This window comes from Barbatula barbatula (genome assembly GCF_947034865.1).
Source record: "Barbatula barbatula genome assembly, chromosome: 2".
Classification (NCBI taxonomy): domain Eukaryota; kingdom Metazoa; phylum Chordata; class Actinopteri; order Cypriniformes; family Nemacheilidae; genus Barbatula; species Barbatula barbatula.
In genome coordinates this window covers 5,840,286-5,958,577 of record NC_136767.1, presented here as the reverse complement: position 1 = coordinate 5,958,577, position 118,292 = coordinate 5,840,286, and the positions used below count along the sequence as shown (strand labels likewise).

The 118,292-nt window shown below is 38.9% G+C and overlaps 8 protein-coding genes across 17 annotated transcripts; 3 read left to right on the top strand and 5 right to left on the bottom strand.

Annotated features, from left to right (window-relative positions):
* The first annotated feature begins 15,281 nt into the window (after positions 1–15,281).
* LOC306909890 (integrin alpha-X-like) lies at positions 15,282–41,925 on the top strand. 3 transcript variants are annotated; one of them, XM_079484007.1, is made up of 30 exons: positions 15,282–15,446; positions 15,959–16,079; positions 16,791–16,885; positions 17,803–17,858; positions 19,649–19,760; positions 20,049–20,182; positions 20,354–20,499; positions 20,654–20,807; positions 20,902–21,034; positions 21,118–21,191; positions 23,523–23,658; positions 26,217–26,362; positions 32,690–32,815; positions 32,916–33,116; positions 34,303–34,433; positions 35,273–35,433; positions 35,600–35,760; positions 35,925–36,053; positions 36,368–36,441; positions 37,871–38,003; positions 38,263–38,364; positions 38,561–38,640; positions 38,752–38,838; positions 38,966–39,026; positions 39,148–39,225; positions 40,071–40,139; positions 40,250–40,357; positions 40,712–40,795; positions 41,089–41,199; positions 41,486–41,925. In XM_079484007.1, exons 1-30 carry the CDS (start codon positions 15,359–15,361, stop codon positions 41,612–41,614), a joined length of 3,420 nt encoding a protein of 1,139 aa, XP_079340133.1. In that variant the 5' UTR covers positions 15,282–15,358; the 3' UTR covers positions 41,615–41,925. The 3 variants fall into 3 exon arrangements, with proteins under 3 accessions (XP_079340133.1, XP_079340134.1, XP_079340135.1); XM_079484008.1 differs by having other exon boundaries at positions 41,489–41,739; XM_079484009.1 differs by lacking the exon at positions 32,916–33,116 and having other exon boundaries at positions 41,486–41,924.
* Positions 41,926–41,992: 67 nt separating this feature from the next.
* Positions 41,993–50,617, bottom strand: LOC306909906 (very long-chain specific acyl-CoA dehydrogenase, mitochondrial-like). The gene is made up of 20 exons (XM_079484036.1): positions 50,076–50,617; positions 49,801–49,867; positions 47,738–47,812; positions 47,427–47,499; positions 46,912–46,976; positions 46,662–46,796; positions 46,359–46,503; positions 46,033–46,162; positions 45,734–45,859; positions 45,409–45,607; positions 44,788–44,892; positions 44,588–44,674; positions 44,420–44,482; positions 44,018–44,119; positions 43,841–43,938; positions 43,691–43,763; positions 43,525–43,597; positions 43,370–43,442; positions 43,204–43,279; positions 41,993–43,121 (listed from the first exon to the last, which is right to left on the bottom strand). Exons 1-20 carry the CDS (start codon positions 50,141–50,143, stop codon positions 42,984–42,986), a joined length of 1,971 nt encoding a protein of 656 aa, XP_079340162.1. The 5' UTR covers positions 50,144–50,617; the 3' UTR covers positions 41,993–42,983.
* Positions 50,618–53,772: 3,155 nt separating this feature from the next.
* On the bottom strand, positions 53,773–72,350 carry LOC306891188 (segment polarity protein dishevelled homolog DVL-2-like). 2 transcript variants are annotated; one of them, XM_079451251.1, is made up of 15 exons: positions 71,712–72,350; positions 63,804–63,873; positions 63,195–63,349; positions 62,720–62,829; positions 61,665–61,794; positions 61,392–61,482; positions 61,187–61,256; positions 60,733–60,872; positions 60,576–60,652; positions 59,965–60,032; positions 59,626–59,751; positions 59,355–59,486; positions 56,517–56,693; positions 56,201–56,419; positions 53,773–56,072 (listed from the first exon to the last, which is right to left on the bottom strand). In XM_079451251.1, the coding sequence occupies exons 1-15, from the start codon at positions 71,870–71,872 to the stop codon at positions 55,552–55,554; spliced, it is 2,247 nt and encodes a 748-aa protein (XP_079307377.1). In that variant the 5' UTR covers positions 71,873–72,350; the 3' UTR covers positions 53,773–55,551. The 2 variants fall into 2 exon arrangements, with proteins under 2 accessions (XP_079307377.1, XP_079307378.1); XM_079451252.1 differs by having other exon boundaries at positions 53,783–56,068; positions 56,197–56,419; positions 71,712–72,210.
* A 2,355-nt stretch (positions 72,351–74,705) lies between these two features.
* LOC306891187 (zona pellucida sperm-binding protein 3-like) lies at positions 74,706–77,755 on the bottom strand. Its single transcript, XM_079451250.1, has 8 exons — positions 77,085–77,755; positions 76,862–76,977; positions 76,681–76,784; positions 76,421–76,598; positions 76,057–76,174; positions 75,845–75,924; positions 75,062–75,177; positions 74,706–74,972 (listed from the first exon to the last, which is right to left on the bottom strand). Exons 1-8 carry the CDS (start codon positions 77,448–77,450, stop codon positions 74,920–74,922), a joined length of 1,131 nt encoding a protein of 376 aa, XP_079307376.1. The 5' UTR covers positions 77,451–77,755; the 3' UTR covers positions 74,706–74,919.
* Positions 77,756–81,334: 3,579 nt separating this feature from the next.
* LOC306904465 (zona pellucida sperm-binding protein 3-like) lies at positions 81,335–85,577 on the bottom strand. Its single transcript, XM_079474383.1, has 9 exons — positions 85,062–85,577; positions 84,845–84,960; positions 84,575–84,678; positions 83,950–84,127; positions 83,472–83,589; positions 83,260–83,345; positions 82,756–83,012; positions 82,118–82,618; positions 81,335–82,010 (listed from the first exon to the last, which is right to left on the bottom strand). Exons 1-9 carry the CDS (start codon positions 85,461–85,463, stop codon positions 81,904–81,906), a joined length of 1,869 nt encoding a protein of 622 aa, XP_079330509.1. The 5' UTR covers positions 85,464–85,577; the 3' UTR covers positions 81,335–81,903.
* An 858-nt stretch (positions 85,578–86,435) lies between these two features.
* Positions 86,436–98,746, top strand: taf6 (TAF6 RNA polymerase II, TATA box binding protein (TBP)-associated factor). 2 transcript variants are annotated; one of them, XM_079451301.1, is made up of 15 exons: positions 86,436–86,647; positions 87,626–87,789; positions 88,242–88,328; positions 88,420–88,573; positions 88,679–88,735; positions 89,706–89,825; positions 89,913–90,028; positions 90,322–90,399; positions 90,864–90,965; positions 91,192–91,374; positions 91,619–91,693; positions 95,402–95,527; positions 95,905–96,078; positions 96,168–96,359; positions 97,737–98,746. In XM_079451301.1, the coding sequence occupies exons 2-15, from the start codon at positions 87,634–87,636 to the stop codon at positions 98,022–98,024; spliced, it is 1,908 nt and encodes a 635-aa protein (XP_079307427.1). In that variant the 5' UTR covers positions 86,436–86,647; positions 87,626–87,633; the 3' UTR covers positions 98,025–98,746. The 2 variants fall into 2 exon arrangements, with proteins under 2 accessions (XP_079307427.1, XP_079307426.1); XM_079451300.1 differs by having other exon boundaries at positions 86,464–86,647; positions 89,706–90,028.
* A 192-nt stretch (positions 98,747–98,938) lies between these two features.
* On the top strand, positions 98,939–103,841 carry LOC306911467 (transmembrane protein 272-like). Of its 3 annotated transcripts, none has more exons than XM_079486841.1 (5): positions 98,939–99,104; positions 101,247–101,330; positions 102,176–102,226; positions 102,319–102,525; positions 103,452–103,841. In XM_079486841.1, exons 2-5 carry the CDS (start codon positions 101,267–101,269, stop codon positions 103,655–103,657), a joined length of 528 nt encoding a protein of 175 aa, XP_079342967.1. In that variant the 5' UTR covers positions 98,939–99,104; positions 101,247–101,266; the 3' UTR covers positions 103,658–103,841. The 3 variants fall into 3 exon arrangements, with proteins under 3 accessions (XP_079342967.1, XP_079342965.1, XP_079342966.1); XM_079486839.1 differs by lacking the exon at positions 98,939–99,104 and adding an exon at positions 99,193–99,478 and having other exon boundaries at positions 102,161–102,226; XM_079486840.1 differs by lacking the exon at positions 98,939–99,104 and adding an exon at positions 99,211–99,478.
* Positions 103,842–103,997: 156 nt separating this feature from the next.
* On the bottom strand, positions 103,998–109,437 carry LOC306911451 (low density lipoprotein receptor adapter protein 1-B-like). 4 transcript variants are annotated; one of them, XR_013788260.1, is made up of 5 exons: positions 109,187–109,424; positions 108,924–108,982; positions 105,326–105,931; positions 105,026–105,210; positions 103,998–104,266 (listed from the first exon to the last, which is right to left on the bottom strand). XR_013788260.1 is itself a non-coding variant. In XM_079486813.1 (4 exons), the coding sequence occupies exons 3-4, from the start codon at positions 105,927–105,929 to the stop codon at positions 105,149–105,151; spliced, it is 666 nt and encodes a 221-aa protein (XP_079342939.1). In that variant the 5' UTR covers positions 105,930–105,931; positions 108,924–108,982; positions 109,187–109,437; the 3' UTR covers positions 103,998–105,148. The 4 variants fall into 4 exon arrangements, 2 of the variants coding, with proteins under 2 accessions (XP_079342939.1, XP_079342940.1); XR_013788259.1 differs by lacking the exon at positions 108,924–108,982 and having other exon boundaries at positions 109,187–109,434; XM_079486813.1 differs by having other exon boundaries at positions 103,998–105,210; positions 109,187–109,437.
* Between the last annotated feature and the right edge of the window lie 8,855 nt (positions 109,438–118,292).

Genomic DNA, 118,292 nt, shown 5'->3' with positions numbered 1-118,292 from the left:
AACAATAGCTAATCTAGTCCTTTACTAAGGTCATGCTGTCACCCCTGCCTCCCACAGCTGGTTCCCACATCCCAGAATAGCCAGCTCTTGTGAAAGGAATGCAAGTTGCAAACAAAACGGGGTGTGTGAACGGCAGGTGTTGAAGAACTGAAATAACAAACTTACACTTAGTTTTTCTGCTTTCCCTTTCTTTATCTCTGTCTTTGCAAGAAAAGACAAAGCATTCTCTCTCCCCAATAACTTCATCCACTCAGGAATGGAAAAAGTGTCATACAGTTGCATGCAAGCTCAAAAAAGGGGCATGTAAGGGCTCAGATGTCTGCAGGGCCTGAGCCTGAGCGTTAATGAGCTTCAGGGTCCCGGGCTGCCAGGATGTTGATAGCGTTTCCCCAGGCCTCCATACGCACTCTAATAGCACTTCTATTGTCGTGGACAAAAGCAGCCCAAATATAGGAAAGGAGCAACAACACATGAATCATTCGCTCTCGGGACAATTAGAGCATTAAGAACTTTCCCTCAGATCAAACCAGCAACCCTACTTTTTATTGAAAGGAATATTTCATCCAAAAATGAAAATCTGTGTCACTTTTTACTCAACCTAATGTTGCGTTTAACCCATTTTACATCATCACTAGCATTGATGATTTTTAGTTCATTAGCATGTCCCAAATCAAGGCCACAGACAAAACATGTGGTCTCTGCACGATGCGAACATCATTCACTTTAATGCAACATAAAAGCCTATTCAACACAAACAAGACTTGGGTCTAAGCAACGCATTCTTATTGACAAAAATTCACAGCACAGATTAAAATTGGCCAATTTAAAACTACTACACAATCAGCACAAGTCATTTCCTTACTAAATCAACTGTGATGAACAGTTTGATAGGAACGGAAAGAATATACGTATGCTATTATTGGTTACCTGCAGTGTTCTGTTATGTGACTGAGTGATGCCGGAATGGGGATGAATTGCTTTACAAACAGATTCATCAATTTCGGCTGGTTTCAGTCTCTTGCTTGAGACTAGAAACATTTCATTGTTGGGGTCGACTTTAAATTTGAGGTTTTATTCATAAAAGAATACTCACCTTAAAGAGATCATTCTTAAACTAAAAGCGTTTGGTCATTATCATTTGCTGAAGGCTGTCAGGGTTCCTTTGTTTCCTCTCTTATGTTACAGTAGACTATGCACAACACAGTTACTCGTTTTTTTCTGTTCATTCATTTACATTTATCCAATGACATTTTTAAATGAGGAATGCAACACCACAACTGTTCCCAATTATATATGCCCACATGATACATTCCACATTACATCGGACCATATTGAAGAAACTAACTTAAGATGCTCTTAAAAACCACAGTTCCTTCCACACACCAGGACTCTCTGGAACCCTGCAGTTGAAGCCAAATTTTCAACAGAGAAAGTTTTCATCATACAACCTAGTGTCTCCATAGGAACTCCCACCAGATGCTTTTAATAAAGTTCAGTGGAAGGGGGCATTTACACTTAGAAACATGTATTTTAACAGACTGGATAGTTGCCTTCCGATTATAAAAAGAAAAGTGTGAATGCCGCAGATGCATGTGAGAGGCCAGCAATGTCATCACTGGTACACAGACGTAAATATGCAAATGCATCTGGTTGTTCAGGCCATATTGATCAATGAAAATGCACCCTTCAAGTAATTTATGTGTAAGATAGGTCAAAACAGAACGATTTCTTCAGTTCAGTTCATCTTAGAGATGACTGTTAAAGCTCACATGATCTCAACACGGGAGCCCCCATCCGAGAGGGGCCCCACCCTTACCTCAAATGAAGCAAATGTGCAAATCTTAAATTTTAAAAAATACTTTTACTTTTTAATGGTGATAAACCTCAGAATATTGAGCTATGCAAACCTTGAATACTGGACATAACTTTACTGCTTTATCATGCAGGGTGAGAAGAGAATTTTTCAAAGAGGAAGTTGTATGTCCAGTGCCATGCCAGATGCCATCCTTGGCCTGCATTTCTCTCTGTATCTCTGCAGGTCAACGTACCCGAGCCAATGGGACACCAGCTGTGACCCACACTTTACATTCAGGTCAGACAGGAACACACTTCAAAAAGATAAAAATATTGTTATAGTTAATTTTCAGCTCAATTACAATAATAATAATACTTGATGTTGTTATTATTTGTACTATATATAAAACAAAACAGAAATTCAGACATTTTTAGATGGGCTTATAGTTTATGTATAGTATTCTTTTTCTGTTTAAATGGATTTCATCCGCTCACAGAAAGATTTTTGGCTTTTACACTACCTCGTCCCTACAGGAATCATTTCAAACAACAGATGGATAGTCGGACTTTGCCACATGTACTATCATCACTGTGTGTGTCCGTCTGGATGCACATGAATGGTCATGATCAATATATTCCATGCTGTGCCCTATGGAGAAGATCCAAACTTCTGTCGTTTGGTTGACAAACAATGACAAAAGAACAACGGAAGAAACAAGAGATTAAAAAAGTCTTCATTAGCTTTTAATGATACTGTTAAACAAATGTTTTATGAGTTTCAAATCGTATTGCTTAAACATTTACTGTATGCAGTGGCCCAAAAATATCTTTGAAGTTACAGCACTTACAAATACACAAATGTAATTACATTAGATAAAAGAAGAGTTTATATACCTCACCTTTTTCAGTTTAACTTTAAACATATTCTAGTATCATTTAGTCAGACTGTTGTGTCTGAATTTTGAAGAATATATAGAAAGCCAGACAAATGCCTTTTTATTAAAGATTATACTTGAAAATGTGCTTCTGTGTTTCTGTGTAGTATTAATGGCCTTGGTTTGATACGTTTGTTTTCCTATGCAATGACAACTGTCATCCTTGATAGATGTGACCAAACAAAGTATTAATAATAACCTTAATAATAATAATATGAATATACTAATATGAATATAAAATATATATATTAACATAACACAAAACTAAAATCATACCTGCATTGAACGATTCGTCTCTAGAATCGAGAGAAATATGGAGAGTTTTGAGTGTGTATCCAAGGTGTGTATAGGCACTCAGCAGTGTAAGTGGCCCGTATATTTATAGCATCAGTAAATGGGTCTGTGTCAGTATCGCCTATGATCATAACAGAGAAAATGTCTTTATGATGAGCTGTAATTCTTCCTTAAAGGAATTGTTCACTTTCAACATACATTTTCATGATAATTTACGCACCCCTGTTGTCATCCAAGATAATTATGTATTTTTTTCTTTAGTCGAAAAGAAATTAAGGTTTTTGAAGAAAACAGTCCAGGATTATTCTCCATATAGTGGCCTTCAATGGACTCCAAATGGTTGAAAATCAATATTACAGTATCAGTGCAGCTTCAAAGGGCTTTAAATGGATACCAGACGATGAATAAGGGTCTTATCCAGCAAAAATCTAGCATAAATGTATGATAAAGGCTTAATACACAAAAATGCTCGCCTTGCTCTGTTCTCCCAAGCGCGATCACGACGTAATTTTGTAAAAAGGTCACGTTTGACGTAGGCAGTACCGAGTCAGTGTTTATAAATGTGGAGAAGGATCGTTCAAAAGTTTTTTAATGTTCAATGACACATATTAAATTGTCTTTGTGTCAGTTTTTGTTAAAAGTGGTCATTTCGTGTGCGTATCCTGGATTAGGGCTACGTCAAGCGTGACCCTTTCTACGTAATTATGTAATACGTGAAGTCGTGATCGCGCCAAAGCAAAGCGAGCCTTTGTGTTTTTAAAGCATATACATTTTTATATTTTTCGCTAGATAAGACCCTTATTTATTGTCTGGTGTCATTTAAAGCCCTTTGAAGCTGCACTGAAACTGTAATTTTGACCTTCAATCATTTGGAGTCCATTGAAGTCCACTATATGGAGAATAATCCTGGAGTGTTTTCATCAAAAACCTTAATTTCTTTTCGACTAAAGAAAAAATACATAAATATCTTGGATGACAACAGGGGTGAGTAAATAATTATGAAAATGTATGTTGAAAGTGAACATTCCTTTAACAGTCAATAACTTCCTTAGCTGATATGACCAGCATTAAACCAGACATTGAACATAGTTACCACACTTAACAGGTTTATATTATAACAGGTAAAATTCTCTACATTTATTATCTTTAAAGGTTGATGGTAAGCAACTAAAAGCTATAGCTGTACAGTTAAATACTATAGGCTACGTTTTGCTAGCAAACAGCATAGTTATCAGGAAATGTAATATAGTGTATCTTTACCAAAAGGGTAAATTATAAGCAATTTACCTGTTTTACGACCTCTCTCTTTTTGAACAAATGCCATTTGAATTGATGTTCAACCCCCATCTAGTGGATAAATCTAACATGACACATCCCGTGTGTGTCCTTTGGAGTTGTCAAACATTTTAACTGATACATTTTGTATAAACGGATCTTAAAAATCCAATTTAATCCAATACTAATATGAAGTTGTCCAACCTGTCAGCTTAGTAACCAGATCAACCCTGTGCCTCATTCACACACAGGGACAGATACCAGTTACTGAGTCGACAGATCGGATAGACGAAAAGCTTTGATTTTTGAATTTTCAGGTACGGGTTACCAAGATCAAATTTGAGATAAAATCTCTTACAATATGTGAGGTAGAACAAATGGAGATTTTGCTTAAATTACCTACCTGAGAAACAAAATTGTGATCTCACACGTTCTGGAAAGTCTTGAAAGCGATCTTCATAAGGTCTCCAGCTGTCCTCAGATTTGTCAAAATACCAAAATCGAAAACCGACAATCTACAATCTACAGTCCGACATTTCAGTATGAATTCAAACGTTTCTTTCTAATTTAAATGGTCTGGCCATATGCTATTTACTAAGCTCAATAACCTTTGTACCGCTTTTTGTTTTTGAAAGATAATATCTAAAACATGTTTGATATTTATTTTAATTAGAGATATTTGGTACATCTGAAGTGAATGGTTCAGAAATAACATTATGACACCAATTATAAACACATATCAATAGCAGACATGACATCACTCACAAGCATATAAATTACCAGAAAATAAATTGACCATTCATCACCAGCATTCTTGCGCAGCACGTGCTTGATGTAGATCAACTTCAGCTCTCTTCAACAATCCTCAATATTCTCTTTTACATGTTTCTATTCCCTCTCTTCACCCCCTCCAGACACTTCATTCCCACGTTAATGAAACATTAACTGCTTTAGCTTCAGTTCACAGGTGTTTAAATATGTGTTAACTACATGTCCTACACAACAGTTGCATGCATTATGCATGTGACAGTGTGACAGCCAAACTATATTCTGAAGAAAGAGTTTCAGTTTATTGCTTAAGGCTCTAAAGAAAAAGGATACAAAGGTTCCTGCTGCACAAAATATAGCAATATGAAACTTCAATAAATAAATGAGTCTGGGATATAACTTTAGGTAGTCCTTATTCTGTTCTTTAAATAGAAAATAAAACAAGCAGAACTAGAATAAGGCCACAGCATACATTAGTCTAACAATGCAGGCAAACAACAAAAGCAGTGTCAGCATATCCCCAGAAAGCCTGTTTTGAAGAACAAAAGTGTAATTTTATCAGCAAACTTTTTACATTCAGATGAACATTATGAAAAGTTTGGAAAAAGTTCAGTAAGGAACTTTTATACCATAATGCAATGTGCTTGTCTTCACATTCCATTTTAAACTAACTGGAATGCATATCAATTATTTGATCAATTGTAACTTTAATCCAAAACTTGGAATGGTGGTCATGTGATTAATTAATATGGTAATGCAGCATAATAAAAACAAGATTTATTACATACTTAATGTTACATATTATATTGCATATTATTTCACATAGAGTAAGTTAATAAAAGCAAAAAGAGAAAAATTACCAATTAAAACTGTTCTTGTAAAAACTGATACTCTGGCCTTGACCCATATTAATTTATCACAAGTTTTTCACTAACACTGTGTGAAATGGACATCTGTGTGTACTTGTGTATGCGTCTAGGAAAATAGTAGTAAAGAGTAGACCATGTAGCCTTCTACAAGTCTTGTACCAGTAATAATAATACTAGTGGCAGTCATAAGAGGTTTAAGACAGAGAGCTTTAGAATAATTCAATTCAATTTTATGTATATAGCGCTTTTCACAATGTGCATTGTTCCAAAGCAGCTTTACAGGGAAAGTAATAAAAACTGAAAAACACAAAAAAGGTAAAACACAGCAGAGGTCATGGTGTTTATAAAAAGCAGACGAGAACACCACCGAGTTCCAGTGAATTGGTTTATTTACTCTGGATAGCTTAAACTCCATTAGTTAAATAAGCAAAAAACAATAATCCAGAGATCGATAGTCAAAAACATCCAAAAAAAGATTCTGAAACATTCCAAGATCACAGGCAAGAGACACAAGAAGAACAACTGAAACACAATAATCGACCAGGTGGTGGTAAAACAAAAGAGTCCTTGGGGATTGGGTGCAGGGGTGACGGTGTTATCAGAACTCAGGTTATTGTGAACGGAGGAATCTGTGCTCTGATGAGGGAGGCGTGGTCAAATGTAACGTCCTTGGGCAAAAACAGGGAAAAGAGGACTAGGGACCAACGGAAGTGTTACAGCAAGATTATTCTAGTAAATAATATCTAATGTCAGCAGTCTCTCAGTGGTTTATTTAGCATATTTTGCATTAAGTGAATGCTTGGCTGAAAAGATGTGTCTTTAATCTAGATTTAAATTGGGCGAGTGTGTCTGATCCTCGAATAATATCAGGAAGGCTATTCCAGAGTTTAGCTGCTACGTATGAGAAAGCTCGACCCCCTTTGGTGGATTTAGTTATTCCAGGTGTTATCAAAAGTCTGGAGTTTTGAGATCTTAGAGAGCGTGATGGGTTGTCGTGTGATAGAAGCTCTGTTAGGTAGGTAGGGGCTAAACCCTTTAAGGCTTTATAAGTGATTAAAAGAACTTTAAAGTCAATACGATAGTTAATGGGTAGCCAGTGAAGGGTTGATAACATTGGGGTTATGTGATGGTATTTTCTGGATCTGGTTAGAACTCTGGCAGCTGCATTCTGAACTAACTGTTGGTTGTTTGTTTATTAATGATGCAGGACAACCACTAAGTAGCGCATTACAGTAGTCAAGTCTTGAGGTAACAAATGCATGAATAAGCTTCTCTCGCGTCAGCAACACATAGAATATTTCATCATTTGGCAACATTTGGAAGGCTGGAAGGTGGAAGAAGGCTGTTTTTGTGACATTTGAGATGTGATTTTGAAATGACAGGTTGCTGTTTAATATAAGGCCTAGATCTTTTACTGTAATTGTTGGAGTAACAGTGCAGCCTTCAACTTGCAGTTTATAATCAGAAATATTTGGCTTACGTGTCTTTGGTCCGATAAGTAATATTTCTGTTTTATTAGAATTTAAACGAAGGAAATTACAAGTCATCCAATGTTTCATATCTTCGATACACTCTGCCAATTTGGATAGCTGGAAGGAATCATCTATGGAATCATCAAGGAATCCATAGTTCCCTTTCTGTCTAGCTTGGTGGGGTACACTCATTTAGACTGAAATAACCATTTGGTTTAAGCCAGGTTTCGGTAAGACAAAGTATATCAAAACTGTTGTCTGTGAAAATTTCACGTGATGAACAGATTAAACTTTATTGTCATTACACATATACAAGTACAGTGTAACGAAATGTAGTTTAGGTCTAACCAGAAGTGCAATTAGCAAGTGCAGGATATACAGTTAGAATAAATACAGGATACAATATTGAGAAAATATTATAGTTATGAAAATATTTTACAGTAGGTATGTTCTATAAAAATATGACAGTAGGTATGTACTATGAACAATATATACAGATGACTATATACTATGAACATTAATGTACAGGTGGATATGAGCAGATAATAATTTAGACTAAACAATAGTGCAAGTGATTTAAGTGTGCATAGATTATTGACATTAGCTGTTAAAGTTGCAGTGCAATAGGTGCGTTAATGCAGTTGTTGAAGTAACAGTGCAGTGGATGAGTTAATGCGGTTATTAAAGTTATGGTGCAGTATAAGAGTTAATAATAGGTTGCAGTCCAGAAGATGAGTTAATGCAGTTAATTAGGTTACAGTGCAGTAGATTAGTTAATGCAGTTATTGAGGTTACAGTGCAATAGATGAGTAGATGCAGTTAATAGAGTTACAGTGCAGTAGATAAGTTAGTGCAGTTATTAAAGTGGTCCATTAGTGCAAATGAGCATATTTCAGATGTGCAAGTGAGCAGTATAGAGTGCAAATGATGCTGTGCGTGTGTAAACAGTCCAGTAGAGCAGATAACATGAAGTACTGGTGTGTACAGTTCAGTCATGCATGGGAGCCCTGTAGTGCAATGTAAACAATGTTATAGCAGCTTGGAGTTCAAGGTAAGAGAGGTAGTGGAATCAGTGGGGGGCAGAGTTCAATAATGAAACAGCTCTGGGAAAAAAGCTGTTTCTTAGTCTGCTGGTTCTTGTCCGGAGGCACCGGAAGCGCCTACCGGAAGGCAGGAGAGTAAACAGTCTATGAGCGGGGTGAGAGGAGTCCTTGAGAATGCTGCGAGCTCGACGCAGACAGCGTTTCTTCTGGATGTCCTCAATGGGAGAAAGTGTTGTCCCTGTGATGCGCTGCGCTGTTTTCACCACCCGCCGCAGTGCCTTGTCTCAGCAAAAGAACAGATCCCGTACCAGACTGTGACACAGTTGGTCAGGATGCTCTCTATCGTGCAGCGATAGAAGTTCACCAGGATAGTTGAAGACAGTTGGTTCTTCTTCGGTGTCCTCAGAAAGAAGAGACGCTGGTGAGCCTTCTTGACAAGGCATGAGGTGTTGGTGGTCCAGGACAGGTCCTCCGAAATATGAGTCCCCAGGAACTTAAAACTGTAAACACATTCAACAGCCATCCCATTAATGTGGATGGGGTCGTGTGTGCCTCCTTTCGCCTTCCTGAAGTCCACGATGATCTCCTTTGTCTTGGAGGTGTTAAGGAGCAGGTTGTTGTCTGAGCACCATGTGGCCAGGTGCCGGACCTCATCCCTGTATGCAGTCTCATCGTTGTTGCTGATGAGACGAATCACTGTTGTATCGTCTGCAAACTTGATGAAGGAGTTAGATCCGTTCACAGGCCTGCAGTCGAGTGTGAAAAGGGAGTAGAGAAAGGGGCTCAGTACGCAGCCCTGTGGTACACCAGTGTTGAGGGTGGTGGTGGTGGAGCAGATGTGGCCTAACCTAACAAGCTGAGGCCTGTTCGTCAGGAAATCCATAATCCAATTGCAGGTAGAGTTGTTAATGCCTAGGTTTCCAAGTTTGACGATTATTACAATCGCAATAAAAACTTACCGTGGATTTGTGACTGTCAGCACAGGATGTTTTCATGTTCTCGCAGCCATGTCAAGTAAATCCTGGATCTGCTTCTCCACAGCCTCCAATTCCGACTAAAGTGTGAACGTTTCCTCATCTGCACTCAAAGGTACAAACACGTCTGAAACATTTGCCATTGGTGATGTAATAATGAGAACAGTGAGTTAAGCACTAAGCAGGCTGGTAATGCTAACAGCCTGAGGACTATTAGCGAATGACTGATAAAAATAATGTATCAGTCAGTCTAAGGACAATTTTGGTATGGGATATACTTTAAGTCTTTATATTTATCGTTTATTCTTGTTATATCTTAAAGGCAGAGGCTGAGAACAACAGAGTTGGAGGAGGAGCAGTAAGGAGTGAAGGAAAGTGGAAGGAAGAGTGAGAGTAGGAGTAGGAGCAGGAGGAACAGTTGGGAGTGGAGGAAAATGTGAATGAAGAGAGAGAGATTTGGAGCAGCAGTTGGGAGTGAAGGAAAATCCTGGAGGAGAAATTGGGAGTGGAGGAAGATAATAAGGAAAAGAGAGAGAGTTGGAGGAGCAGTTGGGAGTGGAGGAAAATGTGAATGAAGAGAAACTGTTGGAGGAGAAATTGGGAGCGGAGGAAGATAAGGAAAAGACAGAGAAGGAGGAGCTGGCAGTTGAGGAAGAGGAAAGGCCGAAAGAGTTAAAGGAAGAGCTGTTGGAAGTGGATAAAGAGTTGAATGAAGAGAGTTGCAGGAGGAGCAGTTGGGATTGGAGGAACAAGTACCTTGTTGTCTCAGGTATACACCATGACGAGTTGTATCTCTTGGAGTCCCACACAGCTCCGGTAGTCTTGGGTCCCACCCATTGGTCTCCTCCAGCCCTTATCCATCCCTTCTCACCCATGGTCACACCTAGCCCTTGGTTTTATCAATGGCCTTCCTCTGTCAAAGGGACAAAACGTAATTCTTATGGTGCTGGACTGCTTCTCAAAGGCAACCGATTGTATCCCTTTTGCCCAAACTTCCCTCAGCCAAGGAAACAGCCCAGCTGATGGTCGACCATGTGTTCAGGTTTCAAGGACTTCTTGGTGATGTGATGTTTGAAACGGGGTCTTAGTTTGTTTCCCAATTCTGGAAAGAGTTCTTCCCACAACGAGTCTGTACTCAGGTTTTCACCCCCAGACCAACGGGCAGTGCGAGCAAGCCAACCAGGATATCAAAAGAGCTATCCACTGTCTGGTATTCCTAAGTCAGAGTTCCTGGTGCCAGCAGTTGAGTGGGTTGAGTGTGCCCACAATTCCCTCCCAGTAGTGTCGAATGGTATGTCCCCTTTTTAATGGTTAATTGGTTACCAACCTCTCTTATTTCCCTCACTGGAACCCAATGCTGTGGTCCCGTCTGCCTTTGCCTTCGTCCGGCGGTGCAACTACACCTGCAGGAGAGCTGACGACGTCTTGGCCCGGACAAGGTGTGGCAGAGTGCTGCAAGGTCAACTAACAACATGAATAAAAAAAATATACAACAATGTAAGAATACATGTATGTGAGGAAGGAAGGAGTTAGTTGACAAGTGACAATTTACAAACCATATGTAGCCCTTTTCTTAAACCTAAGGAGTTAATTTAAGTATTTCCTAAACAAGAAACCTAGGTTCCCGGCAGTTGGAATGGTGTCTGTATTTTTTTTCTCTTTTAGATTATACAATACGTTGTGCATTATTTTCACTGTACCAGTTTACTGAAGGATTTTTATTGTGGTTTAAACATGCCTTTACATTTAATATGCTTTATGATTTCATTATACTAACCGTGCATAATATGTTGAAAATATAACCAGTGTGTGAGTTGGGTTAACCAAGAGTTAGGGGCTGTTATTGAGTGTATTTTCCACAGGAAATGGTATGTGTGTGTGTAAAGATCAGATTACACGCGGAGCCCCATGGAATTTGGTGGGGTGTGGGGTGTTTTCCGTATAATGTGTTATAGAAAGTCCGAAAGCAAAGGAGTGTGAGCTGGTTGGCTGAGGCAGAACAAAGGAGAGAAAGCGGATTGGACGAGTCCCAGGCTTCCCCAACCCCCATCTGAAACCAGAGACACGTCATGAAATATTATAAAAAGGCTGTGAATTTGTTTTTCTGGGTCGGTCCTTTGTGAGACGTTTGCATCTGAGGACCCACCCAGCAGCTGTATTGTTTGAGACTTCTGATCAATAAACTTCAACATTTTCTTAACTGGCCTCTCTCCAATTTTGAACTTGCAGAACATAGCACGAATGTTCAACATTACTCAAAGTCAAGTAATTAACTTGCCAGACTCAATAAAATATCATAATACAAAATTACAAAGATTCATTGTTTTTTATATTAACGTTCTAACATCCTTTTAGAGAACAAAAACAATAGATGAACAAATAGATTGCAACCTTTTACTGAAAATGACATGCAAGTGCTTCTTTTCTGATGAGTAAAATGTCTTATCAAACCACATCAGTCTCAGAATGGTTCTTATTTCCTCACACTTTCCGCTCTAGCATTCTTTGACTTGTATACTCTTTCTTTAGAACACTACAACTGAATCAAATTGTGAAATGACAATGAATAAAACACTGTTTGATTAAGCACTAGAACCCCGTACAGCAATAATAAACAACAATACTTTCAAGATCAGTTGTACACTCCAGAAAACTTGTGAATTCTGTGTAGTGTACACTTTGGTACAGTCCAAAGTGTTGACTAAATACACTTCGAAGAGACAAAGTATGCAATACTACTTCTCTATAGGCGCTCACGATTGTTTGTTACATCCGCGTTAAAACAGACATTCAGAAAAATACCTTTTAAAGACAAACACTTACATTGCTAACAAGAATCCCTTCAGGATAAACATCCAATGTGTCTCGATTCCGCTATCATGTCATGTTTATTCTTGGTCTTGCAGCGGAGTTATGGCATAGCCTTAGGTTTTGTGTGAGAAAGACATGGCTTTGTTTTGATTCTGACTTGCCATGTGCTTTCTCGTGTCTCGTCAGTGTTTCCTGCCCTTTTGTCTCTTTAACCTTCCCTGAGTGTTTCAGTACCCGCACCTGACCCTTGTTAATTATACTTTGTCTGTCTCCCTTTAAAACATCCTCGTGTTCATTGTCCTGTGCTCGTACGCTGTACGCCGTACGCCTTGGATTATTACTGCATCGTGTTGCTAGTTCTTGTTACATCGTGTTTTACTGAGTTAGTTTAGTCTTGTCCTTAGTGTTTATGTTCCTAGTTTACTTAGTCCGTGTCCTGTTTGTAACCACTGTTTATCTTGTCCTGTTTTACTCCCTCGTGGGTTTTTGTTTTGTGTTTATTATTAAAATCTTATTGTTACCCAGTCATCCCCGTGTCTGCCTGCTCTTGGGTTCTCCCTCTAACACATCCTTGACACAATGATACAGTAGGCTATAGGCCTATTTAAAAAAACTTATGTAAGAACAGTATTAATAAAACCACATGCACTATAAGTGTTTAATTAATTAAATTTATGTCTTTAAAAATATTTTTCACTGCATCCAAACATGTAGTATGGCAAAAAATAACGAAAGACTGGTTAGAGTTTAAACAGAGAAGACAACCACTGAAAAACTAAATGTAAACTTGAAGCTATATTACACCTACTTGCACAACAATATGAAGGAAAAGAGTTTCGAAAAGTCGCGGGTGTTTTTTTTACTGCCACTTCCTGGCGGTTTTAGTTATTAATTTTAACTAGGGCCGATGACTGGTTGAGTGCATGATATAATAACTAAAATTCAAATAAAACAATTTGAAATTAAAATAACATGTTATGTTATGTAAGAAGGCCATACTGAGCAAAAAAGAATTGCCCTCTGACTTTTAACTTTTATTTACAGCACTGATTTACACAAAAATCAATAGCTAGACTAAACAGGTTTTGCAGACATGTGACGAACAGAAATGGGATAATGGAGTACTATACTATTATTGGGGAGTTAATATATTGAAAATATCAAAGTTGAATTGAAATAACAGGAGAAAGTTTGACAACTTAAACGTTTTTAAGACACAGTCTCCGTTTTGGCAAGAACACCAGAAATTACTTATTTTTTGGATGCTGGAGAAAGTCTTCAAAACTCATTAACAAATAAACGTTTAGGGCAGTAATTTAGGGTAAAGAAAAAATTAAGAAACAAAATAAAGATGCAAACATTGCTTGGTGTTGCATTATATTGTTTTGGTTAAACGTGTTTTCCCTGTAACTATGTGCTCTGCCCTGGACGTTGTGTTTTCCATTTGCACGTATTGTGTCTGTGTCATGTGGTTTTTACATTTACATTTACATTTAGTCGTTTAGCAGACGCTTTTATCCAAAGCGACTTACAAAGAGTTCGGGGAGCAATGCGATGTCATACAAAGAGCATAGTACGATTGGTGCTAATACAAAGTTACTAGTTTTCATCAAGAATGTTTTTGAGTAAAGTGACCTGATAATGAGAAGTTTGAGGATTGGGATGTTATGGATTTTTAGAGTTTCGAGAAAGTTATGCATACTTTCAAGAAATGTGTCAAGAAAAACTGTAAATAGGGACAGATGTTACACGTTCTGTCCAGATGGTGTCAGTGTTCTCACGATCTGTTAAAATAACATGTTGCCAGATCTTCATAGATAAAACAACCAACGGCGACTAACAGAAAATAAACCTAAAAAATCTAAATAAGGTATATTTTATAAAACCACAAACATGAAAATATCCGTAACTGATCTATGTTTTTACTAATAAAGTGCCGAGCTTTATGAGCTAAAGACCAGCATAAAAAGCGTCAAAAATAAAAGAACATGGCAACACTTCAAAAGAGAGCTCCGTGATACCTTCCGAGCATAAACAAAACACGCCTGTCAGCGGTAATTTACTTTAAAATAAAGTCTTTAACCGAAGAATAGAAGACTTATATTCGTATTTACAGCTGCAAACGCTAGAACAGCGTTACGAGTGTCAATCATCACTTAATGCGGGACTGATATTACCTGTCCCGTACACACGTGGAATGAAAATTGAGTGAATTTTCAGACAACATTTTAAATGGGTTTTGTTTCACAATCCTCTCCAGAGTGCGGTTATCCCTATTGCCTGTACACTTATTCTACCACATCTCTTCCTTCCCTTCGCCTCTCTATTAATGTGCATGGACACAGAGCTCTGTGAACAGCCAGCCTCTTTTGCAATGACATTGTGTCTTGCCCTCCTTGTGCAGGTGGTCGTCTTTTGGACAACTGTCAAGTCAGCAGTCTTCCCCGTGATTGTGTACAGAACTAGACTGAGAGACCATTTAAAGGCCTTAGCGGGTGTTTTGAGTTCATTAGCTGTTTAGAGTGTCTGCAATATTAACCTTTTCACAATATTCTCATTTTCTGAGATACTGAATTTGGGATTTTCCTTAGTTGTCAGTTATAATCATCAAAATGAAAAGAATTAAACATTTGAAATATATCAGTCTGTGTGTAATGAATGAATATAATAAGTTTCACTTTTTGAATGGAATTAGTCAAATAAATTAACTTTTTGATGATATTCAAATTATTTGACCAGCACCTGTTTATCTCTTATATGTGAATTATTTGGTGGCATTTCTTGAGCGTTTGGTATTTGCGTGTGTGAGAGCTTTATATTGGGTGGGCGTTATTTTACCCTGCGATAAAATCCCGCAGGCGCCCCTCAATCTGATCATGTCAATGCACGTGTTCTACTTAACAGGGAGGATTGTTTGATTCGTCCGTCTTAACGTTGTCTTAATGTCGTTTTGACTAATCTTGAGCTTGACTTCTGACTGGCTGCTGGTGGGCTGTATCATCGTCATTCACTGAACTGCACTCCACCGCATGACATCAATCATCGCTTCACATCGCTTTCAGTGCGGAACTAAGTTGCACTCTGGCGCTTAAGACATTTGTTTTATGCTATAAAAAACGCTTCATGAATATGAGTTTTTATCCTTCCAAATCATTTCTGCAGACTAAATTAAAAACGTGCTGGATTTATGTATTTTTTGGATCCCTGTTTTGTAAGTACATTTTGTATCCAAACAATAGTATATTCTTTAAATGTAAATTATTTTTGTTCCAATTGCTTCCATTGTTTAGCTCATCTGTAAGTCGCTCTGGATAAAAGCATCTGCAAAATGACTAACTGTAAATGTAAATGCAATGTACCCTTATGAAAATTAACCATGTTTTAAAACAAAATAACCATGGTTTTCAAAACGCATAGCTAAATCATGGTTACTATGGTAAAACCATGGTTTGGCCAATAGTAATCAATGCAACAAAAAACATGATCACTACACTTTTAATGCAGAACTATTGTGCATCTGAAGATACATAAATGAAATACATGCTACTCATGCAGACCATTACCTGCAGGTACACCAATGGCACGGCCGCAGATGTTGCTTGTTTTTTACAAGTGAACCTAAAAATGAATCGCTATCAGTTACATCTCAATGTGTGCTTTTGGGCTAAGCGCTATATGATAAGCTCTATTTTGTGCACTTCTGTCTTGTGATGTGTGCCCCAGTGTCTCGTCAATCTTTGGGGTTCAGCTTAGAGACACTGCATCCTAAAGTTTTCACAGCACCCCAGGGAGACTCACACTTTGGTCATCGGGTTTGTCATTTTGATCCAACACAAGGAGGCAGGTGAGATCGATATGTATTTCATATTTTTACACAGTCCAATAATCAAAAAGATGATATATTATATAAATCATGGTATCGGTGGATGGAGGAGTACAGTTACAGCTGATGATGTTTTAACAACCTAAATCTGAATTCACAATGGTAAATATATACTAAGGTTATTGTTTTTATAAAGCGCTTTCTACATTATTAAAACAACACAGACACTACTGTTAGTATGAACAACTACATTGCATTATATCAATGCAACAATTTCTAAAGACGGATATCACATATCCTTTTTAAGAGTTTGGACGCTGTTGCCGATGCCTACTGATACATATTGCCCTGATTACTGTACATTACGTACAATACCTGATTCAGATTGGACAATTTCTGAATTGAGTGTCAAGATGTTTTTGTATAATGATGGCTAAATGATATACTAGTGTTACGTTTTTGATGTCACTCGTATCACTTCCTTATTAAAATTGAAGTCAACTGTGATTCAGTAACGGATGATGACTGAAAGATGTGCCAAGAGGTTCAGGAGTAGTTTGTTAACAGATGATGTATCGCATTCTCTCTCATTGCTCCCCTAACACTGAATAATCTTCAACTGAATCTTCTGAAACTGAAACATTATCTTATGCAATAACTTAAGAGCAATACATGAAAATCCTGTTCCAACACATCCTCATTTTTTCTCATTTAAACTCTTTTTCTCACTAGTGTTTTGGTGACGGCACCTAACCTTGACAATGGGTCTGGTGGTATTTACAGTTGTTCTTACAGCACAGATAAATGTTCACCACTGCATGTGAAAGGTGAGCCTACATTATAATAACAAATATTATTAGAACCAACAAAAATTGTTACCATTGTTTTTTAGACACAGTACCTTATTGGAAGGTTTGGCCAAATTTTGATGTACCTTGTGGTACCATTTAAACAGTGTGCCATGAATTGGTTACTACTATAAACTGTAAAAAGCTTAAATTTGATAAAAGCGTTTCGCTTAAACTGTGAATCACATCTCTGACAAATATCTTGCCAAATCTCTTGTCTTGTGGATTGGATTTCCTATGTTCTGCACAAAAGGTCATCAGAAATGATTAACTCAATTGTAAATATGTTTACTATCACTATCAACTGAAGAAACTATACAGCTCCTCTGGTATGCTTGGGGTTTAGTTCCTACACATATACAGCTTTACAGCCTTTATATATACGGTAAACATACGGTAAAAAAGAAAAACAAACAGTATATGGCTATGCTGCGAGGACATATCTACAGAATTGAAGCTTCAAACTGTTGCAACAGTTTTAGGACGGACTTTTTTATTGTAGCATGACAATGTCTTTGTGTTTAGTTTGTGCAATATAGAAACTGTTTATCTACCAAATCTGGGTTGATAGAAATTGACTGGTCTTTACAAAGTCCTGACCTGAACCCCATTAAACACAATTGGAATCCCAGGCCACATAAGTCAATGTCACTGCCAGTTTACAGTGTAGTTCTACAATTACTGAAATGTGTTAGGCCATATAAAGAAGTTACTTAACATTCAGTTGCTATATTTTCAAATGTACATATAGATACATTTTTATGGTTTTCCACTTTTTTCGTGCCATTTAAAAGCTTTTAATTAAACTCAACCTTCAGGATTTTAAAGAGTTCTGTCAGTGCTTACATTGATCATTTATACTGTGTAAAATATTACTATTTTGTTTACCCTCTTAGTTGATTCAGGCATTGCGTTGGGTTTGTCTCTCGCCTGTGATGATCATCAAGCAACTGTAAGTAATACAAGTTTTTTCATAAGTTAGTTTTGATTTTAAACATAAACACTTTAAAATGCCATATTATTAGTGGTACTGTAGCACTATTAGTTGTGCTTAGCATTTTAGCAACCTGCTACTGTAAAACAATTTTATATCTGCAGTGATGTATAAAGTACCTAAAAGCAATACTTGAGTAAAATACAAATTGGGTAGAAGTGAAAGTAACCTTTTAGAATATGACATGAGTAAAAGTCTTAAAGTGTTAGATAAATATTGTACTCATCAAACGTACTTTTTACCTACTTATATTTAAAGTAATGTTGAAGCCAACTTGTTTATAAAAAAGAATTTTTTTTAGCACAGAGATAAAAATGGTGCTTACATAGAAATGTAGCCTACAACTTTGAAAAAACTCTTTCTCAAACTCAGTTATTTCTTGAAACAACATGTTGCCAAACTGCTAAACTATCAAAATAACATTTTAGAAACCCCAACTTTATAACTTTACTTTATAACTTTATAAAAGGATAGTTACCACAAGAGAACAAAATCAGAACAAATCTGGACCTAACTTCTTTCTTTCCTTGCATTTCCCTTACAGTAACAACCCAGTCATTTGATAATTCATTGAAACTGAAAAATTTGCTGTTTATCTTTTAAAGAAGCAGAACATTAAAACCTTGTGTTGAAATGAGCCACGGAGAGCACCTTTTTGCACTTGCACATTGAGCTTTAACCAACGATTGGTTCAGCATTGTCATGGTCAACAATACATTTAGTTGTAAAAGTATGCATTTTGTTCAGGAAATGTAGTGGACTAATAGTAAAAGTCTGCAGAAATATTAAGACTCAAGTAAAGTACAGATACTCTAAAAAATACAAAATATTTTTACTTCGTTACATTATAACCCTGCCTATCTGACATCTCTCTCTTCCTCTCTTCAATAAAAATAAGGAAGTGTTACAAAAGAGCATGTTGTGCCATACACAAACCCATGTGCACATACACAAACACTGTCATTATAACATTGCGGATTCTTTAGAAATCCCCTTTGGTTTTATTACCCATTACACATAAGTAAATTATTTTACACTTTAGATACTTTTGACACTGTGTAGGGCCCTCAGAGATCTTCCCGTTCAAACACAATGTCACTGTGTTTGGACTATTTTTGAATATTGTGGAAGCAAAACTGCAAGAATATACCTGAAACAGGCCAACACCAAGCTGGTAACAAACTCATTTTTAGCACATCTATAAAACCTATTTTAAATTTCAAGAAAGGCATGGCCATTTGAGACGTGTATTTGGACGGCTTCCGGTCAGCCACCTCATTTATTCTAACTCTACATAAAGTAAATGCCTTATGATGCGTCACAAATGCATTTGCCTGTAGCGCATTTAGTTTCACGGTTTACAGAACTTTGTGAACTTTATCAATTGTAACGGATCGTCACATCGGTAAGCCACAGAAACTGACACAGAGTTCTCAAAAGCCTGTCAGGGACAGTTCTGTGAAACCACCTCCATACTATCCAGTAGGCGATAATCAGTATACGTGATAAATAATACAGTTTGTTTATGAAACCTCAGCATATAAAAAACAATAGGCAAGAAATACCTGGTGGCCTACTGGTCCTACGCACCCAAAACTTTTAGTATGCAAAACTTTTAGAAGTATTAAATTCATGCAGTTATTGCTAACCATTGTGATATCCATACTGCAATATGCTCCCTTGCGATATTTCAATCATTTCAATATATTGTGCACTATTGATTTGACCTAACTCATTCATCTTTTCAGGTGTGTGGTCCTCGTTACGTTCATAATTGTGAGGGGTTTAACTATCTCAATGGTCTGTGTATGGAGATCACCCCTCGCCATATGAACACAATATTAAAGCCGGCTTTCCAGGGTAAGAGTACATCTTTATAAAAGGGTTGCATGTTTGGATTTGCATTGACTTCATAGTACATTGTTGTTTTTCATAATTCAATGTAACAGCTACAGCCCTGTATAAAGTATGTACAGGTTTGTTTTTTGTAATGTGGGCTATGTCTCATTTCTTATTATTTCGAAGTACGAATGCATTTAAAGTATTGTATATATAAAAAAAGTACATTACTTGTTACCTTAAACAAGATGATAACAAATAATGTAACATTGTTATTTGTAACAAATGTTTAATATTTGTCTGTTTTAGAATGTCATGTTATTCCCCCGCTGGATGCAGTTATTCTGTTTGATGACTCGGGCAGTATCATAGCCGAAAATTTCCAAACCATGATAAAATTCATCAAGAACTTGATCGGTATGTTCATGGACACGCGAGCTCAGGTATGTGTGTTTGTGTCTATTTGATACATCTGATATAATATAGCTTTCCTGTAGCTCAGTGGTAATCTGACCATCGCCAAGGTCATGGGTTCGATACCAGGGGATTGCACATAATCAGAAACAAATGTATAACACAATGCATAAATGTAAATGTGAATGTATTTGTTTCAGGTGGCAGTGGCGAAATTCTCTACCACAGTGTCGGCTGTCTTTCACTTTGAAAACTTTGCAGTCAATCAAGATCCAGACCAGCTAATGAAAGACGTGACCCAGGAACAGGGTGATACATACACGCCTTCCGCAATACGTTTTGTACTGTGAGTGTGTTGATCTGTTACACTAAACAACAAAAGAAAAGAAAAAACAACTCTTGCCATGCCATTTATTGTGCTAATAATTTATGCAATGCTATGACATTTTTTATAAATGACCAAACACCTTCGCAACTGCTTCTCATTTCGTTCTTCTCAGAGAGGAGATGTTTTCTGTGAAGGTGGGAATGCGGAGCAACTCTCAGAAGTTATTGCTGGTGATCACCGATGGAAAGTCAACCAATTCCAGAGAGACATTCGAGAATGTCATTCCGTTAGCCAATAAACTAGGCATCACAAGATTCGCCATTGGGGTAAATCTGAACGATAAAAAACTCCACATTCCTCTGCTTTAAGTATGTGTTATTTATTGATTCAGTTGATAGTCCATTTGTTGGTCTTTATTAGATTGGAAAGGAGTATTCGCTGTCCGAGCTGGAGCAGATCGCTTCATCTCCTCAGTTTGTGTTTGAGACAGAGAGCTTCAGTGCTCTCACCTCAATTCTGAGCCGGCTGAGGGAAAATATTTTCTCCATCGAAGGTACTGGGAAAGAATATTCTCTGAGATTACTAAAGTATTCAAATAATCAGGAAATTCTTCAGTTTGATTTTCTTTCTCTTGAGGAACCGACACGGGGAACTTCAGCTCTTTTCAGTTGGAACTGTCACAGGGTGGTTTCAGTGTGGCTCTCTCTGAGGTCAGCAGCATTTCATGTCATCTTAATATCCTATATTCATCTCATAATAAAATATATAACTTATGTGTATGTCTAGAAACTATGAAAGGTAGGGTAGGCAATTTCAGAGATTTCAGACATCAGAATGAATGCAATGACTGGGTATTTTTATGGTGTTATACTTTACACAAAAGATATTCCAATAAATTTATTTAGGCCACTTACAGATTGCTATCAGGATGTGAACTTTTAACCAGAGACTTTAAACAGCATACCTCGCCTACCCTGCCAGTGTGTAGTTTTTTGGAGGTCACTTGACAGAAGGCAATATAATATGCATTCCTTCAGAGATGTATAAAGCCCTTACATGATGAAGTGTTATGTTTTTGTTATCTTAGAATGAGCTATTTCTATCTACATACAGTATGTCACAGAAGTGAGTACAACCATCATATTTAGTAAATATCTTATTATATTTTTTCATGTGACAACACTGAAGAAATGACACTTTTCTACAAAGTAAACTTGTATAACAGTGTAAATTTACTGTCCCCTCAAAATAACTCAACACACAGCCATTCATGTCTAAACCACTGGCAACAAAAGTGAGTACACCCCAAGTGAAAATCTCCAAAGTGGGCCCAAAGTGTCAATATTTTGTGTGGCCACCATTAATTTCCAGCACTGCCTTAACCCCTTTGAGCATGGAGTTCAGCAGAGCTTCACGGGTTCCAACTGGAGTCCTCTTCCACTCCTCCATGTTGACATCACAGAGCTGGTGGATATAAGAGACCTTGCGCTTCGTTTGAGGATGCCGAACAGATGCTAGGGTTTAGGTCCGGAGACATGCTTGGCCAGTCCATCACCTTTACCCTCAGCTTCTTTAGCAAGGCAGTGGTGGTCTTGGAGGTGTGTTTGGGGTCGTTATCTCCGAAGGGAGGGCATCATGCTCTACTTCAGTATGTCACAGTACATGTTGGCATTCATGGTTTGCCTAAATGAACTGTAGCTTGGTCTTGGCCACCTTGCTGCAGCTCAGTCTCAGGACCTTGGCAATCTTCTTATAGCCTAGGCGATCTTTATGTAGAGCAACAATTATTTTTGCCAGATCCACAGAGAGGTGCCATGTTGAGCTTGCAATGACCAGTATAGAGTGAGAGCGATAACACCAAATTTAACACATCTGCTCCCGCTTGACACCTAAGACCTTGTAACACTGACGAATCACATTACACCGGGAGGGAAATGGCTAATTGAGCCCAATTTTGACATTTTCACTTGGGGTGTACTCACTTTTGTTTCCAGCAGTTTAGACAAGAATGGCTGTGTGTTGAGTTATTTTTAGGGGACAACAAATTCACACTGTTTAACAAGCTGTACACTCACTACTTTACAATGTAGCAAAGTGTCATGTTGTCACATAAAAAGATACAATAAAAGATTTACAAAAATGTGAGGGGTGTACTCATTGTACACAGCCATTGCATGGTCCTCTTGCATGGAATTTTGTTCCTACCGTAGACGTAAATGGACACACTGCTCTGAGTGCGTTTTGTAAATACTTTATCGCCTTCGGCAAAGAATTGATAACTCGACTACAACAGAGGGTAGGAGTGAGCAGTTGGTTTCAACCTCACCACTGACGCTAAAACCTCCACATTGCTCCTTGAAATGATGAAACCAGAAATAGCAAATGGGTCAATGAGAATGATGAGTAAAAACAATAGCAAATATGTGCCAAGTTCTTAGAAATGTTATAATTGGTTTTTTTTAAAGTTGTACACTGTTAACTGGTAGAAAAAACTGTTCATCTAGAAAAAAAGTGCACAAAACCATTCATTTTTTTTAAAGATAATGAAAAGTTAAAGAAATTATAAAAAATGTGATATAATAAAATGTGCCTTTTTCATTCAAATATGACATTACAAGGTTTATTTATAGCCATATAGCGTATAAAAGGTGTATACAGTATAACAAAAACTGGCTAGCTGAATGTTGGCTTATTTTAATTTTGTAGATATGTTGATAGTCATTGATCATTTTCTTTTGCTGCTATACCACATCAAGTGGTCTTAGAAATAGTTAAAACTTTATACTTGCATTAAATAGATAAAGTGTTTATACTACAAAAAGTCAAAAGCTTTAAAAGCTGTAAAATATACCAAGATTTAACACAATGGCCTGTATCTGTATAATGGCTCATTGGTTAGAGCATAGTGTTAGCAACACCAAGATCATGGGTTCAATCCCAAGGCTTGCACATAAAAAACAAATGTATAGTACAATGGAATGTAAATTGCTTTGGAAAAAGTGTCTGCCAAATGTATAAATGTTGATGTCATTTTACTTTAGGGTTCAAGAGTATTTGGAGCAGTTGGGGCATACACCTGGTCTGGAGGAATAGTGCAGGATCTCTCTCACCAACTGCTCAATTCTTCATTCATTAATGCAACAAACATGGAGGAGGATATTAAAAACTCTTATCTTGGTAAGACACTTTTTTTCAATTCAATAAACTTAGCACTGAACCTTGTAGATGGTTAGTGTACGTTTTTTCATTTGTCTGTCAAGTATTCACTGAATAGAAGGGTTTTAAGTAGTTTTTTGAAGGTTGTGAGAGATGTGGTTGACCGGACCGCATTGGGAAGAATGTTCCACCAGGAGGGAGTTGTGAAGGAGAATGAGCGAGAAAGGGATTTAGTGCCCTTATGAGAAGGCAGTACAAGGTGCCACTCGTTTGCTGACCGCAGGGTTCTTGATGGGGTTTAGGATTGTATTAGGGTGTGAAAGTATGCCGGTGCAGATCCAGTGATAGTCCTGTAGGCAAACATCAGTGACTTGAATCTGATACAGGCTTCAACCGGTAGCCAGTGGAGAGAGATGAAAAGAGGCATCGCATGAGCCCTTTTGGGCTGTTGGAAAACGAGGCGTGCTGCTGCATTTTGAACCAGCTGAAGTGCTTTGATAGCCTTTGCAGAAAGACCAGCAAGGAGAGCATTGCAGTAGTCCAACTTTAAGATTACCAGGGCCTGGACAAGGAGTTGTGCCGCATGCTCAGTGAGGTAGGGTCTAACCTTTCGAATGTTGAAGGCATATCGACAGGATCGCGTTGTCTTTGCAATGTGATCATTGAAGGACATCTGTTCATCAAATATGACTCTGAGGTTCCTGGCTGATTCGGAGGGAGTGATTGTGGAATTGCCAAGTTGGATGGTGAAATCGTGTTGGACCGTGGGGTGTGCTGGAAACACGAGTAGTTCTGTCTTGGCCAGGTTCAGCTGGAGGCGATGCTCTTTCATCCAAGCTGAGATGTCATCTAGGCAGGCTGTTATGTGAGCTGCTACAGTGGGGACAACGACACAACATCATACAAAGCAGGACAGTAATGGCAAGAAGACAAGTACAACAAACAAGCACACAACAACAGACATGAGGGCATTAAATAGGGAGACTAACAAGGGAGTTAACAATGGGCAGGTGTGGGTAAAGAGACACAGGTGGAAAGCAATACTAGGAACGAGATGGGCGGGGCCAATGACGGGACTGGGGACAACGCATTTTATGTCCTGATTGACAATATGCTTCTCTCAGCCGGACTGGACGCCTGCGGCTGGGCATGACCGGACGCCTAACCCAACACGTGGGTCTGTCATGATTCTGCCACTAGACTAGAAAATCAAGACAAGAGAAGGCAGAATCATGACAGAAGTCTGTAAAGTGTTTGAGAACTTAATTAAATTTCGGTATATTTCCTACCTGTTAGACATGATAGCTCTCGATTATTCTGTACTTCAGTGTTTAACAGCTATAATTCATGGTAAAATAAAAGAAAAAACATCAATTTAATGGAGAAATCAGTTGCAGTACTAATATCAGAATATTGGCTTTCATTCATAAAATGATGACAAAATGATCTGTTGGTTCATTCATTTGGAGATTAAATGTGAAATTATTAGAAAGTAAAAGTATATGTAAAACATTAATTTAACGTGCGATTAATCACAGAAAAATTGTGTGATTAGTCAAATAATTTTTTTAATCAATTGACAGCTCAATCTTTTACATAACCTGTACCTCCAACATCAGAACGCCTTGGTTTTTAGTTTTTTTATACTGAAATGTTTAGTTTCACTTTTATTATGACTGTCATGAACTATTACTGAACACCAGGGTTGGCCAGTACAATTCTAGCATGGCAACAAAACTATCTGTTAATAACATTTTTAAGTTGTAGAGTAGGAGCCTCATTTATCAAAGAACATTTTATAAATATGAAAGTTGTCATGAATTTTGTGTACACACTCTTCGATGGAGTCTTTGCATACGCACGCTTGATAAATGAGTATGTTCTATTTTAATAAAGTGTGCTGTGGTGTCCCACATCCTCCTTCAATACACTGTAAATCGCTTCAGTAAATTTGCCAAATGCATGAACACAGAGACACACGTTAAAAACAGACACCCATTAACTCTTATGTAGAGTCTGGTTGGAGAGATAAGCTTTGAAATGCACAGTCTATCTTTCTCTCTCTCTCTCTCTCTCTCTCTCTCTCTCGTTTCTGTTTAGTGGTCTCATTGTGTAAAACGTGCGTGATAAAACATTGTTTCTCAGTAGATGTTTTCATATCTGGAATGCAGTTGTGAACAGTTAAACCCAGTCAAACTCATGCATCCTGTGACAGTTTCACTCATGCATGTTGTGCCTCTAATGTACTGCAACCAGTGTAGGTATCACAGCTGCTTAAACCATAATAACGCTTTGACTAAACCACAGCTGGTTGGTAACTGTGGGGGAATGAATGAAATGAATGAGCAATGAAAACGTTCCCACGATTAATGTACCGTAGTTGTATCCCATCAACGAGCAAATTGATAACAGTTCAAGCTAAATACTCAAGAAATAATGAAGATGTCTTTTCCATAGTACAGTAATGTCACAGTGCTTTTTTGTAAAGAAAAAAAACGTGAGTGTGTTCATTTTTATATAAGGATATCATCGTTTCTTTGATTAAATGTATTAAATATCAACTATATTTCATGCTCCAGGTTACTCGGTTGCTGTGGCAACAGTGGATGGTAATGTTGTGTACTTTGCGGGAGCACCAAGACATAGACACACTGGGATAGTGCTGGGCTTTACACAGAACCAATCGAACACCTGGACCGTCTCTCACAGGATAAACGGATCACAGGTGCATCACAAGCATTTATAAAACATTGAAACATACAGTTGCTTGCAAAAGTATGACTGGATGCTATAGTCAAACTAACAAATGCATGAATCAAGGCATAAGCACACTTTTCAAGCAAGGCAGTTCACAAAGAAAAAACAAGTGTTCCCTTTCTGTCGGTCTCTCGACGTTGTGTCGACAGAATGGGGTTTGACTTGAGAACCTACCTTCTCTGACTGACTTGAACAGGCCAATGAAAATTGGCGAATTAAATTTGCATGCCGGACTCTGCCCCCGGATATCCGGGTATAAAAGGGAGCCGGGGTGCTGCATTCATTCACCTTTTGTTCTTCGGAGCCTTCGCATCTTGATGCTGACGACTCCGCAGAAAATATCTACGTGTTGCTGGTCTTACGACGTGGTGCAGCGGACTGTCCCTTTTCCTGTGACTTCCCCTGGGCGTCTCGGCAACCTCCAAGGCATCTCTCTAAAGAGCGAGCCCTTTTCAGGGCTTAGAGTTTTTCCAGCGCGGCATGTCCCGCTGTGCTCGTGGGTGCGGCGCACTCATCGAGGAAGGGGACGGACACGATGTCTGCCTCGTGTGTCTGGGACTCCAGCACGCTAAGGCAGCGTTTGTGGATGCATCTTGCCCGCACTGCGGGCGGATGGTAATTCAGACGTTGCGGTCACGGGTAGCTGCGTTCTTCCGAGAATCAGCCGCCACCTCGAGTGCTTCCCGTTCTGCGGCAGCAGTGGCATCAGCCCTGCCGTCCGCTTCGGCGAGCACCGAGGGTGATCGGGGAATTACCGTGGGCCTCAATCCGTCAGCCATCGGCTCGCAGACCGTTCACGCCCCGCCTCGCTCGTCTGACCGTCCCGGAAAAGGTGGTATGCAGCCTTGTTCCTCCGTCACGTACTCGGACACGGGGCGTGACGACGATGAGATGTCGCTCGCAGCATCGGAGGGCAACCTCTTGGCATCCGACCCCGACGAGTCCTTAGAGATTCCCCCTCCGGGGGGTCGAGCTCAGGATGAAGCGGACGTCGAGATGTCAACCATGCTTTCCCGGGCCGCCGCGAGTATTGGGCTGCAGTGCACCGCACCGCCTCTTCCCCAACCCTCGCGGTTGGACACGTGGTATCTGGGGACCGGCCGTGACTCTAAGCCACGGTCGGCGCCGGTACCATTCTTCCCGGAGGTGCACGAGGAGCTCAGTCGGACCTGGAACGCCCCCTTCTCGGCGCGTGCACGTCAGACTAGCTCGGTCGCCCTGACTTCCCTCGATGACGGGGCAGCTAAGGGCTACGTCGACATCCCTCAGGTGGAACGTGCAGTCGCGGTGCACCTGTGCCCGCAGACAGCTGCCACCTGGAGAGATCGACCAGGGCTCCCTTCCAAGGCTTGTAAGTTTTCGGCATCGCTGGTGTCGAAGGCTTACAACGCTGCGGGTCAAGCTGCCTCGGCTCTTCACGCTATGGCCATCCTGCAGGTCCATCAGGCCAAGGCGTTGAAGGAGTTACACGAGGGAAAGTCCGACCCAGGGATTATGCAGGAACTCCGCACTGCCACTGACCTCGCTCTTCGGGCGACGAAGGTGACGGCGCGAGCCCTGGGTCGTACGATGTCCACATTAGTGGTCCAGGAGAGACACCTGTGGTTGAACCTTGCGCAGATGCGGGACGCTGAGAAGGTTCGCTTTCTCGACGCCCCCATCGCGCAGGGTGGGCTGTTTGGTGATACGGTCGAGGACTTCTCCCAGCAGTTCTCGACTGTAAAGAAGCAGACGGAGGCGATAAAACATATCCTGCCCCGCCGCGACCCGGCCGCCTATCGTCCGTCGAGGTCCCGCGCGGCGTCTGCTCCCCAGCAGCCCCGCCCCTCGCCGACTCAGACTCCGGCTCCAGCGCCCCCTGCACAGGCGGCCTCCCGGAGAAGGACGTCGTCGAGGAGAGCACCATCCCGTCACCAACCTCCGCGGAAGCAGAAGCGTTCCTGACGGGGTGAACCCAGGGAGATCGAGGTCACCGGGCCCGACCCTGGCAACTACATCGCTAGAGGGTCGGAGGGTCGGTGCCTGCCCCGTCCCAGCAACACCAGCCGGGCCCTTTTCAGGGCCTGGCGCCCACATTCTCACAGAAAGAGCTTTCTCTCTCCCTGGGTCTTTCTCACAGCCGCTCTCACCCTCCGCAGGACGGTGCTCGGCAACCCCACGTTGTGTTCCGGCGAGACACACGCTTGGGTATAACTCTCAGTGGCCACCAGCACCCTCAGTCAGAGGGTGCGGTATGCCGCGATGTCGCCCGACAGGCACCTCGGCAGAGCCGGTGTCCTCCCCGGGGTTCCCCCCACGGCGAGGGAGCCGTACTGCCAGCCATCGAACCACCCCCCACGGGGGCAATGAATCAGATCATACCTTTGGTCCCCCTGTCTCGGTCCCTGGGAGCCTGGTTGGCTCTTCCCAGACCAGCACGGTGGCTAGAGAGAACGATCCGTCTCGGCTATGCGATTCAGTTCGCCAAGCGCCCGCCCAAGTTTCGGGGCATCCTCTTCACATCAGTGGGAGTAGATGCTCCCGTGCTTCGGGCCGAGGTCGCTACCCTTCTGGCGAAGGGGGCGATCGAGCTCGTCCCTCTGGCCAAGATGTACTCCGGGTTTTACAGCCCGTATTTCATTGTCCCCAAGAAAAGTGGCGGGTTGCGCCCCATCTTGGACCTGCGTACCCTGAACAAGCACACAAGCTGCCGTTCAGGATGCTAACGCAGAAGCGCATTCTGACGTCCGTCAGGCGTCAGGATTGGTTCATGGCGATCGACCTGAAGGACGCGTACTTCCATGTGTCCATCCTCCCTCGTCACCGGCCGTTCCTACGGTTCGCTTTCGAGGGACAGGCATATCAGTACCGCGTCCTCCCATTTGGTCTGTCCCTGTCTCCTCGAGTCTTTACGAAGGTCGTGGAGGCCGCCCTCACTCCCCTCAGGGAGCAGGGGGTGCGCATACTCAACTATCTCGACGACTGGCTCATCTTGGCGCACTCGCGAGATCTGTTGAGTAAACACAGGGACCTGGTGCTCCGGCACCTAGACCATTTGGGGTTACAGGTCAACCGAGAGAAGAGCAAGCTCTCCCCTGTGCAGAGCATCCTTTTCCTCGGTATGGAACTCGACTCTGTCTCCATGATGGCACGTCTTTCTTCCGAGCGTGCCCAGTCGGTGCTGACCTGCCTGAGGAGCTTCAGGCAGCAGCCAGCGGTCCCCCTGAAACGTTTTCAGAGGCTCCTGGGACACATGGCGTCCTCGGCGGGGGTGGTCCCCCTCGGGTTGATGCACATGAGACCGCTACAGCACTGGCTACAGAGCAGAGTTCCTTGGAGTGCGTGGCACACCGGCAGCAGGCGCGTCCCGATCACGCCCTTCTGCCGGCGCACCCTAACCCCATGGTCTTCAATGACCTTTTTGCGGACAGGGGTCCCTCTTGGGCAGGTTTCGAGGCGCGTCGTGGTGACGACCGACGCCTCCCTGCAGGGTTGGGGTGCTGTGTGCAACGGGCACGCAGTGTCGGGTCTCTGGACGGGCCCCCGCCTGCGCTGGTTAAACCAATCGCCTAGAGTTGTTGGCGGTGCTGCTTGCACTGAGGAGGTTCCTTCCCCTCGTGCAGGACAAGCACGTGCTGGTCCGCTCGGACAGCACGACTGCTGTGGTGTATATCAACCGGATGCTTTGGCGCACAGCTGGCCGCGGGACAAGCGGAAGAACGCCTTCCCCCCAGTGAGCCTCATTGCACACGTCCTGTGCAAGGTCAGGGAAGAGGAGCATCAAGTGCTACTAGTTGCGCCTTACTGGCCCAACCGGACTTGATTCTCGGAGCTAATGCTCCTGACGACAACTCCCCCCTGGCAGATTCCCCTGACGAAGGACCTTCTTTCTCAGGGGAAGGGCACGTTGTGGCATCCGAGACCAGACCTCTGGAACCTCCATGTCTGGCCCCTGGACGGGACGAGGAGATCCTGAGTGGTCTACCCCCAGCGGTGGTAGAGACCATTGTTCAGGCTAGGGCCCCGGCCACGAGGCGGTTATACGCTTTTAAGTGGCGCCTCTTCTCGTCCTGGTGTTCTTCTCGTGGAGAAGACCCACGGATATGCTCGATCGGGAGCGTGCTGTCCTTCCTGCAGGCGAGACTCGAGACCAATCTCTCCCCTTCCACGCTGAAAGTGTATGTAGCCGCAATTGCCGCTCATCACAAACCAGTTAGTGGGAAGTATCTGGGACAGCACGACCTGGTCATTAGGTTCCTGAGGGGCGCGGGAAGGCTGAATCCGGCCCGTCCGCGCTCCGTTCCCTCTTGGGACCTCAATGTGTTCCTGGCGGGCCTCCAGAGGCCCCCCTTCGAGCCCCTCGGAGATGCCGCTCTTTCTCATCTCTCGATGAAGACGGCTCTCCTAGTTGCGCTCGCTTCCATCAAGAGGGTAGGGGACCTACAAGCATTTTCCGTGGCCACGGATTGCCTAGAGTTCGGCCTGGTCAATCTCACGTTATCCTGAGACCCCCGGCCTGGCTACGTGCCCAAAGTTCCCACCGCTCCCTTCCGGGACCAGGTGGTGAACCTGCAGGCGCTCCCTTCTGGGGAGGAAGACCCAACCCCTTCCGTGTTGTGTCCAGTACGCGCGCTGCACCTCTACTTGGGCCGCACGCAGAGCTTCAGGAGCTTGACCAGCTCTTTGTCTGTTTTGGAGGTCAGCACAAGGGGAGGGCTGTCTCCAAACAGAGGTTGGCGCACTGGATCGTGGACGCCATCACTATGGCTTACCGATCGCAGGATCTCCCGTGCCCGCTTGCAGTGAGGGCACACTCCACCAGGGGTGTGGCCTCCTCGTGGGCACTGGCGCAGGGCGCCCCTCTGGCAGACATATGTAGAGCTGCGGGTTGGGCTACGCCCAGCACCTTCGCGAGGTTCTACAGCCTCCGCGTGGAACCGGTATCTGCCAGAGTCTTACGGGACACCGCCAGGTAAGTCCGGCAGCCGGTGGGCGTACGCCTGCGATAGCACCCCTCCACAGGTGAGACGTGGTGCTATCCAGCCTCCCCTCTTCCCCCCACGTGGGCGAAGAGTAGGCATTCCATCCATCACTAAGCACTCCTCGGCGGCGGGCTCGGCGGAGCAGCCCTGCCCCCCTTGGCCTGTTTCTGAGCCCTAACAGTGACTCAAACAAGGCCTAGTGCTCCACACGTAGTAACCCCCCCACAGGGCGGTTCCGTCTGTTGTCTTCTCATGAATGGCTCTCAATCGATGGCCCATGACCTCTCCCAGGTGTACTTCACCTGCTCGCGACACCCTCTCGTGTCTGCATGTTCCCACGTGCTCTCCCCTATCTGGTGAGACCGTGTGTGGATCTCCACTAAACTCCTCCCTGCGGTAGGAAGTGGTCTCCGTAGCGCGTTCCCTCAGGGGGGAATGATGCTTCCCAGTGGCCCTTACGGTGCCGGGCGGCTTCTCGCTGTTAAGAGAACTAGGCTGCCGTCCGTGTCGGCCGGTGGAAGGGGCTCCCATCTTTAGGAAAGCTCTGGACCCCTTCCCTTCCACTGGAAGGTTGCAATTCATGCTAGCGCCCACGTTTGACACGCCCAGGCCAGTCAACGTCGCTTTGCGAGGAATTGTGACGCGGCACAGCGCTGTGGCGTTTTCCGAGGAACCCCATTCTGTCGACACAACGTCGAGAGACCGACAGAAAGGGAACGTCTCTGATACCTATGTAACCTCCGTTCCCTGATGGCGGGAACGAGACGTTGTGTCCTTCATGCCACAACACTGGCCGCCCGCTGCAGCAGTCGAGGCAAGATCCTCAGGCTCCTCAGCACAAAAGGTGAATGAATGCAGCACGCCGGCTCCCTTTTATACCCGGATATCCGGGGGCGGAGTCCGGCATGCAAATTTCATTCGCCAATTTTCATTGGCCTGTTCAAGTCAGTCAGAGAAGGTAGGTTCTCAAGTCAAACCCCATTCTGTCGACACAACGTCTCGTTCCCTCCATCAGGGAACGGAGGTTACATACGTAACCGAGACGTTAGGTTGATGCACTGTTTTCCTTCTTGTGTGGTATAATACACAAAACAGGTAAATGAAATGAGAACCTTTGGACGGCAGAAATGCTTAGAAGAGTAAAGCTCTAAGAAAGAAGAGTAAAGCTCTATGAAATAGCCACTGTATCCTCCATATACAAACATTTACTTGTGTTAATGGGTACTTTGTTGGAATAAAGCTTATTCCACTGTATTTACTTTCTCCCAATATTTCTCTCTTGCTTCCTTAATTTCTTTGTATGTCTTCTTTTACGTTTTCCTGTCTGCCTGCAGCTGGGCTCATATTTTGGAGCAGAGTTGTGTGTACTGAGTGCTTCGGGATTGTTAGCAGTCGGGGCTCCTTTATATCATACACAAGGAGTGGGAGGAGAGGTCCGCATATGCCCACTACACACTGGGGTAAGATCAACCACACACCCTCACATAATCATACTTAAGATTAATAACAAAAACACAAAAGCGTTATATGCAGTATATAAATACTCGTGATGGTTTTCAGACACTCAACTGCTCAGCGTTTCTTCATGGGGTCAGGGGGAATGAGTTTGGGAGGTTTGGTGCGTCTCTGGCTACTGTAAAGGACCTCAATGGAGATGGCTTTATGGAGTTAGCGGTGGGAGCGCCTCAGGAAGAGCAGGGCAAGGGGGCGATTTATATTTTCTTGGGACGACCTGGAGGGATCAGATCAGAATACAGTCAGGTATGGAATTCCAGGCAATTTAATTTAAAAAAAAAAAAATTTCAAATATCTTTCTTTGTGCTCAACAGAACAAATACATTTATACAGCTTTAAAAAAACATTAAAAGTAAATTATACAATAATTTTCATTTTTGTGTGGACTATCCCTTTAATCCTGAGCTCTTGAACCTTCTCCCTCTTGAGCTATGAAAAGCAATCTCTGATCAATAATATCAGCCTAAATGATATTTTTGTAAATCATTCTAAATTTAAAGTGATAGTTCACCCAAAAATGCTAATTCTGTCATCACTTACTCACCATCTTGCCATATCAAACCTTTTTGACTTTCTTCCGCAAAGCACAAAATAAGGTATTTTGAAGAAAGTTGGTAATGAAACAGCACTGGCCCCCATTCACTTGCATTGTATGGACACAAAACCAGTGCAAGTGAATGGGGGCCAGTTAACAACATTCTTCAGAATAGACTTGTTCGACTTGATGCGGCGCTGCAAGAATCTGCAGCCGCCTGACAACAGCAATGCATTCTGGTTAGACAATTTGTGTCGGCTTAAGATCACATGTGCCAATAAAGTTTTCCTGTAGCTCAGTGCTAAGAGCATGGCACTAGCAATGCCAATGTAGTGAGTTCGATCCCAGGGGATTGCACATACTTGGAATGCAAAAAATGTGTAGGACAATCCCATGTAAGTCGCTTTGGATAAAAGCGTCTGCCAAATGCATCAATGCAATGCAATGTAAATAAAGTACGGCGAGAGCAAAGTCAGGCGAAAGCATTGATAACGACACACTTCACATGTATATATGACATGTATTGCATGCTTATTCTGACACACTCGGTTACGATTATACTCAAACGGAATCGATTTTTATATCACATTTTATGTTTATTGTACTGTTATTTATGCAAAAACATAGGTATTCCTATCATATTTACTTCATCAGTGATAATGAAATGAATATCCCGTGGTCTGCTGTAGGTTCAGCTCCCTACGTGAAGCACGAAGTGTCCGAACTAAACGGCCGTCTTTTTACTCCTCCCCCGGCTCAAACCGGCCGATCTAGTATGGGTCAACTCGAACAAGCCTAATATCTTCTTTTGTGTTCTGCGTGTGAGTTGTATAAACCTGTAGAAAAAGAGATGCGTCTTATTTGTATGCACTCTCAGTCTTTCTCATTGATTTTCAGAGAGTGAGTGGAGCAGAAGTGGGCAGTGGGCTGCAGTCTTTTGGAGTCTCTCTTCACTCTGCTGGTGATCTTACTGCAGACTCTCTCATTGATGTAGTGGTGGGATCTAAAGGGGATGTCACAGTGCTCAGGCAAGTGTCCATGTAAAGAGTTTGACCCAGATCTGTGTTGCTAATTCTGTCAAAACTGCCCACTCATAGAGGAAGTGATTATCTGAACAACACAGCCACAGTTTGTTTTGCCTTGATGTTTGTCTTTATTTTCATGTCAAGAGTGAGAATTGTACATTTGACATCAAGCGATAGCCCGGTGAACAAAAATGATGTGCAAGCTTTTTCACATAATGACAAGTATTGGACAATTGTACAAAACCTTCTGTCATTACACTGTAACAAAGACACCTTTAAACAAAGCAACAAAAATTTAGTAACACTTTGCATAATAAGGTTGGTCATCAATTTATTAAAGGAAAATGGCAATTCACTCGTAGTTTACCTTCATGCCTTGTTTACAACTTCTTTTCTTCAGTGCCTTCCAAATACGTTCATGGTGCCCAAAATAGTGACACTTCAAAAAGTACATTTTCAGAGTTAGTTAAAGAACCAGTGTGTCTTATTTAGTAGAATGTACTGACAGCAATATAATATACATAACTCTACTTAAAAAAAAAAAGCTAAACGCACAGATATCGTTGTCCTGTGAGAGCTGCCGAAGTGCTCGAAAGGGAGCGATGGAGTGAGTCGTTGCTTGCAATTCGCAACCTCACCACTAAAATCTCTGCATTGCTCCTTTAATAAATGTTGCAAAAATGCAATGTAAACAAACAGAGTATATTAAAAACTTTGATGTAAATGATTCTTATTGAACACGTGTGTGTGTATGTATGCATCATAATGTATGTGCTGGGAGAGCAATTTCTCTGATGGAACTTATGAAGCTGACGAAAAGTGTCCAAATTGTATTCTTACAGGACTCAACCGGTAATGTGTCTACCCGTAAACATCACTGTAGACCTGCCAATCATTCCTCAACATTTTTTTCATTGCTCCTCCCCCCTTGGCCTCAACACACCTGTTGCCACAGTCACCATATGTGTTTCTATCAAGGAGATTGTTAAGGGTAATATACAAGGTAAGAAAGAAAAACATATCGTGACATTATCTTTCTTCCCATAATGCATATCTAATGTTTGCTAGACCGTAGATTTTGATACAGTATTTAGATGTTTATGGAATAAGCAGATTGTTCTTAAATATAATTTATAAAGTTGTATATAAATGGCTGTGTTTTGGTTCAGGTCCTTTCAGTGCTGCAGTGTCATTGGCTCTTGAGCTGGACCCTCCGGCCAGGGCTCCTCGACTGTTGTTTGGAACCAGGTCAGCATCTATTCTCTGGACTCCCGGCAGCAACCTCAGCAGCCTGTCTCCTGTCTGCACTGCTCAGCCTATTATTATCCCGGTCAGTGTGTCTTTCTTTATTGTTCAACCTCTCCCCTCCAACCACCTCATGTTGAGAATACGTTTCAATGTCCACTCTATTTCTAATCTCCAAGTCCATCTGACAAATGTCCTGTTTTTTGTTCGGTTTTTACTCTAAATATTCCTTGACCTTGTTATTATTAGGAGTGTATTTCGGACTATCGCGAGGTTCCTCTCTCTGGGAAACTGAATGTAACAGGAGAGATCATTCCTGAAACAGGCGGTCTAAGGCCAGTGCTGAGCCCTGACTGCCATCCTACATTCACACAGTTGGTGAGTGAGTGTGCGTGTGCGTGTGTGTGTGTGTGTATATATATATATATATATATATATATATGGTTTACAAGGACATCAAATTTGTGTATAATAACACGTGTAGATCAACATAAACATGATTTACATGGACACTTCCTGTGTCCCGCGAACCAAATCACTTGAACAACATATTAAATGGTGATTTGTTTTTGGTGATGGTGTGGAGGATAGAATTTACAGTCCGTACAGTATAAAAATCCTAATGTCTATGGAGAGTCGTAGTAAACCACATTTACAATGCAGGCTTGAATGCAGGTGTGTTTCTTTTTCAGGTGATTCTGGAGAAGGTGTGTGGAGAAGATCATGTGTGTATATCGGATTTAAATGTTTCGCTCTCATTTCTGAGGTTTGTGTTCGGTTTCACTTTAGTTTTGTTAAGGATAACCCCATAGACTTTTTTGTTTGTCGAATACTGAAAGCTGACAAGCCATAAACCAGTCATTATCACAAAATAAATCCAGACATTGCACAAAGTGAAAAAATATGATTAGCTCACACTGCGTTCCAGTTAGGGATGTGCAGGAACTGCTCAAAAAACTGGTGAGCCACAGAATTCATTAACATTTGTTATATTGGCTATAAAAATACCAATATAATACCAAAGCGGATGTAATACACACATTTCTGCATGTACCTAAAGAGAAGTATTGCATACTTCATATCTTCGAAGAGTCTTTAGTTTGATCACATTTATAAAAGACAGATACAGCAGTGCGATTATTTCCGAAAACAGACGACCTCCTGAAGGCATTCAGGGGCTGAACTAAAGCACGAGCACACAAAACATCATCGCATTATCCCTACATGCTGATTCCCTACATGCCAACAAACACAAACATATGACTTAGTTTCACTTACCGCGTTCGGTTCATGACCAGTATCCTTTAGTGCTGGGATCACCCCTCCATCTATCAGTTTCAACAAATCAAGCGTTATATCCACCGTCTATATAACATTCCGTACCGAGATGGCGTGAACAACCAAACATGGTAGAACTTTGAGAACAAAGTGCGTTGATGGGCGTGCTCTTTCTCCCACTCGTGGGCGTGCTTTTCCTGGAGAATTGTCCAATAAGGGATTAAGAAAAGTTGCTACGTAACGGAATTTCATGTTCGAAAAAACCTCCCGAAACCTTTACAAATGCTGGGGTAGTGTATCGAGCCGAGAAATATTTTGACTTAATAAAAACGTCTTTATGAACTTATTTTAAATAAACGAATATCCCTGATACAAATATTCGAACAATGCCCATCCCTAGTTCCAGACACCTCGGATTAAAGACATCTCCTCTTACTTTATAAAAGTGTTTAGTAAGATTTAGTAACATGAAAATTATTTACGAACATCAAAACCATTCCAGAAATAATTTCCAGGTTGAGGTGGGAAATATTCTAAATCCTGTAATGCAACATCAGTGTACGTTCTTCTTTTTGGCTATTTATATGGAAAGGCAATATTGATTAGCATTTATTTAAGAGTATGTAACAAGAAGAGGCTGGACAAAAGTCAATGTTACTGCTGTTTACATTCTAAAAAAAGTCATTGAAAACATATAAGAAAATATTAAATTACCAAATTGGAAAAAAGAAACCCTGTTATTATCTTGACCAGATATCAGATTGGCAGATATGATACCAATACATCTGATTCCAGTATATTTGCCAAAATATTGTACATCATATACGTAAGGTTTCATTATGTTCTTCGTGTATTCATTATGTTCTGAAAACATCCGTTGTGTATTTTAATGGACATTTGTTTTATCCCTATCGCAGTGATACAGTCGTAAGCACAGCGGGCTACCCTGTGAATCTCTCTGTGGTTGTGTACAATAACGGAGAAGATTCCACAGACACAGAACTATTCCTTTATCATCCCCCCATTCTGTCCTTCGCCTGGGTGAAAGCGGTAAGATCCTTCCGAATCGATTTACTCCTATTTATTATACATCTTCAATCCCTCCACAAGGTTTAGCACGATTCTTTATGACGGTAAACACCTTAATTCACACGTGTCAAACTGTCCCAAATTGAAAGTGGTTAAATAGCGTGAAATACAGTATCCCACAATGCAATTTGTTATATCTGACATTTAGCTAACCACGCTTTGTTTGTTGGTAAACGCTCCAGTTTTCATAATTGAAGTCCTGTTATTTGTCATGCTGTAGTCTAGTGGACAGGTATGGTGTGAGTCCAAACAAACAGAGCTCTCGAACGTCACACACACAACATGTCAGCTCGGCCCAACAGTTTTTCGTCAAAGAGTAAAGGTTGGTAAACCACATTCATCTACAAATCCTCTTTTCCAGCCTGTGTAGTAATCTGTTTCTTTAGAGTAAATTGCAACATCTGATCAATCCAGAAGAAAAGCATCATTGTTATTATTGTGTTATTATTGTTCAGTGTTCAATTCATCTGAAGTCATACATTTAGATATGAAATTGTTACAACTGTGTGTTCCCCAAGACCACACTGTTGATGTCGTTCACAGTGGCTACACCTTTGACTGTAAATGAACGCTTGATTGTTAATGCATTAGTCACAAGGTCAGTATATTCTTCGATGAACTTGAAATCAGCCAACCACAAAAAATATTGAACTATTCGATTGATTGACCGATTGGTCGAACTAACTTGAGACTTTTCTTGACTTTTTAGTAAAAATGAGAACAACAAGACAGTCCTAGACAATCGTGCAGCTACTTTTGTGGTTCTCAAACTTCCTGTTAATGTTGTGGTGAAAGAGTAAGTGGCAGATTTCTTTTCTCACAGTAGACAGTTCACCGTAATGTACACGCAGAAGCGCTCAGAGAACTTGAATGTGATTTCAACGTGAAAAAGTTACAAATATGTCGTTTACTTGATGTTTCAGTGGAGGTTCAACTCGGTTTGTTAAATATCCTGAAAGCACACAGCTTGAACACATATATACGGTAAAGACATTGATTCGTTCGAAAGTTTTTATTTTAGTTTTGGCTTCGCATGCTCAATAAATGACATTCTTTTAAAAAATGACCCTGTTATCTATTTTCCTCCTCCAAAAAATAAAACCAGGTGGAAAACACTGGAAAGATTTCTGCACCTGTGAATATTTCCTTTGTGTTTCCGGTGGAGATGACTTTTCCTGAAAAAGTGAGTTTGTGACCGGGTAGAGAGTCAAAAAGCAGAAGATCTGATAAATGTGTTCACATAGTCTTTATTTGGTCTTACAAAGTGTTTATACTAACAGATACTACATGGCTTTAAAGGGGATGTCCACCCAAAAATCTACTTTGTTTTTTTTACTCACCCTCATGACTTTAAACATGTTTAGTGCAAAAAAACTAAACATGTAGTGCAAAGTAGATTTTTTGGGTGAACTTACCCTTTAATTCTATATAAGGTCTTCAATAGATCTTATATTTTAACAATACCTCTAACTATAGCAACAGATCTAAGACTTTGTGTTGCATTTTAGAGTTGTTGTTTTTTTAAGAAATTTTATTTCTAATCCCATTAAGTAGACGGCAAAATAAACTGATATAAAGGAAAGAAAGTCGCTTTGGATATAAGAGTCTGCTAAATGACTAAATGTAAATACTTTTACTTTCTATATGGTGTCTTGATGTGGTCAGAGAGTATATATATATTCACTTTTACTAAATGTCGAATGTCATGCTGGAGTCATGAATGCAGAACTCCAACACAACAGTAGTGACCTTTAGTATACACTTATAATCAACCACATCCCAAACATCACATGACGCGATTTTTGCAAACATAAAAAATAGGATAATCAAGTCTTGCTGACTGACCTTTTCTTAAAACTTCCCTTTGACCACTTAGATCTAAACAGAAAGAGAGAACCAAAAGAAAGTTTGGTTTCAAGTAGTGAAAGTTGTATTTAACAGTCACAAGAGTATAAATGTGTGTTTGTGAAACTTTCTCTATATAATCTTGCGGCACTTGGTCATTTCCGTGTATTGTTTTTTGCCTAGAATGGAACTGGTACAAATTGTGAAAAGCAAGTTCTTCTCAAACATGGGGAAAGATTTAATTTGACACAGGTAAACGTTGGGTTTTTTGCATGGCTTTAAAAAATGACAATTTTGGGTGAACCATCCATTTAACGCTTTTGAACCACCTTTTCTTATCGTCACGTGCCTTTTTCCGCCAGCATTGCAGTGTTTATACCTGTCATCTAATCGGTTGCACCATTGAGCTGATGACGAGTGATCAACCAATCACATTTAAGTTTACAGGAACTATCACATCAAGCAAACAGGTAACATTTTTCTCTGTTTCAATTCCCATTTTGTTCATTCCTATTTTACATGTACTGTACATATGAAGAGTTGATTTAATATCAGTCAAACTGCAGTTGGTTTGTTTCGATTTAAGCCATAATAACTCAAACAATACAGCTAACTAACACAATAAAAACATAAGATAATAAAAAATAATATTTATCTCCTTTTGGAAATAAACCCTTCATATATACTAACTATTATAACTGTGCAGGTAGATACACAGCGCCCTGAACCTTACATTACTCGGGTCTTTGTTGGGTTTGTACACTGTAAGTAATGTACAATGTACTGTAAAATAATGCGACCAAAAATGTTTGTCTGGTCTGCAGGTTAGCATCAGGAGCTGGGGATTTCTCTTCTTTGACAGCGAGCGCTACATTCAGTATCCCCCCGATGATTCTCACCAGCTGTCTGTAAGAAAACTAAAATATATTTTAAACCAAAAGAATCGAACAGACCATCTGATGCTTATTGGTCTAAGGTCCAGTTAGATTAGACGCCATTTAGAGATGTGTTCACAAAGTGCTGAGCTACTACATTGAAAGAACTATTATGCTTTCAAACTAAAATATTTAGAAAATAAAGTGTAGTTTGAAGCACGTAGTTTCGTGTATATGTATTTCGGGAATATTATCTATTTTGCTTTGAAGAGTAAATTCAATTTGGTTACTGTTACGGTGTTTCACTCTTTCTTGCTATTCTGCAGATTGTAACAGAGTTGGAGGTCCCTTCTCAGGCTCTCACAGTACTCATTGCCTCCCTGTCTGTATTCTTTGGACTCATCATCATGGCCGTCGTTTTTGTGGTGCTGTACAAAGTCAGTGTTTCTTGCAAGTTATTATTTATTTGTATATGTGAAATAGATCACATCTGCAGTAACATAGTACGTACAGGCAACTGCGGATCTCCATAGTTCTCCATGGATCTGTGGCAAGACTTTAAAAATGTTGATCAATGGCGGACAATTTTGTTAACATTGTTCAAAACATCTTTTGTGTTCTACGGTTGTTCAATCTCTACAATTTAGTTTTATTGGGTGACTCTAGTGCTTTCTGTTGATCTGCTTTTGCTCAATTTCTCTCATCAATACATTTTTTTTTCAGAAGGGCTTTTTCAATTCCACTTTAACTGCTGACCAAAACAACCCAGCGGCACCATCTACTGGTAAGGCAGTCAATAGTGACCAAACTTCAGCGGATGCCCCTGTTGAGAGTGCTCCGTCTAATGGATAACCCTGACGTATCACTGAAGATAGGTCGATACTGTAGTTCACCTTGACTTGGCATCTGAATCCAGAGAAGGGAGGAATGATCACTATTACCAACTGGCACTATTCTAACAAACATTGAACGGATTGAAGATTTAATGTCTAAATCAACAACGTTATACGGTGAAGTTTTTCAGGTTTAAAAGTTGTATTTATTGTTTGTAGTTAATTTGCTTCAGATATAACTGAGGCTCAATCATTTTGTAAATTGAACCATACTTTATTATTTTAGTAATGCCATATTGTTACACATTAAATAGTAATGTTACAATTCTAATATTTTGTATAGCTCCTTTTTTCAGAAAAAAAGTAGAGGTTGAAAAGAATATACATAACGCAAATATGCAGAATAGACAAAAGGATCACAACGTTTAAATGATTTTACCACACCATCAGCATTGATCTGATGGTACACTGACAAAGTTAACATTAAACCAAAGTTTTTTTCTTGTTGCCAACCCAAAAAAGGCACATCTGTGAAGAACGTGAGAGATTAACCTTCTGTGTGTTACTAAAACAGTCTTAAATCTTAGTAATTATATGCAAATTCCTGTGAGGTTAATATTTAATGATGCAAATCCAAAACTCATTATATGAATCGCATATTTAAGAAAACATGACAGTCTTAGCTAGAAGTGGTGGAGACGTTGAGTATTTTACAGGAATGTGAAGCAGAAGAGGCAGAATCCCAACAAAACCTGAGATCCTTGTCAATATCTAGCTGCTAAGAAAGTACTTTAAGTTGATGTTTGTTTGGATATTACATTTGGTATAACATTTTTGCCCTGAAAAAAAAAAATTGTTCTTGGACAACTGACCATTTAAATAAATATGCCATAACCATGTCTTTTGAGACTGTTAAAACTTAAACGTAAAAGGCAAGATTGATAAGAGTGAGTTAACATGTGTTAGGTGTATGCAAGCTTTCTGTATCTGCCTTAACAGTACTCACTATTGAGCATTATTTTATTTTAAACATGAATAATAAGTGGCAGGACTATTTATAAATTTGAAACAAACACAGCGCAGGGGATGGAGTCTATCTACAAACATCTGAGTAAAAATGTTAGACCAAATGTTGCCCTCCAATAATACATTTAAAGTGTATTGTATTGGACAAAGTCTGAAAACGGCACTGTGAAATGTGTTCAAATACATTTCTACCTTGATTAATGTGATCTTAAAGTCCATTATCTAACATAATTATCACCCAAATACCGTGACCAAGTATATTTCAAGCGATGTCCATTACGGATATGACAAAAGCTTAGATTTCATGCAATACAATCCCTGTACAACAGGCTTGATGTGAACGAAAAGCGAGTTGTGCATGTTCAGAAACCAAGAGGATGAGGAGAGACAACTCCTCCATTTTCCACCACGGAAGTGGAGACATCTCTCAAGTTATTGAAGAGGTTTCTGCTGGAGCTAGACTTAAGGTCCTTGACGTTCTGCATGATTCTGGCATGTGCCTGAGAGAACGGGAGAAAATTATATTTTGAAGAAAATTCCAAGGCCTACATCGTGGGATCCACACAAAACATCCAAGCTCACCTCCACACACCAGGTTTCACACAGTATCTTCTCGTGCTGGGCAGACGGGAGGCCTTGAGTGAGTGAACGGGACGACCTGTATGAATCACATACACATGTTAAGATTAGTGTGATGATGAAACACTTACAGTATGTGTGTGTGCTTGTGTGAAACTGTATGCCTTACCTGGACAGAACTACCACCATAGCGTACAGGTCGATGGCACTGTCTGCGACTCTTTTCAATACAAACTGTTCATCTGTAATGCAGTACAACAACATGAGGAACATTCCAGTGGACCGTTTCATTTCTATTATTGTAGATAAGCAGATTTTTCATACTGATGATCTTTTTGCCGTGTTTTAGCAGAAGCTCCTCCACAGTACCACCAAAGTGCTCTACAGCTTTGACCGCCTGAAGAAGAACGAGAGACACGAATGAGTGATATAGTAAGAATGATAGAAGAAAGTAGTTTATCATAAAAGGATCAGATTTAGTTTTTCTCACCAGATCTCCACTATGAGCCAGCTCTGGGTGAACCGATCCAGACAGACTCAGCCCTGTTCCTAAACCCGCCCTCCTTAAAATAAATGAAAAACGTTCTAATTCCATTATTTATTTTAAAGGGATGAATCATACGTGTTTGTACACACAAACCTCTTGGCTCTTTTGGTGATCTCCCCTGTGAGCAGTCCAACATTGCCGAGCGGGTTCTTCAAAGCTTTCTGTAGATTCTTCAGATGGTTCCCTGCATTCTGAACATAAACTCTTTAAATGAATACATTCTTGTGCAAACATCGCATTAAAACCAGATCTGGGCGAATGTGTAAGAACCTGGAAGCCATTGAGAGCCACAAACAATCGTAGAATATCATTGGTCCCTTCAAAGATCCTGAAGATTCGCAGATCCCTCATTATCCTCTCGACACCAGCATCCTGAACGCAAACACGATAATGTCAGAATGATTCAAGTATGGTGTGACCAGAGGTAATACGATCGGATTTCATCTGATTCATCATATGACATTGGGTGATGAATCAGATGGCACTTTCCTGCGGCTCACTGGTTAGAGCATGGCGCAAGTAACGCCAAAATCATGGGTTTGATCCCATGGGATTGCATATAGACAGAAACAAAAATGTATAGTCCAATGCAATGGAAGTCGCTTAGGATAAAAGCATCTGCCAAATGCTTAAATAAATGTAAAATAATGACTTAATTTCCTTCATTCTCACCTTCATGAAGCCCATTCCTCCCATTACTTGGATGCATTCATCTGTAACGTTCCATGCTGCCTCCTGCCCATGCAAGTGTCATTCATTATAACATAACGTAACAGATTATTAACATAAGATCTAACGTATAGGTAACAGATATAAATCATTTGGAGTTGCAAAACTAACAGAGGCAAAAATCTTGCTGATGGCTGCTTCAATGTGGAACTCTGTAGCTCCACTGTCCATGTTTCCACTGACCATGTATGCCATTGACTGAAAGAAAAAAAATTAAATTAATAACCAATATAAACAATTACAATAAATTGAGTGTCATTGATGGCTTTGTAGTACATGTTATAAGAAACAAAAATGTCTCAGACATTTACCTCAGTGACGTAATGCAGGACGGCCATGCGAGCTATCTTCTCTTGGATAGCACCATACGTGTGGATCTTATTTCCAAACTGAGTTCTGTTAGCAGCGTGATCCACCTGTAGAGATAAAGAATCATTTTGACGTTCCTAGAAAGGTTAAGCAGGTAACAGCATACGGAAAAATATGTATCTTTGTTGTTTGTCAAAATTAGGGTGCTGTTTAGATAGCTTTTATAACATTAACAAGGATTTAACCTGAAGAACTCTTCTAACCTTCGTGTCATTACAAACCTGTATGGGTGACTTTCCTCTGCAAAACACAAAAGAAGATATTTTGGAGAACGTTGCCCCCATTGACTGCCGTTACATTGACACAAAACTAAACAAATATTCTTCTTTTGTGTTCCGCAGAAGAGTTGCATAAAGGTTTTAAATGACACAAGGGTGAATAAATGATGACAAGTTTTATTTTTGGGTGAACAAACCTTTTAACCAGATGCCATACTTATGAGTCTATGTAATTCATTCATTCATTCATTCAAACAACATAAATGTGTTATTAAACCGATTTGACAGTAGATTACAGGGTGTGTTGACAACAGCTTCAGAAACAAGTGAGATGTCCATACTTACAGCTTTAGCGATAGCTCCCTTCATGGTTCCAGAGAGAGCGGCGGCCATGCCGAAACGTCCGTTGTTAAGGATGTTCATGGCCACCTTAAAACCACCTCCGACCTCTCCCAATACATTCTCAACAGGCACGCGAACATTCTCATAATACACCTCAGCTGTGTTGGATGCCTTAATGCCCATCTTCTTCTCTGGCGGTCCACTGCACAGAGAGAAACCGAAAGTGTGGGAGTTTAAAGAGATATAGGTCTAGACAAAATGGCTGTACAGTTTGGATATAGGTGCTACATTGATCAGCCTCTTTCCAATATCCACTTCTATCTCTTACTGTGTGACTCCTCCAAAGCTTCTCTCCACAATGAAGGCTGTGATCTTGTCCTTCATCTCTCCAGTCTTCTCATCCTTCACAGGGGTCTTTGCAAACACAGTGAAGATCTCAGAAATCCCACCATTACTGTAAAAAAGCGATATTACTGTGAGTTATTAAGGACAGACCTGGAACAAGCTCATTTCATATCTATATTCTGTCAAGAGAATCAACAGTGAGCTGAATGTCAACCCTGTGATATACTACATCAATGTGTTAGTATGTTATTGTCTGCCAGTGATGACAAGTCAGTTCCTAACCTGATCCAGATTTTGCTGCCATTGAGGGTGTAATAGGTACCACAGTCAGAGAGCACGGCTGTGGTCTTGATGGAGGCGGCATCAGAACCACTGGCTGGCTCTGTCAGACAGAATGCTGCGATTGTCTCACCTGAACCACATAGAGAGAGCAAGGGAAAGGTTAAAAACAACGAATTTCAAGGTAGTGCAATTATTTTCGTTGACACTTACCAATATACGATACTTATTTTGAGAAAATCATTTTACTCATGGATTGTTGCAGATGGCCTCAAATGAAATGTACAAGCTAACATATGACATTTAAACTCACTGGCAGTGGCACTCACCTGAGGCCAGTTTTGGCAGGTATTTCTCCTTCTGCTGAGGATTACCAAAGAGCAATATGCCCTTAAAGCCGATAGACTGATGGGCACCCAGCGTGATTCCAACACCAAGATCGTGCATTCCTACAACCTCCACAAGCCTGGCATACTGCAGTCACACACACAGAACCTCTATTACACACACAATCTTTTACAGACGGATTCTTTTAAACACCAATATCTTAATAACTCTTAGACTATCATTCTAAATGAACATCTAGATGATGAAAAGATGTGCAACCCCCATTTCAGATGTTCTTTTCTCACCTGAGTGTTGGTGAGGCCCAGACCGCCCAGCTCAACAGGCACCTGCAGCCCAAAGGCTCCCAACTCCTTCAGTCCCTCCATGGTGTGGTCCTCAACCTTCTCCAGAGCATCATTCTTCATGGGGTCATTTACCTCCTGCACATGCACACAGAGTAAGAGAAATAGATGAGAGAAAAGAAAACGCGCACTCATGGAGGAAAATATATTTGATTATGCCCGCCTGGAACAGTTTGATATTTGAGGAACTTACATTGAAGAATTTCGCAACTGGAGGAACAAGCTCCCGCAGGAACTGAGTCTGCTCCTCATTCATTACTACCACAACAAAACAAAAGACAACACTTACTGACATTCACTGCATGAAAAACATCACTGCATCAACAAAATCTACATGTACAGACAGCCATTTGTTATCGCAGAAATAAGGCCCGACAGTGTGATCATCTTGCAAAAATTTTTACGCTTATTTTGCGATATCACAGCCGGCTGCGTGTACATTATCCCGTTTAATACACGGCTACTTGCCACGTGAGAAAAAATCTGGACATATGAATTTGAAATATACCAAATGCTGTCCTTACGTGCGGAAAAGCTTATTTGTATATGTTATTAAAATGATTTGATGCATACAGGTGTGTTATTCGTTTTGAGAGGTTGTTATCTGGGAATAACGGACCTGCAAATGTTGCGACTGGCCAATCAGAATCAAGCGTTCCAACGAGCCGTTTAATAAACAACTATAATACATAAGAACTGAAAATGTACCTGAAGGGAAGGGGAAGACCTGGTCAGTGGTTATCTGGCCCTTAAACATGTTGACAGCAAAAGATTTGGACTCCTTAAAAACAAAGGTTACAAAACTGTAAGTCATATTTACAAGGGATGCACTAAATTTGCCGGTTTCTATATCATTTTTGTCCTCGTTGGGCTCCAGACTGTGGCAAATTGTGCACATTTTGAGGCCATTTTTAAGACAGTGGCAGGATTTTTACAAGCAGTCGCCCGTGTGTGGTTCTTTCTGCATTCATGATTCTCGGTTAAAAACTAAAAAAACATGAAATGTGACGTAACATTACCGCAGCTTTGATGTCTTTCTCAACTTTGGTCTTCAATGCAGTACTGCTGCCCACCTGTGATTTATCCAGTACTGCCTGTAGGAAAGGAGAACAGAGAAACAGACATTGAGAAAGATAAAGTTACGATTATAAGAACAGCGTAAAAAAAAATTTATTGAAGAACATAATCCACATACATGGAACTATATACAAACCATGGGTTGCATTATAGAAAAGGAAGAACATTTAAAAACCTAGAAATATAAAATGATCAATACATCTCATTTTTACAAGGTATGAATGCCTCCACAATGTATACGTATTTATTGCATACAGGGAATTTGTTCTGGCAAGACAAGATTCCACTAGGCTAGATTTAGCGGAATCTTAAAGATGATTGGTTGGCTGTGTCACAGGGGGGTTTTATGGTGACAAATCATTTTTTATTTGTGATGCATTAAATAAATACGTGTATATTTGACAGAACATTAAAAATGTGTTTTATTGTAACTTATATTAGACTTCAGTAAACCCTGTACATATTATTTTTAGCGTAATAATAATAGCGTAAATAATCCTCTTAATACCTACACGGCAAAACCCCCAGAGTTAAATGAACTCTGCTGGGAGTTTATTTGATTCCACACTTTTAGAGAGTTAAAGGAACACTGAAGCAGAGGTCAAGTGAATGAGATAACTAAGGTGATAAATGAAGTGATGATTGATGATTAATGAGGAACACCTGCTGATAACAGACACGATCATTGAATAAACCATGAACAATAAGAAGTCACCATAATAGTGTTTCCTTTTGTTAGGCTCTTATCCTAGATTTATTTATTTTATTTATTTATGGTTAGCTGTAATAGTGTGTTAATAATGCACATGTATAACAGCAAAACAAAGCTAAATATTGTTGTCCACTCACTGATGGTATTCACAGATTTCACTTAGGTTAACTGTAGGTGTGTTTTAGACTTAATTTAGCATTCCTAACTCTGAGATACAGCACTACAGCAAGATATTTTATAATGAAAGTACGCTTTCAATAGTTTAAAAAACCCCACTGCTTGAATCTATTAGACGTGAGGAATCAGTGTATGAATCTCAACAAGGGTGACAGTCAACAAAAGACCGCTTGCTGCAATGCGTGCTGGGTAACATTACATAGTAAAAATGTGTACTCCCAGCATGCATTGCAGCTTAAATAAAAGATATTGCTTTTTTCACCATTATTGAGATTCATAAGCTAATTCTTCATGTCTGAAAGATTTAAAATTAAGTTTTGTTTTTCTGTGAAAATGTGTAGTTTTCTTAGAAGCTATTAGGCCTACTAGACAGCTGTGGCACATAATAGAATCAATAAAAATAACTAAATTAAGTCTAAACAATGACAAGCCTCCAATAATCATCACAACTTTGATGACGCAGTCGCTACGATCCAAGATAATTTGCTTTTGTTCGGCTGTTTGCAACGTGCCTCGAAAACACAGTGTTACATCTAACTAATATCAAGGTTAAGAGCCAAACTAAAGGAAACACTAAACACTATAAGGGTGACTTCTCGTTGTTCAGGTTTTCTTTAGAGATTGTGTTTGTTATCAGCAGGTGTCCCACATTCATGACATTAATGATCTCATTAACTCTGCTTCAGTGTACTTTTTGACACTCTGGGTGAGAATATATAAACACCTGAAGTGTTGCTGTGTACTTGCACTTGTCTAGTGTTTGAAAGTGTAGTTTTAATTTACAACACCCTTGTATTGGTGTGTACATTTTTATAATAAAGTGCATGTGACTAGTGTGTCCTTTAGTTGGGCACTTGGCCCTAATGTGTGTCAGTGTTCATGTTGCATTAACTGAAAAAAAAACTGGGCATTATAAAACTATCATGTGGGTGAACTTTCACCGACTTAAACATGGCGTCACCTTCCATACATACTGACTGCGGTCTATTATTAAACTTCGCGGTTGCCCTCGACCTTGTGCCAGTAGGTCAGACGACGAGCAAATTTAGGTTAATAAATGCAAGTAAAAGTAGTAAGAAACCGACTGGTTATAACTTCAGGGAACATGTCAGTTACCTCAGCCGCTTGAGTGGCATAATAGCGATCATACCCAAGAGCTGGTCTGATGACGTGCGGTTGAAGCCTTAAAAGAACACACAAAAAAACTTGAACAAGCTTAAATGATCATTCGGATGATTAAGCACAATTATTTGCTGCATATGTGTTGATCCGACATTGTTATTCGCATGGACCCACGGATGCCACTGTGGTTACGTTATTTGGATAAATAGATCTGAATAATTACATTGTAATAACGTGATTTAATAGAAAATATAACATTCACAACTCACCCAGTGACGCCAACAGTGAAGCGGAGAGCCCTGCTACACAGGGCTGGGTTCAGTTTGCTTACGATCATATTTATTTGACCGGTTTGTAGGTCCAAACAGCTTGCCAAAAGACTACGTTATCCACCGAATATAAGATGTGCTCGAAGAACACAATCGTGCCTTTATAGTGGGGCTTTTCTTACTTCCTTATCTAATATACCTGCACGTCCTGTACACGCATATTTATATAAACGCTTTGCTTGAACTACACAGGACACGGTTCCTACATTGGTTTAGTAAGACTTGCAAGTACGCTTTGGTAAATGTAGTCTTTGCGGCGCGCAAACGCATTATGGGAAATGTAGTAAAATTACCCAAAGGGCTCATATTTTAAAGTCATCATGCAGTCAAACAGGACAATTATAAGTGTTTTACACGGTGTTGCTGTGATTATTCTAAATGAGTTGTCTGTGCACACCCTTATTTTTTTCTAAATTCATTTCCACTTGTAATCTTTAATCGGAAACGCTCCTCTCCTCCTTTCGACAACAACTCTTCCCAACATGGCGTCGGCAACAAAAAGAGGTAGGACTTACTGACTATCCAATGGCCAGGCATTATTAGCCCGACTTACAACAAACCTATCAAAAAGGGAAGAGCAAAATAAAGCCCCGCCCTCCATCGCAACTTCCGTTTCATGGTGACTTTGAGAATAAAAGTTCAATCAAAAATGTAAAGATGTAATACGTAGGCTAATATATTTTTAAGGGAATAGTTTAACATATTTGGGAAATACATTTAAATTGTGAGGTATTTATCATTCTTATCCCAGACTCATTTGTCCCTATATGTGGAAAATAAAACACAACATGGATCACACAAAACCCACTGGACTACAAAACCAGTCATTGAGAATTGTTGATATATGGTTATATTAGGAAATGACACTATTTGTACTACCCGGCCATTTTTGTTTGTGATTTTGCTGCATCAACTCACAAAAATAAAATTTTGATATATTTACGGTAGGAAATTTACAAATTATATTCAGGGAACATGATCTTTACTTAACATCCTAATGATTTCGGGCAAAAAAGAAAAGAACATTAATTTTGACCCATAAAATGTTTTTTTGGCTATTGCTACAAATATACCCGTGCCACTAATGACTGGTTTGGTCATGTCATGTTTCTTAAATAATATTAGAAATGATATGCCTACTTTAACGTTTTCAGTCCAATGTGAAACACACCACAATATTTTCGTAACTTGTTTTATGTCAATTTGTTCAATACATTTGGAAAAAACTGATTAATTGAATACAGAATGATTTCAAGCAGTAACTACTCCCTTAAGCAACAAATTAATATTTTGTACATACATTACAACATTGCAACCAATTTTGGAAATGCTGACATAGCAACAAAACTTTCACAAGACCTAACATAGATGTTCAGTAGATGTCACCTAGCAGTGTGTTTAAAAAAAGCGAGAAAGGCTCAGAATTCTTGTAATAACTTTTATTTCAATACACAAATGCATTGGGAACCCTCCACTTTCTCTTCCAATTCAAATGTCTTATTAATATATTGAATGTTAAGCTGTTAAAAAAATAGCAGTGTCTGCATTTTTCTTTCCAAGGTCAAACATTTAATTCAATTCAATTCAACTTTATTTATATAGCGCTTTTCACAATTTGCATTGTTACAGGGGAAAAATAAAAAACCCCAAAAAAGGGTAAAACATGCTACATGGTGTTTTATATAGTAAATTATTTTTTTCTAGTAAATAAGATCTAATGTCAGCATCTCCTGGTTGTTTATTTAGCATATTTTGCATTAAGTGAATGCTTGGCTGAAAAGATGTGTCTTTAATCTAGATTTAAATTGGGCGAGTGTGTCTGATCCTGGAATAATATCAGGAAGGCTATTCCAGAGTTTAGGTGCTACGTATGAGAAAGCTCGACCCCCTTTGGTGGATTTAGTAATTCTAGGTATTATCAAAAGTCCTGCGTTTTGAGATCTTAGAGAGCGTGATGGGTTGTAGTGTGATAGAAGCTCTGTTAGGTAGGTAGGAATTTACTGTATAAAATGAACAATGCTTCAAGAAATAGCTTTCTTGTGGATAACTGAACTTATATTTAGTTGTATTTCCATGGTTTCTGAGAACTTCTTCACATCTGTGTTGAGTCGACCAACTTCTGGTCGATTACACTACACACCACAACTCCTCTGCATTTCTTGGTTTTGCCTCAGAAACAGCATTTTTTATGTCACCGTTAATCTTGTTTTTCTGAGACCAAGAAGCTGCTCGCTTACAGGTGTGTTTGGGTTGTTATCTTGTTGAAACACCCGTTTCAAGTGCATTTCCTCTTCCGCATAAAGAAACATGACCTCTTCAACTATTTTAGTGTACTCAAACTGATCCGTGATCCCCGGAATCCGCTAAATAGGCCCAACACCATAGTATGAGAATGTGGCTTGAATTCAGTGTTTGGGGGTGGTCTGACAAACTGTCTGCGACCCCTAGACCCAAAAAGAAAAAATCTTGCTTTCATCAGTCCACAGAATATTGCGCCATTTCTCTTTAGGGCAGTCAATGTGTTCTTTGGCAAATTGTTACCTCTTCAGCACGTGTTGTTTTTCTACAATGGGACTATGCGGGGGCTTCTTGCCGATAGCTCGGCTTCACATAGGCATCTTTTAATTGTTACAGTACCCACAGGTAACATCAGACTCCTTGATCACCCTGGAGCCATTTTGGCTATTCTTCAATCAACTCGAATGGTAGTATTCCGTTTTCTTCCAGGGTTCTGGTTGCCAATTTACAGCATTTTACATTATTTTTAGCACAGCAGCCTATCATTTTCTTCATCTTATATGTTTTTCCCTCTCTACATTTTTTTAATCAACGTACGCTGTTCTTCTGAACAATGTCTGGATCGACCCATTCTACTCAGATTTTCAGAGAGAAATGCACAGTACAACATTTGCTGCCTTCGTCCTTAAATAAGGGCCACTTGCATGACACCAGTTTTTTCACAGAATGATTTAACGCTCTCATTGAACCCCACACTTGTATTATTTTGAACACGTTCTTTTCAATAAATGATTCAATTACACAGAATTAGAAGCATGCATGTCATGACTGTTGGGTCTGTTTGTTTCCCTTTACTCTATTACACATTGTAAAATATTTGCCATATAGAAATATAATTTATACCAAAAACAGTGACTGCGTGATGTTTGACTGCTATTATTTTGAACATAACTGTACATATTCAGTCATACATGAAAAAAAATCTATCGGATTAACATGAAAGAAAATATGTACAAGTTTCTCATAATAAAGTTATGTTTTATCACCATAATTTCATTATGTTCAAAGTTGCCAAATTTTAACAATCATGATCTTTTTTAAGTTAACGTTTTATATTATAATTTTACGTTCTTAAAATGCAAAGCATGCTGATATATACAAATCCTCTACCTAGTTGTAACAATTTTATGTTAATACAACACAAATCATTATGTAGTGCCAACATGGAGGGATTAAGTTTCAACTGAACATGAAAACAATCATGTGACCAAATTTGATAAAGTTTGTTGATTTAGCTGCAAAAATGATTTTATCCAACACAGGTGTGTGTTTGTGACACCCGTCTCCCCTTGGGTTCTAACAGATTATTTCCATTGAAGAAAAACAAACATTACGAGAACAATGTGATAATCCCATGTTTAATGAATAACGCTTTTAACATTTTTCACAGACTCTAGTCTCTTTTATTAGGATGTCATTATAATTGCAGGCACATTATCAACATAGTCAGACTAATGTTGCCATTAATTACAATTGATTAACAACATCAAATATGACAATGGTCTCACTTCATATAGCACCTTTATTTAGATTACAAAAATCTATACAAAAACAAAGTAAAAAAAAATATAGGTAGAAATGCGTCCATGTCAGGTCTACAGCATAAACTATAATACTATAACCCTACAGTCAACATAATGATTTCCGTTTGTACATTAGTTCCTATTATTACAATCTACCAATAACAGGAGATTAAAATGATCCTCATATGGATCATGGCAACTTAACCAATCACGGATTGTTCAATAAAAGCAAACTGGCAACAACGTTTTTTGCTCTACACTTTAGCCTTTGGCTCATCCCAAACCGTACCAGTTAATTTACAAAACAAACTGTATCATTAAATAGCTTGCATGTTAAATCGCAATTTCCCCCTTGTTCTCTAAATAGTACAAAAATGTCAGTTGATCTGTTCCAGCTGAGGCTGTTGGCTCAAAGTAACGTTCTCGTACAAATCCAACAACAGTCCAACCTTTGCAAACCCTAACATAATAAAAACCACAAAACTGGTCTCAGATCAGTAAAACAGATCTACAAACAATGGCTACACAGAGGTGGCCTGAAGTAAAACACGTACTAAACAAAAAATGTGAAACAAATGCAGGAGACATGCTTACAGACACATGTTGTACATAGTGAAACAGCCAGACGTCTGCATTCTTTAATCTAAATGTATCAAGCTGGTCCTATGAACCTATCCTTCTGTTTTTAGCAAAACACTAATATAACATTGACAAGCAGGAAGTAAAAATGTTAATGGCAAAATGAAAAAGCTCATTATGATATCAGATTTAGTCAGTTCTGTGATTTAATAAGACCTCAAGATCAAAGTTACAAAACAACAACGTGTGATAAAAAGAAAAAAATGTCAGTGCCTGTATAAAAACCCGATCTAAATACTCTAGATTAGGTTGAAAAGATTCAACTACAGTCTATACACACTATGGCAACACTCTTAGAGCAAAGATAACAATTATTTTCTTTTGTTTAATCTTCTTCTATTTGAACAATACTTTTAAGTAAAGACTGCATGAAGCTCCCTGTAAAAAGGTAACAGACTGTACTACTGCTGTGCAAACGCTCAATACATTTTAAATTTGTGAAAAAGTTTTTTATAAACACAAAACTTTTTTGTTGTTACACTACTCACCTATCACAATGTTTTACATAAAATCATTGTGCAGCATTTTATTACTCAGGAAAATAGAGATTTGCCTTAACTTGATCTAACAACCACATTAACAAAATTCCCGGTTGGAATGGTCAAGTTAGACTAGTCTTATCACCTTACCTCCATTTTGCCTTGTATTTGTCCAAACAAACAAAAGCTTGATTTCAATCATATTCTGTTTATTTGTCACTGCTTTAGTTTAAAGTTGCAACGTTACCAGTACCAGCAAGTGTTTATTATTAGTGTTTATAAACGTACCCAACACACAAAAGAGCCAAAGAGAGTGGAAAAAATGAATAATGGCTGAGTTTGCTTTTCAAAAATAAACGTGTCAAAAAGCGTCCTCGTCAAATAAGGAAGACTCCTCTGACACTTGTCTTGTTTTGGCTTCGATTTTTTTTTAGCTCACTTGATTAATTTCACATTTTGTCTGCTTTTCCTCTTTAACTACATAACGTCAACAAAGAACTCGCTAGGGTTGCCCATAGCCAGATGGAAGGACTGCCTGGATGCAGTAAGCTCAGGAGGAACCGAACCCAGATCCCTGGTCGGAGGAGCTCCAGGGGGGCCTCCGGGTGTTAAGGAAGGAGGAAGGGCTTGAAGAGAGGAGAGGGTGGGGATAGGGGCGCCCATGGCCGGATGAGGGTGGGGATGCTGCTGCACCATCATTACCATCATGGGATTGTAAGGGATGGGGATGCCGGGGGGGTATGGAGCCAGATGGGTGGGCGGAACTCTATGATGTGAACGCTGGCTAAGACTGAGGCTATGCTCACTGGGTGTGGCGGAACCGTGGTCCCGCCTCCGGCTGCTCCGAACTGAGTACTCCGATTCACTGCCGCTGCCAGAGCGGGAGTCAGCACCGCCTCCTACAGGGGATTTTTCATCGCGACCACTGGTGCTGCCGCCTCCTTTGCTTCCCCGTCTTCGTTCACCCTCACTTCGCGTTGAACCGCTGCTACGACTTCCTGCGTGAGGGATGGAGAAATAAAGGGATGAAAACTGGTGTATAACAGTACATTTTTCTTTTAATATTGGTATTAAATTAGCCTTTTGGTTCAAATTTATACTAGTGCATCTTTAACAGGAGACTTGCCTTCGCTGTGTTGACTGCCAGCACTTCCTGGTGCGTAGCTATAGCTGGACAACTCATGGTAGGGCGGAGGTTGGCTTGGGTAGGGTTGCGGGTACTGATACGGAAAGGTGTGCATCAGGGGCCAGGGCGTTGCCCCTGGCAAAGGCAGTGGTGCCAGTGTGTCCTGATCAGATGCTCCGCTGGAGCCATCATTATCATTCAGCGAAAGGTTGGCCATATCTAATGAAATGGACGACAGAAAAATAATAAGGTGCCAATACATCTGCTTTAAATCCATCATAACATGATTGAGCATTTCTGAAGGTTTGTCACTTACAGTTTTCACAGTCGCTGAAGTCTCCAAACACATAGTAGCATTGCTCTGAGAATGTGATCTTATTGACCGTGTGTCTGATAAATCCAGCTTTCAGGAGGTTACTGGCATATTTCCGAGCCTCACGTCTGTCTTGAAAGCCTTCGATGTGGTGGTAAAGCCACTCTACTACATCAGAACCTATACAACAATATCAACAAAAAACGTATGACATTAGATTTTTAAGTAAGACATCAACAAACATGACAAAATGTATTAAAAAAGTGGAACTACTGAAAAGTTCTAATTCTAGTTTCATTGTAAAATCACTGAGAGAAAAGCATGGAAGTAATGCACAGTCACAAATCTGCATGAAGTGTAAACATTTTCAGATTATCTGTGAGAATTTACAATAACAAAAGGAAAGACCAAATGTTGACCTGTTCATTCACATGCTTTTAAAGTGCAACCATTTTGAAGACCTATTCCTTACATTACATTTAATCATTTGGCAGACGCTTTTATCCAAAGCGACTTACAAGTACCAACAGCAGAGCATATTCTCTATAACTCACTCCAAAACAATCCAGATGTTTCCATTTAAGTAAAGGCAGACACACTGTACTGAAATCATATCCAATGCAAATTTGCAATATAATCAGACGATACAGACCAATATAACCAAGAGTAATGTTTACATAAAAGATACTATATCTACCTCAAAGGTTTTTGATCGCAACTTGCTGAAATAATGGTCATGAAATGAAAATAATCATGGAAATTACATTTTTAATTAAATTAAATTGGCTTTTAAATTAATTTTTTAAGATCATTCCTATCAACTGGGATCTAATATGTTCATTAAAAAGCTGCTTGACACTTTAATATTTGTATTTGAATAGGGTTACATATTATCTTGTTCAAAATAGAGTACCTCTGTACCCTCGAAAGCAGGTAAGCACTTAAGCACTTCCGGTTGCATGCCTTTGTGTCTTTAAAACAGTTTAGGCGGTTGCTAATAAGTTGCAACTTAAAATCAACTCCATCCTTTGGTGGGGACGTAAGACGTCACCGCGCATATATCAAGCCCGTAGGCAGGGGGGGTTCGGGTGGTTCGAACGAACCCCCCCTCACTGCCAAAGGTCCAGAATTTAAGTCGTTTTTTTCATGTGATTATTGTCATCATTGTTTTAATCAATGCTTGTGACAAATTTCTGGGTTGCCGTTTCAAATTAATACGATTATTATTGCAGGACGCGTGTATGTGCGTGCACAGACAGAGAGAGTTCTCGCATACACTTTTCAAAGCAACGTGAAGAAGCATCGCCTCTGAATGATGCGAGGGGAGGGGTATATATGAATGTGGTCCGCCCACAGATTTGGACCGGCCCTCTGAACAATGCCTTATAGCGCGAGTGATCTAAGTCAATGCAAAGATGCGATGACCTACTTGCGGCGCGATTCACGCGAATGACGCGCATTGAGCGTTCGCGTGATTCGCGCGAGTTTAAAATCTGAACTTTGGTGAAAATTTGCGCAGCGTTAACCAGTCAGGAGATTGCGCTAGTAGGGCCGTGAGCGAGCGTCAGAATATTGGCTTTCAGACCCAAATTTCTCTAAATTACTCACATAGCCTAATAATTTGTTAAATTCATAACATACCAATGCGATAGAACTGACGCGCGAACCATCGGAAAATTTCAAAGAGACGACAAAATGGCCAAGCGGTTGGGAAAGAGAAAGGTTAATTAATATGCAAAAGAAAATGTTTTGAATTTGAGTAGCACTAAACTATATACTATTAATAAACTATTCTACCATTAGGAGGCATAATAAATACATTTCAAATCATAATTAAATCTCCACAATAATTCAAGTAGTACCTCCGGCCCATGTAATTTTCTGTTACAAACCGACCCGGCCCCCCATTAAAGACAGGGAGAATTATGTGGCCCTTGCAGAAAAAAGTTTGGGGACCCCTGGTCTACAATATAATAGCCATAAAAACTTAGCGTAATTATAATAATAAAACATAACAAAGAGGCATTGACAGAGAGTCAAGAAATTATGATGAGTGGAATTATTATTAATATTTCAGTAAAGTTCATTAAATCTGTTCTGTTGTTAGTGTGGTTTTTAAACTTATGAACTGTGTATGGACTGACAAAAGTGTTACTTGAGGAAGCAATTTGACAACAATGCAATAAATATTTTAGGTACATCAAAAAGCGTGCTGGTTAAGATACCAGCAGACAAACTAATCCAGCAGAAATTAGTGCATAAAGGTATTTGAACCTCATAATTAAATACTGGAGGAGAAAAACTGCAAAAAAGGTCCACTTTAAAAAAAAAAGAACCTCCCCTTTCAACTGGCTGGCTACGGACCTGTATATCTCTCACAAATAATACAACATGGGCACAAATCTGTAAAAACCTTGTTGAGGATTCATTCACAGAGAACTGACAAAAGTTTGAAAAAAGACATGGTGGTGGTGAGGTTGATATTGAGCAACAATAGTGTAGTCTTTTTATGACCTCGTGTTAGCTTTTAACTTCTGCAGACTGTATTTAGGCTTCATAAAATAGCAACTTATGCGTTAATCTCTAAAGGTTATCTTGATAGACAAAACATGTAAACATCATGAACATTTGTTAATCACAGATCTTATTTTCTTGCGATCTTCCAAAAGTCTTTGGGAAAAAGAAATGCATAGGCTTTCGGTCGAGGGAACCAGCACAGCGCTAACTTCTGGGTTGGCCTACAAAACCTCTGAGGTACTCCAATATTTCTATGAATTAATATATGATCTTTATAATAATTATCTATCGAACCTTTCACGCCTCTCTCGCTCCCATACTTACCGAGGAACGCATTTGGAATGGTGATCTTCAACCACATTCTGTCTCTGACTTCAAGGCCAGAGTCAGGAGATGCCATGGCTTTAGCCACTGATGCCATATCAGAATGCAGTGAGAGTGAAAACTCATCAAATCCTACAGTTAGTTAAAGACAGAAAATAAAAACGCAAAGATTAAAAGGAAATCAGGGACGTTTTCAAAATCCAATCTCTATGGCATGCTGTTAATTATCGAAAACTACATCAGTGGATGTATGTGACCGTATAATGCTTACTCTCAGTCTCTGTGACAGATGAGCTGGATGTGATGGTGCTGGGGGGGTATGGAGCGTACACTCCACCACTCATAGCTACGGAGTGAGTAACCCACACTGCAGGGTCAATGGGTCGGATCGGCTCATCTTAAAGTGCCACAAAAGTTGAAGTCAAGACACTGAGCTAGTTAATATGATTCACATTAAATTACATATATCATTCAATGAAAAAGAAATCACTACAAATCATTCTATACATTAATAAACACGCTTTTAATGCCAGGATAAATGGGGCAATAGATGATGTAAAATACTGCGAAGAGCATTGTTTTAAAATAAAGTGAAATGTTTGAGACTCACTGCGGGGCAGGGTGAAGTATCCCTGGGGCGACGGGTCCCAGCATTTAGCGACGGTCAGGATGATGGGTCTACATGAATGCAAACAAGAGTTCAAAACTGTTTTTGTTTAACTGCTAAAAATGAAAATTATGAAAGACTTGCCCTGTATGCTAACCAAGCATATATGACAAGCTGTATTAGGGTAGTTGACTGACTAATAAGCAAATGTGTACTTTGTTTTTGCCATATTTTAGCTGTCACACCAATTAAGTTAAATCTCTCTTATGCCATTTTATATGATAAATATTTTTTAAACAAACGGTCAATATTACATAGTTTTGTATTATTAATGTCACACTATAGGACATGTATGATTTATTTGTCAACTACCCATTTATTATTGTTGTGGCTATTTATTGTATAGCAATGATTTTAGTAGATAAAGTAATTTTTTATATTTGCACATTTCAACGGTTTCTTACTTTTAATACTTTCCATTGATGTGTCCTAATGCATATTATTTAAAGGAGCTTTAAATAAAAAAGACAGTTACAGTGTGGGTTACTATATCATGGTTGATGCTTACAGCTCTAAAATTCAGCTTGTTTGTGAGCGATGTAAAAAAGACTCACCCTGGTTTGTGTACAATGTCTCTCAGAACCTTCACAGCATCATCATTGCTCATGTTCTCAAAGTTTATATCGTTCACCTGCAGAAATGAAAAAATGGACACGTCACCATCAGTAGAAAATAACGGAATGAATGATTGGACGGAGAACGTTTTCTGACCTGCAGCAGCATGTCGCCAGGCTCTATTCTGCCATCTGCAGCCACAGCTCCTCCCTTCATTATGGAGCCAATGTAGATGCCTCCATCACCCCGCTCATTACTTTGACCCACAATACTGATGCCCAAGAAATTATACTTCTCTATTAAAAACACAGAAATATGATCACCACAATTGAGATTCTGACTAAAGAATGTCTACATGTTTTCCTTTTTGCCAAGCAGCTGGTTGCATTAGCAGTGCAAAGGTTGTAGGCTCGATTTCCAGGTGACAGTACTGATTGTGACTAAAAACAGATTTTATGTTATCAGGTATTAGAGAGTAACTATTACAAAGTTATTGGCTCACGCGAACGAGTTATCTGTCGTTCTGATTTCAGTTCCAGGTCAGATTTACGTCATTCCGTGTACTGCCAAGCCTACATTCCATTTGCAAAGATTAAAACACTTCACCCACCCATGTTGAGTGTAACTGTGATGATGTTAAGGGACATTGTGGAGTCAGTCACGCTGCTGAATGACGAAGCCTTCGTAAACAACAAATTAAATTACATTTAATTTTAAACATTTAAATTATTCAATACAAAACATATTAACATAATACTAAATTGCAACATCTTCATTGCTTAAGTTAACACAAGTCTTAGATGATGCTGCTGTACCCGTTCTAGTTTTGGAGGACGCTGTTTCCTTCGTCTGCGGTGTCTCTTCAACAATCGAGAAGCTGTACTTTGTTCTGTAGAACTGCTAAATCTACAGAGAGACAGAGCCAGACATTAAAACCATGAGAAGAACAAATTTGTTCTACACTATTTATTTTATATACATATATATATATATATATATATATATATATATATCAAAGAGCTGATGTTTGAGTCTTAAGGAATGATTTCAGATCAGACATATTAAACACTTCATTCAGTGCTGTGCACCTGCTCATGGTATCATCATCATCTGAATCACAAAAGCTGGTGGTTTCCAATTCACTGCTCATCATGGTGGAGGAGCTCTCATAGCCTGCCAGGTGGCGCTCTAACCGTGTCTGGCCATTTACACGCGAAGCTGTAGCAAAAGAGAAACAATAAAAGATGAATTTTATTTATTCAAAAACAACAAATCGCAACAAAAAACAGGTTCAGGCTTTGTAGTACATTAGTGGAGTTAACTCCACATTATCTCACCTTGTCTTTCTAACCTCTATAACGTTCTTTTTTTCAGCAGAACACAAAAAAACATATTTTAAAGAATGTTGTCAGTATGCAGCGATATCTTTTTTAAATAGTAGTGTCAAGTTCTCACATATAAATACATTTATTTGCATTCTGCCGTTAAGTTGGTTCATTGATCACATGTAATGTATATTTCATATATTGACAAATGAAACATCAAAGTGTCCTATTGTGTGGAAAAAAGCTAAATCTCTGACGATTTTAAATTACAAATATAATTAATTACATATTATATAACATTAATAACACATTTTTGCTATGAAACAGAATTGGACACATGTACGGTATATTTGTCAACTACCCAAATCTATGTTTACGATTTGTTTACTTTTTACAGTAGAAGAGAGGACTAAAAGCAACGTGGGAGAGAGAAGGGGCAGGATCAGAAAAGAACCGATTTCGAACTTGTGTCATATATGCCATACACAGCACAGCACATAAGCCTAACACACTCTTGCTCATGACATTGCTTTAGATGTATACATTATGCAAATCTAGAGATCGACCGCTATATTGTTCTACCAAATAACTTAACATATATTAAATAAAAAAACATCTATGAATTAATGCATATTGGGAATAAAATAGCTGAATTTAATTCCTGTAATTTTTCTTTTTTCTGTAAATACGTTTTATGTTTCAATATGAAAAATGGAAGGAGGAAAAATATGTTTGGAGTATGAAGTGTAACTAAAGGAATGTCGGTTCTGCATATCGGGTATTTGGGCCCATAAACATGCAAAAATATAAATTCTGACCGTGCTGTTCTATGCTCTCTCTTCGTCGTGGTCTCTCTCTCCTAAATGATACCACAGACTCTGTTTCTGTCGTCTCATCCAGAGTCTCCACACTGCTGGCAACATTAGGACTGAGAAAACGAAAGAGAAAAAAAACAAGTAAAACAAAATTTGTTCATGTTTTTGTCCTTTATCTTAGCTTTTAGTTTGTGTGTTTGTATTAACCAACAAAACATTCACAAATATATTCAATTTCAATTTTTTGGAGAAAAAAAACTGCATTTATGGTACATTTTCTCAGCACCACATACCAGTACATGATGGGATTACACCATCCACATTCAAAAAGAGCTGAAACCAAAAACCCTATATTAGTCTGCTTCCTAAATACCAATTATGCAATGGCCTAAACAGGCGAGACATGTTTTTAACATCAAGTTTGTGTGTGTGTGTGTGTGTGTGTGCGCGCATGTGCAATTGCATGCATTTGTCTCACTGAAAGGAAGGAGGTCTCGAGTCTCCGATGCCACCGGGCCGCTCTGCAGGTGGAGGGGGGAGAGGGGGCGGAGGGGGTGATGGTTCCGGTCGCACTTCTATGACTGGGGCTGAAGGTGTTGCAACTTCTACCGCAGCGCTTTCTGAGGACACTAGCTAGAAACGGAGTTAAAACATGAGATCAAGGAACACTGATGTAAAGGAATGAGACACATACGTGAGGATACGAGGAAATTGATTTCGAGAAAGAATAGAAACATTAGACATGGACCTCCACCCCTCGGCTCATTCAGACCGCATCAACATCACAAAAAGAACAATGGAGTCTTAACACCTCTGTGACAGCACTGAATTATGGGACATATCATGTGACATTTCATACACTCTTGCCACTTCTGGTAAATGGTTGTTTCAGGGAATTCATATCTGGCACTACTTCCAACAGTTAAGGCAAACCTCTGGCTAGGGGTTCGAAGCTCAGTCACATGTGAAAATGATAATGTTTTCAAAAAAGGATATGCACTTCTAACTATTCGTTTTCTTCTTGTGGCCAACTGAATCATTTATGTATGAAGAAAGTAGCAGGATATAATAACAGCAAGTCTCTTACCCAAGACACCACTCTTCCATTAAAGCAAGGAAGCTTTGCAGAATCATCTGAGATTTCTTCTTTCACCACTCTGTCAAAGACACAGATGCATACATGAACACACACAGGTGACTGTCATAGCTACAAAGTCTACAGCTACAAAAAATACATCACATAAAAAAAATTATTCCTGTTAAATCCTGCTTTGTGCTAGGTAGAGAAAACAATTATGTTTATTTTGATCATTTTTGTCTACTCGAATTATATGTTTTGAAATGGAAATATTTACTGCCGTGCTGTTTCAATTCATTTCTGAACGCGAGGGAAAACAAGGTGTGAGCTTTTGCTTCCAGTAATAACAAATATGGAGGCTAACACTGTGTCTACACCGGAGACGAGTGATGTGGCTGTTCACACTGAATGCGGTGCGACACGACAAATCTCAAACTGTCACAAAGTGGGCAAGAAGCCCTCTCTCATCGTAAGTATTTTGTGATTTTTAAGGTCCTATTTTGGTTTATGGAGTGTCCAACAACAATTCTACTTACATGCATGGTGTAAAAACAATTTCATTTTCTATTCATAGGCAGATATTATTACCGTACTTCTTGACTGACTCTCAAATGATTCGTTTGGCGATTTATCAGTCGAATCCCCTCCTTTCTGTCAGCCTACTCTGATCTGATTTGTCAGATGGTCTATATTGGTCTACCGCATGCAGTGTCGCAAAAGAAAGGTAGGCGTGCATTACACGGAGTGATGCAAATCTGACCCGGAACCGACAGGCAACTCATTCGCGTGATTCAGAGTAGGGCTGCACGATTTGAGGAACATGTCACATTGCGATTATTGAGGTAAAAATTGCGATGTGCGATTACGATACGATAAACTGGGTATAATGAGTCGGCTTGGTTGCTATCAAGGAAATGCACAATCAGATAACAGAAAATGCTGAAATTTGTATTTCTCAACGAAGATATACAGTTCAAACTAGCAACAACAACTAGAATTGCAAAAATATATATATAAATATATTCTCTACAGTACAGGTAAATTAAACAAATAGAACATAAATACGGATGTACACATTTTTAGGAAAATAATCCTATTTTCCGTCCCAACAAACGGACATTTAAGCAGATTGTAACATTTACATGAACTCTTTTGATAAAGAAACTGGATATAAATGTGTTTCACTCTGTAAAACTTAAACCTCTATAATCTTTGTTGTTACTTTAAATGGTTGTTACTCAACCAACTGGTTGAATCCTCTTTCTAAAACATTCTATTTAGTACTTTATTTACAACTTAAGTTTAGCAAATTCTGCACAGTACCTCTCTCTCTTCTCAGTGTCTGATATCCTGAAACCAAAATAATCGCCAAACAACAGAGGTAGCATTTTTTCTGGGCACTAGTCAGTGTCGGTCTGCTCTGCATCTATTTCTCCCGTCTCCACACTGTGACCCGCAAGTCACGTGACCAAGCACACGCGCCACCACCACACAAGACGGCTCGTTTTTTTTCTCGCATAGAAAATGGAAATATATCTCCTAGAATGGTTTTGTCACGTCCACGAATGCGCTTGTTTCTTTAATATAATTGCAACATTTTCCATCATGTAATCGCATAGCCTGACATCTTGACGAATCGTGCAGCACTTATTCAGAGTCGACACCTTTTTTCAACTTTAAGCTAGACTGCCCAACGTTTATTGAAGGGACATCGATGGCATCAGTCAGCGGTGCTCAGATGCAATTCTTGATACGAAATCCAACCATGGCTCAGAGCAAAGGTCCCATAGTTTCTGATTTAATTATATGAAGTGTGTCACAAATCATCATCATGTAATATCTGTACTGACTGCCTCCTATGGCCCGAATGAGGATGTGACATGCTGGACACAGAACAAACCGCTTCAGGTAATCGTCACTGCGCACGAAATAAAAGTACCCGTTCACAACATCTTGTTAACGTCATCAAACATTTTAGCTCTTTAACTACCAACTTCCTAGAACAAACGAATCCGTAACTCTCTCCAAAAAAAAACCACGGTCCTTTATCACAGAATCATGAAAGTAAACCTCTAGATTGAACTTGGATAAAATTGCTGACAACTGGCAACTTCAAGTCCGACAGTGATTGTTTTCCTTTTCCACTTGAAACAAGACCTTAACTAACATACAATCTTTTCACATACTGTCCTCCCTGACTCATGTTCCTGTGTTCTTTATTTAGTCTGGGTTAGTTCCTCGTCCTCTCATCCATCTCAGGGGTTTAAGAGCCCTAAGGCCTGTCACTGCATGCATGACACTACAGATAAAGAATCATTCGTGTACTCCTATGCACACACACACACACACACACACACAACACTTGAGGTGCTTCCTGCTTAAAACAAACAAACACACGGTGTGCAAGAACTGCATTAAAAGGCATTTTATAAAAGCCTCTATAAGGCGTTTGGAGAATTTGCCTGTTCAAGACAGGGCTGCTTGTGTTCTACTCTCTGGGAAACTTGAGTAACTTCAGTTTCATCCTCATTCATGCACTGTGTGATGCATACAAACATTACAAGGGCTTCCTCAAAACACGAAGCCTTAATCCGACTGACTGGGTTTATGCAATTTCGGGGAATCAGGGATCCTTTATTAAATGGTCCATTTGGAAACGGAGTCATGCTACAAGCTTGACTATAAGCATTTCTACACTGAATCCTGCATCTTGAATCAGGACTTCACATTAGGGCAAAAACTACATATAAATAAAATATTCTATGCCATTTAGTGCTTCCAGCTATGCCAAACAAACTAGACACGTTGTCATGTTTTTTGTCTAGTCTGAGAACAAAATTTAGTAAATAAATGTACAAAAAGTTCAATTTAAACACAAGGACCCACGCCATAAAATTCAGCTTTATTCCATTCTGAAGATTGTTCTTGGCCACAACAACTGCAAAGTGGACAATTTACGGACTCAAAACACCCGGATGTAATAGGTGGCCAGAAAATGCTAATTCAACCAGACATAATGCAAATATGCAACAAGTTTTGCTTTGCGAAACATATAACATAAAAATATTCATTAGAAAATTTCCAGCTGATAAATCCCTAATGAACTAAAGAATGGCAGGCACTGAAACTTTGCTCATGATTTCTCCTCTAAACAACAAATTACTCACATGTTTGAAAACACTCGGCACATGTGGAAATTATCAAGCCAACTAAGGTTAAAGACCCCACGGGGGGCTACAACAGTAGGATCCACGGAGCCAAAAACTTTAAACAGGACAGAAACGCTGACAAACATATGCGGGCTCGATCTGTTAACTCTGAATTGCCGCAGGTCTGGGAAAGAAGTAAACAAGCTGCTGTATTTATTGTAGGGCTGGGTATCGATTATTATGTTCTGATTTCAATTCACAATACAAGTTCTTGATTCGATTCGAGTCAATGATTTGAGATCTAATACAAATCCTATATATATTTAAAAAAATAAAAGATCAGTAAACATCAGATTACAAGTGCATTAAAAAAGAAAAAAAGCCTGTTTATTAAACTTTATTGGTACACTTGGATATATTGAAACAGAACAGTCACATGGCTTTATCAAACAGGGTCAGAATGAAGGATACACTGCCTGTTGTAACATCCACCCCTCGTATGACATCTAGTGGATAGTAGTAGTGATTAGAGGTCAACCGATTCATAGTTTTTGCCGATTAATCGGGACAGATAACAATAATTTTAACTATCTGCAATAATCCCCACCAATAGTTTTTCCGGACGCTGCCAGGAAAGCTCTACAGTGATACGAAGGTGGAGAGTTGAGTAGTTTAAAACAGCGACCTCTACTAGTGGTGGAAATAAAACTGACAGCCCGTTTGGTTTGGAGACGTGAGAACACAGTCGGACTCTGCACGGAGCGGAATACAGCAGATGGGGGTTTAAAAGTTTCACGATGACAAGATAGAGCCAGTTTCAGCAAACATGATGTTAAAAGTAATTAATTTATTGACTTTATGCTGCATTTAATGGGGAACAGCAGTATTTTTGCCGACAGGGCTGAGAGCGCGCTAACATTAGTAGCCTATTAACATTAGCTTAAGAAGTTATAACATGGTGAAAAACTAAACGCAGGAACCTATACATTTTATTATTGTAACTATGGATAAGCATTTGTCAGTATTGTGTGTGTGTGTGCGTGTGCAACAGATGACACAGACAAAACGAAGGGTTAATTTTAATGACATTCGTATTAATGTAAACAAACACGCATGTGAACACAACTGTACATTTTGTAAAATATAACAACGTATCCGTGATTCTGCTAGTTTGGTGCCAGGAATATTTTAAATTAAAAATTTTGAAATTACGTACTTATAATTTTGCTTAAATCATACACGGGAGTTTAATATTTATTCATGTAGGGCAGGCCTAGTTAATATTTATGGGTTTTATTTAAAAGTACAATACAGTTTAGTGGTTCAAGCAACGTCTTTATTGTTGTAATACACTGCATTGCTAATTTACTTTGTGTGTTTCTTTATTTGAAATAAACCATTTTAAAAAATTGTTATCAGCTAAATTAAAAATATTTGCCCTGCCCTAATTTTGTGTTCCATTTGCATTGTGACATTGCTGGGTCAGGGTGTGATAAAGAAAGTAGCCTACTAATGTATACAGCAGACCTGGGTACACCACAAAGTGTTGACTTCAATGAGGTGTCTGAAAGACTGAGTGAGTGAGAGGAGAGAGAGAAATGGGTGATGACAGACAGTGCCCCTTTTTTATCTAAAGTGCTGATATGTCCCACACACCTTGGAACATTAGCCTAAAAAAAAGAAGAAAAAACACAAACAAAGTGACTTCACCACAGTAAACAAGCATCGCGGTAAAATCATTGTAGCACATCACTGAGTGGTTTAATGGCTTCAAAAAGCAATCTGATTTAAGACACCAATGTTCAAATAATTGCTTTAGCCCGTTAATAATAGTAATAAACATGATAAATCACCAACTAATATAACTAACCTTAACTACAAACTGCTTGTTTCCAAGGAATGTTGTGCTATTGGTGTAATAGCATGAAACAATGTCACATTGAATTTGATTTTTAAAGCTGTTAAATAAGTTGTTTCAAAAATCTATCATTCTTTTGAAATAAATGATAAATCCTTTCTTTCTGGATCTAGGCTACATCGTGCAGCTTTTAAAAGAGCAGCATACAACTCCCGAGTTCAGGAATGAGTTAATTCCTTAATGTCTAATGAGTATTTGGAGCAATAAAATATATCCCTGGTGAAACATTACATCGGTGCTTTGATAGATCTGCCACATGGGAAAGTTTTACGGAGGAAGATATTTTACTTCCAGAATGTTTCTTTCCTTTTCACACATCAACTGAAATGCCCGATCAATTCTTTACACCCTATTATTATGAAATATTAATTAGTTATTAAAATCATTTGAAAAAAAACAAGCGTCGGTAATAATTAAAGGGACAGTTCCCACCAAAATTGTAATTCTGTCATCATTTATTACACTTCAAGTTGTTCAATGTTTACATTTCTTTCTTCTAAAAATAACAGAGAAAGGTATTTTGAAGAATGCTTTTAACCAAATAGTTCTTGGCGACCATAGTAGGAAAAATTACTAATTATAATCGTTTTGTTCTGTTGGAGACAAAAGAAGATATTTTGAAGAATGTATGACAGCAAACAGTTCTGGGGCCCTTTTGACTACCTTTATAATTTTTCCTACTATAGTCAATGGGGTCCAAGAACTGGTTGGTTCCAAGCATTGGTCCAAATAACTAACTTTGTAATCAACCAAACAAAGAAAACCTGAATACAGGTTTTGGGTGAACTATCATTTTAAACTTTACTACAAACAAACAATTGTATTTATACTGCACGAGTAAAATGAGCAAATCTGTAAGCAAGCACTTAACTAAAAGTGTTGGAAGAACGTGCGGAGGTAAAGTAAGTAGCATTCTGCTGGTCATTTTAACTCAACATCACCAATATGAGAAAGGGACCCACCTATTCAGTCTTCATCTCATGCGAGTGCACATGATAAAACTTTACTAAAGTGGAATAGTTACATTGTACACCTTTAAAGACACGTTATCTTATTGTGAACCGTGTTCATAAAAGTCCAGCTCTAAACAATAAATCAAGACAACTTTTCCAAATCTGAATGAAGGACCAAGCAAATGTAACATGCCTGAGCATAAATTACCAATGTAATTCAACACATGCTCTTTATTTACATCTTGAAGCTGCCATTAAGATACTGAGCCCCTGACAACTGCCTGTTGTACGAGGCATGGTAAATACGGCTACAGGCAACGTCTGCGAGAAGCACAAGGTCAGAAAGAGGTCATAAGTTGGAGCGAACTGTATGTTCGGTGTATAAGAGAGTTTAACTAATGACTGCCACCACTCTGCACATTACAGCCGGCCATAGCTACAGCGACAATAACGGAAGGGAGAAAGAAATAAGACCTTCATTGGCTTAATCGCATTAATCTGTGGGGAACAGAAAGCACGTGCATCTACTATCGACAGTGTCTCAAAAGTTTGTGTGAAAACACAGCAAAGTTTAGCAAAGAAAAAACACAAAAGGACATATAAAAGACAACCTGGATATCATGACATTTTAGATTATTTTTATAAAACAGTTTTTACTTGTACACCATTACTTGAAAATCTGCAAGATACAGGCTCAAGGCTGCTCATAGAAATAAATTGTTTCTGTTGTGAATTTTGTTTTGAAACTCAATTCATACAGAGGATCCCAGTCAAAGATTTCTACTCCCTTGGTTTTCATTATGGTGTGTAGCTAGTATGTTTAGTGACAGTTTAGTTCCTCCATTGTTATGAGAAGTAACGCTGCCAGATCTTGTGAAACATTGTCCAGGTACAGCATCTGCTGTACATTTCAGCTTCTCCCAACAGTGGCTGTATAGTGTTGCGACCCATCTTTTCATGCGATCCATGTCAAATACTACCATTACGAAATGTGGCTCAAGAAGCCAATACACTACATCAACAAGAACCAAGAGGAACTAAACTTTAGTTTAGAGAAGAATTACTTAACTTGCCTTTTGGGAAAATCCTATGTCGCTTCCGGATATCAGCTAACATCAAGCATTTTCCTTAAATATACGAAATGATATGGAACTCTTCATACATCGTGTATCAATTGTACCATCTGATACATCACTGTGCGTTTTGTATGGGAATGTACCACGAGACATATAATCTATCCATCTATAAATAAAATACACAGTGGTGTCTTTTAACTTTACCGTGTAGTGACATCTTGGGGAAACTGATGGCGACATTTGCAGCATCACCGTTGCGTGTTGATCTAGTCAACAGCTGCTCTAAAGCCACATTCCACTCAATCACATTAACTAGAGACCTAAAGCTCATTTCAGTAAACATCCATGGAATTTTCCTACCCGGACTACACATGTCAGGAACATTTTATCCAAAAAAAAATCCCAATCATTTAGGAGACGAACTTATACTGTTAAGAGGCGCCAGTTTGACAAATGCATTTGTGTAGGGCTGTGTATGCAGTGTGCAAAGATAGAAAATATCAGAAAGTACTTAAAGTATTTTATATTATGGTACTACATATACCATTCAATTGTGTTATACTCCAAACACCACGGCACATGAATATGCTACTCATTCAGTAAATCAGGGCAAAATAAAGAGAGCAATGTCATGGATTTTTGGATATGCTCCACGTGCTTTTCTTTTGGTTTGTTTTTTTGACATCGCATCATCAAAATGTCAGGTTTTAGGTCACGCTTCCAGATTTTTTTAAAGTGAATATAGAACCATAGTGTATAGCTGTACCACGGCACAGGCACACTTCTTGAAACAAGGAGGCAAGTTCACAGCCGCAACTCACCCAAAGTCCTGATCCATGGACTTGAAGAAGAACTTATAGTTGGGTTTATTGAGGACTTGTTTAAAGTCCAACAGTGTAATCTCTTCCGACGAGATGGGGATCTTCACCAGGTACGGCGTCTCCTCCTCGTCGATATGATAGATTATTTTGGTTTCCGCCATTTCCTATGCAGTTTTTCCCTACGTCGGTCCGACCAAACTCACTTTCCAGGCGGATTAGTTGAAGAGCAGTTGAAACGCGCACTAGATTTTACGACACAAACGACATTTCAGTCTTCTTCGAGATCATTTTTCACGTCCGCGGTAAAATATCCTACTATTTGCCGCATTCAATGTTTTCCTGTCGTCCTCCCTTTGTTGTTGTTAAATCCCCCAGGTATTCATACATTCACAGCGCTCCCAAACTTTTCCAGCGAGCGGCCGTACAGTGCGGTTGGGGGAGGAGAGGCAAAGCCAACGCGGCGTTATGACGTTTAGAAGGCGCGTGAAGCCCCCTCCCCTCCGACACACTCCGGTGCTCCATTATAAATGTCCAAAGACCCTCCCACAGAGAGTCCCCAAAAGTGTACGGTCACAATAGAAATGACCATGTAAGGTGAAAGATATCGTTGAAAAAGATGAGAAATAACACCTCCTCGGTGAAAGCAATTGGACATCAACAGAATTTAAAGCGGCCCGTGCGCCTTAGCCAATCAGACCACGCCAATGAAATACGTTTGTCCCAACAATGGTCGACTGTTCGCGGAACCTTGTTCATGTCTTCGCCTTGGTCGCCACTAGGGGCAAGTATAGAAGTGTTGCAACAACTTAACGTGATGGTTCACCCAAAATAAAAACTGTTAATCATTGAATCACCCTCTAGTCATTTCGAACCTGTATATCTGTCTTCCACAGAACACAAAAGAAGATATTTTGAAGAATGTTGTTGCCTGGCTCGCCAGTGCGGTTCGGTTACCAACTTTCTTTGAAATATCTTCTTTTGTGTTCTGTGGTATAAGGAAACTTGAAATGACATGAGGTTGAGCAAATTATGATTTCTTGATGAACTATCACTTTAACCAGGACCACATTAATAAGAGCATATAGCATATATTCAAGTACATACCCTTATAATTATTAAAATTAAAGTATTTTTAATATATAGTGCCTTGCAAAAGTATTCATCCCACTTCATTTTATTCACATTTTTTTATGTTGCTGCCTTATCTTAAACAACTTTAAATGTTTTTTACATTAATCTACACTCCATGCACAATAATGCCAAAATACTTTATTATATAAACAAATTTATTAAAAATAAAAACAAAAATAAGTAAATTGCATAAGTATTCCTTAACTCAGTAGTTGGTTGAAGCACATTTACAGACGCCAATCTTTTTTGGCTATGATGTGACAAGCTTTAAGTATTTGCATTTGGCAATTTTCTGCTATTCTTCTCCTCAGATCCTTTCAAAGTATGTCAGGGTGGATGGAGATCATCAGTAGACAGTGACACTGTTTCCACCACACTTTACTATTGAGATGGTATTGTACATGTGTTGAGCGGTGCCTGGTTTTCTCCAGACATGATGAACGGAACTGAGATTCATCAGACCAAAGAATCTTGTTTCTGAAACAGTTGTTGAAAGAAACGTTGCATATTTCAAGTTTTCATGGCTCAGTTTGGACAGGAGGTCAGTTCAAGGAAGAGATGCAGTGGTTCCAAACCTCTTTCATTAAGGAATAATGGAGGCTACATGCTTCTGTGAACCTTCAATACAGCAGATTCTTCCCCAGATATGTGTCTTGATACAAACCTGTCTCAGAGCACTACTGGCAGTTCTTTTGACCCTGGTTTTTACTTAGATATGCATTTTCAGCTGTTGCACCTTATATTGAGAGGTATGTGCCACTCCAACTCATACTTCTTAAATTGAATTTACCACAGGTTAACTTCATTTGAAGTGTAGAAACCTCAATAAGCAAAACTAAGTGTCAAGTGTCCCAGAAAAGGGTATGAATACTTATGCAATGTATAGTGAGGGAAATAATTATTTGATCCCCTGTTGATTTTGTAAGTTTGCCTACTTACAAAGAAATTAAGGGTCTATAATTTTTATGGTTTGTTTATTTTCACTGATAGTAAGACATCAGGGGGAAAACATTACAGAAAGGTTATACATTGCTATGTATTTCAGTCAGTGAAATAAGTATTTGATCCCCTACCGACCAGCAAGAATTCTGGCTCCACAGATTGGTTGTGTACCTATATGGATCACAGATTTGTCCTGTCAACTTAAGTACTCAAAAGTCAGCTTATGTATATAAAAGATGCCTGACAACAGAATCTGTATCTTCCATTTCAACCTCTCCACCACCATGGTCAAGACCGAAGTCCTGAAGCACCCACAAGGTCATCCTGCCCAGGAAGGTTCGCCTGGCTCATCTGAAGTTTGACAATGAACATCAAAATTTGGAGAAAGTGCTGCGAGACTAAAATCGACTCCTGTTTTGGAGGTAGGGAAATGCTGACTATGACCCCAAGTACACTATCCCTACAGAGAAGCACAGTGTTGGAAACATGCTTTAGTTTTTTTCCTTCTGCCACAGGTACAGGATGACTTCACCGCATTGAGGGGCTGAGTGACGTGCCCATGTACTGTAAAATCTTGGATGAGATCATCTTCCCCTTAACTATATCACTGAAGATGTGTCATGGATGTGCCATGGATGTGCCTTTAACACAACCAAAGAGTGGCTTAAGGAGAAGCACATTAAGGCCCTGTTTCACAGACAAGGCTTAAGGCTAGTCCCAGACTAAAATGATTTTAAGTAAAAAATGAACGGAATATAACTTGCCCTCAAATATCTCAAAATATATCAGTGCCATTGTTTTGTCTTAGGATGCACACCAGTATTGTATTCTTCGATGGCATTTCTATAAAAGCGACATAAATATTTCATCGAAGGCATAGCCCTGGCCTAAACGTGTCACAAATCACAAGTTTTTTGTTTTGGAGTGTAGATTAATGTAATTTTTTATTTAAAGCAGTTTAAGGAAGCAACATATATTGTGAATAAAATGAAGTGGGATGAATACTTTTGCAAGGCACTGTTTATCTTTTTTGTTTTGCCAACCACTTGTGCAGAACCCCAGCAAAACTGCTAAATCACAATGAAACCATAAAATCAGAAAAATATATTTTTAATTTTCAAGATTAAGCACATAATTAGCCAAGAACTTTAATGGGACCAAGCATCATTATTTTGGACTTTGCTGAATCTAAAAGAAAACAAAAGGAACAGAGCACTAAAAAAAGCTGTATTTATATTATATTCCAGTTCAATCCTTTACTATCCTGAAAAGCGTACCTCCACTGACAGACGGTCTACTTCCGCTACTCCACTTTGTGATTTGCTTATCGTTGACATCACAAACAGTCTCACAGCATTTACAAACCTCATTTTTACCATCCACACTCAACCACCTGCAGAAGCAACAAAATCAGATTACAATGAATTGGATGACGCTGGTCAATGTCAAATGAAAAATGCAAATATTTAACAGCAGATTCTGTTCATATCCATAGCACCATGAAGCTGTGGTTAGTTTCTATGTATTCCTTGGTTTCACAAACAAGGTCATCTATTTGGACCTATTGGTTTTTTTTATAAATAGTGGTAACAGCAAGATCAAATTCATCATTAATGTTCAATAAACAGTTTCCCTGCCAAGTTACAGTAGTTGCAAAGCAAAATTCCAATTTATGGATATATAACCTGACCACAGGTGTGAATTTAAAGTTTTAAATGCGACTCATTCAATCTTTTGGAATTCTATATAATAAAAATATGGATATTAAGAATTCTCCCAAAAACAAAATTTTTGAGTCTTGTAGTTTTAGCGTAGGCTAATCTTTTAATCTTGTTTTCAGATAAAACGTACAGATTTTAATACATTTTGTTTAACTTCATGGTAGTTTCATCACTAAAGATTACAAATTAACTAATAGCTTTAGGATGTTTCAATATCTCGGCTAGACAACAGATTTCATCACCTAAACTGTGCTTGTCCACATCATGGGTGATCATAACCACTAAGAAAACCTGATGATGGTCCTTTCAGTGCTAGTCTAGACAAAAAACTACACATACCTTTTTCCAGAGTAGCTACAGGCCTTGTTCAGATTATTCACTTTCAGATCAACAATCTTCAGATGGCATGTGATGTAGATCTAAATTGTAAAAATCAACCAGCAAATGCAATCCTTACGAAAACATTGTATTCAACTAACATCTTTAAACGACAATTGAACACTTTTGTTCATCACTTAAAATTGAGATTCTTTATTATTTTAAAAGCTTACAGAGTTTCTATGGTCTTCATTGAAACGGAAAGTATCCATCTGCATCTGAAGAACGTCGTTTTGTTTTCGTGGCATGAATCGGGCACTGGAACCTGGCGATTTCGAGCCAACAAGACATCTGCAGCACAGACGTCAAGGAATTTGTTACACAAGAGTATAAATAATTATTCAGCACAAATATCAGGTTAAATCGTAATTTAAAACGAGGGCAACAGTCTCTTGACCATCCAAGACAAGATCATTCCAGTTGCCTTACATTGAGGTTCCTCAGCAAACTAATTGGCCAGTATACCAGAGAATCTTCTATAAAGAGTTTTGCTTTCATCTGTGGCATCACGCAGTTCTTCAAAATTTCGCGACTGACCCATGATTCTGGACGAACATGTAGCGGGGCTCTGATGCAGAATCAGGTTTCAGGGTGGCCACACAACTGTCCATCATCATTCTGAACGGAGCATGCTCTGCGGTCACGAAAGAAGCCTCAAAATTCATAATTTCGCCAAGGTGGTACACACTGGAAGACCTTTTTCTCCTCCAATCATCTAAGAGGCAATTTAAGGAAAGATGAAGGGTCAAAATGCAGGAAAAATATGTTAAATTCTACATAATCTTACACACTCATACCACTCATAAGCTCAAAGGAAAAACTGATCAATTCCATAGGTGATTTTGTTGAAGTAAATGGCTCCTGCGATGGTCTCGCGTGAATACTGCTTACAAAGTGAGTCCTGTGTTGTATAAAGAAATCATACAGTTGGTAAGCATCAGTGCCACAAAAAAAGTATTATAAACATACAGTGCATACCTTTTGTAGTGACATTCAACAGGAATTGCAGCATCATTTGTCCTGACAATACCATAACTGTTCTGCTTAGGTGTGTAGATCAGCAGATTTGAATATACCAGATGATCTCCCTCAATCTGAGAATAATTTAGGAATTCATGACATCAGTGTAAACTTTAACCACCAGTTTGATCAATTTAGATTTCAACTTCTGGAATAAGACCACCCGTTCTTTCATACATACCGATAGCTCAGAGCCACACTGATGCAAATCAGCTTCAATCACATATTCAGTGTCACTGTATCTAGACGCTTTGCAGCTCCCGGAGGCGAGTCCAAGCCGCAGCTCCTCGGCAGAGATCCGACGCCCTTTCGAGTGAAGATCAGCACGAATGATCACAACCATGGTCCGCTCAGTGCAAATTACCTGCACAGGTGCAGCTTTGCTCGTGGGCACGTCTTTATGGTCATCTCTCGGCAAAGACGCAGTTTTATACTGTCTAGAATCTGGTCCTATCATTGGTCCCTCTTTTAAGTTACGGATAGCACATGTAACATAAATACATAACAGACCAATAATCCCTATACTTATACCGTCTGTCCTCGCCATGGCAAAAAGAAACTTCGTAAACGAAGCAGGTAATACGCACGCGCACCGATGTGGTCATTTATGGGGTATCTGCAGGGCGTTTCCCAATTGATGGGATGCGTAAGACTTCCGGTTCGCCGCTTGATCCCATTAGTTAGCCATTATAAAGTTAGCTTTGAAAGCTTTCAGCGGACATTATCATACTTTTATGTCATTTAAAACAGCATAATGTCAAAGAGCAGTGTCTTCATTATTTCACAGGGGCCGCACAGAGGCATGAGTTTTGAACCTAGACCCCGTAAAAAAACAACGCCGTTTCTCACCATAAGAAGTTGGACAGCGACATCTACTGGGATAATGACATTAAACTCCAGCCAGCGGGCACGTGGCTATATCGTCCTGTGTATGTGGATGGCCAAGAGATTTACATTTATAAAAAAACATAACCATAAACAGTTCACATTGCAATAACAATAAAGTAAACAATTAGTCGTGGCGCAATTCTTTATACATATATTCTTTCCCTATTTGTTGTTACCCTACACCGTTTTGTACCGTTGTGCAAATTGCAGTAGTCAAAGCGAAGACCGAGCGGTCTTTAAATTGTATTTACTTTACGCTCTTGTTGTGTCACGTGGTAGGTTCGTAAGGTTTTCTAAGCTTTCTGTGGCCGTTGTGACGGCATTTTACCGCAAACATCCTCCGAGAAACTATACTTTTAACCATTAACAGAATTTTCCTCTAACACATACATAACGGAGTTTTATAGTATCACCCTGTTTGTAGGAATATAATAGGAATCGATTCCCAGCCCTACGTTTCACTCCCTGCGTTGAATTCAGAAGTGATCATCACATGCCATACGCCATTCGAAAAGTAAAGCTCTTGATGTGTATATTTTAGAGAGAAAACGCAATTGTATATCTTAATGTGTCCGTTTAAAATTCACTTGGAAAATGAGGAAAAACAACGTAATTTTCTCTTTATTTTAAGAGATGTTTTGTGTGGTGTACCCTTCCCGAAAAACCCTTCGGAGGGCGATACATCTGGATTGGACGCACCGACTGTTTGAGTGAAGCTGCCTAAACAACACACTCAAGCGTCTTCGCTACGACCCGGCAAAATAAAGGTCCGCTTTATTTGAACCAGATGAAAATATTTCATCAAGAATTTACTTTTCGTAAATTAATAAACACTTTAGTATACTTAAATATGTACTAAAATAATATTAAAATACTTTAGTACTCAAGAATTTCACTATAGTGAAATAATAATAATAATTATTATTATAATTACTATACTATGCAACAGTTTTTCATGGATTAATATATTTACAATTGAATAACAAAACTCCACATTTTTTATACTTGTGCTTCAACTTTTTGTCCTGTGCTATAAAACTTTAAAGCTCTGTAGCAACTGTGCTATGTGCAAAATAAGTTAATGTACAGCCCTGTTAACTGACATGGTTTCTACCGAGCTAAGGCTTTTTATCATCGTGTATTATCCACAGTTATGTTGAATTTCAGCTATAATGCAGGGTTCTGGTGTTGCAAGGGTATGACAGAGGGTATGCATTGACGTGACTTTTCCACGTGAACACGACTGGACACGCCTCCTTTGAGCGTCACACACGTTCCCCTGAGTGGTAAAACACGCAGCAAAATGGTTGAGGAGAATAGGAGAAACAAAGAAACCGGGACTAAAAAACAAATTATGTGCTGAAATTACAAGCAGCAGGACTCGACGGTGATCCTTAAGACTTCCCTATTGACTTGCAAAGAAATTGGACTTGACTGGACACATAAATGTTGCACGGAAGTGAGTTCACTGATATTGTAAGCAGTCATTTTGCTGAATGTTTTGCCACTCACGGGGGTGCGCTCTGGCGTGCTCACGTGGTAAAGTGACGACACGTCCATACCATCTTGGTATCTATACTCTTTGCTTAAGTAAAAAGAAATCAGCTGACATTCTAGCCCAATGAGGATTTAAGCTGTGTGCTCAGTACAGCGGTGCCGCTGGGGTTTTCTGGGACCTATGACTAATTTGTACTCCAAAGATTTATTGATATATTGCTTTCAATAAGAGACAAAAATTAATTTGAACGGTTTATTACAGTAACTAAAATTTTGCATACATATCTGCAAATAATTATAACTGTATAAAGTCATTACAAGCATTGTATCCTCTCTCTTTCAGACACTGTTAAACCTGCTTGGAAGTCTTCCAAAAGCAGTCAACATCTGGCCATAATTCAGTGGCGGTTTTAGGCACGGGCGAACCGGGCAGTCGCCCGGGGCGGCATTTTTTCATGTCACGTGGGGGGCGGCACCGGCACGAGCAGTAAAAGAAACTCTGGTCCGCCGCAAATCGGTTATCTATTATCTATTCATTCATTGTGTGGGGAATTGGCAAATTGGCGCCCCTGCATGCTGAAAAGATAAAGGTATGCAACTATAATGTTCTCTCCGTGTTATGATTACTGTATCCATGTTGTCATCTGAAGGGCTAATTTTAACTCTTACTCTTAACGTTTATTAGCCTTTTTGCAGTGTGAAAAAACACTGCGGTGTTTAGCCTAGTCGTTAGAGCGCCCGACTGTCATTCGGACAGACGCCGGTTCGAGGCCCGCGCAGGGCAGGTAGAACCAACAACAATTTTGGTTTTAAGTCAACAAACACGAGATCTAATTTCACCATAATATTGTGCTTTGCAACAAAACTGTTACAAGTTCAGTTATTATTATTTATTTCCATCAGTTGGGTTAACGTAAGGTCCCGTAATGAGCAAACAGAATTTTTCAATCTGTAGCTAGTTTCTAAGACGAACATAACCTTTGCTATTTATTTGCTACATTACACATATCATGAATATGAAGGTTTTATGCATATTTATGACAACTGTCATTAAGTGTCATTCGCTCAATTATGACATTTTTAATGCAAATATTGTTTGTTTGAGGTCTTTGTTGACAACTTTACATTAACCAATACATCTTAACCTGTCATAATTGTCATAAAAACATGACATAGCAGATTAATAATTGAATGTAAGACACTACTTAGCTGGTGTTTCGGCATCTAACCATATTGCCTTAGAGACTGAGAAACGGGGACACTTCTGTACTTCTGTTGGTTTTGACATTGGCTGTCATGAGGCCATTATAACTGTCATGAATCTTTTTCTGACCACTTTTTTTCCAGTGGTACAAATCGAATGTCAGTAAAATATCATTAAGTGTTAATACTCTGTCAAATTGTTTTATAACAATGTCATGTATACTTTTCTTGACCTCAACTACAGTGGTACAATTACATTTTAATGACAAATTCAATTTGTACCACTGTAGTTTAGGTCAAGAAAAATATGACAATTTAGTTTTTTCGAGGGGGGGGGGCGCTCAAGGATGTTCTCGCCCGGGGTGCAATTCAATGTAGAACCGCCACTGTGGCCATTTCTTATTCTTAAAGTGCCAAGCGCCGTGTTTTTCTCTCAGCAAAATCTTTGATTAGATCTTTCAAATCAAGCTGTCTTTCTAACTCCTGTTCAGAAGACAGCATGACAAGACCATTTAGTCTTTGCTGACACATTGTGTATCTGAGGTTGTTCTAAATTGAGCTTACTTTCTCCCTTAAATAAGACTGATCAAGAAACGCTTGACCGAAGCTTGTATTATCATATTCATAACATGTTTCACACACCAGGGGGCCGTTTCAGAATGCAAGGTAGGTCAAACCCCCGACCGCAGGCTAAATCAAGCCCCTTTCAGAAATTGAGCTCTTATAGCGGGAGTAACCATAGTATCCTACTCCGTGAACCTAACCTGTATGGGAGCAGGTTTTATTCCACAAACCTAGGGTTTGTTACAATCTCTGCCCCTTTTCAAAAGTGCGAGTGGTGTTGGAATTGCCTACGCAGTTTATTCATTCAGTCTCCTTAATCGCACACAATTTCATCACACAGACATTAAAATGGCATGTCCGTTTCTTCAGGAACCCGTAGAGGAAGCTGCATTAATTCGGAGAGTTACATTTACATCGAGAGAGAATAGTGAGGCCCCGTTTGGATGTTTTATATGCATCTGTGCTCGCCTGCAGATTTCAGCCAGGCTATCTAAAGTTATTTGGCACACGTCATTAGCATGACATCAGAGCAAGGCAGATGTAACTCGGACACATTTCAAACTGGCATGCATCTTGCGCTGATCACTGGTAATAGATTCTGTGCAGAATTTGGCCATCTCAGACAACACTACTGTAAAAGCTCATGCCCCCCTCCCCCTGTTAACAATGAAAATGCATGCATGTAAATGAGGCAGAAGCAAACTAAATGAAAGTCATTTATTTCTGGACCTAGATCAAAATGGTGAAAATGTATTACAAATGACAGTATCTTGAGCATGGTTTTACCAAACCACAGTTTGATCAAATGTAAAAATCTCGTAGAATCAAAGCCTTTAGATTAAAGGAGTTCAGGAGTCCTTAGAAAGGTGATCCACATCATCCAGTGGTAAAGTCCTTGTGCCCAGTGCATGCACTTCATTGGCCGGGGGACGAGTTGTAAACCGCTCTTCAAAATCTGAAAAAGAAAAGCTGCTCATGTAGTGGGGAGATGCATGTATTGTAAACAGGAGATGTGCGGTGTCAACTTTTTCACCCAAAATCAACTAAACATTATAATCTTACCTTCTTCTGGTAGATCTTTAGTTTTCCACAGGCCTCTACCATCTTCTCCAGCATGTCTCTCTTCAGAGTTCTCATCTGCGGCATTGCGTGCATCACCATAATCATCATCATCCTCCTCCTCCTCCTCCTCCTCTTCCTCATCGTCGTCGGCCTCATCGTTATAGTCATCAGCGTTATATTCATTGTCGTCATTTTCCTCCGGTTTTGCCTCACTTGTAGTGGTCATGGCTTTTTCAGTGGTCATGGCTTTTTTAGTGGTCATGGCTTTTTCAGTGGTGTCCAAATAGTGGGGATGCGTTAAATTCCCTTCAGAGTCTGGTTGAAAACCCATCTCTGCTATGACACCATTTTTCCATAGACTGTTATGAGGCATTGGCGACTTGTCTTTGAGAGAAGGCAAGGGAGGGACTCCCTCCTTCACTCGAGGGGGAGGCAAAGATCCCATATTGGTTTTCTTTGAAAATATGGCCAGTGGGCCCAGAGTTGCTTCCTGTTCCCATCCTGTAGGCACAGTAATCAACAGTCAGATTTGCATTGTAATTGTAATAATAGCATGTATAAAGTCTCCGCACTAAAGATTTGAAACGGGAAGTGGTAATAAAAACAAAGCCAGTACCCCAATTACCATTACTGCTTACCCACAGATTCACGCTCTTCCTCCTGAGGAATAATTACATTTCTCCAGGAAGGAGCAGCCACTGATTTAACAGAATCTGCGGAACCTGCTTGCATTCTGGGTTGGAATTTCATGAGCCTTTGGGCAGATGGGGCCTGGTCTGGTGCAGGATTAGAAGGGGGCCCAGATTGTTCCGGTGTAGAGCGGAAAGATGGAGCGAACTCCTTCTGTCTTTGGCAGCTGTAACAAGCCCAATCACCTCCATCTGCAGACTTCCAGCTTGTAAAAGAAAAAAAAAAGTTCCCAAAAGAACGCTGTAGACATTAGTTTGTAAGTACATAATCATCGAATGCAAAGTTCCCACAACCTTTGCCCCAAAATATCTATACTATCCAGTGTCATCTATAATCCTCAATCAAGTTTCGAGACTGCACTCCCCGTCACTTTATAATAAGACATCTGGATATTAATAAATATGCTGTGGGAACCCATAATATACAAATACTAAAGAACAGTCACAAGTCACCTTCCATCGATGAAGGAACATGCTTTATGAGTGGGATTAACTACATCCATAACCGGGTAAGCTTGAAGAGTACAAGTGATGTATATCTGCGTGACAAAGTGAAGTACGTGAGTAACATCAGAATCCTATTTTGGTACAGCAAATGATTCCTACTCCAACATGAACCTAAAATATCAATTACAAACCCTCAATCAGAACCACTATATATACACCTCTGGCCTCTCCTCCTTGTTGAACTTGAAGGCATCGAGCTGGAGTTGAAGTTTGTCATTCCGATTTCTGGGCAGGAAGCGAGATTTTGATCCTGTTAGCTGTCCATCCGTAAGACACCTAAGGGGGAGAAGTGTTTGTTGATGAGTCTAGGGGCTTGGGAAAGGGATTGCAAAATCAATTAATTAGAATGCATTCTCTTTTGTTTACCTACAAGCACAAACTGCATATTTTTGCTTTCAGAACAAAAGAATGCAAAACACCAAGTAATACACACACTGTCCCTCACCAAGCAATAGGATCCAACTCGCATGCCAAAGGTTCATACTTACTTCCACAAACATACTAGCATTTAAAAACATTCAGAAGCCAGGAGATAAGTAAATTAAATAAAACATGTCAACGCCTTCTGCAAAGACACAAAACATCCTTTTAATGACTTAAAATATAGATTGAAGATACTCTAATGAATGCATTTACCCGTGGTTTTCAATAAATGTGTATCGTGGGACTGAGTTAACATCAGGAGTCACTGTAGCAACACAGCTCTCAAAATATACATGGAGGTTAGTGTGATGATATTGAAGAACAGAAGCCTCAATATTTATGATGTCACCCAGGAAATACACAGAAGATGCCCGTTCATTGCGCCAATCACCTGCACAAGAGAAAAATAACATCTTGAACATGCCATCTTTAACAAGGCGAGTTAGATAAAGCAAAACTATCATGTCACGAGGGGCAGTTCCAGTGTTTCTCTCACTGTATTTAACGTGGCTGTCATGAGTATCAATGTGCTCGTTTCTCCAAACCTATTTTCTGAGCTCAAGATCCGCTCTACAAATCTTTTCGATCTAAAATCTATTTGTCCATTAATGGGCGGGTATCTTTATTCGCTAGTAAAATGCCCATCAAAGGTTTGAGTATTTATGGAAATTGTAAGACTACGTAACAAGTGCGATAAAAAAGTAGCAAAGTTTTAGCTAAATTTGTAACGAAGTACATATAAAATTACAGACTTAAACATGCTCATAACCAAAAAGTACTTCATTACAGTAACGGGAGTAGTTGTAATTAGTTACTTTCACCCCGGCACTACACATACTTGTCATTAGCTTTAGTGAAAACTGCAAGTCTTGGGCTGCAGATTGTGTTGCGCCGTAGGGAATCCACGTTGGTCTGATAGGGTAACTGGTTACATCAAACTTCCTGAGATAAAAGACACCAACAAATATTATCATTTTACAAGGTGTTACCAAAATAATTAACCAAAAGACTATGGTTTATTGATAGTATCACAGCCTTGACCCTGGCTTTAAACACTAATGAAATTAACCAATACGTATAGGATCAAGTAAGTGGATAAGCCAACAACCTGCTATAATAGCATTCAATCGGAACCACAGACTCCTCCAGACGAATAACCCCGTCTGGAGATATTTGTGGAGAGAAGATGAGGAAGTTGGTGTAAATAAGGGAGTCGTCTGTAATCTGAAAACAGAAGTAACAAGGTGCCCAAGTTTTAGGTCTCAGGTTCCAAATAAATACATTGCTGCACCATTAGAAAGCAATCAAGGAAAGGATGATCATACCCAGTGTTGAGTGCCACAGTCAGTGAGTTCAGCAGCTATAATGTACGTCTCATTCCAGAACGCCCTCACTTTGCACGCAGGTATGAGTTGAGTGCCGAGGCCCAGCCGCAGCTCGGCAGCATCCACGGGTAGGTCGACATCAAAAAGATCCGCTTTAATAGCAATTTCCATGTAACTTTCGTGGCAAGTAACAGCTACAGTTTTAACACGCGTAACATGTCTCCCCAGTGAATGTTTAACTTGGTTTGTGGGTTTCCATAAGGGTAAATGTTCGCTCATTTGCGACTGACCGGATGGATAGTGTATACGGGGCTCTGAGCTCAACGGAAAAGCCCTCACATCACTGAACTTTACTGTTAAAGTCAGGATTAGGAGATGCAATATCAAACTTTCTGTCATCATCCTCGGTTAACTTCAAAGAGCCAAATCTGCAAGCTACAACCCCGTATCAGCTAAGCGAGACCTCAGTCCACCTTCGATCCTTTAAATTAACAATTAACCACATCTGCATGGAGTGACATAATTACTAATTGGACGTTGAGTTGGATAATTAAAGTCCCTCCCGCTTAATTGAGCTCGCTGAAGACGTGTTCGACTTCACGCGCAGCAGCACTGACCGATCGGAGTGTGACATCAAGGTACCGCGACAATGAGTCAAAACTGGTACTTCCAATTTACTCTCGCGGTACTTGGGTGTCATATGATGATCACACTTGCGCAGCGCCACATCAAGTCGTTTCGCCCTTATTCTTGGTGCGAAGATTTACTTAAACAAATAACAAAGATTTACATATTCGTTTAATCCGTTATTTTACTATTTATCTTCTGTGGACGTTTCCATTATTTGTTAACTGTACACCGAGAGCTTTCCTGTTAAGCCGGCATTTATACTTTTTACATTTGTGAAATGTTCGTTATAATTGATTGTATCAAAAATATGATTATCGTCATTCAATTACCTTTCTCTTATATACGTCATAATAAAATTTAATATTCACAATAAGATTACGTTAACGTTTAAATAAAATATTGCTGAATATGACTATTTTCATACATTTTTATTTGATCAAGTATATGTCATGAAAATAACGAAAAGGTTTAAGGTTTTGTTGTAGGCACGATTAGTTGCAAAGCTCGTGTGTGCGGACAGCGGGAACCTTTAGCAGGCTGACTAATGGTTGACGAGCAATCGATCCCGTCATTAAAGAGACATAAGAATTAAACCACATCAACATTATGATTTGTCTCATGATATTGATTTATTTGATGTTTAGATAATTGTAGATTTATATATATATAATAATAAGTGAAATGACGGACAACTCAGTATATTTAGCAATTTTATATGTTTTTATGTTTCGATGTTCCTTTGATACTCTCAGGACCGTTCAGCAAATTCAAAATGGCGGATTTTCGGAAAAATGGTTCGGAGCTAGACAACACATATGAAGTATAAATAAAATAACAAATACAGAGGTTAAATAAACAAATAGCCGCGCAAATAGAAGGTGGGTAGCAATAAATACAGGATTCGTTCGTTTTTATTTGTTTTAATCGTTCTATTATCCTGGGATACTCTTTTAAAGGTAAGATCCCTGCAGTTCAGTTCTTCTGCTTTTTTCCTATTTATTGTAGGACAACATCTATGAAAAGAGTCACTTTGTATTGAAATAATCAGTTACATTAATTTTAAGACACTTGCATGTGTGTGCGTATAACTTTTAAACAGCGTAAAATGTAAGAATTAAGAGTTTGGTTTCCGCATTACGTGGGTTATTTGTGCTCAAATGTGTGCTTGGAAACCCCTCAGATCAGATAAAAAAACACTTCCACTTTTGTTGGATTGTGTTTTGGAGCGAAATGAAATCTGACAGATCTAAAGAGTGAGAGAGGCACCAAATGAAGTCTTGATGCTACTTGATGCAGTACGGAGGAGAAAGGATGTAGTCAAACTATTTTAAATTGACGCGTAGCGGATTAAATATATCTTTAGGGACCCAAATAGTGATTTTGCCTTCTTTATTCATAGCACAAAACAAAACCAAGAAACTACTCTTTAAACACGGTTATTCATAGTTTTGTTTTGATTTGTTATGATCATCGAAAAGATTAAAGTCAATCTTTATGATTTAAAAACTCCTGCAACTATAATTATCCTCGATCAAGAGTTCAGCACATATTTTCTTGTATTGTATCAAAATATTACATTCATATAAAAGATGTCACATTATTCTATAGGTCTAGTGATAACCAAGTATATATGCCAGGCCAATACATTTCTGATATTCTATATCTAATAAACATTTATTAACAAATAATACATTCTTTCTGTTTTCAACCTTTTATCATTTTGGTCTCATTTCTTATGAATAAATGATAATTATATGTAATTTATTGGCATTTAATAAAAAGACCTGTATCGGCACAGTTTCTGTAAACATATAGCATACATTGTGATCGTATGTACAGACTCAAGGTCTCTTTTCAACTGTCGCGGCGTTCAGCTTGCTTTACACATGTATTGATGACAACAGTTATATGAAGTGTAAATATATGTGCTGCAGTGTGAAACATGGCAGAGGAGCGCAGGCAGAAACTGTGTTCGGTGATCTTGCCCACTGAATCCATGAAGGCCATGGCGGAGTCAGTAGGTGTGGGCACACTACAGGAGGAAAGCTGCCTGGCCCTCAGTGAAGAGGTCAGCTACAGGATCAAAGAGATTACGCAGGTATTTATATTCGCACCTGAAAATGTGTGTTAAGTTACAGTGTATTAAGCATACCTACTAGGAATTTATTCATGTTACAATTGAAAAAAAAACTTTTGAAACATTTAGAAAATTGAACGAATGGTAATAAACAAATACATAAGATTATTTCATATTGTTAAATAATATTTAAAATATCTCTCTTTGATTATCTTTAAATTGTGATAAAGCATAAAGATATAATGTAATTATTGAATTACACATTTAAAAATGTTATTATTTTAAAGAGTATATTGAAAATACAATTTAGATGCAATTTAGAAGCGTACAATACGCTTTAAACAGCTTAATTTAGAATGTTTGTCTAATAATTATGAAATGATAATTGCATTACGATCAAATAGTCAGATCATTACGTAGTAGATTTTACATTATTGATCCTTTTAATCGTGCTTTCGTAATATCTCCCACAGGATGCAATGAAGTTTATGCACCATGGCAAAAGACGCAAACTTACTACTAGTGACATTGACAATGCACTTAAACTAAAAAATGTAGAGGTGAGAAGTGTTTTCCATACTCTGGTTTCTCCTACATTCAGTTACCATTACAAACACCTAATTGTCTTTTTATTGTATGCATCTCGTTTAGCCGCTGTATGGCTTCCAGTCTCAAGAATTCATCCCGTTTCGCTTCGCGAGTGGAGGTGGCAGAGAACTATACTTCTATGAGGAAAAAGAAGTGGATCTCAGTGACATCATCAACACCCCGCTTCCACGTGTCCCTCTTGATGTGTCTCTCAAAGGTCTCCTAATCAGTTTTAATCTCAAAAACTATTTACATTTCTTTTAGTATTTAAAATAGCATTTAATGTTTAGTAGCAAAAATTGTATTTCATTCTATTTTCCAGCTCACTGGTTAAGTATTGACGGTGTTCAGCCAGCAATACCAGAGAACCCACCCCCTGGTAAGAAACCTTTCTTGTCTACTTGCTCACCTCCACATTTGTCCGACATGGTTCTCTATTTTTGGCCAAAAGGGAGAAACAAAACTTTGTGTTTTGAATTGCATAGTAATATATTTGTAGTATTGACTGATAATGAAAATGGTATGTATGTGTGGAATATAATTTTTTTCGCGTTATCATTTTATTGGATAGTTAAAGGCACAATATGGAAGAATTTTGTTATGAAATATCCAAAAATCACTTTCACAGAGTGATATATTTCATGCATTTGTGTACTTACATTATCCCAAATGGTCCCAAGAATGTGAAAATCCAGAGAAATTCCTTTTTCAAAAAATGGCCATCCCTTCTCTCCCTTGTATTTGTCGTATATCAGTGACTTAATATCCGTTGGTCTGCAATACCCTCAGATTTCTGCTTGTAGAAACTACGGCAACACGCAAATCCTGAAGTGGTTATACAGCATCTGTTGTTGTGAATCATAATTACTCTTTGGCGAGTAAACTAAATTATTTGTTAATATTTCTTTTTTAAACGATGACTGTTTTAAACACGTAAAACTGTGTAGCATTACGCTACCAAATCAATAGACAAAGTCCAATATCATTCGCGGGCTAACGTAGAATTACATTCCACGTTTCTTGCAATCTAATTCATTACGATGACATAAAATTAAATAATTAATTACCTCGTCCGCGAACATGATGGGCTATCTCCATACGCCTCTGGATGGTGAAAAACACATGTCCCATAATTCCACTCTCCTACATAACGTCATTTAGCTTCCAAATTTACATATTGGCTTTAATGCTTCAGACTTTTTTAAACAAAAATGAGTAAACATGGATCCACTTGCTGAATTAAAGAAGAAATGGATCACTACTTACTGTTACAACATAACAAAAATTGTAGCCAGTATTTAGTATATACTGTGCAGTACATCATAATTAATCTCTTTCATCTCTCTCAGCTCCTAAAGAGCAACAAAAGGCAGAGTCCACAGAGCCTCTTAAAGCTGTCAAACCCGGACAAGAAGAGGAAGGTTCCATACAGGCCAAGGGTCAGGGTGCAACCTCAGCAGAAGTCAAAGGTCAGTCAATTCAACTAGTTCAAAATGAAGTATACTTTTTATTTCCACTTTTCTTACATATCTCACATTTCTTTCTTTGGGTTTCAGGAAAGGAGAAGGTCCGGATGAAGCCACGCAGCACACACGAGCTGTCAGTGGAGCAGCAGCTGTACTATAAAGAGATCACTGAAGCCTGTGTGGGCTCGTGTGAAGCTAAAAGAGCGGTATGCGTTTACAAACACATCCAAAATTAATGTTCAGTTTATTCATTTTTTAATCTTTAGAAATATATTCGTCCTCATTAAAACTTAATTGTAAGTTGTTCATCTGAGGTATGTTTATGTTAAATGGTGTATGCCTTTTTGATCTCTGACAGCATCATAGTCATACTTGAATTCAAGTAAAAAGCCACATGCCACAGAAATGACCAATCAAAACGTTGTTCCTCATATTTCTGTTGCAACAGGATTGAGTAATTGCCTGAATTTCTATATTTCACTTCTTTATGTTCCACCAGGAGGCACTTCAGAGTATAGCCACAGACCCAGGACTCTATCAGATGCTCCCAAGGTTCAGTACCTTCATTTCTGAAGGCGTGAGTATTTTCTTGGTTTATTAAATAATTTAAACAAAGATACACAGGTTACCTAAAAATATCAGTTCTGTCCTCAACAATTAGGGTATGCTGTCTGCTACCACAGAAAATAATTTCCCTTCATGCTTCAGTATATATATTTAATTCAGTTCAATTCAGTTCATACTTCTGTATTCAGAATATACAGACAAACAATTACTTGCAACAGACACTATTTATCATGCAAGATTTCATTCCAAGGCTTCCAAAAGCAGGATGAATATTATACAACTCAGCGCCTTTATATAGGAAAATTGTTAACTAACTATATTGGTTGTTATAGCTGCCTTTTCTGTGTTGTAGTCGATATGTGATCAGAAATCAACTCAAATTTAGAGATTTGTGACACACAGGCAAAGGCCTTTGTTGTGTAATTGTAAGTGCTGGTTTATACACTCTTGACACATATCATATCTCTCCATCAGGTGCGTGTTAATGTGGTTCAGAATAATCTGGCTCTGCTGATATATTTGATGAGGATGGTAAAGGCATTAATGGATAACCCAACTCTATATTTGGAGAAATATGTAAGTACTTGACACATTATATATTATAACACATTCCTCATATTAGCTTGTATGAAAATGTTGACTTGTTTAAAGGAATCGTGTCCTATAATTTGTTTTACGAGCACCATTTTCTACCATACTACTAACCTGTGTTATATATAAGACCCTAATGATGGACCCTTAAGACATCTAGTTGAAGTCTATTAACATGTTTCATAGCAAAGCCTCTTTCTGCTTCCACCAGCTCCATGAGTTAATCCCTGCAGTAGTGACATGTATAGTGAGCAAACAGCTTTGTTTGAGGCCTGATGTGGACAACCACTGGGCTCTCAGAGACTTTGCTGCAAGACTGATGGCTCAGAGCTGCAAGACGTTCAGCACGACCACCAACAACATCCAGTCACGTATCACAAAGACTTTCACCAAGGTATGTGTGTGTCAAAGATTCAACTTCTCTGTCTGAAGCATGATTGGGTGTTTCTCATAGAGAAATGAAACAAACAGAAGGAACACAGTTAGAATCCTGTAATATAGCAACTTGGATTTGTATGTTATGTTTGTTATTCCAAATGGAGATTATTATCTTAGCCTGTGTCTAGAGTTTTCAGACTTGGCCAAGTATGGTCATGTCAGAAGTCCCTACATCCTTAATAATTCTTTCTCTCTTTTAGGCATTGTTGGATGATAAGACTCAGTGGACAACTCGGTACGGCTGCATTGCGGGTCTTGCTGAGCTTGGACATGACGTGAGTGTCTGAAGTTCCACAGCCACTTTCTCACATACTTTCAGCCTTCTTTATAGCGAGATGCAGTAGTATTCTGTTTAACGTAGGGCTTCACAATAAAACTAATACAAAACATATTTACTCATCAGTTATTTAATATAAAGCATTGATTCCGTTAGGGGTGTCCCCGACTAAGGATTTACACATTCGAATCAGAATTGTCGAATCTTTCTATAGTCGACTGATAGTCGAATCATCTATGTGTGCGTGTGAATGGGTTGGGAGGGGCACGACACTAGGTAGTCAGCAGGAGGAGGGTAAACTATTTTTATTTTATTTTACACACTGCACACAGCAACAACTTTTAATAAAGCGACCAAAATTGCCTGCCAACTGACAGACGAACTGACAATGGCTTTCTAATTTAGTTTAAAATAAAAGGTAATGTTGTGGATAAACATTCGTAAAACCTTTTCTCTCAATATTTTAAAGCCGCGATCGAAATACAGAACATCACACAAATATAAAAAAGAACATACCTAGAATACCTAAAAAAAACCTGCCTAAAGAGAAAAAGAACACACTTACTGCAGAGAGGATTTGCATTTTGCGAAATTAAATTAAAATCGGCAAAATTGCCTGTGCCAGCATGCTTAAAGTGCGGCGCAACATCAAAACAACAAAAAACAAAAAGCATTAATTTACAGAATTAAATTAGAACATAATATACATTTCTAATAATAAAAAAATAAAATAAAAACGAAATCAGAATCAGGTCACAGGAAGCATAATAAATGTGTGCAAAATGCCAAAGTGCAGGGGAACATATATAAAAAAAAGTTAAATTAGGTAACCCTGAGTGATCAATAAATAAAATAAAAATAAATAAATTATTAAAACAACGAAAGATTATCCAGAATTGTGAACTTTCTCTTTTTAACTGCCACAACAACAATAAACGCTAAACTGACAGTTTTTTTTAGCTAAACATGTTCACAGCAAATTAAAATAGAAACGGCTGACATGTTTGAAAACACTTGTACCCTACCCGAACGAAAAAAATCCAGTCTTTCACTCTGCTTGTGTGCGTTTGAGTCTTTTCATATTGTGTGCGAGGAAAACCAACTTGTTAACGTTGGCCGGCAGCAGTGCGCTCCTGGTTTTACTGATAATAAATCCAGCCTTGGAGAAAATTCTTTCTGATGGTGTGGAAGTAGATGGGATGCTGTGGATTCTCTTTGCGGCCCTGGACAGCTTTGAGTATCTCTCCTCGTTCTTTTGCCACCATTCCAGTGGTCCTGTACTGCTTTTTGTAGTGTCCTTTAAATAAGCGCTCATCTCACTGTCCCCTGGCTGTTGCTCCTCTTCATCACTGGACAACAGCATTGACATCACTTGGTCTTTCTCTTTTTCTTGTCTTGAAGGGCCTGCAGTATAACGCTCCTCCACCAATTCACTGTCATTACCTACCTCCTCTACAGGCCTTGCAGCTAAAGTCTCAGCCAGATTTTCCACCACAGTATAGGCCTTGTTCCTTTGCTCATCATCAGTGAAAAAAGAAAGCTTCTTAAAACGTGGGTCAAGAATTGCAGCCTTGATATAAATACTGCTCTCCAAAAGACGACCTTTAAGCTCCCATCGTCTGTTAATCTCCTCAGTCAGGGTTATCTTGAGGGTCTTAGTAACAGCATTGTCCTCTTCATGTACCACCAAGTGTCGTTTCTTAATGTTCATAAGCATCGGAACAGTGGCAGATAGAGATGTGTTCATATCTTGTGACAAAAGCTCTGTCAGTTTGATCATTGGCTTGAGAACATGGACTATGTCCTCTGCCATTCTCCACTGGGATGTTGTTAGCTCTAGATCACGGTCGGACCGTTTGCTGACACTTGAATCTGTCAGCACAGCTGAAACTGCACCCCTTTGTTCTAACAGACGATCGAGCATAAGATAAACAGAATTCCATCGAGTGGCAACATCTTGCACAAGTTTATGCTCTGCAACATTCAGTTCTCTTTGTTTTTCTGCAAAAGTGCTGTGGTGGCCTTTGCGCTTTTTTTGAAGTGTGAAACAAGGCGCCTCGCAGAAGCAACAGTGCGACACACGGGATCTTTCTTTAATGCGCTGTTAATGCACAATTGAAGTGTATGCCCCGCACAACGGACTCCCTGTACAGTTCCCCACGATGGGTCTTGGGCCAGTTGATTGGTGCATGCAACCATATTCGTTGCATTGTCATGGACAACAGAAACGATCTTAGTACCTGGAATGTCCCAATCAGAAATGACTTCTTTCAGTGGTTGTGAAATATGTTCTGCTGTATGACTTTCCTCCATTTTTTTGGTTGCTAACACAAAATTTTCCAGTCGCCAGGTTTCAGTAATAAAGTGGGCTGTAACTGTAAGATATGCCTCCATTTGCAGTGAGGTCCAAATATCTGTGGTGAGGCTGACTGATTTGCAATTGTTTATTAACATGTAAACCTCCGCGCGTATGGACGCGTATTTTGCATCCACCGCATGCATAACCGTCTCTCTTTTGGGAACGGTGTATCCTGGCTCAAGTGTGCGCATTAATTCTTTAAAACCTTCACCGTCCACGACATTCACTGGCCTCATGTCGAGCGCAATAAACTCTTCAATTTTGTCCGTGATTTCTCTTTTCCTTTTCTCGGACAAAGGCGGTCTCAAATCTAGCTTTCTTTGAGTTAGTTTTGGCGCAGCTCCGGTACTACTAGATGAACTGCCGTCGTCTCTCTGATACTGTGGGTGGATCTAGAAAAAAGACGAATATATTTTAAGTCACAACATATGATATTAATATTCGTAAATTAAAAGCGCCATTATATATGAAAAAGTGAAACGTAGGCCTATTTATTGGTAAGAAACGTACCCGTTTTAAGTGGAAAGCCATGTTTGTTGTTGATGAATGGTATGACATGAGCTGTTGGCACAACTTGCATTTAACTTTTTTTGGATCATCTTTTACAATTTCAAAGTGCATCCACACTTTAGATTTTCTTATCCCAGACATTGTTAAGAAATCCCTGCCGCCAAGATGCTCCTCGTCTGTCACGGATCAGGGAAAGTGAAACTTAAATATGTCACAGGGGTGGTTGGATTTATTCACACACACACGTAAAAAATATTTATTGAACGCTTCTTTCTTTTCACGTTTTTTTAACAGCATTATTAATTAAAGGTTGTATAACTTAATATAACCGTACAAAACCAGTACTTCTGTGGGAAATTGAGCACCCCCATATTGCCAAAATGGTAAGATTGTTGTTTTATAACAACCGCGAAGATTCGACTGTGAGATCGGTGGTCGAATCAGGCTCAGCATATCGATGCATCGAATCATCGACTATTCGGGGTCACCCCTAGATTCCGTTTAAATCTACTTCCGTTACGACATGTTTTGCTAAACAGTGGTTAACCAATCACAGACTGGTTTTCATTGTGTAAACGGCTTTTAAATGAGGCCTTTCAGTAACGGCTGTAAGACAAAACAAGAATGCTCCCTTTATAAATGTCATGTGTAAATAAGAGATGTATTGTTCAGTGTAGACAGCTTCATTCATTTTAAGGGAAATATTCACAGGAGCGCAGAACTCATGGACAGTCAGTAAGAACATGCTGAATTGCAGGACCCATACCGTCATGTGGTTTAGTCATTATGTTAGTGTTGCATGGAGAAAAAACATCTAAACTTCTGCTTTTCATGTAGGTGATAAAGACGTTGATCATTCCACGGTTGTCAGTTGAGGGCGCTCGCATTAAAGCGGTGATGGATGGGCCGGTGATGTCAAACATCGATAAGATCGGAGCTGATCATGTCCAGAGTCTATTACTGGTAAGCACAGCAGAGTGACACGGGTCAGTCATTTACACGCACTGCTTATACTTCTGGAATTAAGCTTTGAAAGATTATGAAAACAAAATGTTTCATTGTGTGGTTGCCAAAACAAGCGTTCAGCACTCACACGTTTTTGGAAACTCACAATACATTTGTTTTAAAAAGAAACACACAGTCAGTTCTGATTTCAGTATGAAAACTTAGCTTGAGTAGCACTTTCAGAAAAACTGACACACACTTGTTTAGGGAAGGCGGGCGAATATCTATGCAACTAGATTTAAAGGTCTAGAGGTTAGCACCCAAGCTTTGGTAAATCTTATGCTTTATCAAAAACAAATGTCTGACATGCATTCTCTCTCTTCACTTGTGTTTAGAAACACTGCGCAAGTGTAATTGCCAAAACTAGGCCGGTCCCAGATGTTGTGGATCAATACAAAGCAGATTACGGTTATCTGGGCCCCATGCTCTGTTCACACGTGGTGAAGGCTCGTGCGCAGGCTGCCTTCCAGGCCCAAACAGTCAACCGAACTACACTTACCATCACACAGGTCAGAAAATGTGCATAAAAAGTAGTTGTTTTTTATCTTATTTAGAAGTAAAATTATTTAAATCAAATGCAAATTGTCTCTCTCTGTAGCCCAGACCAACTCTGTCAATGTCCCAAAGCGGTTTGACGGCAACAAGCGGTTCTCGTACACCCAGCATCATTAAAGTGCCCAGTTCTCTCACACTCATGTCTACTCGGCCTGGAACGCCCACCCAGCCATCACCCCCAGCCACCAAATATATAGTCATGGCAACCAGTGCAGGTGCTGCCTCTACACAACAGGTAAAGGGTTTTGTAAATTTACATGTTATCGTGTAGCAAACATTGTTATCCAATGGGTCATTCCGTATCAACTCAACCAGAGTTCCCCGGCTCAAATGTTTTTTTCCTATTTTTACAGAAGCAAGACCAACATCAGTAGTGATGAAAGCCAAAATATTAAATGCCACCGACGAATAGTTATTAAGTATTTAACTGATTTGTAGAGGGAGTTAAAAATTACAATTTTTTGGAGACAAATTAGGTAAAAATGACATGATAAATATGCCAGCGTCATAATTATATATTTTTACAAAGAGATTGGTATATCTGTTAGTAAATCTTTTAATTTTAGCAATCCTTGAGGCATTTTATGCCAATGGTGACAACCTCAAAATGAAGAAAGGGCATTTTGTGTTCTTTTTACACAATTTTTACGAGATAATTTTACACACCTTTAGAGATTGTTCTACGTGACCAACTTGTCTTTTGGAAGCTACATTTTTACTGTTAACTGTTAAAAAACACATATTTCCAGTGTGGGTCACTTCATTTATTTTAAAGAGGAATCTGAAGAACAAATAATGTTGGAACTACAAATGTATAGTTTTTCCTTGTATCAAAACAACTGCATTAACCATTTCAGTGTCCTTTTGGCACGGAGTTACTGTTAAAAATCATCGTGTTAAGGCACATTAACTTGCTCTTAAATAGTTTATTTATAATATTCTATATTTCTTTGAGTTATAAGGAAAGTTTGATAGAGGAATGTTGTTAATAATGGCCCAAGCACTGATGATGTGAGGAATTGCACTGTTTGTTATAATCCTCAAAATGAATTACGTTTTTGAGAGCCTAAACATGTCTGAAAACTCTTAGTTTACCACCTCTATGTCAGAGGTGGTAAAAATTTACATCTGAAATGAGTTTCAGAATGAAGTTTGCCGCCACCTACAAATATCTCTAGGACTGAACCTTGTAGGGCTTTAAAAATTTAGTTCCCAAAAGAAAACTTGGTCAAGTACAATAATCTAAAAGTACATGGACTTACTGGCATGCAAATTTTGTAAACATTTTTTTTAGTTGGAATGACCCCAATGTGACTTGAGGAACATGAGGACCACAAGCAATTTGTCTTGCAAGATCCAGCAACACAGTTTTGCAATGGCAGGTTTCGAGCTGAAGCCAGAGTAGACTAGACTTCCTTCATTTATAGTTGTGGTATATAGCTCAACATATTTGTTAAAATTTATACCGTTTACACATTTTTACATTCAGTATGTGTCCAAATTTATTTTTCAGTATATAATTTACATTTTACAGTAATTGTGATATATTATAGAAACACCTCTAATCTAGTCTGTAATCTGTTGTAATTGTAGATGTAATGTTTTCCTTTAGGTGATCACTCTCAGTTCCTCCCAGTCCGGTTCACCCATCACAAGTACCGTCCCCAGCACCCCCACATCTTTACAGTCACTTGTCAAACTGGAGTCTGGAAACCCAGGAGCAGTGGGAGGCTCACGCCCTCTCCAGAAATATATTGTGGTGTCTTTGCCTTCATCTTCCTCACTGGAGAACAAAGGCTCAGGCGTTCTCCCCACTTCTACCTCACCCATCAGCATGGAGACAACGGTGAAGCTGGAGCGCTCCGAATCACCGGCCGCAAGCATGCAGTCGCCACACTGAGACGTGCAAACAGTGTCACGTGCACCACAAAAACACAGAAGAAAAACAAATGTAGCTTGCAATTAGCCATAAGGCTTATTTAGCAATTTTGAAACAAACTGACACACTCAGTATTAGAGGAGGCAAGCTAATAGCTATGCACGCTTTGACCATTAAACTTACTCAAATACATTGACACTGCCCACACAGAATACTTCAAACATTACCACTCAAGCATGTATGTACACAAAAATACATGTCTGCATACTGTATATACATGTACACACACATGAATACACATTCGCCATTATGGCTGCAAGCACAAAGATGCCAAAACATCGACAACCTTGTGAAGCTTTTGCACACAAGAGTTGCAGAAATAGAATCGATGCTGATTGTGATATAAAGTTGCTGTGTAAACCACAGGACTGATGCGGATTGTGATTAGTGATGTAAAGTTCATGTGCGTTCGCCACAGGACTTTAATGTTTCAATAATGAATATAAAGTTCTGCTCGTATTTATAATGGGAGCAGGAGCGATGGATTTTGGATTGAGGGGGTACAAAAGAGACAATGGATGTTATCGCCATCACTGTTCACTATTCATGTGGATAATTTTGCACATACATGTGTGCTTGTTGACAGAAAACCGGGCATTTATAGGGTTTAACAAACAGTTTAATTGATTTACTATTTAGTGTTCATTTTTTATCTTCTATAATAAAGATTGTTTTTAAATGTGGTTGTCATTGTGTAGTTTTTTTATGAAGATATACATTGTTCATATTTAATGTGTCACAAGTTTAGATATAAGCAAGGGCAAATTTCCGAACAAAAGAATGTGATTTATGAAGGATGACTTTTACTAATCTGTCAACTGTCTATGTACTTATTTGCGTAACTAACATTGTTAGCAGCCCATTCAATATCAGAAAGTTTCTACTATTGTGTTTGTCAAACGAAAGCAAACCGAGCGCTCCCTCCTCCCCCGATGCAGGCTGGGAGGGTTTGGAAGGACAAAGTTTCCGTATGTGGGAAAACTCAAATTCATAAAAACGAGTAACGTTGGCTTGACAAGGAGTAACTTATTTCTGGCTTCGGTAAGTTGTACATTTTGCTGAGCTTGCTGTGTTTTCGCAAATGTTTTTCAGCATGATCGAAAATAAAGGTGGGGTTCGAGCGCCAACTGAGCATAAAAAATTACTTAACACGATCATTTTGAACCGTTCACGAAACACATAACTATATTCATGTTCACAGAAACATATTTGACTCGGAAAACCGAACCCGGGCCAGCCAGCGCCTCTTGCGTGGTTCCGTGTTTAGTTGATCCATCCGAGCAGCTGTTTATGACGTTTTAAAACTCGGTGCTGCTTTTTAAGTTTAGGTGATTTCTTCTTTTGTGGCTTTCGTTATTTGTTTTGTATTGAACGTTGAAAGTCCACAAATGTGTACATGGCGCTCATGACTGAAAGTAAGTCTTTTTATTTAACTTTAAAAGGGCTAGTTGTTTTTTATAATATTTTAATTTTATATTATTGGTTGAGTTCGTTTGATTCGCTGGTTCAGGTGTTACCAGTTTTGCTGAAGCCTGTTCGAACAGGACAAGGCTTTAGGACTGTGTTCAACTACCTACTGCTCGGGGGCAGAGTCGTGAATGATATTATTGTAAATCAAAACAGCTTGGGCCGTTTCTCAATATGCGTTCTTATTCGTGAGCCTAACCGTATCCATAGTACGACTAGTAATTTGCTTTCCTTGTTTTTGTTGTTGTTTTATTGCGTTCTTCTGCGGTTTTGTGTCCTCGTGTTCTCGCTTTACGTCATCAATAACCTCCACAGTCCGGTTCCAATACTCAAGAACACAAGGGCTGCGTACGAAATCGCATACTGTGACAGCAGCTGAATTTGAATAAGTATACGCCGTTAAAACAGTACGTTCTATATAGTATGAGTGAGTAGTATGATACATTTCGGACCGGTATGCTCTTTGACCTATGAAGTATTAACAACAACTTACACGTGAGCATTGATAAAAAAACATAATTTAGTCATGAGAAATTCATTTTTTGCCATTTACAATAAAAACAGACGTCCGCCTTCAAGTTTTCCGCTATATTTATTTGATTTACTTTTGAAATTTGACCGTTGCTCGGCTCCTGTGGCATCATTGGATAGATAAGTGTCCATCTGATCCACACTCATGAATCTTGGTAGTAGTAGACCATTTGGGTATTTGTCGCCTACTGTTGTTTGCATACTCAGGTTTCAGACATTCTATTCAGAATCATGACTCATACTCATTATCGCCTACTATACAGTATGGAAGTAGGCGATTTCGGACACAGCCAAACAGAGAAGGCATAAAGGTTCCCGAATGTGTTCTCGATACCTTGTGAGCCTACGGAATCTCGCAAGACAGGTCTCCCCAAGAACACAAGCTGCTCTTTACGTTCTTGGAATTGTGAATAGCCATGAATTAGTCTGTGTGCTTTAGAATAGCAAAGTATTTCGAATATGCACAGTGTCGCACACAGTCAAACACACCGGTTTAGCATGCATAGTACAGTATGAAATACACACACTTAAAACACAGTAAGTGCGCTTTGAATAAAAGCGTCAACCAAGTGCTTAAATTAAAAATGTCCTGTTCTCTATACACCACTTCGGATGACATAAACAATGCTGGGGCCAGAAGAACTTCCTGTTCATATCCAGAATATTTATAATGTCAAATAAATATCTTTAAGGTTTAATTATATGTGTAAGGTTTATAATACTAATTATTAATAAATAAATAAATACAAACTGACACTGGAAGTCCGTCTGCATCTTGCAAAGTGGTCTATACAGTACATGGTCATCTAGTGAAGTGTTTGCACAACACTTGTGTTTTGTCATTAGTTTTCAATCATCACTGTTTATTTTTCATTGTGTGCATATTTTTGTGCACTGTATTGTTTTCCAGACCGGTAATGTGTGTATGGTCTGCACAAACTGTTGTATGTGCATCATGTGTCTATAGCTATAATAATGTTTGTATTAGTCTTTGTCTTGTTTTAGAGTTTCAGAGTTTGTAAAAAATTGTGTGCCCTGTACCATAATGGTTATTTTTGTTGCAATAAAATGACTCCCAATATATTGCATAACATATTACATCGTGACTCTGCATTGAGCTACGCAATTTGAATATAAGATGTTAAAAACACATTTTTATGCTCTACTTTCTCTTCTGTTGCTTAGCTCAAAGTGAAAGAAAGAAAATGGAAGACAGAAACTTGCTACAGAATATCCCTACACCACCCAAACCCAGCACACCTGTACTTAGTATGTACGATTGCTCTGTGTATGAGTGTAATTGAGTTGGCATGGTGCTTTATTCCATAACTTTATTAGTGCTTTAAATGCTTTATGAGTATTATAAAAATACTTTATTTGGACAGATATCCTTATTCATGCATATGTTATGTTGTGGTTAGCAACCACAAAAGGGGCTGTAAGTGTGTTGTACAGCAGGCCTGTGGACTGCTGGGAGAAAAAAAAGTTAAATGCACTTAAATGAACAGTTTACCCAAAAACTAAAATTCTTTCATCATTTACTCACACTATTTCAAAAACCAGTATGACTGACTCCCTATTGCGGAACCAAAAATATATTTTTTAAAAGGCTGTATACTGGACCTCATTCGCCTCGTTGGTTTTGTGTCCTTACACTAGAAGTGAATGGGGTCCAGAGCTGTTCGGTTACTTTCAAAATATCTTGTTTTGTGTTCTGTTGAAGAATGAAAGTCATACACATTTGAAATGACAAGAGGGCGAGTGAATTTGAAGATAAATATTTTTGGGTAGACTATCACTAAGTTGTTCCAAACTATCAATTTTATATTATAAATTTTGTTGTTCTGCTGGAAGATATTTGGAACAATGTTTGTAACCAAACGGTTCTGGGACACTCATTGACTACCATAGTAGGAAAAGAAAACTACTATGGTAGTCAATGGTGCCCTGGAACGGTTTGGTTTCCCACATTCTTCCAAATATCTTCTGTTGTGTTCTACAGAACAAAGAAATGTATACAGAACAAAGAAATGATGAGGACATCATTTTCATTACATAGTATAATAGGACGTTTTATTAGACTTATTATTTTCTCACAGAATGTTTTCTCACAGTAATCTCCAAACTCCTTGGGATTATTTTGCCGATCGCTCAGGTATCAATTGGTACGTGTCGTTTATTTTTTGTAAAAGGTTTTATAAATATTATTATTTTAAAATTGTGTTAATAAGCACATCATTTATGCAATCCTTCACAGGTGGGATTTATCTCAATGACTGTCCGAAGCAGCCCTACATCCCCATTTATCTGGTGGTGTCAGGTGTGTTTGCATTGGTCTTGGCACTGTTGGCCTGTCTGCCATGCACTCAGAAGCCTGAAGATGGAACTCAAACTCCTCTAAGCAGCCTCTGCACTGCTTGGAATTCACTGGTGTCGCTGTTTCTCTTCTGCTGGTTTATCGCTGGTAAGATTGCAACAGCAATGTAGAAAGACAGGAATGTTTTAATATTGAGAGTGCAATAAACAATTATTCTAATGGTTCCAAATCTTTTTAATGGATGACCAGTAGAAGTTTTTATTTAAATCCTAAATAACTAACTGGTACTAATAAAATATGTAGCCAAAAAGTATTGAGTGAAATTAAATAGTAGGTTATCTACATTTAAAGAGCTAGTTTACCCCAAAATGAAAATTCTCCATTAATCTCATTACATTCCAGATGTATATGACTGACTGACTTCAGTTGAACACAAACAAATCATTTGATATTAAAATGCCACACATTTGGAAAATAAATATGAGTGTCTTCCGTTCAGTCTCCTTCGGCAAGTGTGACAGCGTTCATGTTTGAGCCTTGTTTGTGTATGAGCTTAAATATTTTTGCAGAATTTTATATTTTTGATACAGTCTGATTTAACCTTACATATATATATATATATATATATATGGTTACAGAGTACCACATGACAAATAAAAAGAATGACTTTTTTTTTAAAGGGACAGTTCACCCAAAAATGGAAATGCTGTCATGAATTAATTATTCAACGTCAAGTTGTTCCATACATGTCTTTGTTCTGTTAAACACAAATACAGACATTTAGAAAAGTGTTAATAACAGAGATTTCTGGGGCATTATTGACTACCATAGTAGAATATTTTTTTATTGTTATGGTTGAACACAAAATATTGTGAAGAATTTAGGAAAGCAATCAGTTCTGGGACACCCTTGACTACCATTTAAACTACCACCGTTACCACCCTTGACTACTGTGATTTTTTTTAAATATCTTTCTTTGTGTTTAAAAGAACAAAGACATTTATACAGGTTTGTGACTATCCCTTAGCTAGTTCTGAACACTCTCACACTATTTCCTTTTACTCCACCTACAGGTAATGTATGGATCTATTCTATTTACCAGCCTAGTTACGACCATGGCACAGACCAATACTGCAACAAGACACTGTATCTGTTGGCTTTCTGGACCACCACATTGATATATATTTTCCTTGGCATCATGTTTCTAGGAGGTTGCTGTATGTTGTGCGGCATGTGTTTGTTTGGAAATTTTAGTGGAAATACAGACAATGATGTTTGATAAACAGGGCCAGACATCTAATGTTTGAGGACTTTTGTCCTTAGCTTCAGATTACAGTCCTGATCATTTTTGCCCCAGACCCTTTTTGATTTATATATGTTTCTTGTTCTTGTCAGTGTAAATGTTTATTTGTACGCTGGGCATCAGAGTCTTTCTTTATAGAGAATAAAATATTTCATGGCTGTCTAGTTTTTTTGATTGGTGAATCACAGCATTCTGCAGTATGTGACTGCTAAAATGTATTTCAAGGTACATGCCATGCAAACAATTCCCTATATAGCTGTGTTAGTTTCATGTTTCCATTCTCTATAATAAAAAATTTCAACTCAAGTCAAAAATGTCACATCTTTATTGTGTTGTATTTGTGTGTTTAGCAGGATAATGTAGTCAGCCAGTCAGTACAACAAAATAACCCATGACAAGGTGATCACATAGCAAACACGTTTTTTACTTTAATAATGTTAGCAAGATATCCAGTATCTGCATCACTGCACACAAGTTCATGTAAGTTCAGGTTTAAGCCTTAAAGAAAAAAAATATATGAATCTTCAAAGTCCAGTGGAAGAGTCAGTCATATTAAAGTACAGAACCGCAGTTTACAATTCCAGCCTACCAAAAAAAGATACAAAAATCTGCTTAGATCAGTTATAGGACATGATTAAACCATTAAAATCAGAGTCAATCTCAAACAATAAAAACCAGTGCTGCTTCAGAATGTTTACCAAAATGAGCTGTTACAAAATCACCTCATCAAAAGAAAAAAGAGGTTTTCAAGATAATTGCTTAAACAGAATAACATTCTTTCTGTATGTAGTCTATACGTGTAACAGGCTACAGTCTCCAGGTTAAATGAATTATAACGTGGAAATGATCAAATACTGTGAGAACAAAATGTCCAAATTTCAGAAACACTAATACTCTATCTCTCTTTGTCAGTGCTGTGAGAAGACTAAATTTGAGGAGCATTAAAACTAAATGCTGAATGTTATTAATGTGTTAATAATAATAAGTGTCATTTTATATGTTCTAACTTTGTTTTCGAAGTGCTTGGAGATCTGTTAATGTACAAAGAGAACATTCAGGTCAATTTAAAAATACTACAAAAATGATGACATGCAATGTTTTAAGAGAACTCAACCCAAGTGCTGAAATAAACTGTTGAACAACTAAAGCAAATCCCTTTTTTCAATTTTATGTTGAAATATTCAGAGCTTTCTTGATGCAATAGATTCAATGTACAGGAAAAGCTCTATTTGCATTCCAAGAATTGGTAACACTCCGTGGTAGCACAGACTAATCTACTGCGATTGCAAATCATCCTCAGACTGCTTGCATCGTAAATCTGTCCCTGTTCTCACACTAATATACCTTTATACTCAAGGCAGATGTGCTTGCTTATCAGTGGCAGTTATCCATGTTCTATGCAAACTCGTTTTCTGTTTCCCTACGGCCTTTCCAAAGAGTAACATTGAAATCCAAGGCACTCTTGTTTCAGTCACTGATACTAGTTCTTCTCATCAGCTCTCTCAGAGGACTTCGCTTCCGCCACTGACCTACAATCAAAGCAAAAAAATTATAATCACATATTTTTCTTCTTTGAAAACATTTATTGACTTGAGGGTGAGCAATACATTTTTTGGTGAACTGTCCCTTAAATTCTTCCCTCACCTTTCCTCATGTCTGCTGGTAGTGTGGAGCTTTTGCTTTGTCCCGTAGCCATTAATGGCTTTTCATCCTTTGTGCTTTCTTCTTCTTTTGTGTGATTGGTCTCATCCTCCAACAAGTCATTTAAAGCCCTCTGGAAATATCTGGCTAAGCAGGCAGTCATATCTCTTGCCCTGTCTGGTCTGCTACACCAGAACACTCTGCAATGCAGCTGTTGGCCTCGCTGCTTACAGATATACAGGAACACATTGGGTCTGGTTGTGTCAGCCGCACAATAAGCGATGTCCTTGAGATAGGTTTTAGTTAGCTGCCTGCTTGTGCTGATCTCCTTGACCTCTACGTAGCGAGGCCGGACGACGAGAGCATGTTCCTTGCCTAGTTTGTCTAAGGTGGCCGCATCTGGCGATTTCTCCAGTAAGCGGCCTATGGCCTCGGCAGCCTGTTCTACATCCAGGGAGTAGATCTTCTCGGTGCCGAGGTAATGCACTTTGAAAAGGGGGTCACCGTGGGAGAGGGCTTGGGCTCGATCCTGGTGGAAGCGGCGGCGGAGAACAGCAGGAGATTTCCTAAGAGTCTGCATGAGCTGGAATGAGCCGCCCCAAGACATGACTGAAATAGCGAGATTGAGAGGGAACAAAGTTAAGATGTTATCATTTCACAAACGCACAAATGAGAAATCTTCATAAGACATTATGTAGTCATTAGGCAACTGCATGCAATATTTGCAAATATTGTGCAAACTGGGATTGACTGTAGTCACTTCTCTATTTGACTTTATATGGGAACCCTCAGAGATCTTAAACACTAGGGTTTGGGTTGAGTTTGGTCTGAAAGCAAGAAGTTTAACACTCTCATTGATAGCTGAATCCAATTGATTCAATCAATGATTCAATATTAAATAAAAGTTTGTTGGGATTCTGTGGTAATGTTCAGTGGACACATACTGAACTTGTGCATGTCAATAAGCGACGTGACTAATGTCCGGTACATAATGTACAGCTTTCCATTCTTTCTCTTTTCTTGGGGCACTCTTTCATCAGCTCTCTGATGATGCTTTGGCTATCGAGCTGCGGACTCAATCCCAGGAAGTTACCGTTGCGTTCCACCCAAAATTCTTCTGCCGCTGCGAACAATGGATGTGTGTTCATATGTGTGTGTGAAGATCGGAGTGAGCAGCAGTGGATGTACATGACATTGTGGATGTAAACCGAAATACAAAAATGCTCTTGCTTCTGATGTTAATCTTAATTTGTGAATTTGTGAAAGAAAAAACGTCCACATAACCAAAAATGCATCATCAGGAAAAATAATTTTGGACCTTTTTTGGATTATAAGTGAGCCTATTTGCCTACATTTATTATTGTAACATTTTTGTAGTTCCTATCTCATTAATTCTCATTATTGTAAAAAATATTGGTACTGGTCATTTTATTAAAATCAACAGAAAGACAAATACTATCATGATAATGTACCATAAACTCTCAATAAGTTCCATAAAAAAATTGTTTTATTACTGTAATGTGAATGAGCATTTTGACATTATGGTAATTATATTTTAGTCATAAATTGTAAATGGTCATAAAGAAAAAAAAAATCTTTAAATATGCCTTTTTTCACAATTTCCGGAACACACAGACATTAAAAAAAATAGCTGTCAACAAACTGTCAACACCATAAAGCAGTCGTGTCTCGTGTTGATTAAAAAAGATCTCATGCTGAACAAAGATAAGCACACTTGTCTGGTGCTTATGTAAACATACTGTATTAATACGCTTGGTTTCAACGGGGTACAGACCCTCTCAAATGTTTCTTCACTGGTTGTAGTATTTTTATTTTGAGTAACAACTTCTGGAGAAAAAATACAAACCGCAAAAAAGTTCAATTTCTCATTAGCTACATTTTTGGAACATTTCAATCGTTTTAATAATAAAAAAACAATGACCTTACAGAGTTTTGAGAAAAAAACTGTATGGTACGCCAGGGGGCCTTTAGGCCTTTTGTTAGTTTACATAGTATCATAATTTCACAAATAAAAAATGACTGATGTATACACAATATCCTGCATTCCGAAACTAAGTTCACATTGCAATACTAAATAAAAAAACAAACTGTTAACACTTGGCAGTAGCATTATTCCCAGGACGGCACCTAAATCATAATCCAGCACAGGGAAGTTGGGGGAGCTGAATAAATCATAATGTTGTCAAATCTGCCACCATATAATGTCAGATAAATCATATGTGGGGCATTATTTAAACCTGATGAATTATGAGCTTTTATGTATTTCCTTCAGGGGAAATGGTTTCCCTGAAAATGCTCATAAAAGTTACATCTTTAACGGTAAAGGATGTAGTAAACGCATATATACATGTTTCAAAAGGAAGACACCGTTTCTCATTCAACAGAAGATAAGTTAAATTTAACAACTTAAATGTGTAATTTATACATTTAACAGGTCAGGCCATGTTCTAGTACATTCAAGGCCCACTAAATAATTGTAAATAACTACAGGATTGCATTAAACGTGTGACCATACGGCTGTACTGTAACTATGAGCACAATGAGCTGCATAAAGTTGTCAAGTGCCTGACTGTCCCTGTTGGTCAAATGCTCCAGACTCTCAATACATGGAAAAGAATAAAAAGAATGGAGAAGCTGGTATTGTATTTACACAGGAAACCCTTATTATTTTAAACTGACTTCCGAAACTTACAATGAGCCCTTATAGAGCCATGAATCATTCTGTCACTAGACAGACTGAAATCGCATTAATACAAGCACAGCTCCAAAACTAAAAAGGTGTAAGACTTTGTTTAATGTAAGCCGTGAGAAGTAACACTTATTTATATCTATTAAAGCAAACAGGATGCTGTAAATGGAACATACTGAGGAATCAAATTGTTATGGACTGTTAAGAAGGTTTCATCCAATCAGAGTCAGTCAGTAAGCGATGCAGGAGATTGATATCTCATCTTTCCTTCAGTAGTGGTTTTATGTGAGCGAGTTACTGACAAGAATACCACTTACTGTTACCACTTATTGTTACTATTCAACCTGAATCAAGAGTAAACTACAAACTCTGCTTCAAATCTGAGTCGTATGTGTTCTTACCGACAAACCAGTGCGGATACAAATCCACCTATTCCAGTAAATACAGTCCTTAATGAATCCTCCAAAACATGGACTGTACATATGTTATTGATGTTAATTCTGTCAATGTGTCTAATCCAAAACATAAATAAATATATTGAATATCACACTGTCTTCTTGAACTGCATGACTATCTGATAATGTAGTTTATAATATATCGTTTAGTTTATAAAAATATAAAACAGAGAAATATTATCCTCATATATCTGGGCACCGCTGTATACAGTATAGCCTATGTATGAAGCTTCCGAAGAGCTGATTCATAAAAGGAAGCCAATATGATACACAAATGAAAACATGCAAAATGATTTCAAACATGTGAAAGTGCAATTCTCCATTCATTTATATGGACTTCTAAGCATTCCTTGAGCTAAACTTAAACGAGCCCCGTACGGCATTTCGGTGGTGGAGGAATGCAGACAGAAGTCTGGGTTTAAAAAATGCACCTCACCTCAGCGTCGCGTTATCAGCACGTTTCGGACGCGCTCCTGCGTCAGTGCGATTGCATTTCTGTACGGACAGACCATTTCAAAACTGTTAAAACGACATTCAGTCAACAAACTGAAAACTTTCACTGAAAGATCAAAGTCACATTTAACCTAGTGCCACCAGTTATTAGGGGTTTGTTCCCGCATATACAGAAAACGCCAGCAACTAACGTAAAAAGCGCCATATTATGTAGTAGTATACGTGCGAATATTATGAAACACTTACCCAGGAGGAGACGTTCGGAATAATATAGGACAAAGTATTTTGCTGTCCACCGCTAATGTAAATCACGGATGAATATAACGAGTGATGTGATTTCGAAATAAGCCTTTACTTTACCCTTTTGCTCAAAACAACATGATTAAATAGCCAGCATGTCAAAACATTCCTTAACTGTATTGAAAAACAAAGTAGGTTCCTCTCATCATCTTTCTCTGTTGGATTCAACGGCTTCTGTTTGCCCAGCTCTTTGTAGTGAAGGAGGCGGGTCGAACTACTTTTCTGCATAGTGGACCGCCCCCTAGAGAGCTGATGTGAGGCAAGGGGGCGTGCTAAACATGTGATACAATAACCCTTTAAAGAAACTAATTTAAGGAAGGAAATATGAACCCAAACACTTGTCAAATCACGCACAACACAATAAAACAACCGTAGAGAAAAAATAACAAGGGGGTTCCTTGTGATATGGTCAGTGCATGAATGTAATGAATGTAAGATGCATAAAGTGTGAAAATTATACTCAAACGAGAATAAAAAACATTGTTTATCTTTGATGTCCCTTGAGAAAATTACTTTTCTTTTTAAAGGTGCGATGAATTAAGACATCAATTTTAACCCGAGCTTAGGTAGTTGTATTCAAGCGAACATCCTAGTGTCAATACTGAAAACGCCCTTGTTACTGAAGTGACAACTGTTATTGACACCTGGTCCAGCGAACGGCAGGTCCTGGAAGGCACCTATCTTGTCATGGATAGGGTGAACACCGCCTCCACAGAAGAATATCAACGGCTACTTCTCTAGCCCCGCTAGTTCGCGGAATCAGATATAATAAACATGCCATTAAAAAGATTGCTTAATATATTTCCGTGCCTGATTGTGGAACACGGTCGGTGCATAACCTTCCTTTGGATTCCGACATTAGTAATGGGTGGTTAAAGTTTATTTTTAAGACGTTCCAGCTCTGGATTTGCGGAGAGACTTAAATTAAAAAGTAGTGCTGTGCAGTCAATATTGGATCGGACAGGAATGGCACAGAAATCTTATGTGAGTAAAACATATTTGTACTATGCGTCACTGTTGCTTAGAGATATGTCCTGATAATATGTAACCTAACGTTACGTGTCTAACCAAATTCACAGAAGGCTCCAACTAAGTTTACTATGCAAACTGCTATCCAATCATATCAGTGGGCGTTACTTCAGAGTCTTCAATTTGGCACGCCCATAAAACAGAGTGCTTGTCGAGCTGGACTCAAAACCCGGGTAGAAAATTACTAATTGATTTAGATGTTTTCGAATGTAAAAACTACGCAAACTTCTTAAAGTAGACCTCAGACAAAAGTATAAAAAAATTAAAACGGACAGTTCAGAACACCTTTAAAGGTCCAGTCAGTAATATCTAGAGGTAAAGTTGCGAATCGCAACCAACCGCTCACTCCACCCCTCCCTTACGAACAATTTGACAGCTTACAGAACATGGCGAATTACATGCAAGGGGACCCACGTTGAATGTAGATAAAAATAGCTCATTCTACTGTAACAAAAACATAACGCTTCATTTTGTAAGCTCTTTTTACACCTCTGAAGACATAGCTATGAATATTATATTGCATTTCTATCAATAGATCATCCCAAAAACGAAACACTGGACCTTTAAATAGGATGACAGTGGGATACTAGACTATACTTCACAGACTTGTGTTGGTTCTTTTGTTCTTTGTTTAGTTCATGCATGACCTAACAAATTGTAAACTGGAACTCGATGTGGTATTGTTGGGAAATAATGAACATCAAATACATGCATAAGATGAGAAAATACCTTGATGTTGGTGTTTTTGTGTTTTTGTGTTCCGCATTGTTTGGTTATTCTCCAGCTTTTCAGTTGATTGTGAGATTCCCTAAAACAAGAACACAATGTTAACCCTAGCTTACAGTCTACATATATCATTATCGCAACAACATTTGTCTTTGAAGAATCTTCAGATGAAATCACTCCCATATGATGAAAATAATAATATGTCCCAAAATCTAAACTTATTTCAGGTTACTACTGTAACGAAACTGTCACTAATAATAATGGTATGGTCTGTACATATACTGAAAAAAGAATAATAAAGAAAACTTCCAACTTAGCTCTGTATACTGTGGTAGGCTTTGAGATCTGTTTTTTGTTGCACTTATGCTTTTTGTTGGCCTTATGTTGTTCCATTTGATTCCATTGTTTACCTCATCTGTAAGTGACTTTGGATAAAAGCGTCTGATAAATGACTAAATGTAAATGTAAGTGAAAATGTGGGAAAATCCCATGCAGTAAGATTCATGTCTGCTCCCATTGACCTTTTTAACTCATACTCATTTCCCAGTGAATGATTACTGGTCAATGTGCATACACTGACACAGTCACCCAGGACTATGGCCCTTACATATGACTTCACTGTCATATGACACAGTAACAGCACAAATCAAATGGCTAAATAAGGTAAAAGTAAATAAATGGTTCCTCCTAAGGGTCAACAAACATCCCCTGGGGAAAATTATAAAAAGACACAGTTTACAGAATTATTTGTGATTACCATGGCGATGGATTCACTTCCTCTGCTACATTTGAAATATTGGCCCTTTAAGGTAACCATTTCAAAATGTCTATTTCAGGACGTAAGCTACTGAGGCTGGCTGTGGGCAAAAACGTATCAAAAATCCTTATTCATTAAAAGATGGCTTAACCTTATTAATTATTGTGCAAAACACCATTATATGATTACATTTAGCAGACGCTTTTATCCAAAGTGACTTACAGAGAAGACAAGGAAACAATAAAGCGATTTAACTGCACAAGTGATCCGATGAAGCTCAATAAATCGCTGACACAAGAGATAATTTAGTCAAGCCATTAATGGAGACCAAACATGCACAAGGATAACAACAATGCCAAATCGTGCACCGTCCGGGTGAGCGGGGCCACTATGATGTCCAGGATGTCACAAACCACACCACACATGGCGCTGCTTATACCAAGATACTAGTTTTCACAAAGCCAGTAAAATACCTATTGAGAGAGAGCGTATTTGTTAGTAATCCGGGCTTCAATCGGTAGCCGGTGGAGAGAGATGAAGAGGGGCGTCACATGAGACATTGGTTCCTGGTACTGGAACATGAGGATCGTTGCTTTGTTCTGAACCAGCTGAAGTGGTTTGATTGCCTTAGCAGGAAGACCAGCGAGGAGTGATTTGCAGTATTCCAGCCTAAAGATTAAAAGGGCCTGGACAAGGACTTGTGCTGCATGCTCACTAAGGTCTTCCTGATGTTGCATGCAAATCGGCATGACCGTGTTGTTTTAGCATTGTGATCGAGGAACAGCTGCTCATAAAAGATGACTCAATCTGGCAGGGGTGGTGTCTCCCCGCCACCTTCTGCAGTTTACTGGTATCGAGCCCCAATTCCTGTCCCAACCAGTAGCTTGCCTTCTCTGCCTCCTTCGGCAGCTTCCCGATGGGCATCCTCAAGCTTACCAGTTGTCCCAGCAGCTTGGAGAAGCTGGATTGTGGACTTTCCCATGAAGTCCCTGGCTATGACAGCCCATAGAACGGTATGGTAATAAGTTATAAGATTTGGCACACAGATAGTAGACAGTATCAACACTAACCACAACAAATTTGGAGTCTCAAACTCTATTGCACCACCACCAGTTCAACATTTATCACAAAAGTTTTGCTCATAACTTTTGAACCGTAAAGGTCGGACCTACACCGTTGTTACATTTTTACATCCTGGCTACGTAGAGCTACGCACAGCCTATGGAATTTTTCGCCACTTTGAATTTTTACCCTTAATAAAACGTTAAACATTGTTGCATGTGTGAACTAGAGAGGCATACATTTAGCAAGCAAGAAAATTAAGTAATTTTACTTACTTTTCAAACTACTCCTACACCGTTTGTACGATTTGCACAAAATTTGGTATATTATTAGAATATTTCTAAGGAAACTAAGGGAAGGTAATGAGGGCAACAGTTGAAGGGCGTAAACTAAGGATGGGAAAATAAATAAGGAAACGTGTCATGACAGTATCCCTCCCCCAAGAGACGCCACCTGGTGGCCCCAATGGGATCACAACTAGAACAAAAGAAATCAAAATCAAAAGACTGCAAATAACTAAAAGTCCAAAACAGGAACACACACTGGTGGGCCACAGACAGGAACATTGGCCAGAAGGCCCGCACCCATAAACATCTCCTGTGGGGCCCGCAGACTGTAACATACAAGCGGCCCAGAGACAGGAACATTAGCTGGTAGGCCTGCACCCAGGAACATCTCCTAGGGGGCCTGCAGACAGGAACACACTCAAGGCCAGGAGACAGGAACACGCAAAGGTGGGCCACGGACAGGAACATCAGAGGGACAGAAAGGGAACCATATATTTCTTAAATTAAGACCCCAAACACTGGTTTATTGTTGAAAATTTACATTTATGTAGGCTATGTAAAATGTATGAATGTAAGAAATAATACCCTTAAAATATATGGATATAACTTTCTGGATATTCTCACTGACAAATATGTGAAACAAGACAACCTCAATGACGTATGGAGCCTTCAAAGTCGATCTCCGGAGGAGGCAGTCTTCCGACAATTGACACAGCTGAAATTAGTACAGCTGTCTTACTTTCAGTCTGTATTCTCTGATCAAAGGGTGCCAAAGAGACTCTATGCAACTGTTTAAGTCAGAGCCATACAAAATTAAGTTCACTATTTGTGGAGGCAAACCTGAAGACTGCGAGGATAGCGCACATGATAATGGTAAGCACTGCAAAATTCTTACCTGCATTCATTCAAAAAGCAAACAGTACATGACTTGTGGATCATCTCTGAATGTGTTAATTATAGGAATTGTTAGTTTATGAAAAGATGCCAGACCAAGTTAAGATAACTCACACATTTTTTTAAAGAAACTTTAAAGATCTAAATGTTACGACACCCAAAAAAAGTAGTTTTCTAATTTTATAGAGTTGGAGAGGGACGGATTTGGCAGCAGTCCTTATTACGAATGTTTGGTAGCTAAGGTGCCTGAGGATGACAGGTCTAAAGATGGTAATAATAAATCTTGAAATACTTAAATTACACCAGGATATAAGAAGCGGATATGGTCATCAATAAAAATGTATTCACATTTAGTGCCACAAGGTGATGCCAATAATAAGCGAACATTTCTTTAGATTTTTTGGAGCTTCGAAAAATGCTCCACCATTCACTCGCATTGTACTGCTTGGAAGTAAAATGATACATGGTATTATAACTCTGACTGCATTATTCATAAAGAAGAAAGTCATATTCAGTTAGGATATCTTGAGGGTGAGTAAATCATAAATTTTGTTTCTTGCCTAAAGTATTCCTTGACAACAAGTTTACATGTTAAGGTTTATTTATCTGGTTTCATATTTCATCCATTTATATATTCAAACAGATATACTTACACGTACGTAGTGAGTCATCACTCAATTTCAAACCATGTAAAACGAGCAATTGGCAGGCGCCATTTTTATTTGTCCCATTCCTGCTATAAGAAGGCGCTACCCAACTGTATAGTTGTGGAGGGAAGTCTAACAGACTGTTTTTACAAAAAAAAATATAATTTTCATGTGGATTCTTGTGGTTGATTTATAAAATAATCTCAATATATTTGCATATTAGAGCTATTTAAATGGCTCCTAGTACCATTGTTCTAGAGGAATACAAGGGAAAAAGGGAAGAAATGATGGAATAGAATCAAGGGGTGTATAATCAGAAACCTAATGGACATACTGTGATGTATGTAATATTTTAAAGACAGGAGTAGCCTGGAGTAACCATCCAACTTAAATGCAAATATGCAATATTACCTGCAATATTTCATGAAAAAATAGGCATTGCCATTTTGTATTTCACTTCGACTTTAATCAGGTAATGCGAAATATATTATCTTATGTTGAATAAGTCTTTGTTGTATTATCCTCCTATCACTAACAGCTAAGTCAGTAGCCTACTGAGTGTTTGCCGAAATGTAATGAGGTGATAAGGACTTTATATTTTTTCTTATACTGCCACAAGACAGTTTGGCTTTGCTGTCTTCTTATATATGTATAACACATTTAAAGGGAGGGTTGTGTTTATGGAAGATCTTTGTCATGCCAGACTACAGAGGTGAGCATTTTTTCAGAATTTCTTTCCCTAAGAAATGCTGGGTTTACTTTCATCCAAATACCAGTGTTGGTTCAAAAAGGGAAAAACTCCACTGTTTGGTTGTAAATTAACCTATGTTGTGTTGTTTCAACCCAAACTGCTGGGCTGTTTAAATACATTTCTACTTCCCCTACAGGTAAATTTTTGGAACGGCTTTCACTCACCAAAGTAAGTTGTGTGCTAAAGGTGCAGAAGACTTTACAGCTAAGGAGGGCTAGCATATGATCTCATTATATGACATTATTTTATTAGCAGGTCTTTAACACAAACCCCTCTGTGTTCAAAATAAAATTATCCATTTAAAAAATAAATAAATTTCATTTACTATGATTATTTTATTATGTTTATTTTATTTTATTGGTAGCTAGGTAGTAGTTATCAAGCCTTTAATGAAGACTTTATAAGTTTATAATCAGTCAAAGGTTTTTAAAACGTGAATGTTACAGGCATAGTTCACCCAAAAAGTGTAAATCTGTCATGAATTACTCACCTTCAAATGTTGCATTCAGAATTCATAAAATATGTCCTAAATGCAGAAGATTGGGAATTATATTGGTTTTAAGCACTTTCCACAAAGCAGTTATGATAACATCTCTATTAGGCTCCAGATATTTTCTGGAAAACTACTTCTGAATTTTATTTCCCTTCCCACGTGGAACAGCAAGTGAACAGCAAATCTGTTCTGTTTTCACATCAAATTATTTTTTGCAAATGCAAATTACATTACAGCTGTGGGTGTTATCAAACTATGTTAAAGGAATACTTCACCCAAAAATTCTGTTGCCATTTACTCACCCTTGAGTTGTTCCAAATCTGTATAAATTTCTTCAGACAGATTTTGCCCCCCATTGACTACCCTAGTAGGAATTAGAAAATGTCTTTTGTGTTTAACAAAACAAAAAAATATATTAAGTAATTCAATGTGGGGCTAAACCTGTTTGGTTATAAGCATTCTTCCAAATATATACTTTTTTTTAATTAATTTTATTTATATAGCGCTTTTCACAATGTGCATAGTTCCAAAGCAGCTTTACAGGAGAAAATAAGAAAAATTGAAAAACACAAATAGGTCAAATACAGCACAGTACATGGTGTTTATAGAACAAGCTCAATTATTCTAGTAAATAATGTCTAATAAATCCAATAGCATCTGTCTGCAGACGAGATGCACTGTCAGACACATGCACTCTCAGCAGCGCATGCGCACTCCTCACATGCACTCTCTAACGTATTTCACCAGGTGAACTGTAAGATTCTATTAATAAAATGTAAAGGTTACTGCCTTTTAAGAGTACCGTGAATACTGGTGGTTCGGGTCAAGGCCAGGTATTTATTATAATTATAGCTGAAATACATTACTGAACATCTACACTAATAATGAAAATACATTACTAAATAAAAGCTTTTCTTGTACACGTATTCTTCCGGCCTAAAATTATAAACAAACACACATATATACATAAATGACTCATTCTACAATAAACAGGTGCTTGTTAATCAATAGTTTAATGATAAAGTTTTATTATGTAGACATACTATATATATATATATATATATATATATATATAAAGAGCAGGACGGCTCACGTCTGTTTTTTTGCGAAATTGTGGACAACCCTGTTCAATTTTGTACTCAACAAAAGACTCTAAGATGCATTTTGTCCACCACATTCTCTAAAAATGTTTGCATGTCCTGCATAAAAACAAACATCAGAGGCTCTACACTATCATGTTCTATATAATCTGTACTGAAGAACTGTTCCAAGGCCTCTGCAGCTTCATCATCCTCCGTGCACATTATAAGTGGAAGCTGAACTGAGCCAAGAAGATCCCCAGAGTTCCAAGCACCACTGACTGGCAGTTTTAAGATCCGTCATGACACGCTCCTAAGAAACAACAATGCAGAAGATGATAAATAAAAATATGCTGACCAATAATGGCCACAACCTCTCTAACAAAACCTACTTTTCGTGGAGACTGAACCACCTGCTTCTCTGATGCAAACTCAGATGAAAAGATTGGTTTCATCTACCTAAAAAGCAAATATTAATTTTAGTTACCTTTAGGACTACCTTTTTAAGGTTACTGGTACTTTCACTGAGGAGTTACCTGAGAAGTTACCTGTCAGTCAAAATGCTCTTCCTGTTAGGGGAGAAAACACAGCCCATGTTTACCAAGTTAGTCATGACAACATGCCATTCTTTACCATGTTTACCATTCTACCATGTCCTGCTGCTAAAATATAAACGTCAATGCCTTTTGTCTCAAAAAAAGTCTCAAAGTTATTGAAAACTGTACTAATACTTACAATTGTGTAGTCAAATGGGGCATCCAGCACAATGTACAATGCAGACTATAAATGAAAGAGAAGTCAGTATTATGGCAAAACAATATAATATTAACTACAAACATAATGTACTTACCATCAACATGAACACACCACAGTCGTTGCCATATGATTGCACTGGAAACCCCTTAAATATCATGAAAGGAGGGAATAAGCAAAATCTCATAGAAAGATAGATACATAAGACTTAAAGAGATGGATGGGATAGATAAATGGACGATAGGATACGATTTAGATAGATAGATTTGAATAGACAGACGGATATATGGATGGATAGATACCTTTCAGTTCATTTTACAGGTTTTATCCTATGTGCAATGCCCCTGTCAAAAATGCAAAAAACAAATACGTAAATAACAATTGCTGTGTAGAAATATAAGGCTGTACAAGCTGTACTGCATGCACAAGGTTATTGAATATATAAATAATAAGAATCATCTGAATATTTAGTTTTCAAGCAACGCCACAAAATTAATTTAGATAACGTTAGTTCTTTAATAAATTACTGTATGAAGAACAGGTATCGTTACCCAAGTATGCGATAGATCTGGTA

Excerpts from the sequence above, each read along its gene's own strand:
- LOC306909890 (XM_079484007.1), top strand. The coding sequence starts at position 15,359 with ATGAATATGAGTTTTTATCCTTCCAAATCATTTCTGCAGACTAAATTA. Across the intron at positions 16,886-17,802 it reads TTCACCACTGCATGTGAAAG|TTGATTCAGGCATTGCGTTG; the intron begins GTGAGCCTACAT and ends TTACCCTCTTAG. Across the intron at positions 20,183-20,353 it reads TCATGGACACGCGAGCTCAG|GTGGCAGTGGCGAAATTCTC; the intron begins GTATGTGTGTTT and ends TATTTGTTTCAG.
- LOC306909906 (XM_079484036.1), bottom strand. The coding sequence starts at position 50,143 with ATGATCGTAAGCAAACTGAACCCAGCCCTGTGTAGCAGGGCTCTCCGC. Across the intron at positions 46,977-47,426 it reads GGTCTTCCCCTTCCCTTCAG|TAATGAATGAGGAGCAGACT; the intron begins GTACATTTTCAG and ends TTGTTGTGGTAG. Across the intron at positions 43,443-43,524 it reads ACACGGCAAAAAGATCATCA|ATGAACAGTTTGTATTGAAA; the intron begins GTATGAAAAATC and ends ACTGCATTACAG.
- LOC306891188 (XM_079451251.1), bottom strand. The coding sequence starts at position 71,872 with ATGGCGGAAACCAAAATAATCTATCATATCGACGAGGAGGAGACGCCG. Across the intron at positions 60,653-60,732 it reads CTGGCGACATGCTGCTGCAG|GTGAACGATATAAACTTTGA; the intron begins GTCAGAAAACGT and ends TCATTTCTGCAG. Across the intron at positions 60,033-60,575 it reads GACATTGTACACAAACCAGG|ACCCATCATCCTGACCGTCG; the intron begins GTGAGTCTTTTT and ends GCATTCATGTAG.
- LOC306891187 (XM_079451250.1), bottom strand. The coding sequence starts at position 77,450 with ATGGCGAGGACAGACGGTATAAGTATAGGGATTATTGGTCTGTTATGT. Across the intron at positions 76,785-76,861 it reads GTTGAATGTCACTACAAAAG|GACTCACTTTGTAAGCAGTA; the intron begins GTATGCACTGTA and ends TATACAACACAG. Across the intron at positions 76,599-76,680 it reads TTCCTTTGAGCTTATGAGTG|ATGATTGGAGGAGAAAAAGG; the intron begins GTATGAGTGTGT and ends ATTGCCTCTTAG.
- LOC306904465 (XM_079474383.1), bottom strand. The coding sequence starts at position 85,463 with ATGATGACAGAAAGTTTGATATTGCATCTCCTAATCCTGACTTTAACA. Across the intron at positions 84,128-84,574 it reads TTCACTAAAGCTAATGACAA|GTGATTGGCGCAATGAACGG; the intron begins GTATGTGTAGTG and ends TCTCTTGTGCAG. Across the intron at positions 82,619-82,755 it reads GGAAGAGCGTGAATCTGTGG|GATGGGAACAGGAAGCAACT; the intron begins GTAAGCAGTAAT and ends CTGTGCCTACAG.
- taf6 (XM_079451300.1), top strand. The coding sequence starts at position 87,634 with ATGGCAGAGGAGCGCAGGCAGAAACTGTGTTCGGTGATCTTGCCCACT. Across the intron at positions 90,029-90,321 it reads CGTGTGAAGCTAAAAGAGCG|GAGGCACTTCAGAGTATAGC; the intron begins GTATGCGTTTAC and ends ATGTTCCACCAG. Across the intron at positions 95,528-95,904 it reads ATGTCCAGAGTCTATTACTG|AAACACTGCGCAAGTGTAAT; the intron begins GTAAGCACAGCA and ends ACTTGTGTTTAG.
- LOC306911467 (XM_079486839.1), top strand. Across the intron at positions 101,331-102,160 it reads ACCCAGCACACCTGTACTTA|AATGTTTTCTCACAGTAATC; the intron begins GTATGTACGATT and ends ATTTTCTCACAG. Across the intron at positions 102,227-102,318 it reads GATCGCTCAGGTATCAATTG|GTGGGATTTATCTCAATGAC; the intron begins GTACGTGTCGTT and ends AATCCTTCACAG.
- LOC306911451 (XM_079486813.1), bottom strand. The coding sequence starts at position 105,929 with ATGTCTTGGGGCGGCTCATTCCAGCTCATGCAGACTCTTAGGAAATCT. Across the intron at positions 105,211-105,325 it reads ACCAGCAGACATGAGGAAAG|GTCAGTGGCGGAAGCGAAGT; the intron begins GTGAGGGAAGAA and ends CTTTGATTGTAG.